The 144,179-nt window shown below is 41.5% G+C and overlaps 6 protein-coding genes across 13 annotated transcripts in view; 3 read left to right on the top strand and 3 right to left on the bottom strand.

Annotated features, from left to right (window-relative positions):
* Positions 1-3,106, bottom strand: part of srpra (SRP receptor subunit alpha) — a 6,471-nt gene extending 3,365 nt beyond the window's left edge. The window contains exons 1-10 of the mRNA XM_070906118.1: positions 3,031-3,106; positions 2,776-2,913; positions 2,376-2,459; positions 2,076-2,239; positions 1,695-1,855; positions 1,426-1,588; positions 1,189-1,339; positions 939-1,057; positions 707-828; positions 511-597 (exon numbers count right to left, since the gene is read on the bottom strand). Coding sequence (XP_070762219.1) covers positions 511-597; positions 707-828; positions 939-1,057; positions 1,189-1,339; positions 1,426-1,588; positions 1,695-1,855; positions 2,076-2,239; positions 2,376-2,459; positions 2,776-2,898 — 1,174 coding nt within the window. The 5' untranslated portion in view covers positions 2,899-2,913; positions 3,031-3,106. The remainder of the gene's footprint in view (positions 1-510; positions 598-706; positions 829-938; positions 1,058-1,188; positions 1,340-1,425; positions 1,589-1,694; positions 1,856-2,075; positions 2,240-2,375; positions 2,460-2,775; positions 2,914-3,030) is intronic.
* Positions 3,107-5,270: 2,164 nt separating this feature from the next.
* Positions 5,271-6,753, top strand: tirap (toll-interleukin 1 receptor (TIR) domain containing adaptor protein). Its single transcript, XM_070906064.1, has 3 exons — positions 5,271-5,343; positions 5,426-6,076; positions 6,303-6,753. The coding sequence occupies exons 1-3, from the start codon at positions 5,271-5,273 to the stop codon at positions 6,482-6,484; spliced, it is 906 nt and encodes a 301-aa protein (XP_070762165.1). The 3' UTR covers positions 6,485-6,753.
* A 4,785-nt stretch (positions 6,754-11,538) lies between these two features.
* Positions 11,539-34,257, top strand: st3gal4 (ST3 beta-galactoside alpha-2,3-sialyltransferase 4). Of its 2 annotated transcripts, none has more exons than XM_070905669.1 (12): positions 11,539-11,783; positions 19,423-19,490; positions 20,991-21,062; positions 22,590-22,671; positions 22,992-23,081; positions 24,427-24,524; positions 24,918-24,981; positions 25,408-25,503; positions 26,741-26,930; positions 27,407-27,544; positions 32,973-33,122; positions 33,219-34,257. In XM_070905669.1, the coding sequence occupies exons 3-12, from the start codon at positions 21,041-21,043 to the stop codon at positions 33,306-33,308; spliced, it is 1,020 nt and encodes a 339-aa protein (XP_070761770.1). In that variant the 5' UTR covers positions 11,539-11,783; positions 19,423-19,490; positions 20,991-21,040; the 3' UTR covers positions 33,309-34,257. The 2 variants fall into 2 exon arrangements, with proteins under 2 accessions (XP_070761770.1, XP_070761769.1); XM_070905668.1 differs by having other exon boundaries at positions 32,970-33,122.
* Positions 34,258-60,199: 25,942 nt separating this feature from the next.
* kcnj5 (potassium inwardly rectifying channel subfamily J member 5) lies at positions 60,200-72,145 on the bottom strand. Its single transcript, XM_070906587.1, has 3 exons — positions 72,083-72,145; positions 68,937-69,810; positions 60,200-60,585 (listed from the first exon to the last, which is right to left on the bottom strand). Exons 1-3 carry the CDS (start codon positions 72,143-72,145, stop codon positions 60,200-60,202), a joined length of 1,323 nt encoding a protein of 440 aa, XP_070762688.1.
* Positions 72,146-92,834: 20,689 nt separating this feature from the next.
* Positions 92,835-97,542, top strand: kcnj1a.1 (potassium inwardly rectifying channel subfamily J member 1a, tandem duplicate 1). Its single transcript, XM_070905599.1, has 2 exons — positions 92,835-92,957; positions 95,175-97,542. Exon 2 carries the CDS (start codon positions 95,193-95,195, stop codon positions 96,312-96,314), a length of 1,122 nt encoding a protein of 373 aa, XP_070761700.1. The 5' UTR covers positions 92,835-92,957; positions 95,175-95,192; the 3' UTR covers positions 96,315-97,542.
* Positions 97,543-98,786: 1,244 nt separating this feature from the next.
* fli1 (Fli-1 proto-oncogene, ETS transcription factor) lies at positions 98,787-131,038 on the bottom strand. 7 transcript variants are annotated; one of them, XM_070905556.1, is made up of 10 exons: positions 130,932-131,038; positions 129,022-129,106; positions 119,320-119,531; positions 118,839-118,993; positions 117,568-117,771; positions 110,214-110,282; positions 103,558-103,617; positions 103,032-103,091; positions 102,191-102,238; positions 98,787-102,051 (listed from the first exon to the last, which is right to left on the bottom strand). In XM_070905556.1, the coding sequence occupies exons 2-10, from the start codon at positions 129,058-129,060 to the stop codon at positions 101,522-101,524; spliced, it is 1,377 nt and encodes a 458-aa protein (XP_070761657.1). In that variant the 5' UTR covers positions 129,061-129,106; positions 130,932-131,038; the 3' UTR covers positions 98,787-101,521. The 7 variants fall into 7 exon arrangements, with proteins under 7 accessions (XP_070761657.1, XP_070761658.1, XP_070761661.1 ...); XM_070905557.1 differs by having other exon boundaries at positions 118,839-118,990; XM_070905560.1 differs by having other exon boundaries at positions 118,839-118,990; positions 128,995-129,106; positions 130,932-130,971.
* Positions 131,039-144,179: the final 13,141 nt, after the last annotated feature.

Raw genomic sequence — 144,179 nt, 5'->3', positions numbered from 1 at the left:
TCCACAACACACCCAGAAATCTCATGAGTAAACATACCAAAAGCCTGAACTACACCTACACAATATTTAGTTCACTACCATACACCTGCTAAGGCTGATGTTACAACAATATTATGCTATAGGTGTATGCTAAATATTATGAACATGATAATGAAAGTAGACTTTAAGGCCCTGCTTGATTTGGTTATGAAAACCATGAGCTGATATAGAGAATATGAACTATTATGTTTTTGAATGGCAAAAACTGGTCTGAGCAACATTTTAAATGACCTCATGTGTATATGAAACTGAAGGGAAGATCCTGTTTTAATCATTTGACTGTGCTAATCATACAGACGATGTTGGGGGAAATGCATTACAGCAATCACATTACTTGTAGACTTGTAGTGAAGGTAGCACAAAAGGCACTTTGCATTGTGACTAATCCTTGCCTCAAATGAAAAATAATTTAAGAAAGTGGGTAAGGATCTAAAGTCTATTGTGGGGTATGTTAAATAAAAGTTTACTTACTGGTGAATGTGCCCATGACTTTGCCCTCCAGTTTTTTGGCTACAGAGTCACAGAGCCGGGAGGCAATGTCGGCTGCTACATTCTTTGCTGTAGGATCATAAAGGAGGAGAGTGAATAGCAGACAACGGACCTTTAAATATAGCAGAAAATCAAGAGGGTGAGGGTGTGTGTGTGTGTGTGTGATGTGATATCATACCAATGAGGTGGTCCTTCATCTTCTCCAGTACTGACTCCATGTCCTCCCGGGTCAGGCTCTTGGACCCCACCAGGCCCTTCAGCATCCCAAACATGCCCCCAAAACCGCCACCCTTTTTGGAGCTGAAATCAACAAACAAAGGTGGGAAATTGTAAAACAAAACATGTTAAGAGTTCTGAAAATAAATAGCATACATGTATAATAATGCGCCCTAAAACAAACACTCTCTTACCTAGCCTTGCTTGTTTCACTGACAACCACTCTCTCCTCCTCCACCTCCACCTCCTCTTCCTCACTGGACTCATAGTCCACAGACAGCAGGTCACCCTTCATGGAGTTTAGCTGCATCCCCTGAAACACATCCAGGACATTGAAAACTTGGCGACAGACCCTTTACTTCAACAGTATTAATGGGACTAATACAGATGTCTTTTTAACTTGAAACCTCTTGACAGGTGGAGTGGAGTGGAGGGGAAGCATACCGGATCAAGTGGTGCTTCCTGGTTCTCTTCGCCACCATTTTGGGAACCATCTCCATTCCTCTCACTGTAGTCCAGCTCCTTGGTGCTGCTACCACCCATGTCCCAAACACGCATTTGTTTCTCCCTAGGCTTCTGAGGCTTTGGGGACTTACTGCGAGTAGGATGACAGGATATCAGATTTTAAACAATCACTTTAACTATGTCTTGTTTGACATTCGTGAATGTGTTTTTCTTCACCTGTGTTTTTCAGTAGTTACCACCAAGCGCTTGCGAAAGAATTCCTCTTTGTTCCTCTGAATGACCTCGTCACGAGTCAAGCCCTGGTTACCATTCTCAACCATCTTCTGCCCTGAGGATGAGGCCTTGCCTTGATCCACTTTGATAGGCTCAGCTGCAGGAGCTGGAAAAGATCAAAATAAGAAATCAAGTCAGGATTGGGATTGAAATTATGTTACACTAGCCATTTAGAGTGAGTTACTTTACAACGACCAACCAACAGCACTTACCCTCCTTTTTGGTATTTTTATTCTTCTTGCCACCCTGTTCCTTTCCTTTGTCCCCACCTTTCGTCTCAATCATTGACTTCACAGTTTTTTGGGATTTCTCGGACTGCTTAAAGGTCCGCATGGGGGCAGGGTTCCGAGCTTTGCTGCTCTCCTCCGTCTCTCTTGTGGGAAACATATGATATTTGTCAGCATGGGCAGAACAAAAAAAGATTGTGGTTAATTAAGCATCTTTAAATGTCGCTGAAATACACTTCTGATTCTCACAGCATCATTGATTTTGATTGATTTTTTTAAAATATGGGATAAACATTATGACACAAGTTGCACTGAAGTTCTTCATTATAAGAAATCACCTCCACAAGTCAAACTGTCTGTCTTTACCTAAGCAGCATCTTGAAGTCATCCTCGAATTCAAAGTTGTTGTTGAGGAGCCTCAAAGCCCCCTTTTGCTCCAGCTCATTCTTATAACGATCCCTAAAATGCAGCTGAACGTCATCTATGAACTTGTCCACATACGTCAGCGTCAGGATCTTTTGAAAACCCACCTGGACAGAGACAGGGGAAAAGAGTGATCTTTAACATTTAAAAATAAAAACAACACTGATTTTACTTGCAGATTTGCAGTGTGGGTCTCAATGGTGTTTGCTTGTAATTAATGTAGTGTGCAGTTGACAGACTTACCACAAAAATCAACTCAAACTCATTGTCGAGCTTGTATTTAAGACTCAGGCCCTCATGAGTAAATGAATTGTTCCCACTTCGCTCCTGTAACATCACAAACATGGTTCATGTCAGCAGCAGCTACACACATGTCATTGCTGCCACAGATAGCCTGCTGTGTCTTCCTAGCAATGTGAAAGAAGTCACTGTAACACACTATATCAAACTTCAATTTACAACTCGTAATAAGGTGATTTCTAGGTTATTCACACCTGAAAAGTCGCTTGTTTAGTGCACTATCGTTACGCAATAAGCTAACGTTTGCTACCTCTTAGCGTTAGCATTAGCTGTCCAAGCCATACCAAGAATTGCACAAACACAGGCGGCTGTCACAGGATTGTGACCTGTCGTTATGTCCCACCTGAAGGATCACGGAGCGGATCAAAGCGTTGACAGGCCCCGTGAAGGATTCAGTGACCCCGGCTCCCTGAAAACACCACAACACTATGCCCCCTTTGCTGAAGATGGTGAAGAAATCTAGCATGTTGCCACCACGTATCTAGATAAAAACAACATACACGGAGGAAGTAAGGTGAAACAGAAGGCGTGCGATACATGAATGAACCTGTAAACCTTTAAAGAGCTAGTGCCTACTCTTCAAGCAATTACATCTTACCAGATAATACTTAAATAGATAATAAATCCCCCACGAGTAAAAGCCACCACCAGTGCAAAACTGTTTTAGACACGTCAGATGCAGAACCGGGAAGTGACGCTCTCTTCCGGCGATTTATTTTTCCGAATTTCGCGCATGCGCGGTTTCATAGCGACACAGCGAATCGAGGACATAAGCGAGGGAGCGTTTTAAACCTCTTCACTCTCTAAATATACGATTTAGATTGAACCAGGGTACTGAGTAATGAATTACTCTACTTAAACTAAAATTTGAATACTTTTACTTTACCTTTTTTTTAATTTACTATATTTAAGAGGGAAATGCAGAGGCTAGAAGTTACAAATTTAGATTGAACATAGAATAAACTATGATTGATTTATAAAATGTGATTCATAGATCACATTACACAACAGTATACAAAGTAGATTACAATAAACACCAGTGCATCAGTAATAATAATCCACCACATTACTTTTATTTTTGACATTATAAGTAAGCTACATTTAGCTAATGTTAACTACTGCTTTTCAATGCAGGACTTCTACTGGTAATGGAGATTTTTATTTAAAGTAAAGTATTGGTACTTTTACATAAGTACAAGATGATAATTCTACCATCACTGAAATAAATTGACATTTACATTTAGTTTTGCCTGTTTAATTTCTTAGACATACACGGCCAAAGTCTTGCACTTTTTTTTTACCTCATTGTTCACTTAAATACTGTAAATGTGTATATTTTTTTATTTTCTATTTCTTATTTTTATATTTGTACATACTTTTAGTTCTAAATTATGCTACTTTACTCTTGAATGGGAGCACCGGTACTGTACAATTTCCCCCCGGGGATCAATAAAGTATTTCTGATTCTGATTCTGATTCTGATATGTTATATGTTAAAAATAAATGTAGCACCATCAGACCACGGCAAATTCCTTGTAATGTATGTTACTTGGCAAGAAACAGTTTCTGATTACCTTCAATCTCTATCTACCGTTTTGTTTGCCATTTTTAGTAGTTCACTTGATCATGAAATAAAATGTGAAAATGAAAGCATGGCTCTCACTACATGTTCAAGAAAGTGGTTAAATAACCCAACAAGAAAGCCACTTCATAAAATGACACGTGTTGACTTCCCCTGGGCCGGCCGCACTTTCAAAGAGGGCTTCAGCACTGACAGTGACAAGTGGTGAACTTTCAGGAGGGAGCTGAACATTTTGCAAGCTTGCCTTCAAACTTCCCCCTTAATTTCCCCTGAATGACCTCAATTAAGTTTATCCTATCTTATCTTACACATAACATTTCTAAAGGTTGAAAACTTCCAGCTGTGTGTATGATGCATGTTTGATAAATGTTGATTGTCTTGTACTCACAAAATTATTAGTTAGTATGACAGAATTTGTAACCAACAGAAAGGAATAACCTGGTCAAGATTATAAAAAGAGTAATATACAACACACATATAAATCACAAACATAACAAAATATATAAATTGTAAATAACACACACCCACACACCATAAATTGTGACTGTCTCATTGATTGGCTTAGGGACTTTGGATTGCAACGGTTCATGTCATCCTTCCTGTTATTACTTCTTTATAATAGAATATTACCATCCAGATCAGAAAGTAGTCTTATTCTAGCCTTTGACATTTATTGTTGAACATCAGCAGGACTCAGCAATACTGAATTTCATTGATTTGTCCATGCAACATGCATTTGACAAACTGTTAACTACCTGCTCAGTGAAGTGTGCAAAGTTGCATTTTGCATTTGAAGTTGAGGCGTCACAGCTACCAACTTCCTCTTTTTTTCTAGTGTTTTCACTTTGTCTTTGTTACATTCTGTTGCTGTCATTGGATTATGTCACAAAAGTTACTTGCTCAGCTACAGTCTTTGAGAAAATCCTGTTAAGAAATAAGACCATTAAACATTCATTTACTGGACTGGATTTTGGTGAGGCGTTGAACATGATGATGTTAACAACATGCATGGTAAGTTAAGGTTACAGTCATTTGTCTTTATTTGCTTGAATACCCTTTTTGTGTATTTTATCTTTAACTCATGTATAATTTCAAAATTTTTTCTCTTGAGTTGTCAGAAAATAATCCAATTCAATTCAATTCAATTTTATTTATATAGCGCCAAATCACAAAGTCATCTCATGACACTTTACAAATAAAGCACGTGTAGACTGTACTCTTTATAATGTTATTACAGAGACCCAACAGTTCCCACTATGAGCAAGCACTTTGGCGACAGTGGCAAAGAAAAAATCTTTGAAGAGGCAGAAAGCTCGAGCAGAACTGTCAGTACGTCAGCCTCAGTCAGAGAGAGACGCTTCCTTCCTTTATGACTTATAGTTGAAACTGGAAGGATTCAGTGTATAATCAGGTCAGAAATCTGAACAGCTTGTCTTTCCTGTTTCAGGTTGGCTCCAGAAACTCTTGAAATCAAGAGCATCTTTATCAGCACAACAAGAGGCAAAAGAGACAAAAACCTCAGTGTCTTCTGTCAGCAGTGTATCAACTCCACCTTCATCTGCATTGTCATTCTGTTCTTTGTCATCATCATCACCGGGGACAACCCCTTCTAAAATACTAAAGCCACAGTCTGCTCTGAGCTCACTGCTGCGATGGAACAGAAACTATGACGTGTTTGTGTGCCACAGCTCTGTGGACAGTGACATGGAAGAGGCTCTACGCCTTGTCTCTTTCCTGGAGGCTTCACCCCGTAGCCTTAGGTGCTTTCTGCGGCAGAGGGACGACTGTCCAGGAGGTGCAATTTCCACAGAGTTATGTCAGGCTGTGCAGAACAGCCACTTATGGGCTCTGCTTATCACTCCTGACTTCCTGCAGGATGAGTGGTGCAAGTATATGATGCACCAGGCTCTGGCAGAGGGGCCCATGTCCAATCGGATTATTCCCCTGGTTCAGAACCTGTCCCGCTCTCAATTTCCTCAGGAGCTGAAGTTCTTCTTCTACATTGACCTGAGCAGGAACCCTGACCGTGGTTATACTCTCCTCAACAAGGCTGTGCTCAAGTGTGAGTAATGAGAAAAAAAAAAAGTTATTTGGGCCACGTTCATGAACATAAATTGAGCCTGATCTTAGTCCTAAGTTTAAATAAATATTTGTTGAAATCTGTTTTCAGCCAGCAGCTTTTTCCTCCCCTGAATTAGCATTTTGGTTCGTGTAAAAGATGGCCACCTGATTCCGCAGTTTTTGAGGGCAAGCCAGTCTTAATAATCTCCTCTTGTTTTCTTCTCCAGACCTGGAAGACCTGGTTAGAAATGAGAAGACACTTGATTGCAATGTGGACAGCTCTAGCAATGGATTAAGTGGAGAAGACAGCTCAAAAAAAGATGACCCCACTGTGACTTCAATTCCGCTGGAAGTGATAAAGAAGAGAGGTGAAAGCTTCTGCAACGTTTGCTATGATCATCAGCAGTAATTGAAGACTGTGATGAAGGGCAAGAGGCTCTGAATGGAAAACACTGCTGCCATTGACCAAACTCAACTTTAGTGAATCTTGTATCACATTATGTTGTGATTAAAAGGAAAATGAATCCATACTGATGAAGACTTTTCCCTGGGCATTACCAACACTGGGTGTGTGGTGAGGATGTTCATACAGTGAACAGGAAACATTTGATTCAAAGCAGCACCGGGGCTTATTTCCTGTATCAGATCTGGAGAAGTACAGTATGTCGTGCCCTAATTAAATGGCAGTTTGCAATAACTGCACATATCGTGGGCAGCCCATAATTTAAGTTTATGACAAAGGGCACTAAAATGCATGTGATCCTAATAGTTAAAGTTGACCGTACTCTGTAATAGTCATACAGACAGTGTTTACCACTAGGTGGTGTATTTTCCTGTTTTATCAAATGAGAAGTGTTAGTGCGGAGACGTCGCTTATAAAAGTGTGATCTCTCTGGTATCAGCACCCTGTCAATTTTGATGCTTTTACAGCAGTGATTACAATAACTCTAGGTGTGTGTGTGTGTGAAAGAGAGGGCCCGCCCATACCAAACTGCTGACAACGGCATGACCTTATCGCTGAAGTGTAATTCCTATTAAGAAGAGACACGACTAAACACAGCAAGAGCTCAGACTTATGGATCTGCTGATATTAATATTCTAAGTCACAGTATTTCTGACTCTGAGCTAGTTGGAACAAAGTCTGAACATGTTGAACGTTTCACTTTGATTGTACCTCATATGATTACATGTGACAAATAAACCTTTGGCACATAACCCTGTAAAACCACAATGTGTCCTTTTGCTGCTGATTGATTGAGTTAGAAGGAACAGCCTCTCTCCCCCATCCAAAGAAATCCTTCAGTTCTCCTTTAGGTATGATTAAATGTCCTTGGCAGCACCTCCCTTTGTTAATCAAGCATACTGGCAGTGCTTCATTTCAGATAGTCAGCATTTGGAAAACTCAGTGAGGAATATCAGGTATTCATTAAATCAACTGGAGCATGTGTGATCCTATATTATTATTATATTTGACGTAGGCAAGGCTTTTATTTTTATTTTTACACAAGACATCATCTGCCTCCGACAAGTTCTATGAGTTTTGTTGTCTCTTTTTCAGATTTTTATTAATGCTGCATCATCCTCCCACTTCTCCATTCCCCTAAACAACAGCAGACATAAAGGGCCACAATAAAAGACCCTTGATAATCGCCTCTTTTGTGGCAAGCCAACGCATAAAAATTTAGACTAATCTCTGAGAGGCACAGATGTTCTATGAGGCTTTTGTTGTTACCATAGTAAATCCTCATCCAGATGACACACACACACACACACACACACACACAGGGAGGAGCTTACTGACATCTGAGAAGAGCAGTTTCACATGTGACATATATGAATTATATTAAATGAAAAATAACTTTCACACCATTAATAGTCCAGACATTATGTGTAAACATCAATATACAGATGTAGCTATCTTTCATTTTCAGGTGACCCACGACCAAGATGAGAAGTTGGCAGGGCTAAACTGACTTCATTGACTGGCTGTACATTTCTCTTCCAGCGAGCCCAAATTATCTTCCTGGTAACTTTTGCACACCAGCAACGCACTGCCAACGGTGTGTTAAAGTGTTGAGCTAGCAACAGTGTGCACCCTACAGCTACCAACGTGAGATGGTGACGGGAAGAGTACAGAAAGTGAGGTATGGATAAGATGTTTAATAATGTTATCTTACCGGACTACTTCTTGGCCAGGACTTGCAACTTCCTGGAGTCTCCACTGGCTTTGAATGGCTCATAACGCCCCGCAAAATGTCAAATTGTTGTGTTTAGACAAATGAGATGTAATGCGATAAGTAGTGAGCTTGGCATATTACCCAAAATGTCAAACGATTTCTTTCTTCCTTCCCAAGCCATCTCCAAAAGACAGTGTGTAACATTACCGTGTAGCATTAACACTGTGACATATGGAGGTTTAGCGAAACTTAAAAGTCAGTATCCAAGCCAGCTAAATTTGCTTACCTCTTGCTTACAAGTTTGTGTAATTGGGAGTGCTAAACTTGCCATCCATGCTAAAGCAGGCATAATATAAATGCAACACAGATTTGATGGTCAGGTCCTGATGATTTTTAACGGCTCTATCCCACATATTCAGAATATTTTCTTCCCAAATTTACGCAAATTGTAGTACAAACAGTCTAATACAACCAGAGTCAGCAGTTTGCTGAAGTTCAACTAAAATCCTCAGTCTTGGTCTAAAACTAGACTAATATTTTTAAGTTTTTTCTTTGACTAAGACCTTGACGCACATGGATTTTTGATCTCAGGACTAAGACATAAGTTTAAAAATAGCTGACAAAATTAACACAAGTCCAGTGCTGGAAAGCCCCTGAACAGACATGCTATGTGTCAGCATCCTACCACTTTCAGCATGACGCAAGAAATGAAAGAGGGGAGGGAGTTCAGGCCACAGGATGGCATACTGGTGTGCTTTGGACCACCAACAGCATGGAAAAGCACTCAGCTGTTAGTCACCATGGTGGTCCCTACTGGGCGTGGCGGTACCGACCTGGACGTTTCTATCTGCGGTGAGTAAATTCAGCTTGCCGTGCTACAGTGAAGCACCAGCTGGGTTAATTAGAGGAGAGCAGGAGATCCAAACATTTTATTGGGTTTCTAGCGAATATAGGTCATACAGTGCAGTGAGACATGAGAAGGCTGCAAGTCAAATGCAACAGCACGATGGTTTTACACACAAAATGTAATTTGAGTTTTTAACACAGTTAACTATTAATGTACACACAGAAGCACTATTTGTTAGATACAGTCAGGTGATACATTGTTCAGCATCTGCTTTTCCAGAAAACAAATATGCTTCACAAAATAAACTTTTTATGTCTTCGATCGACCTATTGTTTTATTGTCTTCATGTTTTATGTTAATTTATGATTTTTTTTTAATTCTGCCTCGCTGCATGGTGGGACATAAATATTTGATGTGAACTGAATTGAACAGGAATTTACATTCAAAATACAAGACCCAAGGATCTTTGAAAGTTTGAAAAAACTATGTCTCTAATTTTCTCCAATTTTCTCCATTTGGTGCTGACAGAATGAGCAGTATCCACGGTCAGACATGAATTATGGACACCATAACTTGACAATGAAATGCTGTAGTGGAATTAGTAGGCTTGTAAAGGAGTGATGCACTCTTCACTCTCACATTATTTACAGAAGCCCCGTCATTGTCCTTGGTCCAGAGCCAGCAAACATTTGTTCAACGTGTCTTTAGGTTTACTTTTGCGCAAAACAATTTTGTTGCCAGCAGATACATTACAGGAGATATTTAGACAGTGTTTTTTCACAATCTAATAAAAGATGTACATTCTAATATAGTCTTTCAAATAAAATTAGGCAAGGACTAATGCCATGCTTGTGGCAAATAAATGTATCTAGTAAATGTATCCTCTATATGCAGCATAAGCCTGATAGAAGTTGATCTTGTCCCTGAGTTTCACTGTTATCTATACAAATGAAGATTTACAAAGTCACAGCCAACAGCAACAACACTCTCCAGATGTTGGTCCCTCTGGGAGAAATATGTGGCCAGATTGAGAAAGGATAGGGCAAATCATCATCATTAGCAGAAGATCACTGACATGGGAAAGTTCATTAACCTGTCTTCTTTAACACAACCGTCAGTGTCAGCCCACAGGCAGCCTGCATTTATGGAGCCATGGTATTTGGGTGTGTCTGGATCTGCCTGGATCGAAGTTCATTAAGGATGATGCTAAAGGGTGTTCCCGAAACACACCTAGACCAACCACACTTCAACCAGCTGTACTGTAGGCTCTTTGGCACGATAAAGGGCCTGCGAATGTTCAGGAATCACTGTGCTACATGATATTTCTCCCTTCCTAACAGACATATCACTGTCCAGTCACAGATGTGGCCTCATATAGACAAAACAAAACTGCAGGAGTTGAAGGTAAAGCTTGATAACAATGGCCAACAGGTTTTCAGTTTGAGAGTAAAAACTGCTCAACCTGCTGGGGAGATTTTAATAATTTGGTTATACAAGGTTTTAACTTTAATATTTATCAGAGGGATCAAGACAGAACCTCAGTTGACTGAAAGGAGCTTCATTTGATTATTTCAGGCACAAGGCGATACCAGCTGAAGGTAATCGTGCCCCCAGAGGTGGAAAGTAAGAACATGAGTTACTTGTGCTTTAGTTAATAATAATAAATGGAATAATAATTCCATTTGATGCACCTTGATTCTTCTACTCCATCAGTGGCAAATATTGTACTTTTCACTCCACTAAATGTATCTGACAGCTTCAATTAGAACTTTGCAGATTCAGATTATCAACACAAATTATAATCAACAAAGAAATGATGATGTATTTTTATGAACTAAGCAGTGCATAAAGTATAGTTAAAATTAAAGTTAAAATTAGCCCCCTCATGTGATGTCAAAACTTCAAAACATTAATATTTATATTATATATTATTCTGAAATGTTCCCTTCTGCAACAATAGTACTTTTACTCTTGGTACATTAGCTTCATACTGAAGCTATCGTGTACTCATTTTGAATACAGGATCAGAGCTGAGCGCTACCTCCACCACTGCTTGTCCCTGTGTTTCACTATGTTATCTGTTGCATTCAGGGCTTTAAACAAATCACAGCCAACAGCAAAGTCTTTCCAGATGTGGTTCCCTCTGGGATAAAAGTCCAGTTTGAGGCGGCTCGAGGAGGCACAGGGCACATAATCATAATAAGCTGGAGATCACATGGAAGGTTTCGGTAACCTGCGTACTTCAAGTTCAAGGCCAGGACATTCAGGTTTCGGCTTGTACATTTTTGCAGCCATGGTATTTGGACGTGTTCTCTCCAGCGGCCCGGTGCGCGCACCCACACGCGCATGCGTCGCTGCGCTGAGAGAGAAGGGCACGCGCTGTAAGAGAGAGAAAGCGTTCCGGTAAACCGCTATTTGTGCCTGCGGACTTCAGGCCAGTCAGAGCGACAGTAAACTACCCTGCGCGGCTCTTGTTTCCGCTACATTGTTCAGAGGGATGAGCTTTGATGCTCACGTCACATCACCGCTGTGCGCGCGCTGCAAGCAAACACATATTTGTCGTTTTCGACAGTAGTACTGTAGGATAGTCACCAAAAGCAACGTGAACTTGGTTGCAACATCATTGTACAGTACAACAGGCTCGCTCCGCGGAATAAACCTCATCCGTCGGGGCAGCGCTGCTGGTAAGTGGGACTGTTCAAACCCCTTTCGAGCTAACACGGAGCGGCGTGTGTGTGTTGGGAGTTTCCTACATGCTTGTAAGGAGGCACAACACAGCACGGATCTGTTGTAACCGGCCTCTTGGATCACAAGATATCAGATTTAATTTGGCTGGAACGAGGCTTGATTTGTACATTTGTGTCAGTGTGATTACTTGGATTTTTTCTCTCTCGTCTCGTTTGGTTGGGTGGACTGTAGATTGGCATGGAAACGACTGGCAGCATTGTGTTCGTGAAGAATAATGACATGTTCTTGAATGTATTCCGCTATCATGCTCCCTGTGATCAGTGGCATTGAATTTAACTTGAAGTGGAATTGAAGTCACAGACAGCCTCCTGGTTTTATTTCTCAGCAACTCTAATAGTCATATAGTGATAGTGATACACTGGGACATACTTTTAGCGATAGCTCAGATGCATTGGCATTAACAGTAACTCTTGTCATCAGGAAATGTAAATTGTTTTTGATGCATCAGTCCTGTGTGTTGCCAATTGATACAAATCCTTTCCACAAATTTGCTACATCCTCCTGAAGGTAGTGAAAGGCAGCATTTGACTGAAAAGTACATGTTTAGTTTGTTTCTACTTTACAATAGTACTTTTATTATTTTTTTCTTCATTTTTAACCCCGGATGTTGCATGTCATGGGGATTTGTTGCGGTTTAACACATGGCAACTTGAAGCAAACTGGCTGACAGACCATGCCCTATGCAGTAGTGACTCTTCTGTGAAGCAGTCGTCCTTGAATTAGTCAGTCGGTTGCAGTCTGGCTGAAAACCGATCAAGCTGTGTTGACCACACATCGGCCCTCTAAACATTCATTTTAGGCGTAATTTCATATAGCAGCAACAAGAACACTATATGAGAAAAACTAAGAATGGATATATGAAAATTGGTTTTACTTGCCATTTATATCTCTTAATATTATATAAGTTACATGAGTGGAGTGAGGAGTGCAAACTGATGCATTGTAAAGGTCATATCACTGATCAGCCTGATTGTAAATATAATGACTGTAAAGATAGGGAAATTCTGGTCTGCTTACATTCATTTGATTTTTTTTTTTTTTACTGGGCTAACAAGCCTTGTTTGATCACATTTAAATACTGTACAACAACTACTACAACTGATGGACCCTAAGCCGCCTAACCCAATACTGCAGCTATAAGTTGACTAAGCATCCCTCAGTTAAAATGAGATGATATTTATAAAATGTTTGTATTTCAGCGTTGAAAAGGTTTCACTCGCCATTTATATCTTTCAACCTTACATGAGTTATGTGACAATGTGACTGATCAGCCTGATGGCTTTGTGCAGAAGACATAAAAAAGGATTCTTCACCGATCCAATAAAGCCCTCTTTTGTGAACAGATCCTTGTTCCTGTCCTGTCACACAATCTGCCAGAGTTCCCCCAGTGGAAAGCAAATCTCGGTCTGACTTGTTCATGGGAGGTGTGTCTGGAGGAAGGGCATTTGGGAAATCAGCCACGTTGAGGTCTGTCGTCACAGCACCCATACTACCCAAACTTGGTGCAGAACTTTTAACTGCAGTTGTTTCAAAAGAGAATTATATGGATAACTGATCCATTGCCACCATTACATTTCCCTTTTGTATATTTTCTGTCTTGTTTCTTGTTAGTGTGGGTGTTAAATGTCAATTTGGTTGGCACAACTCTTGGATGTAAATGTCTCAGGATGATTATATGAACGGAAAGATGACATCAGATCTTTCTGATAAAAATAGATAAAAAGCAAAATATGATTGAATCAACAGTGAAACGCTGTCAGGCAGAAATATTGAATCTACATTGATGTTTGACATTGAAACCAAATTAAAAGGGCTCGACATGTTTAATGTTGAATACGTGTCAGATTTTCTTTTTGGGTGGTGCTGATAAATACAGATTCAACTGTTATTTAAAAGGGTGCCTTGGAGTTAATTTGAGCTGATATATTGAAACAATGTTACACTAATTTACTACAAGAAATCAGACCTTTTCATGACGTGTGTGCAACATAATATTCTTCTCTACATGTCAGTACAGTTCAAGAAAACTTTTGCTTTCATAGACAAAAGCTTACTCAAACATTTCCAAAAATCGGTAGGCTCAATTTAGATTGACATAATTTTTTCGAACAAGATGATTAAGTGTGCCGTGGAATATTTCTGAAACTACACTGACAGATCAAATACATGAAGTGAAATTTAATATCACAGCATGTCTTGCAAATTAAACAGAGAGTGAAGTGCTTGAGGAACATACAATATTAATGCGATCACCTCAAGTGATTTCACACTTTTTAATCTGAAGTTGATCCTGTCCTCTTTGTCTCGGCCTCTTTCTCCGGCGCACTCCTTCTCTGAATTGCTGAAGGTCAGCAGCAGATTGCTTTTTGCGTTGCAGTGCAGTCCTAAGAGGGCAGAAAAAAGAAGAACTGATTTTAAGACGAGTGCAGAAGACATCAAAACTGATATTAGTAAAGCCAGTAAAACCCAAGGGGGAAATGTAATATTGGTAGATATGAAATCTTTCCCATCCTGGTTATATATGAACTAAGATGATCTTTTAAACACATTCTTCATTTTGTTTTTGCATTTTAACATCCTTAAAGGCCGGGACCGTTAACTAACTCATTATTTAAAACCAGAAATCATCAAGCTGACAGTTAGTTAGAGAGAGAGAGAGAGAGACAGAGAGAGAGAGAGAGAGAGAGGTTGGCTGGAGTGAAATCTACCCGATATATATAATAGACTTGGATTACAGTTGTTGCATTGGCCTGAATTTGAATTTACAGCATGTTCTTGAGGACAAAGGAATAACTTGCAGTGTAATACAATCCTATTCAAAAATACTAACAACCATGGGGTAGTTCAGACACAGTAACTCTCAATCGACCGATGAGTCAAGTTTATTTGCCACAGGTAATCATATATGATACAATCACAGTGAAAGGTAACAACTCTGCCAGTGGGTGAACAAGCCTATTGTTTGATCACATTTAGTTAAAAGATTAAAAGACTTACCTATTACTCCCAAAGGTGATAAGAGATGATGATGAGATGAATATAATTTCTTTTCCAGGGGTGTGACTCTCTCCCCCCTATTTACTTTTTCTTTCTACTTTTACTATTTTCCTCATTACATACAAATTATTTCGAGTGAAGAGGTGCTTTATTTAAAATAAATGTGTCCCACACCTCCCTAAAAAGTCCTCATTTAATTTAAAATATTTGGCGGGAAAGTTGGTAGTAGACACATAGAGATGATATTTATTAAATGTTAGTATTTCAGTGTTTAAAACATAACCCTAATTATACAGTGTTGATTCAATGTCAGTTTTTCAACATATAAACTGTGACTGCTGTAACCTCAACCATATAGAAATCTTTCTGACCACAGCTCAGTGTTGAATTAACAGCCTTTGCTATCTGGATGGAGGGATATTGAGTTTGTTTCTGTTAAAAATATTGCTGTATTTTCTGTTGTGTATATAGTCACAGTAATGACTCACTCCTGCTTGAATCAATCAATCTCAATCAATCTGGCTTGAAAAATCTGATGAATACACATCTGCTCTCATTCATCTCAGCAAATGTAATCATACTCTGGTGTACTGGTCACTGCGATGAAGGACCATGGGCCTCCATGAGTCCTTGAGGGGGGTTTCATGGATGTTTCAAATTAAAAACATCTTATTGGTATTGATGGTAGTCTAATTTAGCAGTGTAAAGCTGGAGTGTGTATGGTTTCTGGTAGCTTCAATGACTGCAGATTTGTGAATATACACATTAATTTACAATATCAACTGAAACGACAGGGGCCTTATCATTACTAGGCTCCTTTAACCAGGTTCTGCATTATCACCTAATCTTGTGACCCCTTTTTTGTTGGATAACCCTGTGTTAATACCTTTCATTGTTTAAATTTAGTGATGTGATAAATAATCTGTTGATTTGTTTATTTGAAGGGCACAGGAGATACACACAATGTGTAGAGAGGTGGTGAGGGGGGGTGTCAATAGGACCCCAAAATGCCCCCAAATGCGCTAATCCAGCTTTAAATATATGACAAAGAATGGCTATTCTAATCAGATGTTTCTCTCTCCACTTATGTCTTCTGGTAATAATCTCCTCACATGGGGATCCCGGGTCAGATTATTAACCAAACAACACTTAATAGTGGTTCTTGATGATTTAAATCATTAGTTGAATGAAAAAGACAATTATAAGGGAATGAAGGTTTTGTTATTTGAAAGTGATATCCTGTTGAATGTACAATTGATTTTTAATATTATTTTGTTCACTTTCACTTCTCATATTTTGGACGTTTTGCACCCAGATTAGAAACACTGCACAACATTCCAAGGTCAAAGCTAAGAAATAAATGAGGCTTAGTGTTAGAGCTCCCGCCTTTATGGTACCAGAGGAAATCTAGTCTCACTTTCTTACAAAACTTCCTTCTGCATTACACTTTGTAACCATGTTAACAAAGAAAGTTTTCTTCTTACCTTACATTTATGGCGGAGTGCAGCATACAGTCATCACTCTCTTTACTGCGCCTTCCTCTCCGTTGTTCTTTGAATACAAATAGAGATAATACCTGCAAACAACTACCTGTAGATTCGATTGCAGATGGGAAGGAGTATAAAGCCCAAAGATATGGAATCTTGGTTCAGTATGTTCGTGTGGGAACGGTCTGCGATGACCAAATGGAAATGGTCAGCTGCTGCCAAAATACAACAGAGCAAACTTTCTCCTCCATAGACCTAATTACGACCAGATTGATCTCCAAAGTAGTGAGTAGGACGAATGTACTGAGTCACCAAAGAGTGTTCATGCCACACACACACACACATTGATATCATGTACGTTTTTTTGTACGTATTTCATCTCATTTCTCATTTCAATGTTGTTTCCACCATATTTGCAAATATCTCAAAACCCATAGCAAGACCTGCAATTCGTTTAATTTTAACATTAAGAAGAGTGCCCTGTTGCCATCATTAAGAGGTCTTGACCATAAGTATGAATCATATGCTGCTGGCTAAGAACGGCATGACTATGGATTATGTGATTTGGTTAGTCGACATGTAGTCTTGCAAACGAGCAAAACTGTTTTGTCATACTTTGGTGGGGTTCCTGTTGTGAAACATTAGCTCTAAGTGTTTCCCTATGTTTCAAGAAATTGTCTTTAGCTATCTTGAGCAATAGAGGACAGCCCTGTTACTATAACTCTAAATATTATAATGCTGTATAATGTACATATGGTTGACTTTTTGTGTCTGCATAGCAAAATATTGTAGTTGTTTGACAAAGAAATTACAAATTAATATGACATTTAAAACTCTTCAGAAACAGTTCTTTGGAAGTGGGTGACAAAGAACACAGGAAGGGTGGAGAGCAACGAGAAGCAGCATCAATTATGAGGAAATTATAGATCAGTTACAGCAGAAGTGACATTTGTACTCTGGCAGAATCAATGTTTCAACCATTTATCCATTTGTTTTAGCTATCTATTTTAACCATACATTACTGTTAGCCGTCTAATTCAACATTTAGTAGCTAATTTATCCATACTTTTAGCTTTTTCAACCATTTATCCAATACTTTTAGCTGACTATTTCAATTATTTATCCGTTAAATTGTCATTATTTGAAGAGTTTATATTTTTAGCAAACTGCTTCAACATTATCAACTGCATTTAGCAAAACTATTTGAACTGTGTAGCTAACTTCTTTAACCATTCATCCATTAACCTACCTTTAGCTATCTGTTAGCGCACTAAGTACTTTTCATGTAGGCTACAACAATCTTTTCATGTACAGTACCCCTTGCCAACTGCAGTAGTGCCCCCTGGTTGGGATACTTGTACTCCAGGTAAAGTTACTGCATGCATGCCTGTTTCAGAATAGCAGAGCAGAGATGTAGATTAATGATAGAAATAGAAATAACGAATAACAAGTTGTCTGAAATCTGGAAATGTGAAATATTGTAGAAAAGCCACATCCCAGTATCAAAATTCACCATGACTGCCACAAAAAAAGCCCTGCAGGGTTTCTTCTCTCTTCTACTGTATATTCTACACACTGGGCTCCCTGAAGATGCCGTTTCACATCCAGAGGCTTTTTGGAGGCAAAAAGTGTTGATTATAAAAGCCTGCAATTTCTTTGAAAGCTTTTCTCCATAAAAGCGGTCAAAATGTTACAAAAGGGCACCAGATTTAGCTCTTCTGACTGGATTAAATTCTGGGATTATGTGTTTTTCAGAGCTGATTTTCTATTGTGAGCAGAGCACGCATGTGATTTTCTTTAGAGAGTGTGTTTGTATGGTTGAGAGAAATCAGCTACTAGGTGAAAGGGGTTTACAGAAGAAGGTCGAAAATAAATACATGATACAAACTATATACATTCATCTGATCGATGTTGTTTAATATATGTTTGCCATTACTCAAAGCTACTACAACACAACGGTACCTTAAACACAGAGCTCATATTTATACCACCCAAGTATGTTGACATAAATATTTACGTGTCATAATTAGCTTAATTAGTGGCAACACTAGTGTACGTTTCTATTAATGCTAAGTACCTATAGTATTAGCCTGGTCAGCCCTCATCTTCCTTGGAAATTTGGGAGGCAGGGGCTTTAACCAATAAATCACTGACAGTATTTTCTCATGGAATGCTTGTGCTGAAATTACATCCACTGTGCCGCCTGACTCATCTTTAATCACTACAGTGTGTGACTAAACTCTTTAAGTGGTCTGTCTGCAGTTCTCTTGCGTTCCATGGTTAGACTTGCAGCAGTGCTTCAAGAACATATCTGTGCTGAAGGGCATCTCTGACAGGACTAAGACTTACTCCTATTCGCTATTGCCAGCGTCGGTCAGCCGGCCGGCCGGTCCCCCCCCCCACACACACACACAAACACTGTATTGCAGCTCTGATCTCGTGCTGCCTGTGGTGTCTGTGAGGAGGTCCTGTGCCTCCTGTGCTTCACGCTCCTGGGAGCTACAGTATGTCCAGCTGTTGTAACTCCCTCATATTGAGGAGGGCTGGAGGTGATGTGAACAGGGCTATATGTAGGGCTGCAACAAATTATTTCCATTAGCGATTAATCTGTGATAATTTTCGTGATAATCTATTACTTGTTTAGTCTATAAAATGTTAGAAAATTGGAAAATGTAGTCCAAATCCCAGAGAAAAGCAGCACATCTTCACATTTTAGAAGCTGGATGACTTAATCAAATATTGTATCAAAGGGTTGTTGTTTAATCAGTTGATTAATCCATAATAATCATGTCAGCATTAGCTATATGCTATAAAATGAAGATCAGCCCATTTCCAAGACTGCATTTAACGATGACATCTGTAGCGTGCATGTGTAGTCCTGCTGCATCCACCCCAGAACCCTTGTTACAAACTGTAGTTCCTTCTATTTAAAAACTTTCTGCCATGCATGTATGGAGTATCCTGTTTTGTAATGACTTCCTGTTCAGAACTGTCAAGAGCTTTATTTTAGTTCCCTAATGAAGAGGCAAGCCAAGTAGAAAACAAAGAATCACAAGTTCATTGTGCAGATTACCTTTTGCTTTGATTACAGGGAGAAGCCCAGGCTCATTACATATGTACCTCTGAGGACTTAATCATTGGAAATGAAAGAGGGAAAAGGTAAGATGCTCTGTAGTAATGTTGTGTTTTTTTTTGTTGATATGTAATTGGTGGCTGCATGGTTCCCTGAGAAGCTCGTTTACATTTATTGGAAACCTGGCCATCAGTTTGCAATATTTAGGCATGTGTTAATCTGTACCAATTGGTACAACTCATTTCTAACAACTGCATTTCAAGAAGTCAAACAATGATTTGCTGCAGGTGCAGTCTGTTAAATGTTAGAAAACTGAAAAATGCATATAGACTGAGAAAATCAGCATATTCTCACATGAGAGAAACTTGGACCAGCAAATGCTTTAGCGTTTTTTGCTTAATGAATGACTGAAACTATTACTCCATTATCAAAATTGTTGTTGATTAATTCTCTGTCAGTTGACTAATGGGTTAATCAACTAATGAGAACAACTTAGGCACTAAAATCCAGCTCTACAATGAATACAGGCAGACAACAGCTGGATCCTGTGCTACCTTGCCAAAGCGCAACAGAGAGGAGGAAAAGCAATCATCTCGCTTGTTTTATGAAAGAAAAAAACAAAAGATGCATTTGAAGTTTCTCTCCACATTCTTTAGTGTTTTTGTCATTTCCCAAACAATAACTTCGGAAGCAAACACAGCCCAGCCTCATATCCGGCTCAGGATGAAGACACACCCGCTCGGTTATTACTACACCCTGAGTCTAGAGGCAGCAGTATCATATCATATTTTATGTTGTGAAATGACAATTTAGTTTCACAGGGAGGGGCTTGACTGTCCACATATTGTGGAATTAAATCCGCAGAACTTCCCTGTGGTGGTGTTAATCGATCATGTGGTCTCCACTCCTTCTCTGTCTCCAAGCTTGGGCGTGCATGAAGTGCTAGTAGATTTACGGCAGCATTACATTACTGTTGTTGCAATGTAGCAAGTACATGTGCACACACATGATATTCAGTTTGCGATCGATTTTCAGGGTGCTGGTCCTGAAGCAGTGCAACCAGTAGGTGGTACGGATGACTCTGGCCTCATGTACATTGTGCATTAAATAGTCAGATGTAGCGTTAAATGCCTTTTAATCTGATCTAAGCTGTAATCTGAACCCTGGATAGCAAAATTGAACCGAGCACATAGTGCGGAAGCTGATGTGATGCTGTGGGATTGCTCAGATCCTCTTAAATTGATCGGCCTTCATCTGCTGCCCTTCTCTCTCTCAGCTTCTATCATTGTCTTTCTCTTATTCTTTTTTTTTTTTTACCTCAGTGTCTCTCTCCTTCTCTTTTCTGTTCTTCCTCCTGTTGTGTTTTTGTTTCTTTGCATGAATTTGTTTTTGTGCCACTCCCAATTACTCATCTGAGCCTCAGCACAGATCGTCAGTACAGTTTATTTATGTGTGTGTGTGTGTGGGGGGGGGGACTCAATTAACCGTGGTGTGTTTCATTTTACAACGCTTTCAAATCATCTTCTCAGGAAGGGAGGATGTTGCAGTTGAAAGGAGGTGCTAATAAATGTGGTCTCACTCCACAGGATAACCTCATGCGCTGTGTAGACATGAGAGGACCAAGGAGCACGTGAAGATGTCCCAGAAGGCAACTAAAAGTAAGCTCTTTTGCTGCGGGTGGTTGAGGTCATCTGTGCATGAAAGATTTTTCTTTATCAGATGTTAACGCTTTGTTCTGATTTGCTGTGGGCATTCAGCAGATTACTTGAATGGGACTTTTCTCTCTCTTGATATTCAGTGAAGCTCTAATCTGATCTGTGTGTTATTTCACATGCAATGATGAGAGGATTTGTCACAGATTAATGATCAGATCTATAACATTATAACCTGCTATGTTTCATTGGCTTACCTGAGCTCAGGTCCCCCAGTTAGTTCTGAAAGAAAGAAAGACACACTGCGCATAGTGTGTTCCACAATGATAACCACCCTTACTACTGTTTGGGTGGCATGGTGGTTAGGGTTTGGGGGGCCAGACCAGCACCTTGCATAGCAGCTCGGTCGCCATCGGTGTCTGAGTGTGTGAGTGAATGGATGAATGAGACCCGCAATGGTTGAAAAGTGCTATATAAGTGAGATCATTTACCATTTACTGTTTGCAACAATAGTCTTGTTGCTGTGCTTGTAACCACACAACATGTATGCACTTCTCAAAAATTGTCTTGTTTACTCCTGATGTTGCCTGCTGTAAATGATTGTGGGGAAACACAAAGCTGTCCTGATGCTTTTTAAACCATTCATTTAAAGAAGGGCCCTTGCCTTTGTTCCATAGACAAAGACCCTTTGCACTGATTCATTTTAGAGCTACAGTGGCAGTATTGAAGGTTGCTGTATTTTGTTGTGCCATGGAGTGTTTGAAATATGCTCTCTTTGGTACTTGGTAGCTTGTCTCCTTAAAGGAATAATTAAACATTTTTCTTGTCATCACCGTGAGGTTGCTAAGCAACCGTCACTGTGCCTGGGCAAGAAATAGTTCCATACTTAACCTCCTGTAACACTGCAACTTGTCATTTTTACACTTTGGCTTTTGTTTGGATTAAACTAACAAGATGTAACGTGTTCATTTTGTTGTCATTTGACTGTGCCTGGCTAGCTGTTTCCCCTGATTCCACTCTTTGTGCTAAGCTAAGCTAACCAGGCTATGGCTCTAGCTTCATATTTAGTGTAGACATTTGAGAGTGGTATCAATCTTCTCATGGAACTCTTGGTAAGAAAGCGAATATGATATATATATATATATATATATATATATATTTCCCCAAATGTTTTTTGGAAGTGTATGTATGGTTCTGTATTTCATCACACATAGATATGAATTCATGGAGGTACCTGTGCTTCTCATTCTTACTGCAGTCAAAATTCAAAAGCATACCACTCTCTTGCAAGCTCATGCACAAGCTTCACTCTCTACTATCAAATCAAGACCACAGTGGTGTGCAGTAAATAGCAAGTGGTACTTACAGGAAATTGATTCATTTTCATTTCAGTTTCATTTTTCAGTACCCAGCTTTGGTACTCACTTTAAGGCGTCAAGACTTTGAAGCCAGCATGTGTTGTATGTGAAATTTGATAATGCTGTTTTTTAATTCTTGTGTGTTTCCCTCTGGTTTTGTCTTCTTTGACTCCAGCATGGTGCCTTAGGCTTCTCCCAGTTCTCCTCTTCTTCATCTCCTTTGTCACGTACTACTGTTCCTATGCCATACTTCAGAGGTAATTACACACACGCTAACACAACCATTTCTTTCTTTCCTCTCTCTTTCTCGGATGCTCTGGTATTGAGGTCACACAATTACAGAAATGCCCATTTCTAGTTTAAAAAGCTCATGAAGTCTGTGCAGTGCTGAGTCACTAAAAGTCAAGACGACCCACATTCTGATCATTCGGCGGTCTGAGCTGCTGGTCAGTTTAGGCCCTCACATATGCCCATTCTTGCACTTCTTGAGTGTTCTGGACTCAGTTACTGGCACACTGCGTTTTTATGGATTCAGCAGCAGTTTTCATGCCAGTTGTGGTGATTGTCTGTCTTTCAGCTACGGAGGCACCAGCAAGTCTCTGAACAGTAGCAAGTCGCTGTGTGGTGGCTGGCTAACGCAGAAGAAGTGGGAGAGCCTTAACTTTAAGTGAGTAATGGCATGTCTGTGTTTTTTTATTTTTTATTTTTTTTAACTGGAGGGAGTGGTTGACTTATTAAGGGAGAAAGGTATGCCAACATTTTTATTTGAACATAAGGTGCCAAGCTCCTTGGACCTGCTCTTTACCAGTCATGAAGGAAAAGCATAGTTTAGTGAGAAAGAACAGGACTTATTATAAAAAATGATTTTCCATCTGAATCATGATCACAGTGGGTTTCAGTAACTCAAGTGGAATGTGTTGATGAAATGGTGAGAGAGTTAATGTAAAACCCAATGTTGACTAAGAATCAGCTCTTGATAAAGTTGCATTTTTCTTTAAAGCAGACAATGGCTTGTTTGTCCTCCTCAGGTTCTGCCTTGTTAAGTTATCATTGATCCACAGCCCTGAGCCACCTCTCATTTATTTTCTCATGCTCTATTATCAGTTTATGCAGCTGTATATTTACTGTTGCTCTTTTGGCGGGCTCCGTTCTGTTACAAAACAGTTATACGGTCACTGTGGTTTGCCCTAACCTCCTCCAAGGTCCAGTTCATTTCTTCAGCTCAGTAGACCTTCCACTGCCCACCCTTTGACCCTTTGAACAGTCAAGGTGCATGTTCGCTGTGTTTGCCCCTGTAAAATAACATGATTTGCATCTTCACATTATGGTGCTGGTTGGTTGTTATTGGATTTTCACATCATTCCTTATAGTCTCAGGGAGGCCTTCCAGGCAATCACAGTGACATTTCTCTAATTAGACCCCTCCCCGGAGATTTATCCTGGTGTCCTGCTAGCTGGCACATGAGGGTAATAAATGTCTGAGAGACTCACTGTCAAAGACAGCAGGTCATAAACAGCTGGAGTCTGAAGCCAGCGAACAGCTACAGCTTCACATATTACAACTTGCCACATTTGTCTCACTCCACAGGCCCTGTGAATGTTATTGCTTACTTTTCCCTCTCCTCAGCAGAGAAATGCCAACAGAGGATTTTAATGATGGAAATTGCTATTGAATGACATCATGTTAATGGATGGTTTGCTTATAATGAGTCTGGTTTACCTGCTTAATAGATACGGAAACATTTGGGAAAGTTAAGGTATCCGTCAAGCACACCAAGCTTTTCCATGCGCCAATATGAACACTGTACTGTTTGGCAGCACAGTTGGTATTGTCCATTGTGTGGTTTAATCGTTGTTATAGCCAAAAAAATTGAAAGTAGTTTTCTTCATCCTCGCTTACAGACGCTCTCCCTCTCAGCCACAAACGCTCCTGTAACATAATTCATCTATACAGTGAAACTCTGTGCGCTGCAGTATTATGTTGTAATTCCTACTCTGACATTTTTCATGCAGCATTAGCAGACGGACGCAGCTCTTTCTGAAACTGGAGGATTTCTTCTGGCGGGAGCATCTGTCAAAGCTGGCATTGCCTTATGGCATTAAGGGCAGTGGTATGTTGATTTTTCATTATCCTCTGCTCTCTCTGCCCAGTCTACTCAGCACATGGCTGACATCTTGGTATTACTTGTTACTAATTACTAATTGTTTTATTACTTTTTTCATATGTTCACACATCTTTACAGGTCATGTTCACAAAACAAAAAATAACTCTTTATAATATTCTGTGATTGAATGTATGACCATACCTGAAGATGAGATAAGTGATGCTTTACTGTCATAAAGGCAAACAATACAGACCTTCTCTGTTTTTAGCTTTTAGATTTTTAACTCTTAATACAGTTAAAACACTACACAGCTGTCGTTTATGTGAACTGCACATCTGTATTCAAAGTTTTTAAACAGTCACACCTTTTCAGCTGCTCCTTTCTCGCTTTCCCTCCCAGAGCTGCTGCTACTGAAAGTTCTTGCTGTAACTGCAAATTATCAGGTGCCAGCCAACATTGAAAAGTAAGTGCGAGCACACTTTAGCCAACCTGGAACATGCTAAAGCTCAACCTTTTAGATACTGTAAATCCAGGATTGTCAGTAAATATCTAATAACACTACAACAGGAATATTTTTCTTAACATTGTGATCAGTCAAGGATGTGTTCCAGCTGTGGTACACTTTTTAGTCAAACATGACTTCATCAGTGACATGATGGTACTTGTGGGTTGTTGTTTGTGCCTCATACTTAGCCACATAACTCTTCCTCGTAACAGTCAAGAATTCCCCTTTGGTTGCTATTGTTTCGTCTCTACAGAGGGTGGCAGTTTTGTTCCTAACTGTACAGAACTAGACAACACTCATCTCAGGACCTGTGGGAGGAGTGGATTAACGTAAATGTGCCACATTTGAACTGTATGATTGTGTGTGGTGTTTTTTTCTCCACAGCCTTGAATGCAGAACCTGTGTAGTCATAGGCAACGGTTTTGCCATTAAAAACAGCTCCTTGGGAAGCATCATCAACAAATATGATGTGGTTATTCGGTAAGCACAAAGCAGAACACAATATGAAAGTAATGTTATTAGTACTATCACATTCAGTTATTATTGTTACTGTTGACTATTGACATGCTGTACATATAGAAGAGGAATGAAATACTGTAAACATGAAAAAAGTTTTGTAAACTTGCTTTGCTGCTTTTTGATTCCACTCCAAGCTATGCATTGTTAGGACTACAATATTTTCACATCTTAGAAATGTGACCTATCACCAATAATAGTAATATTTCAAACCTATGACCTCTTCATAACCACGTTCATGTTTCAGGATTGTAGTTGTAATTGTAATTAGGAGCCAACGGATCCTTGCTAGATGACCTTAAAAAGGGAACGTGGTGATTTTCCCCGCCACTGAAAGCAGGATATAAATTCACTTGGCTGTAGACTAATGATGGACAATATCCGACTGTGTGACCGCCTGACCCTGACATAGAGCCGTCCTCTCAGCAATTAGCAAACTTTTTGGGTCAAGTGAAGTTCTTTTTAAAGGAGAAATGAGAGCGTTTAGTTTATGCAGGGACAAAGGCACTCTGCAAATCTGACTTTAAAGCCTTGGAATGAACACATGCATTCTGAGTTTTTATAAGCCTCTTTCAAACAGCCAGAATTTGGCCTGGCCACAATGCATTTTTCTCCACCACCACCCCCCATCAGCCCCCCCCCACCCTCCCTCCCTTTCTCACATCTCTCCCTCTTCTCTCAGAAGCTAATCGTTCCCTGGCCAAGTGGAGTAAGGTTATTGACATTCAGAATTCAATGCATGCCTGAGACTTTGACGTCATCTGGCTTTTTCTGTCATAGAAACACTGTTAAACTCTGTTAAGGCCTGTCGAGACTTGAGTATCCAAAGTGCAGACTAATCACTTAACCAAACAAGGCCTCAGTCTGTGCTACTGTGTTAATTATTTAGTCAAGGAATGAGTTATGATGTGGTTGTGTCAAGAATTTGTTAAAAGTGATATATAGCACATATAGAATCCCTGAACACTCTAATGTGAGTTAGTTGTCCTTTTTATAGGTGTATCATCAGGACATGAGTACAAGCGCGCCCTGGTTGTGGATTTAATATTACACACCCACTTAGGCTCTCAATTTCTGTGGTCATACAAAAAACTCCTCATCAATTCATATTTCTGCATGAACGATTGCAAGAATGGAAATCTTCCGTGAAACAAACCTGAAAATTCTAGTCCTTGAATGCAGTATCTTGTCCCTGCCTCAGGTTGAACGATGCCCCGGTGAGAGGCTATGAGGAGGACGTGGGGAACAAGACCACCATGAGGTTCTTCTACCCCGAGTCGGCCTCTTACAACCCTGGACTGCACAACGAGCCCGGCACGCTAATGGTCCTGGTGCCTTTCAAGCAACAAGATCTACGGTGGCTCAAAGAGATCCTCTATAATGAGAAGAGGGTACAGGATATGTGTGAGAATGCACTCTCTCTCACACAAACACACACCAACACAAACACATGCTCTCCATCTCACTCAATCTCACTTTCTCCCCCCCCGCCCCTCTGCCTCACGTAAACACACTCCCTTTAGCTTCTTTTCCAGCCTTTGCCAGCCATCCATATCAGGAACGAATACTTAAAAGGTTCGACTTCAGTGATGCCAGTGCCCTTCGGAGTTAAATGTAGTTTCCATCGCAGACATCCTTCACTCTGTTTCTCCCGGCACCTCCGGCCTCCTACTGCTAATAGTTGCTGGGTCATTACCTGCTAATTTGCACATCGATTTAGTTGCCTCCAGACATAAAGGAGTCATAGGTTCAGTTGCTTCTCTGTTTGTGGAAATGAACTCAGTGTGCCAACCAGAAATAGCAATCTTCTTTCAGTTTCACAACACCCTGTGTCTTATCTTTCTCTGTGTCAACGTGTGCATTCCAGGTCAGGAAAGGCTTTTGGAAGCCACCTCCCCAAATCTGGTTGGGTGACGTCAGTAAAATCAGAGTGCTGGATCCCCACTTTCTGCACCAGACTGCAGACAGACTGCTGCGGATCCCTCTGCACCCCAAGAGTAAACAGGTCAGAGATTACTTCCACTTCACTGTTTGGAGAATCATGAAGCTGCAGGCGTGGAGATCACGATTTTAGAACCAGAGGTTTTGGTTCAGGTCCACACCAAATTGTTGCCCTGTCCTTATTCAAACCAATCAAACCTCCAAGCTCTAGCTCATTAATATTGACCATTTCTGGCATCCTCAAAGGAATTTTCCCACTAGAACCTTCTCTCTTGTTTGTTCCCTTTTTCTCATACCTCCCCTTTTTCTCTTTTTGCCCTTCACTGCTTCCCACATGAATGTTAACAAGGTCTGGATGGAGCATCCTCTGATTAGCCACAGCTCCAGTGATATGTCTTGAGCGCTGTGATAAACAGTTTACTGGAAGAGGCATGTCTCTTGAAATGTAGCTGGGTCAATAGCCATTTTGTGGATCCAATTACTGCAAAACATGATGAAGATTAGCTTCTGCTTGGCATTCTGGCATCCCATTACAAGATAAGTTCCTCACGGCTTCTAGGCTGCACAGTGAATCCCAGGGAAATAATTGGCTTTGGAAGGAAAGCCAAAATATAGTATAAATTTCAACCAGATGCTCTGTTCAGCTCCCAGTGTTCCTGGTTATTGCTGTTTTCTCAGCAAAATGTTTTTTCATGATTTCAAGGTGTAGTTGATCTTCATTGAGACATTTGGCTCAACGAAACAAATATAGTAAAGTAAAGGATAAAGTAAAGGAAAGAGAAGGTGACTTCATCAAAACACAACAAACAAACAAACGTGGAAACCGTAAACCAAGTCATGAAACTGTGTCTGAAGAGCAGCGATTGTGCAATGAGAAAACATGACGCATGATACATTTTTTTGCAGTGTACCATTGATCTGTTGTTGTTTCACAAATTGGACCTCAACTCCCTTTTTGGCAGAGGCGCTTGGATTTTGAAACACCCTGTGATTTGACTCGGACTATTACTCATGTAGAATGAAGCTTTTACTGGCCCGTTGCACCTCATCTGCCATGTGGAGCTTGTTGCGTGTTTGGTGGGGATCGTCTCTGACATGGGCCCGAGCCAAGTTTTGTTTTGGTTCTGCTTGTTCCCCTCTCCTGAGCCTTTTTTGTAAAAGAGTGAGGAGGGTGGGGGTGGGGGTGTGTTACCCTTTTGGACTGCAGTACAAACACAAATGGCTGGTGCATGAGAAGAGTGATCAGTGGGAAGGCAGCGATCCTACAGGCGATCAGCAGGCTCGCCCGACAGGAGCTCTGCACCATCTGCACAGACTGTATGGAGAGGGCCAGGGGGAGAGGATGGTGGGCAGGAGGAGGAGAAAGATGGACAGATGTAGTGACTTCTTAAACAATAGTGATTTAATACACCTAACACACTAGGAAACCTAGATTTCTCTCACCATCGTCATTCGGTCCTGTCATCAGCCTTCTTCTGTCTCTTTCTTCCTTTCTGTGCTCGGGTTTTCCTCATCTGCCGAATACCAGCAGGAGTCCTGACTGTAGCAGACCTCCTCTTTGTAGACACTCCAGCCTCCGTCAGCTAATGACCCTGCCAGATAGACAAGGACCCCCTCAACACACACACACACACACACACACAGACACACAAACTCATACTCCTCATACCACTTCCCTCTCCTTTCCTTCCTTTCTTTTTTGCATTGCAGGCACACAGAACACACACATAACTCTCATGGTCACACTCGTCTCCCCCAAACACAGGCTTGTGTTGAGCTCCAGCTTGCAGTGGGGACAGTATGCAGCCCCCCCCCCCCCCCTCTCACCAAGGCTCCATGGGCCTGCGTCCAAAATATGTGCTACAGTGCTCGGGTGTTCGCCCGTGTGCTGCCGACCACATGAGGCTAATACACACAGAATGTCAGCTGTGTCCCATTGCGGGGTGCTCATCAGTCTCTGAATTCAAGAAGACAGTTGTGCTCAGTGCAATGGCAAATTGATCTGGTGTAATGTTTTAGAGAGGAAAGAAGACTACAGTACATGAGTGCAGTTAAACCTAGCAACACGCACACACTGCACTCGTTCGGGGAGAAACCAGAAGTAGATAGCTACCATTAGCCGTCTGAGAGCTGTTGCTGAAGAGCTGGACAGTTGAGAAAACGTCTTTGGGACATGCGCTTATTTGCTTTCTTGCCGAGAATTAGATAAGAAGATCGATACCACTCTCGTATTTGCTCATTAAATATGAAGCTTCAGCCAGCAGCCGCTTAGCTTAGCTTAGCATAAAGACTAGAAAGGGGGAAACAGTTAGTCTGGCTCTGTCCAAAGGTAACAAAACCTAACAACAGTGACTTTGAGGTTATCAGGAAGGACTTAAGGAAGTCGCCCTCTTTCCAGTCTTTATGCTAAGCTAAATACACCAGCTGCTGGCAGTTGCTTCATATTTGATGAGCGGATACGAGAGTGGTATCGATATTCTCATCTAATTCTCGGCAAGAAAACAAATAAGCGCATTTCCCAAAGAAGTGTCCCTCTCTTCAGCAACAGAAAGTGTATTTCCCAAAATGTCAGTTCATAAAGGACCTTTTTAGTTTTAGTAGTTTGTAGTAATAGTTTAGGCAATCAGTAAACATTGGCTAGAGGAAATGTGGGAGGTAGGACATTGTAAACACTATTACATGTCCTTGCAGACAGGGCTCTCACAGAGGAAACTGCTGGAAAGGCTGTTGGAAAAGTGTGCAGTGTTTTGGAGAGCGATGGAAAGAGAAAGTTTCTTCTATCTCGCGGTCATGTGGAAGTGATTCTTCTTCTTGCCTCTGTGAACATGGATAATCATTGACAGAGTCCTATGGGAAATGGCAAACAACACAGGGAAATCTCTGTGCACAATAAGAGCCCGCCAGGGACAACACAGCAAATATGTCTCAACTCATTAAATCTCACATTAGTTTTATGTCTTAAATGATGTCAGTGGGGTCTGATAATGTCCCTTTTTATTTTTTTTCTGTTTTCATCAAAGGCAGATCACAAGTGACAAGCAAGAACATTGCAGAAAAATGTGTTTTGGCACTATTTGTAGGACAAAGATTTCTTTTGTGTGAGGACATTGGAAGACACGCATCCAAGGTCCCCAGCGGGAATCAAAGTGGGGTACCAGGATGCTCTGGGATTTGTATACAATCTCTTTTAGACTTTGATTTAGCCAGAAGGTGGACAGTAATGTCACCAGGGGTGGAGTTTGTAGTTGAGTCTTTTACCTTCCTTCTTTTATCTCTTATTCTAATAAATCCATTTGGAAGATAATACATATGAAGTTGTGCATCAGAAATACCAGCTAACATTGACCGTGCCAAAGCTAAATATTCAACCCTCCTAATGGATATTGGCATGTTTATTGTTTCCATAACATTTAATTCACCATGACACACCCACAAGTCTTCACTGGTGCATTTATTTTGTAACGTTGTGAATTGAATATGTAGGATAAATTGTATGAAGGCCTGTAAAAAGTGCATTCAAGTAATCAAGATGACAAGATGGCATTTTCTTCCTTTTATCAGATCATTGACAGTAGAGAGATGAAATGAGGGGAATCCCTGGCCGTATTTGAACCAGAGATGTTGCCGTTCATGGTTTGTGCCTTAAACCCATCAGCCACGGGGACGTCCCATCAAGCAGATTTGTGCAGATTATTCTTGTAATAGACATTTAGTGGGGTTGGGTTTTTGGCTGTGTTTTTTTGTGTCTGGCACTAGTGTGGTGGGGAAATACAACACTAGCCAGTTGTGTCATTGTCTGTTAATGTCCATGAAAATGAGATCTCACATCTCAAGGGGCTCATCTTCAGATTTTAAATAAAATGAGTGCAAACAAAAAGTTTTTCACAATCTAGTGTCTTTCATTTAGACCAAATCCGGCAAAAACACCAGTCCTCCCATTCATTTTGAATGTGGGTAGTCAGTGTAGGCTGCGGCGGTGGTGACCGCAAGGGGCAACCCAACCGCCGCACAGCCATGCGCTGATCGCCACAACGCTGGATTTGGTGTGAATGCAGCCTTAGACTCGTGTTTTGAACCATTCAGTAAGGACAGGGTGACTGTATCAAATGCAGCACTATGGTAAAAAAGAACCAGAAGTTTTCTACTTCTGTTCTGATATTTTTGATGTCAACTTTGAACAAAACTGTGTCAGTGAGCACTTGTGCTTGGCCTCAGTGCCAAGTGTCCTCTTACATTCTCAAGACCAGAATTTGAATACATTTTTTGCTGAAGATAAACCAATTCCTCAAGTATTTTGCTCAAAAACATCAAGTGGGAAATTAGCCTGAAGTTGTTACTAGTTAGTGGCATCAACAGTGCTTTTCTTCAGAAGAGGCCGTTCTAAGGGCGTTAGTAAGCTCCTACTCCTGGAAAGCATGCGGTCTGCAGGGTGAGACTTGTCAATGTGCAGTATAATCTGATGTCCAGAAACCTAGACCTTTCGGGTACAGGTTGTGCTGTGTAGGAGAAGATACCACTGTGTTGAATAAATCAGCAGTGACAGCATTAAAGCAGTAAAATATGTACCTTGTTAAAAGCTGCAAGGCATTACATTTAGATAACGTGGACACCTCAGTATCTGCAGATGGGTGAGGGTTCAGGAAGTGAAAATAAAATATGTGGGAGTATCTTTGTTTGCGAAAGAATTTGAATGATTTAATAGCTGGCAAGTTTGTTCCCGCTCTTACAAATTTTGAGGTTGTTTTGTTTTGCCAGAAGCTCACACTCAACATTCATCCTTTTTTTTTTAAAGCGACTTACAAAAGGTGCATTCAGCCTCTGTGGGAACAAGATGCCATCAAAAAATTGCCAGTGTGTTGGAAGTTTTGCTAGAGGTTCACAGCAGTTAATGCTGAGGTCGTTGGGTGGTGCTCTGCAGAAGGAAACGGCTTGTGTTGATGAACTGCAAGTAAAGGTCAAGGGCAGCAGTCTCTGTTACCATCTAGTGGTTAAATGTGGGACTGCAGTCACATCGTAGTATTCCTGCCTGCTCGAAGGGTGTAAAACACTTGACTTCAGCTTCACAGCATATTGCTTTTTTACATAAATGCTCATTTCATAACCTCTTTTATTTGTCTAGCAAAGGTCATGTTGAGTGCATGTATAATTTAGCACCCATTTTATTTAGCACCACTCCATACTCCGTGACAAACATTTGTGTGCAAGAGCTGCTTAATCTGTCTGTGGTTTTCAATATGTTTAAGTAGAATTGTTATGTGATTCTGATGGCATTGTATGAAAAACAAACAACAAAATCCCAGTGAAATTTGGTGCAGTTTTTGTGTGACTTTCAGCCCATTTTTTGGGGGTATTGGCTTTCTGCCAGGTTGCTACCACTACAAGTCGCATATGTCAGAAGTTTTCAAATCCTACACTTAAGAGCTTGAAAAAGTTTGTCAGGAGACACAGAATTATTGCAGTGAGCTGTCATTAAGTTTCGTTTGTCACAGAAGCCAGTGCATCCTACCACGGGTATCCTCGCTGTTTTTGTTGCTCTCAACTACTGTGATGTGGTCCACATTGCTGGTTTTGGATACCCCAACTCAAAGAGCCAAAGGCACCCTATCCATTACTATGGATATGACACCATGAAATCTATGAAGGTGGGTCATCTGCAGTGCTTCAAAAATAGTCTGTGTTTCATTCAGTTTCATTTTCTGAATGCTGATGCTCCTCTTTCTCTCTCTCTCTTGTTGCAGAATTCCTACCACGACCTCAATCATGAAGGTGAAGCCTTAAAAAAACTGGAGGATTCAGGAGCCATTTTGTACCTGCACCCACATTTATGATACACACACTTTTCCAGTCCGATTGAATCCAAAAAATGATTGTACGCCAAACCTTATTTGAATTTGGTGCGGGTCATCCAATCCAAATCAGATGTTAATGTGCCTTCCGCAGTGGGTGGTGCATTAGGTCATCATTTGGTGACATGGGTGTCGCAGATTGAGCTCTGAAGAATGTGTATCTCCCTGGCACCTTATATTCTGTAGAACTGAAAGACATGAAAAGTGATTGAACTGCTTTTTAAACAGCCTTTCTTCTGTCAAGTACAACAACCTCGGGTAACATGGCTCAACATTTTGCGTAATGCTTAAAGGTTTGTAACTTTTATGGGTTTTGAATCACAACATTTCAAAGTTAGTGCACAGGACGCCGACTATTCATGTGGTGACCCAGTTGTTTGTTTGTTTGTTTGAGTTCCAGCAAACAAATTACATCAGATTATGTCAGATTTAGGATCATTCCAATGCTTTGATGTTGCTTTTAGGGGCACGTTATAGCTTATTACTGTCACATTGTAGGAATCAAGCATTTCAGATCTACTGCTCAAATGTTTTTTGTTTTTGTTTTTATGGGGGGGATTTTTTTTGTCCAGAGATCATGCATATTATTGAGAATATTAGTGAAAACTGGTGAAATGAATCAGCCCGGATTATTTCTTTCTGTATACACTCACCATGGTTTGAGATTTATTTTCAGTTTCATCATGTCTAAATATTCTTTCTTCTGAACTAAAAATCAGTTTTATGGTAAAGAGGTGTGTTAGAATCTATTTTATTTTATATGAAAAAGGAAAATGAATTGATTCCAAACGTGATTTACAGTTAGCTGGATTAATTTCACTTTTACTTTTAGGTTTCTTGGACTGGAAATACTACTTGTATTTTGCTCATTTGAGTTTTTAATTTATTTAATCTTTTTTTTTTTTTTTGGTAAATGGTACCACTGGATATTTTTTATTGTACAGAATGAAATAAATTTTTAATTAAGATTCTCATTTGTTCATCATTATGTTCATGTGAAGTTTTGAACGGGCTCGTGTATCTACCGTATGGAAATCACGACACTTGAATTAGTTGACCTGAGTGAACCTGCATTGAGTTGTTGCTTGGCATACATTTTAATATCACTGCTCACCACTAGATGGCAGAGAACCTCTATTGCATGCATATTATACATTAGGTTCACTACTGCACTGCACATGGTGCAGTCATGCAGCAGCCCATCTTGAAGTGCCTGGGGTAATGGTAACAGCAAAACTAGCACTAGCACGTGTGTTCGGGAACACATGTACAGTATGAACATCTGGAAGACCAGAAAATTGCACGATGCCAATGATTGAGACTGACTAACACACATTTGCTGCTAGCGACAGATGTTAATGGTGGTTTCTACTCTCTGTACACACGGCCCTCTATTAGTGTTGACATGAATGGAGTTGTGCCCTTGGCGTTTATAAGCTAGGCTTATTCATATGCTGGTATATCAACTGTGACAGGGTCCAGTTCATTAACTGAGATCAGAATGACAGTAGACATTTGTTGTGCTTTCAATCACAGGGATGTACAGTAAATGCTGTAATACCACCACTACTACAACAACTACAACAACTACTACTATTACTACTATTACTACTTATAATAATAATAATAATAGAAATAGTGACAGCTTACTTAATGTGCCACGTTCCCGATGTTGTGGTGTGCTCTTTTATCAAGGTAAATTCTCAAGTGATGCACACTTGAGTTCAGTGTTGTGTCCTTTGAATAGTGATGTAGACCTTCTCCTCAAGGTCAGGCTGTAAGAAAGGTACCTTTGTACTGTAAGTAAGATGTACTGTGCCGGCGTCTGCTGGTATACTGCACTAAGTCTGCTATTGTACATTAGCTCAGCTGTGTGTTCTGTACTGCCTGAATCTGTGTGTTTTGCCTGCATATTGCTGATACGGAGGGCAATCCTGTTTGCAGCAGAGAGGAGACCACAATCATACGCCTACCCTCATATTCAGTTCACCAGAATTGTCAATTGTTGGTGTTAACTGATTTTCTTGCCACTGAAATCCAGTCTGACAGAAAACAAAACATCCTTTTCAGCCCATTTAAAGCTCATCATTTCAGCTCTAAGAGCCATCCATTATGCGTGGAGGGGGTACCGTCTCACAATGTAAGACCATCCTTTGTCAGCCCCCTCCTCATGCATTCAGTTTAAAAAGGTACACAAGCACAAGTTCCACATTGTTCCATATGTTTCTACTTAGATGTACACACACCTACAACATCTTACCTGTATTGTCTCTTCAAAGTATGTAATTTTAGTTTTCAGATAGATTTTCTAGATAGACAGTTGATATGTGTTTGTTTTCCCAACAACACAGGGGAAGTGTTAAAGAAAGAGCTCCATCATGTCACGCTTGATGGGCTGCGTTCACTTCCCTTACACAACAGGGAGTTACATAATTGAACAGGATTTGTGTGAATCTGCGGGCTGTTTATATGACAACTAAAAATCAGGTCAGACTTTTCAGGAGAATCTATTGTATTGTAAGCACACCTTTGAACCCCCCCAAGTCCTGAGTGTGCTTCAGTATGCTACAGAACGAACATGTTACGTACAGTGCTGTTAGCCAAAGCATCTTACGGCACAGTGAGTGCATATATTTTTAGCCTGGGCAGCTCCTGTGTGAATTAAACTCTCAACCCTGGAAGTGATCACACCGGGGTGCACCAACTGAGCCCTACAAGCCCATTTATGCATGTCATGGTGTACCAAATGAGCCCATGGCTGCACTAAACAATAAGATTCATTTGAAATGCATAGCTTTGAACTTTCAGGCAGAACCCCGGTAAACTCTGACCCTGAATGCAGTGGTTGTAATTTTACAATGCGGCAATTTCATTGAAAAATACATGGTCCATGATGATTGCTGTGCTGCTGCGTAAGTGCAGTCTCATGCAGGCAGAAGCTCTGACCGTGTGATCATTATTACAGTAGATCTCATTACGCCATCTGCTCTCAGCTCAGAGCTCTCAGCCTGCCAGTGCAACATCTTATTTCAAAGCAGTTGTTTTCTACTCGGAAGTCATGACCCTCTGAGATATCACATGATGCTGCTGCAGACTCTGCGCATCAACGTGGCGATAGTGTATCTAAAACACACTTGTATTTAATTCATTTTTATAAGAGGTTGAAACATGAAAATGCATTAAAAGTGAAAATAAAAACACATCTCTTATGCAGGTGAGTTGGATCACGAGGTGGAACACTTTATTTTGTTTTCTTTCTATCTGGAGTCGTTGACCTGTTGATGTCAGGTACACAGCGATCTAGTGGAGACACCTGAGGCCTCCTTATTTCTCAGCATTGTTAAAAAAAAAAATGAAGACACACAATGTGACTCTACGGTGTGTCTGTGTGAGGAGCCCAGCGGACAGTTTGTGTGGGAAGAGGCAGAAGAGGTACAGTACTGTATGTAGCCAGCTACCTAGAGAGAGGGCATCTGGCTTGGCTCACTGACTCCCCCACAGCCCAGAGAACTGCCGTGAGTCAGGTGCTCATGCAAACACAACAGTACCATGGGAACCGGGAGAATGAGTATGAAATAAGAAGAGTGAGGGAGTTAAAAAAAAAAAACCGATAAGCCGCTTTTCTCAAGTGTGAGTTTTGCTAGTTCTGCTTTTTCCTTCATAAAGCCCCTTTTCCTGACTCTCATGTGGGTGCTGCCTCCATGTGACGTTGGATTTTCAGTATGATTTCCATCCATTCCTCCCTACAGAGAGGCTTTGGGCTGAAAAAAAAAGCAGTGTGTAATGCACAGTCTTCTGTAACTGAAGAGGCAACGGTCAAAAATAGCAACAGACTGAAAAAACCCCCAATAAAAAATAGAAACAGACTAATTCACAACACTTTATGCTAAGTGGTTCCACATATCTGTTGCACAGCCCAAAAGGTCAGCCTACTCAGCTGATTTAAAGGCTAACCCGCCGTCATTGTTTCCTCACAGGCAGCCAAAGGAACGTTATAAAGATAGCTCAGTATTTGTTTCTGTTGTGAACTCATTAAAAATGACACAACATTATGCTTTCAGTGTGAATGGGCTGCCAAGATGTAAATTTGGGTTTAAATGATGGTTTTATTATCGGGTTTTATGAAGGTCATGTCGCTGTGGAGTAAACACTGGAGGAAACAGGACCAGTTCCGAGTCCAAGCTGAGCCGCAAGTCTGTTAGAGCGAATCACGTCACTTCCAAAGAAAACTGCAAGCAAAAAGGTCACTACAATGTCACGGCACCAGATCAAAATGGATTTCAGCATTTTCCTCTCAAAGCTGTTTTAATAGTGTTATTATGTCCCTTTAATGCATATTTATTGTCTTCATACAAACCTTGTGGCCCATTGCAAACCAAAAGGTGGCAGATATTAAAAGCAGAGCCCACATTGGTTAAGCATGGCTAGTATCATAGCGTGGTAGGCTATGGATGCACGGTCTCATAGGATATACACAAGTATACACACTGTGTGTTAGACGGCTGTCTGGTCTATGACGTGTTCTGGATTGATCACTGCGCTACAATCTAAGTCAAATCTTACCTTAGTCTGATTCAGGTCCAAGTGTTAAGTCTACAGCTCTGGTAGAAACATGGGATAGGAAATGATTTCTGCAACAACTATGCAACAGTCCTCCCGATGGCAGTGATACAGATAGATGATACAGTCTGAGCCCCAGCCATTGTCGAATATGGGTTGGAGGTGAGAAAATAGACCAGGAGCTGTTTTCCTATAACAACAGAAGTAGCCCCTTTCTGAATGACCTGCAGAGGCAGAACAGAATAAAAATCACATAGTGCATGTTTTGTGTGTGTTTGGATGTACTGATTTGTTCTGGCTCCAAGTGCAGATCTCCAGGTTGTTTGTATCGCAAAGCCATATAAAACGGTTATCCCGCTCTACACATGGAGTGTGACTTGACAATCCTGTCCTCCTTCTGTTGTGCCAAAGCGGGTGGAGTTTTATCCTGGCACCACTATGTCTGTCAGTCTGTTGGTACATCTGTCTGCTTGTCCTGGAGGACTGGCAGTGTGTACTGTTCCTCTATAACACACGACCCAGTATTTTATTTTATTTTGTGTCACTGGAGATGGCAAAGGATGTCACACGTGCTGCACGACCTGAATGCTGAACCAGTGGTGCGGATGTACAGGCAGGTTTATGTGTGTTTGTCTCTGGGCATAGGGTTCATGTCCCTTCCAATGCTGAACAGGGCTAAAGACAAAGAAACACAAATCTAGCTCTTGGCATGAACAGACTCCAAAGCAGAATAAGGCCTTTATTGTTAAAGCTCCTGAAAACTTGACTCAAATCTTGAGTATATTTCTGTAACAGTAAGTAGTCATGCCTAGATAATCAACAATTAAAGCTTAAGTTCAGGATCAAAAAAAGCATTTAAGATATTATTTATTCAATGAGTTTCATACTCAAAAACTCATCTAATCTGCGTCATCAGGACCTCCTGTCTCCACCTTCATACCTACAGGAAACTGAAGTAACATTCTCAATGAGGAATCACCACCCTACCCCCACCCCTCGTGATTATCTATCACAGTTTTCAGGTATTTTGTTGGTATTTTACACAGTTAGTGGTTGTAATAATTTGCTAACATGTTCAGAGTATCAAAAGACACTTGTTAGCAATCCGCAACTGCGCCCAGTAAACCTGTAATTTTGTGTCGATTGTGAATTCGATACTGGCAAGTTAACCACTAATTTACTAGCTGGTTGGGTTAGCGCTAGTCAGTCACAATAGCTCCCGAAGAAATGAATGAATGAAAGACTTGTAAGGAGTGTGGAAAACCTTTGACTTACTACGATTACTAAGGAAATAGTGCACATGAGATTTGATTGCCACTGTCTGAATATACCGATTTATTATTAAAGTTTCTATTGTTTCTTGTCAGTTCTTAATAATGTGGTCACAATGTAATACTGGGGCAAGGGCAACCTCATATTTACCAAAAATAACTCAATACATGAAGCATTCCTCTATGCAGTAAAGAGACAGAGTTGTGAAACCAGACATACATGTAAGAGTAGAGAGTCCGCTGTAATAGTGCATCTGATGTTCAGGCCTTCCACCTCCACAATAGTCAATAAAATTCTAACATGACAGCTACTGGAGTACATTATGAGTTGACTTAATTGCAGGACAGATGCTGCCTCCTCTTCTCTCTGGAAAAGGGGAGATGTTCAATTTGCACTCATTATTAATCTTTATTTATCATATCTAGCTTTGCACGATACCCCTGCAGCTCATCATATCAGACAGCAGAATAGCTGTGAGCAGGCACATTTTCAGATAAATGGTACCTTCGTCACCTCATTCCTGAATGTATTCTTTTACGACTGAATGGTCTTTCTATTATGAATGTATACTACACTTACACGTGACTGATATGGTGACACCAGCATGGTATTTGTTCTTCAATAAAATTGTTTGCTGACACATGGGAGCGCTTCACTCATCAGGTCGTGTTGACTGTAAATCGACATGAATGCTTGGAGAGGAGTGATGATGGGATCTGCCATGCTGCACGGGATCTTACTGTTATTGTTATATACAGATAAATAAAAGTCTGCGTGCATGCTAATATTGTAAGCTTGAGTCAAACTTTTCTGCCTCAGCCTCTATCTTTCTCTCTGAAATAGACTCAGAGCTGCTATGTATAATTGTGCGGCGTATTGCACTCTTGTGGGAAAATGGTTTTTTGCTTGTAATGTGCACTTACATAATAATGTGTTGTCGCTTTTTCAATATCCAATCGACTTTTTTGGAGTTAGCTGAAGCCTTTTGTACCTGTCAACCACCTCTCGATGTGGTAATGCCCACCCACGTTATCAAGAGGTCAATTCTCTCTTTCTACCTCTCCCTGTCTGCCTGTAATACAGAGGCTTGAGTAATGACCATACAAAACAATGTAAAAATACTGCCAGAAGTGGATGGTTTCATAATACCTAAAAATTATTTTTTTCCTGTCTAAATGATATTCATAAGCGAATACTCTGAGTGGGACAAAAGAGCTCCTTTACAAAATCCACTCGTCAGCACTGTCACGGTAATGGGAGTGTCTATTTTGTATACAGGTTTTATGCTGTTTTGGTGATTGACAGTACAAACGTCACAAGAACACTTTTGTTTTCTTATTTTTTCTTATGAACTCTTTCAGGTGACACACTGGGCAAAATTACACCAGATCTGGAGGGAATAAAGAGGTAATATTCCTCAGAAAGCATAGATTTGAAATGTGTTCTTAATACCAAAATACGCTGTATGCCTTATACTGTTGAGCCACCAAGATGTCAGTAGACTATTGGCTTTTTATTCCTGTAATAACAACCACTGTCTCTATGTATTTATTTTCCATACTCCTGTCTCAGTTTTGCCACATACACGTGGAGAACAAGGCTCTCACTGTGCTGTAAGCTCAGTTTCTGGCATCTGGGGATAACTTGAGAGTGATTCAAGCCTTCTTCTCCCTGAGCCCTTAAATGACAGTGATAGATGATGCTGTCATTAGACGCAGTGGAGCTCATCTACTGGCCCTATTTGCTGATTTCTGTGAACTTAGTCCCTTTTTTTAGCCTGCTCCAAAAAAGGCACAGGCAGTTGTAAAGAAATGGTTGCACCCCCTCCAAGTCAGTGCAGCTCTGTAGAGTTTTTTTTTATACCAACAGCCACAGTCTGAGCTAAATACGTGCTATATTTTTCTCTTATATCATCAGGCAGGAATCAGAGGAAACTAGTCTGAGCCAAACGTGATTAAAACAAGAGTCCAGAGGGCAACATCAATATACTCAGTAGAGTGAGGGCTATACATACTTAGTAATTCATTCTCCTCTGAGTGACATCTTCTACCTCCCTACCATATCTGACACACCTGAATTTATTTCATCCTGTCCAAGAGGGAAAAAAAGTGCTACAGTAAGCAGATGAGAGACAGGACCGTGATTAGCTGGCCCTATGCTAAAGCTGGTTTGTGGCAATGAAAAGGTCAGGACCTTGGTGAGAGATTGTCCGCTTCATGTTTTTATGTGATGCAGAAAGCTGGGAAATCTATATACCTACTTATCTCAAGGCAAAAAAAATGAATAAAACCTTAAGCCAGCATTGCTTTACATCTCTGTGGCTTCAAAAAGGAACCCTGTGGACCTCACTAAGTTAATAAGAGCGAAAAGATCTGTAATGTAATGCAATGTGCTGTGCCCCATGTAACCATGACCAGCAGCGAGGCAACAATAAATCATGTTGTGGGTGTCGACAAAACAGCTTTTGCTTATGGTGCGATTCTGGGTCATGATGCGAGGGTGACTTTCTCTTGTCAGGCGCCAGTGAATCCTGAGGACCTGTGTTTATGGGACCAGTCTTGTAAAGTGTTTCTTGAAGAGAAATATCATATTTTATAGTTAAGGGAATTAACAAAATACTACTAAGTACTTGACAGTAGATAAAATCTCACCCCTCTTGTTTGCTTCAAGTGTCCTGATGGATATGAATTCCTGTAAGGGAATATTGCAACTTTACAAACAATTTAAAGATTTCTCCAGAATAGTTTGGTGGCTTCAAGTTCAAAAGTCTATCTGTCCTTGCAAAATGTCTTTACATCATTTGCTCAACATTTATTACACTATAGGCAGATTTTTTTTGATTTTTTTTTTATCACATTTCTTTATTACAACATGTGCACTTATTACATTATCTACATTATGAGTTTCCATATGCCTGCATGAGCATCTGAACCGTATCCTTAGTGAGGAAGGGGCGAATGCTCCTGATGTTGTACAGGAGGAATTTACAGGAGCACGCTACTGCTTTGATGTTCTCTGAGAATGGCGTCCTTTGTTTTGTTTTGTTTTTCCACTTTCGTCATCCTGGGTCACGCTCAGGGTCCTTGCTTCCCCAGTTGGCATCACCTCAGTATGTCAATGGTGATGGACAGATCCTGGCGTGGGCATCCTAAAGAGGAAAAAGAACTCTGACTCACATTTGCACCGTCAGCCTCTTGACGCCTCTTAAAATAACAATCTGAGCCTGTCACTGGCAAAAACAAGAACTCTTAGTGGACTTAGGGATTACATTGCAGCCATTGCCGCCCATTCGTGGCTGCCGGCTAAGGCAATCTATTAGAACAATTCACCAAATTCTCATGCCATTTTCCTCTGACATCAGGCTCAGGGAGGGAAGCTCAAATCCTGTTATCAAAATGACAATGTTGTGCTGCTGTGTTCTAGGCTGAAAGGCTAACTTAGTGAATCTGACAAATCGTTATCGTTTCACCGTTTCCTGATTGATCTGCAACTCAAAAGACAATGGATAGAGAAAATCCTGAGGGCCATAATCCAAGGTAAAACAACATATTTGATATCCCATTAGCCACCGTTAACAGCTAACGTTAGCATTGAACCACTTCCCAGCTAAAATGCCTGCATTGATCTGGACTGCTCTCAGATAAAGTTCTTACCTTGAAGAGCAGCAAAATTGGGTCAATTTCTGTGACCATTCATCCCAACCAATAACCCTAACCCTAACCCAATAATTAATCAATAAACTTAATTTCTACTTTGAATTTCCTCACATCTAAATAAGCACAGTTTGCCAAATACCATGTTGAGCTCATATCACCATTACCACAAGAAAATCCTAAAACAAATTGTGCAACACTCCATTGGGCTACAATTACTTCCAGTTGGTTATCTTTTGGCCTGTCATTGGTCACTGTATATCTAAAGAGTGCAGTTCAGTGCAGTTTTGTATTCAGTACCAAGCTGCCATAGTAGTATCCTGGGGGGCTGTTTTCTCAATAAGATTCTGACAGCAAGTTCAGAGGTCTATGTGGAGCTGCAAATGTCACTTTTGACTCCCATTTTGCCTCTTCTGAAATCGGTCTTAACCTCTAGTTCTCTTTCCCTCCCACTGACACTCCCTCTTTCTTTCTTTTTCTCTATTTCCTGTGTGTGTGTGTGTGTGTGTGTGTGTGTGTGTGCGTTGTGTGTGCGTTGTGTGTATGTGTGCACATGTGCATGCGTGTGTATTGGTCTCAGAGGAGTGAGTTAACCCAGGGGTACAGAGGCGGGGAGGAGCAGCTGGAGATCCACTCTCCCTTGGTTCCTGTCCCAATTAATTAGCATGGACATAGTCGTATGCACGCACGCACACACACACACACACACACACACACACACACACACAGAGTATTTATAGACTATATAGTATGTGGTGTGACTCCTGGGATTCTAAAGTCCCAAACCTTTTGCAACACCAGGAGTGAAAATGCTTGACATGCAACTGTATAGTTGATTATTTACAACACATCAGATTAACACCAGATAAATGGGGTTCAATGCTTAAGGACAATTCATAATTTCAGTTGTTTGAGTGTCAGTCACTGGAAAGCTTGTAGCTCTAAACCTATTTGATACAGACCTTTGTTTTGCTGCTCAAATTATAGGGGTTGTACAGTCATGCTTTCTTAATTGAGAAGAGATATGTCTGAAATACTCAGTATACTCTTTTTTATGCTCTGCTGCCCTTAAGAAAGTTATCCATGCTTTTATCTCATTTATGCCTGTCTAAGCCAAATTTGTCTCAACTGGTCCAAAATGCAGCCTCAAGCCTTAACCAATTCTAGGAAACATTATATTTATCACTCCTATCTTGGCCTCTTTTCACTGGCCACTGATTAATTTTAGAACCATTTTTTAAAAAATTGATCACCCTCAAGGCAAAACTAGGCCTTGCCCCGAGCTATATAACCCGGGCATGTAATTCCAGGGGGGGATGGGGGGGACAGCTTACACCCTAAAGCTATAAGAAAGCAAATTTGTCACCCACTATGTCTAAGGATTTAAAGATTACTTTATACATATCGGAAAACTGTGACGAGAATCAGAGATGTGGCTACATCTGCACACTCCCACAAATATGAAAAACAATTCTATGTGAAAGTCATCAAAAATGGTTGAGCTGTGATATGCCAACTCTCTCCCTCTCTGTGTTCCTGTGTGTCTAATGTTAGTGTGTATGTATGTGTATGTGTGTCAGTGTGTACAACAACGCCTCCCCGGCTATGTAGTTTCCCAATCGCTCACCTACTGCGAGTCATCCCGTCTCTTCATTCTCCCTGTGTTTTATCTTCAAGTAAATGAACAAGAATCCCAAAACAGTCACGCATGTTGTATCATAACAGTAGCACAAATAAGACATTAATGCTTTTTACCATTCAAACAATGGGAAAAATATGAAATATTCTATATGTAATTATCTAATTCACAGGCTGTTCCTCGTACTTCAGCAGGTCACTCTAAAAATACACTGTCATGCTGTTGGAAAGCCCTACGCGCCCAGGAAACGAGGCTATAGCTGTTTTCTTTGTTCATGCAAAAATGAGAAAACCAGTGACCCATACGGACGACCAATCATGCAAACAAGCCATCAAAACGTTACAATTCAGCATTTTGATTTGACACCATAGATTGAATACATCTGCCTTTCAGAAACATTACCCCGACAGCACACCTCAAGTCACATGTTACATTGTCACTGGAGTGAGCTCAGCAGGGGCAAAGCCAAAGAACAAAACCACATACATTTTACAATGTAGTGTAGTAATTTAAATGTATTATTACTTTTTATTTGTTTGAACTCAGGCAGTATGTAGGCCTACTGTACATACCAAACTTAAAAAAGCCATACAAAATATTTGTTAGTTCATTTTTTTGCCAGAAATACACAGCAGCAGATACTGTATCTCAGACCTCAAAATTAAACCAAAACCATCAGCATGGCTAAAGACTCCAAAGCACAAGTTGGAAAAAGGTATTTTTGCATGTAAGCAACAACAAAGCTCTACTCAATAAGTCATTTGTGTGGTGCAACCCATTTATGTTGGCAATGCCTAAATCTCAATGCTATCCAATGTGGAAATTATCACTGCCTGGTACCTGACATTGCAGTGGATACTAAAATTACATGTAATTTCATTTCAAGTAAACTCGTCAAATAGCAATGCTGTAATGTGGCTACATTCTCATTCTCAAAACTTCTCCACACCAGCTCTGCATGTTTCTATGAAAGGTAGTCATTAGTAATTGTAACCCAGTATCAGCTCCAGAGCCTGTGATGACCCAAGCTGGCACATGCTATCTGCATCAAATAAGCGTACTTTCCTTTTCCTCTGCCATTGATTTCGTACCTCATCCCTTTGCTTTTTCTCCTGGCAGCTGCCTCAGGCGTCTGACAGTCTGTGTTACAGCACCTTAGTTCAGCTTTTCACAGCATTCTGACAACCTTCACTCAATGCTGTAAAAAAATACATATATAGAGCAGAGAGGATCAATGAGGTGTTTTCCTAGACAGTTCTCCGGCAGGTAGACCTGACCACGCTTTACTTGGCAGAGAGAAATGGTTACTGCAGAAGGCAAAGACACATTTAAATTTTACACTCTACACTAAAACTAAATCTTGCAGATGAGGAACCAAACAAGTTCATTTTGAAATTTTTGGATGAGAGGGCTTAAAATCCATTATTGTAAGACAGCGTGTTTGTACATCTTATGCTCTTGCAGTAAATAACTGTAGAGGATATAATTTATTTAGTCTGGTGCATCATTTTCAGACTGAATTATTGGTATTGAATACATTTGCAATTATGTCAAAACATTTCAAGATTAAGTTTTGAAGTTCTTTCTGTGGACATCAACTGCCTTTTCTTTTCACCGACTCGTCCGCTCACCTGAATGTACAATTACGCTTTATATCGGCACAGCATACATTCAGAGGTAGGTTCAGACTGTAGCTGGTGGGAAGAATTGGCATTGATGCACAATTTGAGACGGTCCATATTTCTGTTTGGGCTCAATATAAGGTACCATCTGTCTGCATGTGATTGACAGCTGTCAGGGAGAGAAAGAACTACAGAGAGAGGCTGACTGTGGACGTAATAGGAACGACTAAAATTGAGAGGCAGATGAAAATTGAGAAAATATATGTTGACCATAAACAGATGGGGTGCGTGGGATCAGGATGGAGTGGAGGGTGGAATCAGGGTTATTAGACCGGCTCCCTGCAGCGAAGCTGGGCCAAAGGAGCCCCTTAACCTCAGCTTAGCCCACTATATCAAAACATTGGCTAATAAAAACTCAGCCGCAGGGGCATATTACATTCTGATAGCCCTACATCAAAGGGCTGCTGTCAGCTGTAGCTGCTTTATCCATTAATTAGAGTAAGAATGGAAGGACCACTATTAGAAAAATAGAGATAGGCTGTCATTTTCTTTGGCCAATTGACTTTGTTAGGGGGATGCTGGAGTCACTGAATTCAAAATGCGAATGAGCTGGAGCTCTTGGGCTCTGGTCCAGATAATGATAGTGTCATGGGGGGTTAGCCTTTTGTCTGCTACAGTTCAACTCAGCAAGCACCAACAGTAGTATGTCGGTCGGATGGGAACCATTTTAAAGCTCCTTAGTTGTTCCTTTGTTTGCTACGTTCCATAGGCCGCGTAGAGGAAAGAGTGAGACAGACAGTTACACCGAGCTAAAGTGTCAGAGTCATGCTGTGTAGAGTGAACTACACAAGACTGACTGTGGCTGTTAGTAGGCACTTTGTACAGTAGTATCCCTTGTGAAATGCCTTTCTCAATCCCTTCTCCCCCCCATCTTTGTCTGGTATTTCCCAGAGAAGGGAGGGACGCTACTTTCCCTTGTTTACAGAAAAATTGGGTTTCATGGTATATTTATGTACTGCGTATCTATTTTAGCATAAAACATAAAGGGTTTGTTGGAAAGAGCTGAAAGCTAAAATGTGAAACTTTTAACCCAGAGGCAGCAGATTGCCTGTGTGGCTTGATGTGCTGTCCAGTGGTATCTCAGTTGAGCCTGAAGCAGCTAACTGTACTGTATGTACTGTACCATAACAGGGGGTGAAGAAACAGATGCCAGATGCAGTAAAAAGGAGAAAAAAAACTACGCAGATGTTTTCTGACGTTTTAAATGAGTCTTGCCTGGCACATTTATGTGTACTGTCTTGCTGTTTCTTACTGTTTTATATCGTGTTTGGTTTTGCTGTTAAATCAGTGTAAAGCCAATTTGCAGTCAAAGGCGCATATTTAAGTACACACAGTGTCAGGCTGATAATTCATAATTTATCATGTTTATTTACTGGTATGTTAATGGGAACATTTATAAATGTCACCTTTAAGATAAATTGCAGCTTCAGTAATATTAAGTTACACCCAGATATAAATCTTTTTGTCAGTGGAGCTGTCACATTTTTGAAATATGGTACAAGTTTTGTATTCCACGCAACAAGCGCCTGAATAAATTGGTTGAGAAATGATATTTCTTGGGCCATGAAGCCTTCACAATGCAGATCACAGAAGTGCTATAAGTGGGCATGAATTTCAACCATTTAGAGGTGGCACATTAAGGGAAGCAGACTGCACTGATGGAGAGTATTACCTTTTCTACTGGAAGGAAGCGAGACAGTTATGTGATGATTCTGTCTGTGCCAGCAGGGAAGTGTCTGGTCTGGTCTCTGATCAGCTCAGAACTGGATTTACTCTCTTACAGCATGAAGCTGTTAAAAAAAAAAAAAAAAAAATAGCAATGAGCAAGCTTTAAATCATGTAGTTGTAGTATGAATGGATTTTATGTTGATTGCAAGTTAAAAGCCTCAACTGTGGATGCTTCCCACAATCTTGCCTCGATACATACCATAATCTTAAAATTTGAAGTCTTGCTGTTAGGAAAAAGCATCAATAGACAATAGATTCAATATGAACCAATGCTGTTGCTATTTTACTGTAGTAAATAAAAGCAGTTTATTTCCCACAAGTGTTAAATTTCCCGTTCAGATCCAGTCATACAGTGTCATTAAAAAGTGTCACACACTGTCGCCGAGGTCTGACGTAAGCTCATCAAGTCACATGACATTTTCCTGAGGATTCTGTCATAACGCAGATGGCTGACAGCCCCTTCACCCATAACAGCTACCCAGCGGGGATATGTGCGGATTAAGAATGACATTAACAAGAGCCATCAAGAGCCATTTGTCAGATGGAGCATTAGTGTTTTGCAAATTGCAAAATCATGTGACGCCATTGTTGCTTTGTCATCATCCTGAATCCCACCTTGATAGAGCACAGAGGCCGAAGCAATTAACTGCAAGACATTCTCTTTTATTGGAGATTAATTAAAAAATTTCCAGTTGAATGGCCACAAGATGGTCCCAGATGCACGACATGTGATGACAGAAGAAAATATGAGGCCCTTGCTCTTTGATGAATAAACGGAATGGTTGAATAAATCTTAGTGAAAAGTAGTTCTCCATTCCTAATTTAGGAGAGCTTGTCCCATAGGAGGTCTGCCTGTGTAAGAGCTGAGAATACCCAGAATACCAGGAGCCATCCAATCCTAATTAAAGACCTTTTACAGCTGAGTCCTCATATAAATACATGCACAGACACACATACACAGGCAGCCATGCACAGGCAGGCACACGCACACACACACACACACACACACACACACACACACACACACACACACACAGACAAGGCCAGGGCTGAGTGCCATGGTGGCACACATCTACAAGGACTAGAAATGTGAAAACACCACTTGTCTGTTTTTAAGCACTGCTGTGAATGTAGTGAGCCGTTTTCCAATACAGGATCAGCGAGAAGACACTAAAAACATTTCAGCCTCATTAAAAACATCACATGAACATAAATCTGATCACAGCTTTTGTGCTCCTATCCTATTTTCTATACTTGGTTTCAATGTGCTATCGTAACTTAATAATTGAAGAATTTGACATTTTTGAGAAATAAAAATAATAATAGATGAGAAGAATGATACCACTCTCATGCCTGTAGGCTAAATATGAAGCTATCACCAGCAGCTTGTAAGCTTAGCTTAGCATAAATACTGGAGGGGGCTGAATCGGGGCAAAAACCGAACTGTAAAAAAACACACATTGTAGTTATTTACCCCTGTGTCCAGTCTTTGTGATAAGCTAAGCTAACCAGCTTCTGGTGGCAGCTTCGTGTTTTTTATTTTATTTTATTTTTTTACCACATTAATACATAAAAGTGGTATCAGTCCTATCATCTAATTGTTGGCAATGCAAAAGTGCACATACTATAAAATGTCCGACTATTCCTTTAACATTAGCCCTCCCATGTTTGTAATGAAAGCCTTTCATTGATATATTTCAGGTGTTTGTAGCTGACTGACTTCAGCCAGAGTGTTTTGCTGTATTGTGTGTTCACAGAGAGTGATGAGATTAGCTTGAACATCAACTAAAAATGACCATCCACCAGCTTTAGCATGAAAGTAAAAGTGGCTATTCTCAAGGAAAACATTCTTTATTTCAGACTGCGCCTTGCCTCATCAACTGTAAAGGTGTCAATCAAGAAGGCAACATACTATGGTATCTGAAGAGGCAAAAGCTGATTTTACAGCCTATCACGATTTTAGCAGCATGCTAATAAATGGCACTTCAGTGGACTGAAGGATTCACTAAACCTTATTCATCATCTCCTGAGAGCCATCATGGGATTGCTATCATGGGGTTTTTGCTTGATTAGGTGGTGTAGAGTGTGGGCACAGGACATATAAGGGATAAGGTTTCATTATGCAACAAATGTGAAAACTTGGACCCGCATGACTTGATGGGCCCACATATGCCCTAATCTGCTGAGCCTCCAGGAAATGAACCTTGAGGATGTCTAAGGACTTTTTAACATCGATTTTATCCATCTCATTTGATGTTCAGGATTACAAATTGCACTGCACCATATGATAACCATATGATAACATTTGAAAGTAATCAAATTGTGAACCCCAAGAATCACTACCAGGGTTTCACTGCCTGAGGCAAAAAACAATCTCTAAGACCACAGAAATCCCAAACTTGCTGGTAAAAAGCACTGTTAACTTGTAGCGTAGAATAATGTGTAGCCGGGAAACAGCTTTTTCTGTACTAAAATTGACACAGTGAAGAATGAATGGCCAGCGATTGAATTGTTTTGCATACACAAATGTCATCAAAATGCATTTAGACCACAGTTGTGTGCTCAGTTTTTAGAATAGCTGTCATGCAGTTCGTAAACAGTTAACGGCACCATGTTGTCATTGTGAGAATGGCTTTTTTTTTTCTTTTTCAAGACCTGGCCTCAGGTGTCTCAACTATTATTTTTTCAAACAAAGCTTTTGGGTAAAGGTGGTTTGCTGCACAATGCTTGACACCTCTGTGTTCAACTTGAAGGCTATTTCCTTTCACACACTCAGGATCAACAACAAAGTGTGGCGTGATCACATATTATCACCTTCTTGAAGAAGTGCTGATGGAAATGCAAGTCATCTCTGAGTTTCCAGAAAGAAGGAAAAGAACAAACAACAAGTTGTGGTCGGCTTTGTCCAGCTGGACCATAAATTTACTCACTTCATGTGATAAGACACAAGATCCAAATAAACATTTTTCAGATCAACTGAAAAGCTGATGGAACTAGTAAGTAACATAATACAAGCTAAATAATTACACAACATACCTCTAATGCTACTTCAGTTTTAGGTAACCTACAAATTGTATTTTGGTACTTTGAACAGAATATTTCACAATATTTGAACTTTAAACTATTAGCCACTGTTTTGGGTTACAGGTCTTTCCAGTATTTTCCACTTGGTAGTTAAAGGAGAATTCCACCATTAAGTCTAAAAAGAAGAACAAAGAATCCTGCACACTGTCCATCACTTGAACTCACTTTGTTAATGTAACATTTCAGTCCTCAAACCTTCATCAGGCAAAGCCGAGTTTGACAAGGAAGAAGGATGTCACTTTTTGCTCATATAATTCATTCAGGATTTTTAAAACTTTATTTTTCCCAAGTTTTCTTTCTTCCAGATGCTTACAGAGAGCTGATGAGGTTTAAAAGCTTACTCCTGAAAATAACTCCCATTGATTTTAGGAATACTGTGAGCTCCTCTTCATTAGAAACAGTGAACAATTCTTCCTTTTTCCTTCAGCTATCACTAACTCATCATTTCAAGTTTTTATGGATGGATTTTAAGGATATTTTCTTTAGCCTTGCTTGTTTGCACCTATTTCTTAGCCTAGATAGCAAGTAGCAACTCTCTGATGGAAAACTGCTCGAAAATAAGGTTAATTATTTTTAGATGAAACAAGAAAACCCTTCTGCTGTGATGCATCTTCCACAGTGAGTGAAAAGTGAGCTGTTACTTTTTCCCACCACCAGAGGATTACATGAAAGGGACATGACTTAGCAGTCTGATCTGGATCATGGAATTAGCATACAATGGTACGTGAGCGTGAGTATGATTCACCGGGACAGTCAGCACAGTCCTGAGAGGGGACAAATTTCTTATCTCCATCTGAGAGAGCACAGTTATGCAAGAGTTTTGTTTCTCTCGGGGCCTGCTGAGTGTCAAATTAAGATGCACTTCAGCAACTAATAAACGTGAGAACTCCCATCGCTCTTTGCACTCATATCCATGTGAACCAGCCTTATGTTATGCAACGCCATAAGCATTTTAATAATAAGATTACAATAGGGTAGAGAAAAAATAGAAGCTGAGAAAAAAAAGAAAAGGGATTTGGGGTAAAGATTATGGACTTGGCAGAGCGTGTGGTGGAGGCTGTCAGATATGCCTTCCAGAAGCTAGGTGCTCATTAGCATACTTCATTCGTCTAAATATAGTCCTAATCCAATGCTGAAGGGCAAACAAACAAATCACAGCGTGTGTGGGAAGCATATTACTGATTCTTCACCCTTGAAATTTTTCATCATGACAACAACATGCACAATCTGTATAGAAATCATCAAACGCCTGCCTCTGATGCTTGACATACAGTTTATGACCCTTTTGGAAACGTTTACTATGCTGCTTGTGACAGAGCACACTGCAAATGACTGCAGGCTGCAATGATGCCAGGGGAATCTGTTAAAAGGTCACAGGCAAAACAACTAGCTTGGCTGGAGGGAGGACATGCAGTGACAAGGAAGCACGTGTTGAAGATGCATAAAGCTTCTGGGACTTCAGGAGTCTTTGAGACTCATCGGCTTAGTTTGCATAAAGGATCCAAGATGTAGGGAGCGTTCCCCTCAGCGGTGCACTCTTAAGTGCCCTGCTGTGAATGCATACGAAACAGCAGCGATGTATGTGTAGTGCTGTATATGCTTGATGTGATTATAGTATGACTCATAAAGGATGGCAGCCTTATGCATGAAGAGTTATAGTACAAAGCAGCTCACAGATGCATGTAAATGCCAGGACCCAAAGGAGACAATAGCCCTGGTTGAAAATGCTTCAATTCAGTACAATTCAACACAGCATAGTTTAGTCACATCTATGAATATTTGATATTTCTCTCAAAACCCAAACAGCCCACAGAAGCTGAAGTGAGGCAGCGTTCGTACTGTACAAGCGATGTGATCTGGCGGCATGAGTAATAACTGAGCATGTCTTTTAAGAGGCAAGGATTTGGCTGGCGGTGCACTCGCTCTGTCAGCTGGTAGAGTGCAGTATTTTGTAACACGGACTTTAAGCAACAGCATTAACTAGGTGCTATTTTGGAGCTTGTGGATGAAATGAACATTTTGTTGCTATTGTCCCCATCAGAGGCACAGGAGAGCACTTGTACAGCAATTTTAGCTGTATCGCAAAGCAAAGAATTGTATTTAGTGTTTTGCTGATCCATTGTTTTAGATCCCGTGACAGATACTTTGGGTGTATTCAAATTCTCTCAAAAGCGCTATCAGGATACATTTTAAATTACCTATTGATTTTAATGATGTGGGTGCAGGTTTTCGCAATGGCGTCCATGCTTGTGTGTGCGCGCGCTGTGGCGATTATTTGCCCTGAAACAGGTTAGTCATCCACAGGTAAGTGAGAGCCGGACAGCGCTCTTTCCTGTTCTAGTATTGTTTTGGTGCGTAGGAGGGAGAGGAGTCATGAGGGTTACCTACTCAATGAGCAACAGAGATGGATGGAAAGAGAAAGAGAGGGAGATGGAGAGGGAGAGATGAAAAGATAAATATAGCGAGTACAAACTTATCTCTGCATGAGGTAATTTGGTTTCCCACAGTTGCATTAGACAGACAGACTAGTAAACTGCAAAGTATGCAGTGAAATAAGCAATTGCATTTGATTTACAGTGCTGGTTTACTTTATACACAATGTCATATCTATTAAATGCACACCACTTATACAGTATCTCATGTGATAAATCCAGTTTGTTTTTCTGCAACTACAAATACACACCAACATGAATAACCCTGCTTTAATTGAATTGGTATGATTTCCAAAGAAAAAGGAGGCTCCTTCATTGGAGTGGGTATTGATTCAGACACTTTTTAAACCTTAAAGCGTCTAAAGGTATTTATATGTCCTTATTGTCTGCTGTTTTTTTGCATTGCACTCACCATACAGAAAAGGTGAATGGCAGACATATAAACCTTACTGCCAGCACGCAAAACGCAGGCCTCGCGGAGGCTTAAAAGTCCTGTTAGAACAAAGTGCTTCTTGGTAACAGAGCTCCCAGACAAAGCTAACCGATGCCTTCATTTGGAGCCATTGTGTGGAACTATCGATTTATCTCCATCATTGATGTGGGATCTCTCACATCTCACAGACTTCTCTCACTTTCTCCTACACATTCAAAGGCTCTCAAGTGGGCTTAAATCCACCATGAGTTCAAAAGCCTGCTTCGGTTCCAGCCTCTTTCTCCCTACACTTACCAGTGCAATATTTACACAAGAGACAGAGAAAATGTTTCATGTCATAAAATATTCCAGAAAGTAGGATGTAATAAAACAATGACAAAAACTACTGACAGTATAAAAATATAAATTGCTATGCTATTTTTTCAGAAAATGTTATACTTATAAGAGAAAACCCTCTTTCCAATTACCTTCTGGGTGTTTTTTCCCCTCAGTACCCTCTGTTCTCCCACAAAAACTGCCATTGTTTGTCCAGTAACCCAACAGAAAAGCAAAGAAAATACTAAAAAGCAAACAAACCTCCATGATAATCTCTTAGTTTTTCCAACAAGATCCAGTGTTTGCTGCATTGCTCTGTGCTGTGCCATGATGATGAGTCAGTAAGCTTCTAAAGTGGTTGTGGATTACAAACTCCTTTCTCCACCTCATGCAGAAGCTCTAAATTCAGTTCATGTTTCACTGCAGTATTAATGTAGAAGTAATGGCTAACTATGATGCTAAAAGGTCAGTGTTAATTAATCCAACCCTGTATGCTCTGTTGGCTTGCACAGTTTTAAACAAGGCCTGGGGTGACAGAATTGGCTCACAGAGCATTAAAACTGTTACAGCTCTAGAAGTTTCTGACATAAGTGAAGCTAATTATTTAATTTCCCTCATAGTTCCTTTTTGGGTGAGTTTTTCTGGGAGACTGTTAAGGCAGTAGTTCTACAGTGTGCTTCCTTGCCAAGAGTTAGATGAGAAGATTGCAGTCTCATATCTGTATGCTAAATATGAAGCTACAGCTAACGTACGCATGCGTGAGTTTAAACGACAGACAAAAATGGTAAAATCTGTATAAAATATGAGTGAAAAATGTATGAGGCAGCGTTATTTTGAAATTGATTATTTACCGTTACGTCTACTGTTTGTCGGTGACTACATTATATCTAATGAGGCGTCAGCTAATTTGAGTATACAGTTTTGATAACCCTATGCTGCCCTATTAAGCTAACGTTAGCTAGCTAACTTCAATGAATAATGTTTAATGAACATTCATTCACTGTTACATCTTGTGTGTGTTTGTCGGCATACACCTGTCTAGATTAATAAATGTTTATGTTGATTTAAAAAATTGACTGGAAAAGTGCACTATTATTTCAGTTCTATAACTCGCGCATGCGTAGATCTAAAACGATGGGTCAGCATTGGCTCTGCAGGTCGATGATGATATTGCAGCTAGCAGCTGGATAGGTATAATTATAATAATAATATTATAATATAATAGAATATTAGTGATCTTTAGAAGTGCTGGTAGGCAATTCTTTTTACCTTCGGACAGAGCCAGGCTAGCTGTTTCTAACTTTCCAGTCTTTGTGCTAATAAGCTAGCCATGTAGCTTCATATTTACCGTACAAACACAAGAGTGGTATCAATCTTCTCATATAACTCTCGGCAAGGAAGCCAATGAGAGTATTTCACAAAATGTTGAACTAATGATTTAACTCTGGCACTGACTTTGCAGTGAGCATTCTTGTTTTCTCAGTGTTGCCTGCTTGTGCTTCTCAGCAGGTGAAGCTCAGCCAGCTCAATTTGCCACAGCCACTCTGCAGCCATAGAAATCCTCATCAAAGGCTGCCATCGTCCAAACACATCAAAGGGCAGACCTCTGTCTCCTGGCTGGGAAAAGGCAAAGGTTTCTCTCTCTGTGTCTGTGCATCTGTCTGGCTGCTCCATTCAAAACTCGGGGGAAAAGATCCTTTATCAAGCTCCTTTCTCACAGAACCAGATAGAATTGCCTGGCAGTGCTAGTGGTTTGCTCCTTTCACACTTCTAGCCACTATCTGGGAAACTTCTGAGGTCACACATGACGAGGAATGTGTGGCGAGGCTGTATGTTGTCTTTAACATATGGCTGTATGGTAGCATGCAATGTTTCTGCTCTAGGATTAATGTGGATGGATGAGCAGCTCCGACATTGTTTTACCAGAATTTCAGACATTTCTGAAAACATTCTTTTCCCCTAAATTAACTGCTTCAAACTGTTTACCTGACCTGCTCCTGACAAATCTTCACCATGAACAAACAGCAGACTGAATTACGTCACCTCTTAGCGTCTTGTGATTGGTTCACTTGCTCTGTGTGAAGCTGTATTACATAAGGCCTAGTAACGTGTTCACTGCTGGATTCTGGAGGTTTAAAGCTTTTGTTCAGACTGTCAGTGCAGGGGATGATTCCCAGGAAACCCACCAGGTCTTATGGGGTGGCACATAGAGCTGCACATGAAGATGCATGTGCAAAAGGGGGCTTCGACCTATGCACCAGTACCTTACAAGTGCACGAGGGGAGTTAAATTACGAGCTTCGAAAAGAGAAAAGAAACAAAGGACATACATAAAGCCTTCTTTTACCAGTGGGAGCTGTAAGGGAATGAAGACAAGGGAACCATTACAGTACCATGTAAGAGTTTATTTGAATGCTTAATAAGATATAATTGCAGCAGGGAATCACAGTTGCTAAAGAGGGGACAGTGGGGTTTGGGAGCGTGCCTTTTCATCTTTGGATGTTGCTCTGGAAGGTGGGAATAAAAGAAAATCATCCATGGAAAAATGTGAAAAGTGCTGTAAAATAACCCATGCACTGCTTGATTGTGTCTGTTCCCTCTGTGTGGGAGTTGTTTGACAGGGTCAGCTTGTTTGCAAGAGTAAAAATAAGGGGAATCTGAGGATGGAGCAAGAATATGGAAAGAGCTTACACCAGTGTGTTGTACCAGAGTAAAAATCCTCCCACTTGCTTTTTTTTTCTTCCTGTGACTGTAATTCTCTTTCTTGTGCAGGATGTTTTATTCTGACTACACAGTTGTTAATGGCCTATGTGCTTCCTTCTTCGTCACGAGCATGCATTATTTAAGAGAAGGGAAGAGTATTAGCTAGCCATGGAAAGAGAAAGAACAATAGCTAGTTACTCTATTGGTGTGGTGCCATTCATCAGCTTTAGCAATTCTGTCTTTCTTTGTTCTTTTCCGTTCATAATTTCCTTGTTGTAAAAAGGGCACGTCTAACTTGGCAAAAGCTTAAATGGATAGTTTTGTAGTGTGTTTGTGGGTGTAATTGTGTGTTCATGTGCGCTGTTGGCTTGAGGTTGTGATGACTGATTATGTCTCTCTCTCTCTCACACACACCCATGCTCACCCACATGCACCTGCCTTGGGTACCTATTTCAATGCACCATTCAATGGATGCATTATATTCATCATCGTACATTATTCAGATTTGAATCAGGGACTGTCAGCTTGCTGACGATCCAGCTTCTAAATTTAATAGCTTGGACAAGAATAGCCTTGACAGCACATTGCTGTGATCCAGTGAATTTCTGTGACACACTGGCCATCAAATGTAGCATCATGTTTCATTTTCTGACTGGTTGTAGTCTGTAGACGCTGGATGAAATGTGATTACCCTGTGACTTCTGCAGTGTTTTCTCTGTGGCTAGTTAATAGCTGTGGTGTCCTTAATCAGTCTGCCAGCTGTTTTCTGTGATTGTGTCTTCCTGTGTGTCTGCATGTGTCTGAGTAATTTCAGTCCCCTAACACACAAAGCTGACTCAGAGATGTGGTTTAGGTCCCAAGGACTCCAGCAGCCACAATCATGTTAATCCAAAAGTAAACCATTGGTTAGCCTTTATAGGCTTGGACAACTGCTGTTAGATTTCAGGGTCTAGCACAGGGAGGTACTACTGAGACTTTGCTGCTGTACAATTTTAATTAATCAATTCAAATTTAGACATGGCGAGGGAGACCACAAAGTTCTTGATGTTATCCCTCATATTTGTTCTCCTAGCATGCGTGAAGCAGTTTTTGCCTCGAGCCTCAGTGCAAGACAAGATTGTGCTTAGCTGATAATTAAAGGCTGCTTAAGTCTCCTTTTCATGATTTGATACACAACTAATCCAGTTTTCAGGTAGCTTGTGTGTAAGACACAGCTGTTTTACCGAGAGCCATAGGTTAAATCTGTCATTTTGTCACACTACATCTGATAGAGTGCAGTGTCACACACGCTAAATTAAGGTACTTTTCAATCCTCCTTTGCAAAATTATGTGCAAAATAACTACTCACTCACACTCGCTCATGCATGCACACATTGTCTAACAGGAACATGTTGTTCTTTCGGCCATATTATGTTTATTCCCATGAGAACACACAGAAAACAGATGACATTCCAGCAATGAAAGATGATCTCTCTCTAATGACAAACGTATCGTTTAGCAAATGGAGTACATAGTAAGATGCTAAAATGTCACAGTGAAAATAAATACATTGATTGACAAGCATCTGTAAAAAAACAAAACAAAAACAATTTAACATTAAAATTGGGGAGTGGGAGATTTTAAAGTATCAGGAATCTCATTTTTCTTTCAACAAATGATAATTGAATATTAATACATTATCTGATAATATATTGTAGAAATCTCATAATTTGCATGCCTAGAAAATACCCTGTATTTCTTACTGTATTAAACTTACTCAGCAATGGGACGCAAAGGGGTTGATTCATGCATGCAAGCTCTGACGTGTGTCCTTTCAAGGAAAAAAGTAAAAAAAATACTGTAGGCTATGGCCCTCACAAGACAAGGGTCGGCTTCCAAAACAGTAGTCACAAGGGCCGTAAACTATATCAAGCAAAAGAACCCAGGGGCGGTTTGTGGAACAGGGCCAAAGTGCAAAGTGAATCAAGTGTGTGTGGACAACGAAGACTTCAAATCATAAGGTGAAAGCTAAAGGTGAATTTCAGAGGAATGAATTACAAAGAAGGCAGGTGATGGGCTGGCCGGATACTAAACTCATGAGATTAGACAGAAAACCTGCTCCTATCATCAGCAGACTCGACTTTTATGTAGCTGAAAAATACCAAGATTTAAAATCTTTTCAATATTTAAAACAAAAACAAAACAAACGTAAAAGGATACATGGAGTATTTCATTCTGCTTGTGGAGCATTTGAAATATTCATGTGTGTGGTGTATAAAAATCAGGAACATTTCAAATAGCAGTTGAGCATAAATATTTCATATAAATATTTGAATCTACATTTGAATGTCACTTTTAACTAGGACTGACATGCATCAGCCGTTAGCGGTGGCTAGGTGGGTGGTTAGGTCAGAGTGGAGTCTCCTCATGGGAAATTGTGCTTTATATACCAAGAAAAGGGCTTGGAATTAATGTTTCTGCGGCGGGAAAGGGAATTCAATCTTTAACCAGTCAAGTTTTCAAAATAGTCAGTCAATTAGCACAGCTTTTATCAGCACATGCCTAGTTCTTATTGTCAATTTCAAACCCTGAACATGAATATAAAATGAGGTACCAGCTGGTTTCTTTTGGGTCAAAGCTCCCAGTATGTTTGGGAGACAACCAGACACACACATGATGAGAGTATTCCTCACAGTACAACCACGAGGAAGGTGTGAACAAAGAAAACAAAATTGGATAGTGGTTGCCAGTACAAATTGCCAACAATTTCCTACATCTTCTCTTGCCTACATGCGATCTAGAAGCCTTATACATTTCCTTCCTGACACAGAATAATAACAACACTGACAGAGAAAGTAAATAATAAGCCCCCACATTAAAAAAAAAAAAAGAATCAATAACAAGGTTCCATTACCACGCAGAAGCTGCTGTCAGACACATTAGCTGAGTTATGAGACTGATACTCTGATCAAATGAAGCTGAATCAACACACTCTAAAATGAGAATATTGGAGTATCCATAATAAGCCCATGGTACTCTGTTATGGCTACCAGTTTCAGCTCAAGTTTACATTATACAACTTGAGCTGTTATAGCAGTAAGTGGTCGTTAGGATTATAAAAAGACAATCTGAACCACCAACCTTTAAGTGTAGATATAGATACTGTATGTGTGTGTCTGTGTATGTGTACTTACGTGTCTACAAAACCAATCTATACTATAGATTGACACTCTAGTAGAGGAGTATTGCATGAGTTGGGGGCTGGAGACAGATGTCTTGTATCTCCAAGCATTGCAATGGAACAAGCTGGCCATTGACTAAATGAAGCATTATATTGTCCTGTCCTCTTGTCCAGTCTCTCCTGGGTTTTTAGCTGATGTGGCCGTCAGTCACATCAGTCAGGCAGTCCATCAGCGAGGGGCGGCTCCTCCAAAGCAGCAGCCGAGCCATTGGTCTCTCCTCTGTCACCCCCTGAATCTCTCTCCTCCTTGTCCTCATCCCGGCTGAGTGGGTCCGGTTTGGACAGGCGGTTTAGGGGGTCAAAAGTATGCATTTTGGGCTCGGGGCTGAGGAGTGAGAGCTGAGGCAATAGCGGCCCCTCCCGAAGCTTAGCAGCTAGCTCCTTGGCGCTGCAGGTGGGGGTGTTGGTCTCGTAGATATCGTGGAAGTTGTTGTAGTCTACCTCGTAGAAGCCCTTCTCCAGGGAGAGAACTGGTGTGAACCGGTAGCCCCAAAGCACCTCTGTGTCCAGGTAGGAACTCCGTGCCTGACATGTCATCCCTGTCACAGGTATGGATAGGCGTATGTGTCCACATGCACACACACACACACACACACACACACACATACACACACACACACACACACACACACACACACAAGCATGTACACAACATCAATATGTAGCATACATAGGTATGAGGCAAGCATACACAATCAGATTGGACAGGTAAACAAACACACACACACAGAAATGGAAAGAGGTGTAAGGAGAAAGGAAGACAGCATCAGTAAATTATTCATGGTTAAACTGGAACTGGACACAGAAAGGGCCAAGACCTGCACAGTGTTTCCTCTAAACCTCCATCATGTTTGTGCAAGCAATAATGTTGGAAGCACCACTGATCTTTATAGAATGTTTTTTTGACTATGAGCTGTTTGGCTGTGTAAATGCCGTATTTACACACAACTGAAAAAAAGTGTCAATATTTAATTTCTGAGGTGTCTTTTGCCAATAAGGAAGTTCGGAAAAAAAGAGAGAAAGGCTCCTGTGTTGGTAGTGTCAGATATGAATTTTGAAACATTGCACAGGTCTGTTTTTGTGTCAGTACAGGTGTGACATTTTGAATCATAGCAGAAATCACTGGTGGAACTAATAACATTAATGATGGCTCTGTTCCATGTGTCCCAGTAAGCCTTTTTAGTGAGGCTGCATGTGCAATAGTCGGGCCCTGAAACAGATTCACAGAAAGCTGAGCTGCAGATAGTATATATTTTATATATACAACATTCTCCGCAAATTAAGAATAAATAACAAACAGGAATTACAAAACACACAATTTATCATAAATGAGATAGCCCATTGTTACTGCAAGGTATGAATCTTTAGTGGTAACAAGAGGTGCTCTCTTTAGCGGTTAGCAAGCTAGCCACTGCTGTCTCTCAAGTGGATTCACCATTAGCATAAATAACATGTAATATGTATGCTGCTCTTTAATGCCTGCTTGAATTGTGAAGGAAGAAGAAGAAATGTGCTGGAGAAATGGCTCCATGTGTGACACGAAACTAGCATCGAACTAGTCCAGCATACTCTCACCTAGAAACTGTAGTCAAACTTTGTTCAGCTTATTAAAGGCAGAATAAGAAGGATTTGTCGGTTGCAGTTTGTAAAGCATTCAAAGTTGGCCGCTCCTCCCCGGCCTCAATGACATGTCCTGTTATTGGCTGGGGGCTACACACCCATGACGCCCAGGAACGTCCCGAACACAGCAAAATGTGAAACTACAGGCAGAGGGCCGGGTCTCTGCAGATACAGACAACCACACACTTCTGGTGTGTCATAAGTGATGATTGAGAGGAATGTTTTTGGATGAGCCCAAACATTGTTTTTTTAGGACTACTCATTCTGCCTTTAAGGAGACATGACTGTTATTTTCCATTTCTTGCTCACTGCTTTCTGCTTTCACAAGACTATCAGCAGTTCACACGGGTGTATCGGGTTTGGCTAATTAGACTTCTAGCTCTTAAAGTAGCCACATGCTAACCACAGCCACAACTTTTTACAGCCACCTTTCAAACACACAGGGGGTGAGTGTTTGATACTCAAAAGACAGATTTTGGGTGGAGTGTCACTTTAAACTGGAAACATCTGACTCCCCATAGATCACCCAGCTGTTCAGTTACATAATGTTCTGTCTGCAAATGCATAACATCACTAATAACATCAAGCATGTGCTCTAAAATAGATGTAGATGCCAAATTGATATGGTGTCTAATGTCACGGTGAGAGGAGGGGCTTTTGCACCCTTTCTTCAGTGTTCCCTGTGGATATGAGTGGCCTAGTTTCCACATTTAACTTGTGAAATGTTTGTTATTTCTGTGACTAGATCATCAAAGAAAATATAGCGTCTTTCAGTCCCTACGAGAAGGATTTTCTATAGTGTCTATTAAGGGTGTTGGCATATTGTTTGATGTGTTGGTTTTAAATTCCTAGTTTAGCTAATACTTTGCAGTCCAAATACATTACAGTTGTGCTGTGAAGATCTATTAGTATCTTGTCTTATCTATTGGCATTTAAAAGATGCTGCACCCAGTTTTATAATTTTTACTCAGGTTTTGTCACAATTCAACAATCCACTTGACTTTGACTTAATTCTAGGATGACGAAGACTCTTCACAGACACTGCTACAGTATTTTGCTGATGCATTTGTATAGTGTTGATTGTTATGATTATGAAGATACATTTTGATTGTTATTTCCTGCGGGATTAGATCGAAATGAACAGCCTGTTCAACTGACTGGATCTGTTCACAAATATGAATAAATAAGTACCACCCCCGTCTGCCACACACACACACACAAACACACATACAGTTTTTGGATACAAATATTAGGGATACTCAAGATTATTCGTGGTTGAAGACCCTTTAAATTTTTCACTATCAACAGTAAAAAATATTTATGTTAATTTGTCCCTCTTTCCTGTGCTGCTAAGCTCTTGGCTCCAGAACAGTTAAATGGCTTTTTCCTCTTGCATCCGTTGTAAAAAGAATACCTGTGTTATGTTTTATACGTTTGGTTGAAAACGTATGCTGCTGGGTTGCTGTGTGCGTAGGAGACACTTGTGCTGTGATGTGTTCATGTGCTTCAAGACTTGACAGTTGGCAGGCGAGCAGCAGCCATTGTGATAAAAGAGGTTGCAGCATTCACATCATTCTTTTCACGACAACCATGTGAGCTCATATGATCGCTGGGTTTCATTTTCTGAAAACATAGCTTACTGGCTGAATTTTCATTATTTATAATTTGCAAATACAACCTGACTGCAGTACAATTTTTCCTTATAATTGCTGACTTAGGACTTATTATGTTCTGCTGTGATTCTGTGGTGGTAGCTTCTTACATTACAAAAGCTGTAGCTGGGGATTTCCACAGCATGTAAACACACACAGCTTAGCATCACTGAAGCAATCAGAGAAGCCAGAACACTTTCCAACTTAAATGTAGTAAACAGGATAAAGCATATGAAAGCACCGGCAGGATCTTTGAATATAAATGATGCACGAGTGAAGTAGAGGAAACAATGAAGTCACTTAATAACTTAAATAACGGCTGCTTTCCATTTGGGTGTGTCAGTTTCAGGGTCGTGGTATTGTGCATGCTGGCTTACTGGCACACCAAAATGGAAAAGGGCCATCATTAATGTTATTAGTTACACCTTTGCTAAACCCATGTTGATTTGTCAGAATGTCAGACGTCATTGCAGGTGTGACCGCTGCAATCACATGCTGCTGCTTCTCCTCATGTAACACTTCGTAAGGGCTGATGACCTCCACCCCAGCATTCACCTGTAGACTCCGACACTAAGTTCACCTGAGGGAAAGTTTTTGTTGTCATATCTGTATATATATATCCTTACATGCAGTGACAAGGTCGGAAGCCTATACATCAAATTTCATCTCTTTACATGTTTTGCATTCATGCAATATTTTGTTCCAGTTGAGCTGGTAGACTAAATTATTATTTTATCAATTAGTCAACCAAAACACTGTTTCAGTTTCGTATTAGGGCACACCTGACCTATAACGTATTTCATTTGTTCTAGATTAGAGATATGATTTATGTCAAAGGAAACAAAGTATTTATAAGGAAGTAATGACAAGCATGACAAAGTCTTGTTCATTTTTTTTTTTTTTTTTACAAGTTGTAGTTTGCCCTTATGTTTTGTACTGACTTTCGGTTTTGCCCTTAAGGCGTCCTATACACGCTCCCATGTCCCGTGCTGACTAAGCTAAGAATTGGCACGTAACCTGTACAGTGGAAACTCAACCTTGATTCATAGATGCCGAGGGCTTGTCTTGTGACTAGTTTTTTTTTTCTTTTCTGTGGACAAATGAATTCTGTTTAGGAACAACCCTCCTACCCCAACTACAAGGACAGTCTGAGAGGACAGAGGGCACACAGTGATACATGAGAAGTGTAAGCTCTTCTTCGTATTAAGCAAAAAATATGCTAATCTGAACCAAACTTGTACTTGTGCAAACTCAATTTATAAATTATAAAACCCTTACACAAACAGCAGCTACAAAAGACAAACAAAGAAAAAATCAAAAAAACTACAGCCGTAACACTCATTTCCTGGAGGTGTCAAAATTGCAGAAGCTATTATTGCCTCTAGATGGTGCACATGAACATGTCTACATTTTCAGTTCCAAACCGCTGCTGCTGTTAGTTTTCTTGCCAGTAGATGGAGCATGTTAGACCAGAACTACAGCTCCAGAACTGAAGGATTGAAACTTGAAACTGTATGTATCTCTAATCTGTGATCTATAACTGGTTGTGATTGCTTTGCATCAGTTTGTTCATATTTCGAAACTAACTACAACTATAACTTTGAAAGAAAAAAACATTGCAGTAACAAACTGCAGTTACAGTGTATCTGAAATTGTATTCGCAAAACTATCTTCATATATTTCTTCTATTGAAAAGGCTGTTTGAGCTATATGCATACTGCTAGATAAACTCTCCGGCTGTCCCAGGTACAGTGGCGGTACCCACTTTTATCTTAGGACAAACCACTAGTAACTATTTCTAAAACTTACTTTTGACCCTGCTACAGGTGTCTATTTTCCTGGATTTTCCAGAAGGTGTACCACAAAAAATTCCGAGTGCAACAATAGGCGTTTTTGGACCGAAGGAACTTTTCCATTGCTCTAAGAACAGTTGGAGGATCCCGCCCCTTTTATTGCTTTTGCACTGCAAAAACTGAACGATCATAGATATAGCTCCTACTTCAAAGTAGGTACTCTCCCTGCACAAAAGGAACCTTGAGTGACGTAAATATATGTTGATTGGTCGAACATGAGCCAATGCAGCCCCAGAACTGCCATGTTTAAAATCCTGTGTAACAGCTTGTAACGGTAGCCTTAAAAAATGTACCAAACCATGGACAAATGGACTGACAGTGAAGTCAAGGCAAATATAAAAATCTTGTGTGTGATGTTGTGAGTGACACTGCCATACCAACCACAGGCCGGCTACATCACTTCAGCATTCCCATCGGCGGAGCAAATGCAAACAGAAAAAAAGCCCTTGAAGGTGTGTCGTTCTCAGGGGAGCTCCACAGTGGGCAGTTCCTCTTAGCGAGTCCCCAAAAACGCCTAATATTGATGCAAGATGCTTTCTAGATTCTAAGAAATGGCACAAAGCAGGCTATATATTCTATATATGAATATTACTGTAAATAAAACAAAGCAGCCTTAAACCTGCTATCTTCAGAGACACTTCAATAATGAAAACAAGGTTTGTTGTCGGCAACAATGACGCACATGACTGGGCCTCAGGCACAGCCGAACAAGTGCCTGAAACATTACAATAAACTGCAGCATAATCACTTTTTGCTCAGTGCAAAGTGTTAGTCAGCTAACTTTATAGAACAACTTTTTTAAGGATGGCAAAAATGATTAGTTAAGTGGATGGTTTTATGATTGAAAGAACTCTACAACAAAGATTAGATATGGAAAATATACAGAAACATCTTGAGTCTAGGGATCTCTTGGCTATTTGTAGACAGTTGTGATAACAGAGAATACAGTTTGCTGCCCACAGATGATTAACAAATTTTCTATCTAATAAATGTCAGTTTTTGAAATGTTTAAACAAGGCATGGTTACTAACGGTTAATGGTTAAACATCACTTGTGAATAAAGTGGAAGTGATAAAGGGCAGATTTGAGGAAATTAGTAGTAAAATAAAATGTTCAGATGGATTGGTAAATTAAATCTGTGAGAAAAAAAGTATAATTATTTCTTGTTTTCCATGAAAGCTGAAATTTGTAGCTAACATTTTCACCCTTTGCAGCATAAGTGAAATAGCATAAGAGAATACAACTACAGAAAACATGATGACATATATAAACGTTATGAATATGACCTTTAATTGCATACTTTTATAGTGTTGTGACATTTTGTAGCTGCTCTACGTTCATTAACTAAGAGAATGTAATTGAGTGTATGTTGTTTCTTTTTGATGTATTTTCATTTGTGCAATTAAGCTGTGTCATCAAGTGGGAGGGCAGAAAGTTCTTTAGTAAGTCATCATCTTGTTTTATTTTTTATCCCAAATGCTGTGGGAGTGCCTGAGAAGCAAATGTTGTTAGTGACTCACAGTCGTGCTAAAAACCACAGGCTGGATGTCAATGGAGAAAACAAATGATGGCCGGCCATTAAAGAGAAATATCACCAACCACTTATCTATCACTTCTGAACTCTGTGACAGCATCCAACTTGTGATGTGGCACATATTTTGTTTAATAGTGACTTTTTACTGTATGGTATATAAAGTCATTGCTTATATAGTGTCTCTCTCAGTTTTATTTGAGTTTATGAGATTGTTGCTTACTTGATATGGACCATAAATGTCTCTTCTCTCAACTAAAAAAAGAAATAAGTAAATAATGTTTGTACTGTATTTCTCCCCTGGCACTAGTCCTGGATTTTTTTGAATATTAACCTGCTTTCCTGTAGGATCAGATAGTAATAATATTTTTTGCATACCACAGCATTGGCCAAATTCACTGATTTATAACTACACTGACAGCCGATTCATCACTTTTAAAATAGCAACTCAAGGTGCTTATTCAGCTATGAATTTGAATGTTGGTGACCTTAAGACTTTATACCTCAATTAGAAAGACATGAGTATTGATAATCAAAGGTACTTTTTACAGCCTGTCTTTTTTGTTAGCACCATCCTGACCTCACCACAGTGGATGATTATATTATATAAGTATTTAGTTAAAGCTGACGACAAAATTTGAATACAAATGTTATGATGTCAAGGACTGTGAAAAAAGGTTAAAAATACTGTAACTTGAGCAATCCTTTAATTACGCTCTATGACCTGCTTAACAAGTCTAATTAAGGTTAACAGGGGAGGGAAGTAGGGGGAGGACCGTTGCCTAGCGGTCAAGGACGGTGACGACATAACCTCTGCATGATGCCATGGTCTCTGCCGCTGAAGCGAAATGTGATTTAATGCCTGAGTCAAGTATCCAGCAGCGTGAGCAGGAAGCATGATGACTACTGATGCTTTGGAGGAGAAAAAAACATTAAATAAAAAAATAAAATGAGAAATAAATAAAAAATGAAATGGAGCAGAAATGTTCAGATGCATGCAAAGCCATGCCTGATCGCATTAGGGAGCTCTGTGGTTTGTAGGAGTTTTTAAAAAGACAATGGTGTGCACAAAACTAAACGCTCCTAATCAACCAGTGTGTCTCAATTACTGATGCAAAGTATGATGATAACCAATAAAGTAAATTAGTAACATGTATAATGCATTGTATTTAAAATGAGTGGATTATAATTAGTCTTTAAACAAAAGCCAATAAACAATGCAGCTTAGGCATACAAACAATACCTAATTTAGCCAATACCCCACAGAAAACACGTTACAACAGCAAATTAACAGCTAGCCGTGGGCCATCATGCTCTAAAGGTTTCTGTATTCATCACATTATAATTATGAATGACAGGGGATTGATGTTCCATACAAGGTCTTTTCAAAAATGACAAAACACTATCTTTGAATGTCATAAATTGACTGTTCCCTTGTATGGCACACGGACATCATAATCTGCTTTTATTGAAGATGTTACATCATTCCTCTTGCAGCCTAGAATACAGTCTGGAAATGGGAAGTTTGTGGAACTTTACAGAAACACCTGGTCGTGTCGGCCTCAAAAATGTAAGCAGCCTGGGGCACTTTTCAGGGCTGCTTGGCCTTTACCCAAAACACAGACCAGCAGTGTGGGTAGCTACACTTCATTCATTTTGAAGTAAACAATATCAAAGACATAACCTTGAAGTAGCAACAGTGGAAATGCGGGCTGCAGTGCGAACAGAGAACATTTGCGAGGCGGTTGTGTAGAAATGATTTAGGATTGAAAGAAGGAATTGCAGGTGTAAGATTATTGAAAGAAACAGTTGCCACCTTCCTCAAAAAACATTTGTCAGCTTTTATGAAATCATGGAAATAATAAAATCCTCATTAAAACCTGAACTAACTTTGAATGGAAATGCATTGATATTATTTATGTCTCACTTAGAGAGTCAATTATCTGTTAATGTTAGTCTCTCTGTCTATCCATCCATTACAAGATTATCTTTTTCAATCTGCAGCACTTACAGGTACTCACTCCTGCCCTTCCTCTCTTTTAAGCAATGAATCTCTCCATGTGAGCCTCTTCTGTCTTTCCATCTTCCCATCCCTCCCACTCAGCTCACTTCCTGCATCCAGCGTTTCATCAATCTCTGTCTCTATCCGTCCACCCATCATCCACATGTCCTCCCATTCCACCTTTCTCCCTCTCTTTACCCCGTCCCTTGATCATCTCCCCTGCCCTTCATACCTGTGGCCTCCACCATGCCCTCAAGGATAACCACGATCTCGAACTCCTCCTTCTCCATTTGCGCCAGTGTCATCTCCCAGAAGGGGCTCTTCTCGTTGATCTCGTGAGAGATGATAAGCGGCGACACCAGGAACAGCCTGTCGTCTCCTGTATCAAAGCCGATGTTGATGTCAGTCTGGTTGAGCGGGATGAACTCCCCCTCCTTGGTCTGCTGCGAGCGGATCAGCTTCGCTCGGATCGATGCCTCCACGATGTGAGAGTTCCTCAGGTCCCCCACCCGAAACATCAGGCACATCTTGTTGTCTCGCACCGATATGACAGCTTTGTGCGAGAACATGAGGGTCTCGGCGCGGTTCTTTGGCTGTGAGATCTTGACAAACATGCAGCCCACCATCATGGCGTTAACAATGGAACCCAAGATGGCCTGCACCAAAAGCAGTATGATACCTTCGGGGCATTTTTCTGTGATTACACGATAACCGTACCCAATGGTGGTCTCTGTTTCAATGGAGAAGAGGAAGGCTGAGACAAAACTGTTGAGGTTTTCCACACATGGGGTCCAGCCCTCCTCATCAGCATGCACCAGATCCCCACGGATTAGCGCTATCAGCCACCACAGAAAGCCAAAGAAAAGCCAGTTGACTACATAGACCAAGGTGAAAATGAAGAGACTAAGACGCCACCGTAGGTCCACCAGCGTAGTGAACAAGTCACTGAGGTAACGGTAGGTCTCTTGCACGTTTCCGTGATGAACGTTGCACTTGCCGTCCTTCTGCACATATCGCTGGCGTGGCTTCTTCGCTGGGTCAGAAATCAAGTGGGTTCGCTCTGTCGAGATCTGAGCCTCCCGCAAGTGTTTAGGAAGCTTCTTCACCTATGTGGAAGAGGAAAGAGAAACAGAGAGAGAGGCAAAGTAAGGGGACGGAGGAGAGTGAAAGTAAGCAAGCAAACAAAGAAGGGGAAAAAAAGGCAAAGAAAACGAAGCAATTTAAGTTTTTCCACATGGGTGTACTTTACAGTAGCCACAGTGATTTCTTTTCATTAATATTTTCTCTAAAGCTATATTGAGTTTGTACTAGAGGATGTAGGTGTTAACCTTTTTAATGAGATTTTCTCTCAGCCTTTGTAAAATCACACTGCTTTGCGCTGCTGGCGGGGAGAAAAATAAAATTAAGAGCCGCTATAAAGTCACTGCTCTGTGCTACTCCACGATGACATTGTAGGTGTCAGTGCATGCACACGTATACAGGGAGAAAGAGAAAGAGAGAGTGAGGACACAACAAGAACACAAGGACGCCCAGGTCTTTGTCTATGTTGGCCCAGCTCCAGCGAGGCGATCTGGCCCCACAGCTGTGCCCTGCCTCCCTCCCTGTCCCCTGTGTTCCCTCCCCTCGCACCCTCTGGGACATTGGCAGGCCTGGATAGGAACAGATCCTCCATGCTTCCCCAATAGACCCTTATGGCATCCTTTAAAAAGAGTGACATATGCCTGGGCACACACATTGCACTTATCTGGAAACCAGCTTTCATGCACATACATGCAGGATTCTAATATTGTATGTTTTAGGATATTTAGGGCTATGAAAAACAATGACTGCCACACAGTCAAGCAATGTATCCCTGCAGGGGCTTCATAGAATTTGCCCCTCTTTTTGGACAGACAAATGCAATAATACAGACAGAAAGACACAGACACACACGCACACACACACACACACACACACACACAGGATGACAGAGTTACAAGGCACCTTTCAAACAGACCAAGGACATGTTGGCAGCACAATGACACTTTCCAATCTGAGTTGATAATTGAAATGCATTGTGTAGAGGCAAGAAAACCGCTCCTGTGTCCTCTGAATCTCGTGCTGCTAATCGGACACCTGTGATCCATCTCTCTCTAGAGTCATGCTCACATCACCGGGAAAGTTACGTCCAATTGTGGTTACACCGGCTGCTCCTCCGCTCTATCACAAAGGCGATCACTCTCACTGTTCAGCCGGGGAAAGACATAATCTAAGGCACTACAATATCCTTGCAGTGCCTTCGATTGTAGAGCCTGGATAATAAAATCTGTCAGACAGGCTTTCAGGACAGTTTCCTTGAGATGCTTCATTGCTATCCTGTGTACACCTGCATTCGATCAGGCCTGCATGTACAGTATTGAGTTTTCAGATATTGATTTGAAGTGATCCCTGTTTAAGGAACGTTTTGACAACGAAGAATTGAAAGACAATGCTTATTGACCGGCATCGCAATTAGTGGCTTGATGACAGTGCATTCACTAAATGTCAATGGGCTCCCTTATTACCAACTGTGCTCAAATATAGATTCAGAACACAGTCAGTCCACCATTTCTTAGAGTGAAACCTTCCACTGACATCAGTTAATGTACACAGTTCTTTTTAAATTGTTGTTAATCACTACCACGCTGCTTTTAAATTAAAGGCAAAATAGGTCCACTCATTACGACACTTTGGGCTGGGGATAATTGAGTGATAGATGAAGCTGTCACAAGCTGTGAGGCCCAATCTTTGGCCTTTGCAGTCCATACGGTCTGTGGGGGTGATGGTCAATAAACAAATTCATTAGTTCTCTCTGCGTGGCAGTAGTAAACGGTGGCCGTTTTATCTCATTGAGCCATTGTGGCTGCGCTTGGGTAGACAGTATAAGTTCCAATCAACTGGGGAATCAGGACGGATAACCAGTGCAACTCTACCATCCGTTATTGGGAGTGAGTAGGGTGTCTTTTCTTTGCCTCCCTATCTCCACTGCCGAGAAAACTGAACTATATATCTATCTAGAGAAACAGGTTTGGTTACACTTTGTGGGGCTTGATCTATAATCTGTGCTGTTTATTTATTGTAAGGTATGAATACAATATCCACATCCATATCAAAAAGCCTGTTTATCCTCCTCGTTCCCACCAGTCTTTAAAGTCATCAGTTTGATTTTCTTTCTCACACACATAGCTCTCCCATCTCTCTATATCTTCTCCATCTCTTTTTCTTCCTCTGCTCGCTCAATGAATCTCCATCATCATTTCTCTCACATCCTCTCTCTCGTGCCTCACACTTTCTCTCCCAGCTGCGCAAAGACCGTAGTGATTAGGATGGTGTTTGACCAGTGGTGGCTGTGCAGTTTACCTGTGCAGGTGTGACTCCTATCTCCATGTTGTGGTCCATGAGGACTCGAGAATCTCCTGCCATCCTCAGCTGAAGCTCAACACCTGAAAGGCATAAAGTACAATAGTCAATTAAATTTAGGCATTGAAACATTAGTACATATTCTAAAAATATTGTAGGCATGTTGTTGGCATTTGTAGCAGCACAATGAACCTCAATTCACATTGAAATTAACCAATGACAGAGAATAAAGTTCAAAGCTGCAGTGCCCTCAGAGCACATATACAAGCTTAATCCAGTAGGCCTTTCAACCCTCAGCTATCTAAATTACACATCCTCTTTGAAAAGTACATACATTATGTCTATGCTAACAATGTTGTGTCGATGTATAATGCAATCCCCCAAGCACATTATTTTCTACGTGTCATTTAAATTGCTTCAATATGTCAATATGTCAATATTTGCCAGCTGTTGTAATTAGAAACCACAGAAACCCACAAGGGCAGTTTGAACTATAGGCTTTAAAAGGTCAAATCTTCAACAGAGTAAGGTGTTTGAGTCTGTATTGGTTGTAATATTTTGTCTAAATAGTCAATGTAAAAGCTTTTGTTATACAGGTAAACACTGTACAGGAAAGTTACTGTTATGGCATCTCATTTGTAAACACAAGGAATAGCATTGTAGTGTATGTGTGACAACTTTAACCAGAATCATGTAGAATCTATGCAGTTTTCAGCTGATCCAACAATAGAAGCAAAGTTTAACATTGGAAAATAAAAGATATACAAAATTCACAAGTCTCTGCTCAATAAGACATTGAACAGTTTGAGACCATACTCTCTTAATATAATTCTACTTTCACACATGCATTTTATTGTGCTTTTTAATAAATTATGAAAATCACCGTAATGCAAAAAATCACGAGCTTATGAATGATAATCATATGCAAAACCATTCAATCTGAAGATTAGTATTAGCTGGGGCTACAGCACAGCTCTCTCACATCTATAATGTGGAGGTCAGTCAAAAGAGACCGTTGCCAAATTCCAATCAATCCAACTTTCATGCTTTTACTATCAGTGAAACTGTGGTCAGTTCAACTCTCCCTCAACAGCTATGGTGGTCATTAGAGAACGCACCACATAAATCAGCCTGCGGGAATTACGTTTTTATCAACATAATAAGACGGGTCGGTCCCCCTGTTATGGTCCAGACTGGAATATCTCAACAACTATTACATGAATTGCCATGAAATCTGGTACAGACATTCGTAGTCCCCAGATGATTATCTGTACGAACTTTGATCCCCTGACATTTCATCTAGTGCCATCGTTAGGTCAACATTTTGGTTTATCCAACACTTTGGTTGTGACCCTCAAAACAAATGACATTCCCATCGGCCTCGGCTGTACTTTGTGTTTAGTGCTAATTAGCAAATGTTAGCAACTAAGATGGTGAACATTGTCATTGTGAGCATGTTAGGATGCAGATGTTAGCATTTAGCTCATAGCACCACTGTGCTTAAGTACACCCTCAGTCTTGTTTATGAACTTATTTGCCAAGTCGCCGAATGCTGATACTGGCATTGTATTTAACTTGTTTCCACAACAATACACACACTTGCAATACAATATCTGCATGTAGCAACTAAAGAGCACCAGTTATGGTTAGGGAATAATTGTGGCCAACGCTGACTTGAATCACGAGGCCAGACGTGTGCTTTTGTTGCCTAAACCTGACCACACATGGGACTGAGGATTTGACAACTTGCATGCGATACAAAAAAGTAGCACTTCCTGGAATTATGTTTCCTTCAAAATGTGTTTGGCAAAACAAATCAGTTGTACAACTGTCCTTTTGGAGACATGGTTGGCGTCATCATGAATACGGCACCTGAACAACCATGCATGACCAGTGGATGCATTTGCTGCTTACCCTGTAAAAATACACCCATACTGAATTAAATATCAACACATATGTGAAAATATTATCTGTTTGAAGTTCAATTTGATCACCGTATCACAAATCACATCATTCTGTATATGGGAAAACAAAAGAGAAAGAAAAACACAATTGCTGTGTATGTCCCCAATATACTAGTGCATACATTATAGTATTGTATAACTATAATAAGTGGATGATAATTGTGCAACATTTTCACTGCTGGAAGACCAAAGTAAAGGATTAGCTGTTAACATCCCATGGGAGATGACCCAGTGTCCACTGTTGGCTAATTTGCCTGTACAATGAGGCTCAGCTGCGTCTTTAACGGCATCATTTTCCAAAAGAGCAGGCTCGTCACTGCCAGCATCGCCAGTTGCCTCGACTACACGTGCCCACATGCAGACACACACAGCTACAAAAACACGACTACAACTGTACAAACACACTGCACCACCGCAGCCACACCATCCTTCAGATCAGAGGCAGTGATTGCTTTCTTAATCACCTGGAGACAGAGAAATAAATACTTACTGCCGCCGGAAATCCAGTTGCCTCTTTTACTTTACATTTAATCTAATACAAAACAAGTGTGCATATTATCTTTTGTGGTTGTTTTTAGCTCCACTGCAGCAACTAGGTGATGTGCTGACAGTCTTCACTTTGTGTGATGTGATTTTAAAGAGTATTTCTCTGCCCCTGAGTTGTATGCCGAAGCAGGTATTTTTAAACATCTGTTATGTGAGGTACAAAGTGACAGGAGAAGTAGAAAAGGAACACTTTCAATGTCTGCTGAATGATGTGGGATTTAATAACAGCCACTGCTATAGTTATAGAGGGGAGTGGGGGTGGGGGTTGGGGGGGGGGGGGGGGGGGCTCAGATAAAGCCCTAATTTTAGCAGCAATCTTACAACACCTTTGGAGCTCCACAAGAGGCAATTAACTTATAGAGCCCCTGGGTGTTGTTTGAAAATCAACTACTTTTAATTTACTAAAAGAACAAGGGATACACAGGGCCTTGTAACCAACCACGCAAAAGAACATGGGTAAATGACTTTTGCCGCTGGTTCCTGACCTTAACAACATCTGACATTTCTTTGTCATCTGTCTTTGATGTTACTCTATTTGATCGCTGACAAGCAAGGAGAGGGAATGCAACGGCGAGCGTGGAGAAGTGAGAGGACCACGTCACAAATCAGATCCACACAGGGATGTAGTGTTGACATTGATGGTCCAAAGCAAAGGGCAGAGTGACGTGACAGGCATCTGAGCAGGGAAAAGACAGACAGACCGACAGCAGAGGCGCGGGACACACACAACGCTTCCGAAAAACCTCACTGAATACATTAAAGGGGTTGCAAGGTCTCGCTTTCTGACACATTTTAGGTTCTCTCATGAATTAAACATGACTCTCTGGAGATTTGTGAACTCCAGACCTGTGTGTATTTTCAGCGAGGCTGTGATTGCGGTGTCTGTTTCGCAGCAGTAGACTCAACAAGCCCAAAAGAGAGGTGTTCGAACATGGATACCAGCTGGGGTGTTTTATCTTGCCGCTTTAAGAGGGTAACAAGCATTTATCTTGTTACCGGAAGAGTGACAGGATGCTTTGGCTGAATTGTGTTTGTGCCCTGATAACAAGAGCACTCATCTGTTGTGCTTAAAGCCAAGGGGTGCGAGTATACCAGGGAACTTGCTTCCTAAGGGATATCTACAGGATATATATTTTCCTTATTTGCTGACGCTGCACGCTGTAAACAATAATCTGCACAGAGCACAGCAAAATGTGACTCTTTTCCTTTCTAACCTGTGGCAAGTTCTATAATTTTCCCCTCGGGCCTGCATTGTACCAAATAGCACTTGCTTCATGATTTAATTTTCTACGTTTTCAGAACTTGAGAAACTTGTGCTGTCAGCTCTGTGTGCAGCTCTGAAGAAAGGAGCTGGCTTGGAGCTGAGCCAAAAGAGGGTTTTTATCAATACTAATCACTGCTCCACTAAAGCCCCTGCAACAGATTCATTAGGTGAATTATAATTCTCACTTGATCAACATAATTGTAAACTGTTTCATTCTGTGAATTACTTTTTTATTTCCCACTATATGGAGGTAATCAATTTAGTTTTTCTAGTCCGTGGAGAAACACTGTTTCCTGCTTGAAAGTTACACGGACGTGCTTGTTTTGCAAATGCTGAGAATGCTGCTTGCTGCTGTCGGCTACAAGCTTTGTATCTCCAAATTGTTAACTTTTCAGGAATAATCAGCAGTATTCTTTTAATATAAATATATATATCTAACATACTGTATATGCATTTCAGTAACCCTTCTATACACCAGACTCTGACCCGACAATAGTGCTTATGCCGCTGAGCATGACAGGGTTACAAATGGCAGTAAGATGTTGCAGACTCAGCAGTATCCCTTACTTTACAATACAAATTTGACTATAAGTGGGCACTCATCCATAGATTTTGAGGTCATAACTTGCAGTTTTCTGTCGGTTCATCAAATACAGTGCTGACACGGGAGAGACAGAGAAAAATAGGCAAGATGAAAGAAAGAGGGAGAGAAAAATAAGAAGAAAAGGGAAAAAAAAGAAAAAGGTTGCAGCAAAGCTGAGCTTTTAAGAGTATTCAAACAGCAACTATATTTACCAAATCACTGCATCAGATAGATATCTGTAGTCCTTCCAGCTTATCTGGTGTCTGTTCCTTGGCCAAGGAAGCACTAAAACTTTCTGTTTCCTTGATTCCGTACCCTCCTTCCCTCCTCCCCTTGAGTGAAAGCAAAGAGTCATGGTTACCGGGCCTGTCATGATTATGTCCCGGGCTAAGATTGGCCCATAAAATAACATGGCTTCATCCCTATCTCTGCTCACTTATGACACTTTGAGGTCGGGCGGGTCAAATGACTAAAAATGTCCCCAGCTAGTTTGGCTCCAGGCCCAGCAAACATGCACATACACACACACACACACACACACACACACACACACACACACACACACACACACACACACACACACACACAAACTTCATACCATCCCTCCCTCCCATTTACCCATTATGCCCGATAGTGAGCTGAGTGTATCCAGTTGTGTCCTTCTCATGGGTGACCTTCTCTGGAGTGACACTGCTGCACCGAGACGTTCGACTCACTCTGGAGAAACAATTTCCCTAATGATATGTCCAACTCTCTCTCTCTCTCTCTCTCTCTCTCTCACGCACACACACACACACACACACGCACACACACACACACACACACACACATACAGTTGTGTTTCCATCACTTCAGAGGACATTACATTGACTTACATTAATTTCCTGGAGACTTATCCTTACCACTATGTGCCTAACCCTAACCAAGTCTTCACACTAAAATGTTCCCACAACATAAGTAATACATGTCCACACACATGCACCTCTCTGTCTCTCTTTCTGTCCCTCATTCAATCTCCCTCTTACATTTTGCCCACACCCTCAGAAAAAAAGTACAGTTGTTCAAGCAGAGAATAGCTATTTGCTTTGCTGCATGTTTCAGATCTATCCCCTAACATGAGTGTGTTCAAGAAAAAGAGAAAGTGATAAGCCAAGATTTCACATTGTTGCTGAGTGGAGCTTGGATGGGATTAAAACCCAACACCTACTGGAGCCAAATAACACCCTCCTCAACCACACACTGGCCTGGAGTGTGAGAGATGTGATGGAAAGAGACGTGAGGTGTGTGATGTTGGGTGGCTGGGCATGCTCCCCAACACCCTGTTTCTTTTTCTTATCAGGTGTTTCTGTCAGGAACTTTCTGTGATTTACGGCTTTACATCTCAGATTCCCTATGCCACCGCTCTGTCTTAGAAGGCAATGATGGCTAAGCAAAATAACTATTTGGCATTTGGAGATGAGTATAATATTAATATAAATAAATATAGTATGATTTCACTGTACTATTATAACAAACTAATTTTTTGATTGTTTATAAATCAGATCCACTTTGTACAAATCCTCTGCATCAAACGTGATTCCTTTTTACTGCATGTGGTTCATTAATCCTCTGCTTCACCTCACTGTAGAGGACAGGAGAGCAGGGGAGGATGGGAGACCATGAGCAGGGTGGGGCGGGGCTGCAGAGCAAGGCAGCGCATGGTGAATGCTGGAGGAGCCAAAGGTCAACTGGTCTTGATTGGAATTCCTGCCATGCTTCACTGTGTCCCCATGCTTGTCCCTTTGAGGAGCCTCCTTCTCTATAGTCATCACATGCCAAGTCAGAATAAAATGAGATTACGACCCTGCAGTTGCATGTTAAAAAAATCCTCAGACCAGCTCGTTTTTTGCAAAGCTGTTGAGTAACGCTTTAGTGCATCTTCTGACAAGGTGTCCTTAAGTGATGAGCTTAAACCTCCGTTGCCGACAGTAGATGACACGGTGCGAATGAGTCTTAGCTGTATGAATGTGAGGCAAGATGGTGCTGAAAAAAGTGCTCTGCAATCACTTAATCTTTAAAGAAAACAATGTTTAAAATAAGAAGCATGTCACACACAAAAAAAAATCCATGCTGTCACTCTACAGGCCTTATTAACCATACAGCACTTCTCTTTTCGATCTGTGTTAATGAACTGCAAATTTACAGGGATGTGCTTCCCCTGGGTGATGGAGGCTCACGCTTCATAGATGCTTACATAAAACCTGTAAAAAAGAAAAAAAGAAGAAAAAAAAAACATCCCTCCAGATGTAGTGGAGACCTGAATGTGTTGGCTTCCTACATTTTAATGATACTGCAGTGATAAGCAACTTAAATGCTCAAACTGTCCTCTATTTGCATTGCATGGGAAGCTAAATTGTCCTTGCACCATATGAATCAGTGTGCACTGTGAATTTAGCTGAGCTGCCAGCATGTCTGTGCGCCAATGGAAGCAAATTATATCTGTGTGTGTTTGGTATACTTGCCAATTAAAGTTACTGTGGTTGTAGTGTTTGTGCTCATAAATCATATAAGAAACTAAACAATATCCAAATTAGCCTGCATGTATGAGGTGTGATATTCATGCATATATATGAATGCAGGAGTCCTGTAACACACAAACCCTCATGTGATTTAGTTAAACTTGCCTGACCTGAATGCTTATCAGCTGGACACGAGACATCAACGCTTCTCCATATTGCCATCGTCTGCCATGCTTAACAAAGGAATCCTCATGAATAGTACGAGGGATCCTTTATTAAAATAACTCCAGATAAAGGCTGGCTTAGCCCCACTGGCTGAGCCAGGAGCAGGAGACACTGTAAAACTTCCATTTCATTCCACATAACCTGCTGCTGACAGATAAGAACACGAGCCATTATGAAGATTCCTGAGATCCAGTTAACCTGGACATGGGATGTATACTGGAATGCATTTTCACAGTTGTTCAAATGTAATCTGGGACAGATTAGTCTCTCCCTGGTAAGCAGGTAGTTTTGCTATATAAATGATATTCCTTCCAAATCACCTGAAAGGTATAAAGATTGTCTCAGATGAGCACACTGACAGATGCAAGAGCAAGGTGACCTGACACAAGCAGCCATTTTTACTTATTTGTTGATAATTGTACAGATGCAGAAGGCTAATGCAGGAAACCCCCAAGAGCCAGCAAACTGTATTTTCTGCCCGGGTGTCTTATCAATAACGGGGGACTCTAGACATGAGCGTAGATTTTTCTTTTGGGGGGGGGGGGGGCAGAGGACATGTCTCCCTCAATATTTAGAAGACGTGCATTTGTCCCTCCCTTTTATTTTGACGAACTGCGGTGTGGTTGCAGTATGCAACCTCAAAAGCGATGGTTGCAATCTGCCATAAAGGAGGAAAGAAGAAGCAACTACGCTCGGCTGATAACCATGGAGGAGCCAGAAGGGAAAAGGAGTGAGGTCAGATATTAGGACATTCTTTCTCAAAAAGTCTCATAACCAAGTAAGTTGTAAGTTGTGATGGCAGCTAATGAGCTGTAATGTTTTTCATGTTTACTTTTATAAGTATTGTTTGCTAATTTGATAACTAATACAGGATGCCTGAGAGCCCTGCTGCATTGTATTTCATTATATTTTTATCACCTGGTGCCTGTATTTTGTGTTTTGCTTTACATAAATAAAGACATTTCCACCATAAATTGGTGCAGAAAAAAAAGCTATGCCCTTGATTCTGGATGTGTGATCTCTGTAACAGTCATCTATTTGCCAAACAGAAGGTGAAGGTTTGTTTGAGCTGCATGTAGGCTGGAGCAGCAGCTCTATGCACTGCATCAACTTTATGTGTGACAGGAGAAATACATGCATCGTGAAGTCGTTGCTGAATCAGTGAGTGGGTTGCACCGTAAATCTGGCACATGAGCATCGTAGGTGACACTTCAAAATACAGTAAACACAGGGACTTGAATTTGCATTGATTAGATTTATGAGGGCATAAACAAAGTGATTTTCCTTGGGGGATGACAAGATTGTGTAAGAAATGTTATGCCGCTTATCTGTTTCACGCAAATGCCAAGAGATTGGATTGTATTCATATACAGCTCACAAAGTGCAGTTAAATTATACACAAAGTTATTTTTCAACTGATTGTACAAACTAGAACTGAAGGAAAATATATACATGACAACTAATTCAGTAGTGTTGCATAAATAAGGCTTCATTGTAATGTAGGTCTATCAACAGCCTGACATAATACTGTATTTTCATGCAGTACTCTGACATGCACACACATTTTCCAGGGCACTAAATACAAAAAAAATCTTCACGCCTGGCTAAGCTCTTGACACAAATGCGCCGCTGCGGTATTAAAGAATGTGGATCTGCTTGAAGAACGGAGCTTTCCCCTCATCCCCTAGAGACACACTGTCTTGACTAAATAAACAGATCCAATTAATTATTCACAGTGTCTCCTCTTTTGAGAGTCTCCTAAGATCCTGCTGCGCATTACATCTGCCCTTTGCCCTCTTTTGTCCTCTTGTTAGGGAGATCAGGACATGGATAATAACTGAGCAGGAGGGGAGCAAGGTACACAGCGCTGAGTTGCAGCTACAATGATAGTGCTGATAATAAGGTCAAAAGGCCATCCATCAAAAACCATTACATCTTTGCAGTCGCACTTCCCCTTACACTCTTTAAATTACCAATCACGGCTCAACCCGCTGTGAGCATCATGGTAGATTACAGTGATAAAAGTAGCCTGAAGTCTGGCAAATAGGCAGGTTTTTGTTGCAAAGCCAGTATTAAGAAATCATTCTGTCAGAGTGAGCTTTCCTTTTCCTCTCGCTCAATGGGTTTGAGTTAGGAATATGCCATATGTAAAAATGTGGTTAACAATGAGAGCAGGCATGGCTTGCACTTATTATTCCGTCACAGGGTGCCAGAGAAGAGATATTAAAAAATGATGATTGAGTCCAAGACACTGCCTTGACAGTCCCTGATGAGACAATACGAGGAAGGACAGGACCTCTGGGGAAACTGCGCTCGATTAACGTGGCTGCTAAACCCACTGCATTGTCATCAAAGTTTTACAGCGACAACTCTCGAGATGTGTGTCCTGCAGAGCGCACTGAACTGGAGCTACAGCAGTGGCGAAAATAGTGGTGTACATCAGACATTAAGGCAAGCAGCCTTAATCCTCAACCCAGAAAGAGTGTTTCAAGGGAATCAATATAAATGATTTTCTCTCAATGCTTCTGGTGTAGCCTGCAATATTCATGAAAACACTGCCAACAGCTATCATTTCCCTGCGTCCGCTGCTTTATCTCCTGCTTCTATTGAATGTATAAAAACATGTATGAGCTTAAACATGCTGTGCTGTGTGTTGGTGTTACAAGACCCCCTCCTCCACACACATACACACACACACGTACAGTAACACACAGATAGATGCACACTGACTCCAGGTTTGCCCCTGCTTCTGCGCTCGTAAAACTCCTGCATTGCACTGAGAGAACTACAGCACGGCGCACGAGTGTGCACAAACAGCAGGAGTGTTGACAGGCTTTTCTCTGCTTGCGTCAGAGAAATCCATTGCCTTTTTCGATCACCCTGCCCCCACCATGAGGGCATGGAGATGCACGGTGATGATCTATGTATCTCTGCACTGACATAAGATGAAGGAGGCAAGATGTGATGATAAAGGCTGTAACTGCATGGAGGAGGGTAATCCAACCACTTTTCCCATCCCATCATCATCCTGTTCCTGCTCTCCTGCTGCTGAAGTGTCTTGCATTGTTTCACATCTTCTCTCGTTATCTGTCCTTGTCTCCCTGTTTCTAGCTATCTGACTGTTGAGTTTCTTTTATCTGCCTTCATGCAATGCACACTTTTTATCTGGCAAGCCACTCCAGATGGGATTCGGGGCTGTTCAATGAAACACATAATGCAATCGCAGCATGCAATGCCATCCACAGACAAATTGAGAGGAGGCAGCTTGGACGTGGAGCCACGGTCGTACCATGCATCAGCGGCTTTATAACCTCCCCTTTCCTCTTTTGCCTTTCTCTGTCTGTTTTTTCCTCGGCTTTTTCTCCATCAGCGATGCACGAGGCTTACCTTCAGGTCTCTGCAGGAGTAGCTGGCAGGCTCCCTTCGAGGCATTTCACAGCTGCTCTTCTCCCCAGGACTGCGCACTCCTTTCCTGGCTTTGTTCAATCAACAACAGCCCTCCTGCCTGTCTCCTGCCACCCAGCTCCTTCTGCTCTTCACCGCTCTCTATCTACTCCTGTGTGAGAGGGGGGTCTGTCTGTGCGTGTGTGTGTGTGTGAGTGTGTGTCTGAGGGAAAGAGGGAGAGGAGGAGAGAGAGAGAGAGAGAGAGAGAGAGAGAGAGAGAGAGAGAGAGAGAGAGAGAGAGAGAGGCAGAGTCAGAGTGGGCGAGAGAAGAGATAGAAAGGATGTAAATATGCGTGTGCTCTCTCTTGAATGCTCCTCTCTTCTCACTTCCACACAGAGATTGGACTTCTTGTCTCTCAGGATTTGTCCTTTATAAGAGTGTGTGTTTATGCCTATTTGCACAGAGCCTCAGCATCAGTGTGTGTGTGTATGTGTGTGTGCGCATGTTTGTGTGTATACATCCACCACATGGCTCCCTTCTCTCTGCTGCAAAGGCAAAGAGAAATACATGTAGAAAAGTCAAGTGCAGTGTGACAGTGAGAGGTAGGTGTGTGTGTGTGTGTGTGTGTGTGTGTGTGTGTGTGTTGGGGGTGCAGACAGGAAAAGAGCGATGGTGAAGAGGAGTGTAGTATAATCAATTGCTCTAAAACTGCAGTTGAAGAAAAAGCCCTAAGGGTTTGAGAGAGACATAAAGTGGAAGCAGAGAAAAGAGTCTTTCGGTTAAAACACACACAGAGCAAGACAAAGAAAGAGCAGAAGGGGAAGAAAGTAATGGAGAAGTACAAGAGCAGAGTGAAAAGGATGAGGTACAGGGGAGCAAGCACAAAGGAAAAGCAGTTAGGTAGAGAAAACGGGGTAAAGGGACATTGTGACCCAGAATTTCTGTTCTGAGGTAGCCTGCAAATCAGGTTTGGTGTCACTTTCACTAAATTCTCAACATGAAAATTGAGAAAATTGAATGTAGACTTGACATAACAGAGGAGGAGTAATGAGAGCGAGAGCAAAGAAAGAGGAAGATAGCGAGATGATGACAAGTGGGGGAGGAGCAACAGAAGCAGCCAACACCAGAACGCCTCTTCATGTACTTCCTGCATTGAGTTTGGGAGGAGATTTATGACTCTGCAGCCCCCCCCCCCCCCGTTCCTCCATGTGCCCCCCCCCCGCTGAGTCGCAGGGGCACAGCGAGATGGCTGGGAGATACTTCTTCTTTTCCCAGCCTCGACCAGCCGGGGAGCCAATGACAGCGGATTATAGAACATCAAGGAGTGAGGCTGCAATAATGAGGAGCTTGGGATTTGGCTGCGGGATACGAGTTCGGGGGCCATGCTCACACTCGCTCCCGAGGTAGCGGTGCTAATCTCAGCAGTGATCATGAAGTGTTGGTGATCTTAATTGCAAAAATTCTTGTCCTTTGGCAGCGGCACTCCATGGATCCAGTGTGTGGATCAGCCTCTCGTGGCTCCCAGTTGTTCAGATCCAGGGCACGTGTAATTATTTCCCCTCCTGAGGTTACACCATTATTGATCAAAGCCGAGCCCCTTCCACCTTATTGCCTCGGCTGTTCATCCTGTGGAGAAATCCATTCAGTTGACTGTACCACCTCACATTAATCACTCATCGCACATTAATAAAGCTTCTTGGCACATTCATTATCACAAGTGCTCGGAGGAAACTAGTGTATATTGTAGAACTAAATGTTAAGGGGTGTAGGTAACACAACATAATAGGCTCTTCATCTGCCCTTTAATAGACGAGGATTATCCTGCTAAGGTGAACGACACGATGAAGACGCCTAATACAAATAGTGAAGTGGTATGTATGTTCTGAGTCCTATTTAATATTTATCAATGCAGAGATTTCCACATGAAATAAACTGAGCTCTATCCCCTATGCTCACTGTTTTCTTGGTATTCTTCCTGCAGAAATAAATTTGCATCGCATGCAGCATGAAAACCGTGGCTTAAATCCACACAAATAGAACAGAATACATGTAAATGACTGATTTGCACGTTCTGCAGAAACAGGGATAGCAGTATCAGGGGTCAGCAACAGCGTGTCACAGCCCACAGTCAATAGTGTATGTCAGGCCACGGCCATCAGGTGAAGAAATGATTATTTCAGAGGGCATAACTGAAGAAAGAGGAATTAGTTCTTCCTTGCATGGAGTGAGGAGGTGATCCTCTCTCTGCTCCCTTGGCTCTTGTATTCTTTTCCCTCCAGCCCCCCATCCTTACTCTCCCAATCACTTCCCCTTTGGCTCATCCCTCTTCGCTTTCTCTCACCTCCTCCTGGGCTTCATTAGCTCTGATTGATCCTCTTGTCAGAGCTTATGGCACCGCGATGAACTGCATTGTTACTAGCAGCCCGGAACAAGAGGGAGCGGGAATGGAAACCAGAGGACAACTGCAGTAAACATATCACTACAAGGGCATAATGGAGACAGTTGTCTCAAGTGTTTGAGCATGTGTGTGCGTGTGTGTGTTGAGATATTCCTTAGAAAACAGAGCAAATGTGTCGCACTGTTGTTCTCGCTACTGAATAGTTCAGCAGAAATGCTTATGGGGCACTGCTGTATCGTAATGTCTAAAATATTAAACTTTTCAACCGATTGCCAAGTGTTTTGCATTTGGTGTTACACAAAGAGCAGAGCTGGAGGCCAGCATTTAATAGCATGGAGAGCTGGTGAGTGCATGAAGAGGCAAGGTATGTTTGCAATGGAAATGTGTAAATTATTAAACAATCTATCTGAGCGAGCTGGTGCAGCTTTAACTTAAACAAATTCATCAGTGTCAACATATTGGTTCAAGACATTACATTGAAATGAGGATTTAGGAGCATAGCGGCAACCGTTATGCACTTCTTATTTTTCTATATTTATGCAGTGTCGTTAATAGTAAAGAGAAGCTTAACTTTAGGGAATGAGTACATCTATTAGCGTTTAAATTATGAATTATGTGAGTGTGAAGATCTACAGCGCAGCACTGTGCTTGTTATATGTGAATACATAATTTAGAAATACTGTAGCATGTTTTTATCTTGTGCACAAGACCACTGAAGTATCCATGGTGGAAGTCATGTGATAAAGGAGTTGTATCTACCTTAGTAGTCAAGGTTGAGTTACCAGAATTACTGTGAATTATTTCTCAATATGAGAGATTCTCCACAGACACAGACATCTTTATATTTGACAATACTTGGCTAAAAGTATGTGAGAGCTTCTTTTCATAAAGTAGATTTCTTTCAAAATGTAAACCTTGTAAAATGAATATTTTGTGTGCCATTGTCTCCATTTTATGCTAAAACCATCAACCACAAATGCTCTGTTTTTATTTCATATTTGGATTGGTGAATAGAATGGGACTGATTATGCACAGTCCAGACACAGTGACACTATGTGGAGGAAAGAGGTATAGCAGTGAGTGAAAAAAGTTCAGCTGCTGCAGTTATCTTGGGGGCTTGCACCTTAAATTGACTAAACTTTGCTATTCTGGAATTAGAAATGATCTCTTCTACAGTAACATACGCCAGACATTTTGGACATCTTTGAAATTGTGTACAAGCTGTGATCAAGAAACTGCAGATTTGTATTGGTCACAATCCATCAGTTACTGACAGTCTGAAGCAGGTTGAAGCAGCATCTCTCCGTTGGTCTCTGTCTGTAAGAGCTACTTGTAGTAAGTGGCTGATATAATTGGTGACCGTTGACGAAACCAAGTAGATTTTCAGCTTGCTCCCTTTACCTGAAATCAATGGCTCAAACTTGAAAACTCAATATTTGAATTTCTCTCGCATTGTTGTTTATCTTAGTCATCGCTTGCAAAATGTACAGCTTTTTCCAAGTCTTGTGGGCGATCTTGTGCGTTGAAGTGGGTTGATGTGCCCTGCTCAGTGAAGAGCAGACTGATCAGTGATGTTACCGCGACGAACCACAGAGAGGACTGTTTATTTCATTAAGGAATGTTTATGGTGAGAGAGTATTTATTTGAGTCCAAAGCAGGGCCAATTACTGCCTGCGTGACTCTCCAAATAGCTCCAGGGAGACATAAATATTTTACCTTATTAAATTATTTTTAAGAAGTAATTTGGGGAAACATTCCAACACCATGAAGATATTAAGCCTTGGAAGCGGATGCCCATTTATAAAACGAAATTGTGAATATCCGCTTGACTTTTTCAGTCCGTTGCCCACTGGCCCATTCTTCCCTGTAATCTATGCTATGCTTCAGCCCAAGACCAAGATGTCAAAAACCTTTCGCACCCATGCTTTAGTGCAACCTCCTCTAATGGCCATGTGTTAAAAAACATGGTCTGCAGGGAACGGCTGTCAGTTCTTCCTGAGAGACATTCTGAGCATCCCTGCAGGCAGAAGGATTTTTTTAGATCTCTGGTACCTTCAAAGACATTCAAGTGAAAGGTTTAAGTTTAGTTTAAGTTCTCTTCTAACGGTGCGTATTTCAATATGCAGGGAAGCACTGTTGGGCCATCATTATAACCACTGCAAAGCAGAGAATAGTCTTTGTAACACAATGATCCATATATTTTTCTCATTTGGAGAATATTACTCTTTGAGATATAAAAAAAATTAAAAATAATGAAGTAGCCACATAAGAAGGATAAAGAACTGTGAAAACGCTTGAAATGTGATATAGCGGCCGTATCCACAACTGAGAAAAGGTATAATCACTCAAGCGGAACAATAGGTCAGTGTTGTCTGGTGGATTTTGTGACTGCGTGTCACTTTACATTGTACAAAAATTTGCGCTCATTCCACACATGCCACTGACTGTGGCAAGGTGTGCGAGAGAAGTGATTTTAAGCTTTTAAGAAGGGTTTCGTATTTTCTTTCGCCTTTGATTGAGTTACTTATTCAGGCTACATGGCTGCTTAATCAGGCTGAAGTCCTTTGAGTGGTGGGTGTATGACAGGAAGACACAATTGTAATGTGACCTGAGAATATAGAGTGGAGGACAGAAATACATGTGTGATCCCCCTGTGACCTTGGGAACCTCCAAAGTGCTGATTGATTCAGGAGGGGAACCCCCCCAAAGACTCTCAACATGGAGTTCACACTTTGACAGTTAATGATATAAAGTCATGCCATACATTACAATGAAATGCAATCATCAAAATATACCTAAAATGTGTAATATTGTTAATTTGTTCAAGAAAATAAGATATATATATATATAAGGTTATTTTAGTTTGTATTCCAAGCTTTTTATTTTATCTCTACACATGTCCACAGGGCAAATAGAATCACACCCCAGACTATAAGACACAATAGAGACAAATAACTTGTGTAACTGTGTTATGCATCGCCCTGCAGCCCTGCATAACACATCCAACCTGGCTGTGCTTTAAATGTTTATGCCATGCCTTTCATCTTACACTTCATTGCCTACTGCACATACTGCAGTCACATTCCAACCATCTGCTTACGAAGTTGAAATAGGTCATCTCTTGTTTAAGAGAACAACTGTGCTTATGAAGGGATGAAGTATGGCAAAGTAAAAACATGCAGGATTCCATCAGTTTTGATGAAGCCCAATGATTAGTGGACATGCAATCAAAGCGTAAGAGTCCTGTAGTGGAAAATCCCCACAGACCCTGTTGGCCCAGCTTCTCATCTTTGTCCTCATTCAGGCCTGACAGCCAAAGTCTCCTATTGATATGGACATTGCACCCAAAGGAGTCAATACTGAATGCACAGATCCTAAGATCATTATAATCACATCAGCTTGCATGCCTACATCTCGGAGTTTTCCAGACTGGATGGTCTTGCACAAATGTATGCGGACAACAAGGCAGCAGAGTGGCAAGACATGTTCTGAGAAATGCTTTGCAGCTGATGTTTGTATTATCACAAGAAGCAAATGCTTTACAAGCACATTGCACAGCTTGGGATTGCAATGCTTGGCATTTAGCACAGAATGATGGATATGGAATATGAATGCTCAGTGACATGATGACCCAGCAAAATGGCTGCCATCAGTGTGTGGCCCCCCTCACCCTCCCTTTCTGCTCACACACACACACACACACACACACACACACCATCCCCAAAGTAAAGACCTATTCAGTTCAACCCAAGCAGATCATAGAATACGAAGCCACATGGTGAATGTTAAAACTATGTGTTGCCAAGCATGCCTGAATCACAAATCAAAAAGGAAAAAATGAAAATAAAGACAAAGGCTTCATTTCTAGCCACACCAGAATTAATTAAAAGGTTTTAGCTCAATGATCAAGGCAACATTTCATTAACTCTGACAGCAAAGGATTTTTTTCCTGTTGTGAAACAGTCAGATCTGGTTTGCAACTGAACAGTCTTTTTAAAAATATCTAAAAAGAAAAAAGGGGAATGAATGGGCTTGAAAAGAGCAGCGAGAGCAATGGATTACTTACAACCTAAAAAAAGAATAGTCTAATCAGGTCTTTAAAAGTGACGTCTCTCACCATCAACTGCTCACAGACTAAGCAGTGTGCAAGTGTTCAAGTCGGAGGCGCAATCAGGCAAAAAGGGAGCCACAAAGGGGCTAAAGTGAGGCAGGATATGAGCCTTAAAGGGTCATGACAACATAACAGCTTGAAAGGACGACCTACGTCAAGTGTTAGCAGACTTAAAAAGATACCTCTGGTCTTGATTTCGCAGCCTAAGAAGTGTTGTCAATTAAATTCATCAATTGACCACTAATGAAAACAAATGAAAAAGTGTCTTTTCCTCTGTTGCTGTTGATTTGGAGGGGCTGGAACCTTCAGCACAATAAGGGTCTGAGCTCCAGGTAAGTTTCCATCAGGAAAGACTCAAAACCTATGCTGTTTATAGACACACTGTTCAAAGCTTATGCAGGATGGTCCTGACTTTTAAATCCACTCTCTCCTACTAACCTGCTTTGAAGTGTATATCACACATGTATTTGTAGATTTCATTCAAAACGTATTTTCTGTCTTTTTAAAAAAAATAAATGTTGACTCTGTGGATATGTGTGTGACTCTGTGACTTTGCAGAATGTAACAGAGATAACAGACTAAAGTGAGTTTTCTTTTTGGTATTTCGCTATATTTGACAGGACAGTACAGAGAGACAGGAAAGGCAGGGGAGACACTACTAGATCTCCAGAGTCTGGTATATTGTAGATTTATTGAAGAATAAAAGTTCAATAACTGCAGCTGAACAGGCTCTGTTTGTGAGCATCTTGTCATACTACTGGCTATGCACCACCTGTTGTGGGTCTTGTAGCATCTATCTGCCCTTTGGTTACATTCTGCTTTTTGAGACACCAATGTTTCACATGTCAGGTGTTTTCCTGCCAGTATGCCGTTTTCCCCGAAAACAATGGTTCTGCCTCAGCTCTCACTGATGCTCCCTTGATTCAGACACTATTATAATTTATATCATGTTTGATTCAACAAAAACAACTGACTTACTGATACATTGGTGTCTTGTCTAACATTCCTCAAGGTGTTCATCATGTAAACTGTGTGCTCAACACGTCCTTGAGGTTTACATTCTCATTCACCATTATGTTTCAGCTTATTACAAGATGAATGAAAACATTTTCACACCTTGATATTAACAATGGCACACATCACTACTTGCATGTGGAAGGGGTTTGCTCGGAGCACAGAATTAGCAACAAGCTGGTGAACATTGTGGAGCAACTAAAGAGCCAGATATTTCCTTGAGGAGTTGGTAGCCCAAAAAAAGAGCTAAAAGAGAGTGAATATTGGACTTACATAACTGCTAGCTAACAAGCTAGCTATATAAACTTTCTGCTGCCCTCAAGTGGCCAAAAAATAAATTATTTCAGGTATAACTTTGTACAAATAAAAGTTAATGACACATAATATAATACGTAAATATTAAGTAAAAAATGGTGCATAATCTGTAAATTTGGGGCTAAAGAGGTGGTGATTGCTATCATTGGTCACGTTGGTTTTTAGTTCTGGTAAACCATATCATTTATTGAACAGTGAAAGGGAATTTTATCAAAGTTACGGGGTCGTCTGTAGATTAAGCCATACAAACATACAAAAGTATGAGCAGCAACATGTAGAGACCCGTCTCCAGTTTATCAGTTTTATCTTTTTGTTACTGTAGTTATCAGCTTACTGGTAGTGAAGGTTAGCAGGTAATGTAATACTGCCTGACCGGTGGCAACCTCTTGGCCCTAAAGCTGATTGACAGAAACTGATACAGAAACCGGCATTATTCATTTGAGTGCTCCAATTGATGCGGGGAGAAACTGCCATTGTTTACTATCACTGTGAGACATCTACTTATCAAAGGCACTTAAGTGCTGATCCCTCAAACATGTGTTTCTTAACAGTGGGGGCTTGCAGTGACAGTGTTGTGTTTTACTAATCAGTGCAAAGGTAAACATGAACATTAGTTAACATGCAACAATGTGAGCCTATCACCAGAGGTTGCAGCAGTGAGTAAAAACAGGGTTCACCAATGTACAGTATGGTGTTTAATGCCTTTATATTGATCCAGTCTGTAATGCATACTGTATATTGATACATGAATGCAGTTTGGCTTATTCAATCTGACCAATTTCACTTCATAGATTTTGACCTACAATTAAAAGTATCATTATTTTTACACAAGTATTTACCTGTTTATTAGAACATTTTTCGTTATTATGTTTTTACTTTCTACATCAATTGCACATATCCAACAAGGTCACTACAATTAAATGCCTGTAATTTGATGTAAAGGGCCCTTGATGATCAGTTCTGTTGATAATTCTGAAACAGCATCACCCTATCTGTTGGACTTATCTGTGGTTGTCATGTCATTAATATTCAGTGGCAGTAATTGTCTCGGATTGCATTGCTATCAATCAAATGTAGCCTCCACAGCTCTTAAGTTGCTAAACCAGCCCAACAATCAGTGCAGCTATGTGGTCTGGTAGCTATTCGCCGGCCTTTTGTCTGACATAAAAGGGATTAAAAACCAGGGAGCTGATTAAACAAACAGGCAAATCACCTCATGAATGAAAAAAGCTTAAACACAAAAAGCTTGTCATCCTTTTACAATAGCATGGATTTAGAAAAAAAACAGGCAGGCCTAATCTTGTTGTGTATCAACAGTAATGTATTGTGGCTGTCAATACAATACACATTTTGCAGCATGTAAGGTAATACTGCAGCCTTTTCCGTCACTTTTACTGGGAACAATAGAGTTGAAAAACGACTCCCATCACTATTCACAACTTTTCTCCCCTCAGCAGTCAGACCATCTTCAGCTCATGAACTGATTTGGTTCCTGGCTGACCCCGGAGAGCTATCTGTTTGGATCTAGAGCATCTTCTTTTTCATCTTCGCAGCCTCTGTTGTCTCACTCCATCACCTATTTATGTTCTATGGTCCCCATATTTCATCACAACACAGCTCTGTAGTTGTGGGGGAGAGGGGAAAATGTTTATTGCTCGGAGGAAGAAGACTGCGGTGTGAAGCGCTGATGTTTGATTCAAAGTGGCAACACTGTGCCCGGGACGTGTTAAACCTTTTTCTTTTTTTATTGTGTTAATTTTAAGTGGAGGAATACATGCAGAGACCAGTGTGAGTTATATTCTCTTTTCTATCATGGACACATACAGCATTTCCAGGACAACATGATTATTATAACATGTTAATATCAGGTGATGAAAAGCTATGTAGTAATAATAATAATAATAATAATAATTCAGACATTCACTGCTGCACTTGCCAAACACTGACAACAACTGAAAATGTGATTTCCCAAAAACATTCCAATAAAAGTGTGTGTGTGTGTGTGTGTATACTGCAAATAATGCCACACAGTCTGTTTGTCATTGAGACGCAGAGAACCAGAACCACATACAGATACTGTACATGCAGGTTTTGCCTGTCCATTGTCAACATTCACTTTTTTCTAGAGTGAGTGCAACTGTGAAAAAGCTTAAATTCTAATATCACAAATTGAAACAACCTACAGTAAATCCAGAGCAACTCCTAGACTGTAGTGGGAGTGTGGCGGATAGAGGTCAGCTTGGCCCGTGGTGCCAGGCGTCTGTGGGGTAAACAACTTATTAGAGCTGGGGGAAGGGTATGCATGTGTGTGTGCGTGTGTTTGGGGGCGGAGGGGTACTTCATGTCTCTGTGGGCGTAAACATCACCTGGCTGATTTTCAGCACACCGAGACAGGACAGTATAAATGCACACAGGTGTTGGTGAACAGGCACAAGAGGAGGACACACCTAAAAAAACATCTCAATCAATTGTGAACAAGAAAGAGACGGACGGAGAGGAGAGAAGGTTGAGTTGGAGTTTGACATTCATTAACCTCTGGATCTGCATCTGACTACTTTCACTTCAAATCAGGTGAGTTTGGACTGAAGTAAAGTTCACTTTCATGTTCACATATTTATCTTTTTTACCAATTAGTGCAACAATATGGTGTGCATGATGTCTTAGTGACAGTAGTTCCTGTCCCTGTGACGAAAAAATAGATAAGATAATAAATTGCAACTAAATGATCAGTTAAAATTTCTTTTTACTTTATATATTAGCTCATAAAGCTGGTTTGTGCCTCATTGACAATAGAAAGCATTTGCTACAAATTAGGCATTAAGGCTAATTAGAGACCTATTCCAGTAATCTCCCTTTTAAATCAAAAGTATTGCTAAATCCCTGCTGTAGGATGTAATTATGTAACAGTCACAAGCCACTTCAATAATGAAAATAATGAAAGTAGCTATTCATGAACTAAGCCTGAAATAGTTGCAGCATTATAATAAATTAGACACACAGAATAATAGAAATATATATTACTTAAATAAGTTTAAATAAATTAAATAAATAATATTAAATAATAATAATACAAAAGAAGCAGCAATATTACTTTTTTTTTTTGTTGTTTTTTTGAGCAAACTCAAAAGTGCCCAAGGACAGAAGAGTCTCGACGCTTTTAGCATGAACAACGTTTATTATAATGACCTGCAAAAATGGCTCAACACAGGCAGTCAAAGACTAGCATTAAAGGCACATTCAAAAGGTCTGTGTCAAGGAAAAATAGAAGAAAAATACAATAAAAAATGTATTGTCCGTACAAGGACCCTTTGCATATACATCGATTGCTAGTCTTCGATTGACTGATTACATTTGAACCATGATTTTAACTCTGATCATTCTTTATGTTGATGCTTTGAGTCTGAGTCATGGCAGTAAAGCCCTTTTAGATTTAAAGCTATGTGTCTACTATATTGTTGATGCTCCTCAAGAATTGACTTTCTTCACATTGGCCATTTACATTCATAAAGGTGGTTGTTCTCTAATGCAAAGCAATCATTTAGAGTAACTTGTCATACATACAATTAAAATACTAAATACCTGGAATTATTCCAGCACATATTTTGTTACAGTATGAAAACATGCTGACCTAATGAGTAGGTGTAGAATGACTAAGTTTACTTCCAAAATGATTAAAGCTTGCAAACAAGCTACACAGTGTGATTATCAGATTTCTTTTGGCAATGACTGGATGTGAGCTTTGAGGGTTGAAAACAAAAACATAAACTCACTGCACTGATCGTTTTGTACTACTTCACACTCGCTAACAAGCATGGCATGATCTAAATGGGTAGTTTGCATGACTTGGCAAGAACAGAGGCCAGACTTATTTGGAAACCTTTGTATGGCCAATACTGCCAGTTACCATCCATCAAGCAACCGACTCAGAACTCAGAGCTTGAATAAAGTCAAAGACTGTTATGTCTCTGAGCAGCTGGCCTTCTGGCTGGGTTTGCACAAATTATTTTAATGCCACGTTTACTTTTGCAGCATTGAAACTTAGCAAACAAAGCTGATCCTTGTTTTGAGACACTTGCATGGGACCAAGATTCCCAAATTATTTGGTTTATTTGGAGCACTTATGTGTTACGCTTCAGTGGAAACTTTTGTTTCTCATTAACTTCAAGTCTTTACTGCAGTGCTGCATCCACCCCAGGACTCTAGCCTTTCAGTGAGGATGAAAACAGCAGTGGGACAGAGCAGTTTGGAACATGTGAGACTGTACATAAGCAGCCCACAGTGAGAGTCAGCTATGTAACCATGGGAAGAGGAGTAACGCATTTGGAACAAGAAAGATACTTAATGTACACAGAAGTAGGACCGGTGCCCACTGGACTTGATTATGAAATTAGTTTTCTTGGTTCTCAAAATACCCCTAAAATTCAATAGTTAAAATAAACAACTTCCCCCTCAGTTTACTTTCAGCAGAGTCATTCCATGTTTTTTATGTTTCTAAAGTCCTGAATATTGTCGCATATACAATACACCACCAACTGTGCATATACATTATTTGTCGTTGGCACAATATGAGCTTGAATATCTCCCCTTTTTACATCTCCCTTTCAGCCCCTGGCAGACAGTGATTGACAGTTTGAGAGGGCCTGTGACTGTCTGACTGGTTAAATGACCAGGGCTGCCTTGAAAAGCCTTATGAAATGTAATTGTTATCTACATTTACAACTAAGGATTCAACAAGTAACTGTACTAACATGCTGTATATATTTTTTTTCCTGTTTTATTGTCTCATAGGTCGTGAGCCTGTAGGAAATGTTTGGATTCATGAACAAACCTTTCCAGGACTGTATGACACAGCGAAGAAGTCGCAGGACCAGACTAGTGACCAAAGATGGTCGCTGCAACATTGAATACGGAAACTTCAAGTACAGCAAACACTTCGCCTTCCTGGCTGACTTCTGGACCACCTTTGTGGAGATCCGGTGGCGTTTTGTCCTCTTCCTCTTCATTGCCTCTTTCACTCTCAGCTGGTTCATTTTTGGCCTGCTGTGGTACTGGATTGCCCGTAGTAATGGAGACCTGACATGGCAAAACCCCCCCTCAGACCACACTCCATGTGTTGATAATGTTGTAGGACTCACCACAGCATTCCTCTACTCCCTTGAAACCCAGACAACTATTGGGTATGGTGGCCGAGCACTCACCCCTCTCTGCCCAGGTGCTGTGGCCCTTCTCATCATCCAGTCCCTCCTCGGAGCCATTATCAACTGCTTCATGTGCGGAGTCATCCTGTCCAAAATCTCTTCACCCAAAAAGAGGGCTAAGACCATTACATTTAGTGACATAGCTGTCATCAGCCCCAAAAATGGTTCTCTTTGCTTGTCAATCAGAGTGGCCAACCTGCGCAAGACCCTGATGATTGGAAGCCAGATCTATGGCAAGCTGCTGAGGACAACAAACACACCAGATGGAGAGACAATCATCATGGACCAGGTGAACATCGACTTCATGATTGATGCGGGGAAGGACAACCTCTTCTTTGTATGTCCTCTCACGCTCTACCACATCATTGACAAGAGCAGCCCCTTCTTTGAGATGGCAGTGGACACGCTCCACAAACAAGAGTTTGAGCTAGTCGTTTTCCTAGATGGCACCGCAGAGTCCACCAGCTCTTCCTGCCAAGTCCGGACCTCTTTTATTCCTCAGGAGATCATGTGGGGCTACAACTTCTTGCCCATCATCTCCAGAAGCAAAGAGGGCAAGTACAGAGTAGATTTCTCCAACTTCTCCAAGGTGGTGCCAGTGGCCACTGCACACTGTGCCTACTGTTACCACAACATCAAGGGTCATCATCACCACTCCAAAGATGGACATGACAACCAGGGCTTTGAGGTGATTGATATCAATGACCCCCCCAACGTCACCAAGATGTGAGACGATGGAGACATTGCAATGAATTGCAATTACAAACTGAGACTAGTATAGGCTTATACCTCTCATGTACGAACTCCTCAAGACTAAACAAGTGCTGGAGGCAGGTGGGGTTACCTAATGGCAGACAGCTCATTGTGTAGCATTTAAAGAAAACCTACTTATTTGTTATTCTATTGTGTTTGACACAGATAAGAAAGCCATCTGTGGGTCAGCACAGTTTTTGTGAACTATTTGTATGTAAAACCACACCTATCACTGTCTGCTGACCAAAAACCTGTTTTCAAAGGCAGGCCAGGTCATGCAAGGTGGTGAAGCTACATTTCAAGAACAGAAAAAGAAAGTTTTCCCAATAACTCAAACATGGATTACACATATGGGCTCTTGCTTAAAATGAAGATGAGTGGTTCAAACTCTGGCCTTGCACATTGGGTTTACTGAGTATGGACAGGCAGAAAAACAAAGCAAATGTATTATACTGTGTGTAAATCTTGCAATTACTTGAAGGACCAGTGTTGGGGGGGTCATGCTATTGTCATGGGTGAGAAAAATATAAAGTGGCTGTTCAATAATTCATGGTACTGTAGGCTGCTGTACACAAAGAGACACTTGGACTTGGACCATTAGAGTGTGCTTAACTATTCAGACACTGAGGCACTAGCAAAGGGTTGGGCTTGGGGGCCACTCTTTTCAATCAGTGATGTAGTTGTGGTTTTCTTCTTGAGTGAAGAAATTGTGAGAGAACAAAGTTCTCAGGAAACACTTAAAATATGGCTGCATACAGCACTGACTATAGTATGAAAAATCTATTCTGTTAAGTCTTTTGTATTTGATCTCAGGGGGAAAATACACTGAAATAAAGGCTATTTTTGCATTCAAAAATATCTGTGTCATGGTATTATTCACTGTCTAACCGTCCCAGATGATAGGTGCCAACCCCTATCACGGCTTTTCATCTGTAAATAAAGTGAAGTTGTGACAGCAAACAGGGATCCAAACACAAGGTGGGGAAGTGTTTGGGAGATAAGAGCTGTTGCTTGCTGCCCATTATTTTGCCTGCAGGTTCTGAACATGAAACCAGAACTCTCCATTTAGAGAAATAACAGTGCTAGCTTGAAACTTTTACAGGTTTCGTTAAGGCGGACCTCCCACTATGACCTCTCTAATAAACTGCACAAGTCTTATGTGTGTGTCTGCATAGGGATGTTGCTGTAGCAAGCGACAGAGTAATACGCAGGGCTAAGGTAAAAGATTATAAATATTATTCACAAATGTGTGAAATTGCTAAGCAGATGATTCATGCTTCACAAGCATATTTCAATAAAAAACAAGTCCACAACTGTCCCTTGATGGTGTTTCACTGTGTCTGTGATACATATTTTTGTCTACATGGTTTATACAAACTAAAAGAGCACTTTGCAAGGCTGTAGCTGTCATTTAACACAGACACCATGCATAAACACCGGTTGTTAAATTATCAACACCTATCATTTGAAGCTGTGTTTAGGCAGAAAATTAAGTGATGCTAAGAGTTAAATACTGAGGAGAAAAATTGATGTGCACCAGTCCAAAGCGATTTTACACCTACAATTACCTTGCTCACAGCTTGTGGCATGTAATTCAAAACCTGATAGAACTGAAAAGGGTGTAAACACTATTTATCATTGTTTTTGCAGTAACAAAATGTAGGTAGTGATTATCATGGCAAAAAGCTGGCATCACAAAAAGAAAGCCTGCAAAAATGGTGCACCCTTTCCACCAATGTCTTTCCACCGGAAATGATTAATGCTTAAATTAGACACTTTTACAGTTGCTAGTTTATCATGTACCGCCAGCAAGAAGTAGCACAGTCTAATGTTTATTTTACCATCATTAATATGTGGTAATTGAGGTGTACAATTGGACAAAATATCTGAAACACCTCTAATTATAATGCAATACAATTCAACAGCACCACAAATGTATAATTTCCTCCCTGGGATCAATAAAGTATTTCTGATTCTGATTCTGAGACTACAGCCTCAGCCTAAATTGATTATAAAGTTAAACTAGAGTTTCAAGATCAACAGTTAAAAAAAATCTGAACATTACACCCTTCAGCGTGTTTGTTTTGTTAGAATTAATGCATGCATTGTTTGTATCTTAATGCAGATACAAACAAAGCTGGCGGTTTTCTATCCACACTGTGATATATGTAATAAACAAATGTAAAACATTACTGCCCCCTTAATGGCTAAAATAGGCTAAGGAATAATACACTTTGAAAATAATAAGATAATTTAATAAGTTGCCAGAACTGTCACAAAATTGAGGCAAAATAATTATATATATATATAATATTGTGCAAAATTAGTCATTATCAAGATCGTATTACCTTTGTAGATCTTGTTTTTAAAATGCCCTGATAACAAATACATCGACTGTGTTTTCATCTGTCCCGGCACTCTGTTGAAGCCACACGCAGGCAATGGAAGATGACTTGAGAGGTAAAAACATTTATTTTGTCACATTTTCCTATACAAAAGCCCTTTTTCAAAAGGTATTACTTCATACATTGCAGGAATGACAATAATAATAATACATTGGTTAATTGTAAAATTATACACATATATATATATATATTTGATATCCAAAATACATTGCATATAGGAAGTAGCACAGATCCCTTTTCATTGATAATGCTTGTGAGACATGGAAGTTAAGGGTACATTAGAATAGTTTCTTTATGCTACAAATGACATGTTCCCTTTTTATTTGTTCTTTTAAAGCTATAAATTTTCAGGAGAAGCTGGTTGTGAATATTAATACTGTTTGTATTACTTTGCATAAAATACCTGAAATTCTTTAATGCACAGGAAAAGCCACCAATTCATTTGGCATGAAAAGTGATTCACAATGGAGAAGATCCCTCATAATCACACGTTGCATATAGAGTAAAGGAGTCCCTGGCTGTTGGATTAAGATTCAAGCAGGCATTTGTGGTTTTGGGAATACAAGAAAATATCTTTTGTGCATAAAGGCACTTAGGATGTTACAACCCAATTTCAGAAACAATAACAATTACAAGAAAACAAAAATGTTAAAATGTATTGCCCAAATGTACAGATATAAAAACGCTTAAAATGCTGAACAAACTACTTAGCAGAAATGGACTTTAAAGGTTTGCATTTTTGACCGAGGTCAACTCGTATTAATTCTCTTGACTTTTTATACTGTGTCACATATGAAAATAACTCTGCATAATTTATACAGTAAGTTGCTTTAATGCCTAGTTGTCTGATGCTTATAAAATAATAAAAAATAGGTCTGACAAACGCACAGCGTTTGCGAATCTGAGGATTTCTTTGTTTCATCTCGTCATACTTTATTGGTTTTGTTCTCTGATAAACTACTCAGTCCCAAGTAATTTATTTTCAAAAGGAATACTTTTGCTATTAACAGCTTTGAACACCTGAAGATGGATATGTTTTGACATGATACCATGACATGATGATGAAATCCTGACTTGAGATTCATGTGCATTTTGCTGGGCTTTAGATCAGTGAGAAACTAACATTCAAACACACATGCTGCTCTCAAACTAGGATCCAGCCCTGGTAAAATGCAACTTAACTGTCTATTAACATGACTTACTGCTAAGCCACTTCTCTGTGCTGACCTATACGGTCCTGACTGGCTACAAAGAGGAAGGAGACAGCGTGGCAGCCGTTATTGTCAGAGTGCACTTCAAAATCAAAAATTGTCAGATTTCTGGTGAGACATGGAAATGATGATTATGTATCTTACTATGTTTTTTAACATGTAATGCTGTTTTGTCTATAATGAATAGAAAATATATGGTATAAAACAGCAGTTAAGGCACTGTGAGGGTTAAGTTTCTCATCATATACTAAAACTGGATGCATTCGTGGCACTGTAAGGCATTTTGGACAAAAAACATCCAAACAACATACAGTCTTATTATGTAATAACATCTACATAATCACACCTGTAAAAATAGGCACTTTCATGTTTTAGATTCAGACATGTGCAGCAAACATGGTGTTAAAAATGAAGGAATGTATTTTTTAATTAAACTAAATAAAAACATCTGACAAATTTTGATTTTGCTGCAGGGTATCCCTTTTACGCGTTTCACAAACCAGAAGACATTCACATTAATACTGACATGGTCGAGCAACAAAACATCTGGAATGGCATGGCTGAAAGGCAACAACATGGCAAACATTTAATAGCCTAGTGTGTGGCCCCCTGAAAACATCTGACCTGGGTTGAATTATTGTTGCAAATTACTTCAATTACATCTTGACTCAGCTTCCCCAGCACAGTTGAGTCAACTATACACATTGGCCATCTTGAACTCCACACACAACACGCAGAGAGCATTTTAAGTAACTGAGTTGACCCAGGTCAGCAAAACATACAGCGCTTCCTTTTCCGGCATTTAACTCTTCTCTAGCCTTCCAGTTTGGAGGATAAATTAAATTGTGAATGGCATATTCCAGTTGCCAAATTTCATTCAGTGCTGAGAAAAGTCCATCTCTTTTAGAGCTCCTCCTTGTCCAGCGAATTCCAGAAGACTCTCCACACACACATAAAACGATGCAGATGGACAGACGAGCAGACGGAGACAGTGGAAACAGAAGGCTAGATGTGGTGGGAATAAGAAACCCCAACGAAGCTGTAGACTAGCGGAAAAGGCAGATGCTTTAAAGCATATTGTACATAATGTACTGAGGAGGATGTAGATTGAGACCCATAAATAATAGGCCCATGTCTGGTTCTGTAGCGTGGCGAGGAGGCAGACAGACTCGAGCTGTTCTCCTGTCCTCAGGCTTTGGTTTGGGAAGGTTTTGGAAAGGGCACTTGTAGGTGCAGCTTTCTGGAGGATGGGAAAGACAGAGGCACAGGAAACTCAGACGCACGTCCAAAAAAAACATAAACAAACAGTTGCTAGTCTTGTAAAGGTAAGTAGTATTCCATTTTGGACCATAGCATCCAGTTGTTTATAGATTCTTACAAATAAAAACAAAAATCTCCTTCAATGTTATCATCCTTCAATCAGGAGCAAAATTTCTTCAGAGGACGAAAGCCTCTATCAACTCAGTCTTCTTCGGTTCTGCGTCATTGGGAGTGCAGGTCAGCAATTATGGACTTAATTTTGGGAAAGGGGAGATTTTAGATGGTGGTGGATGGTCAGAGTGGGGTGTTTAATAGTAACTACCCAGGTGGGACGGCACGTGGGTGTTAGGGTGGCGGGGAACGTTTGGGTTGGGGTAGATGCCTGCAGTGGGTGAGCTCCAGTACGGAGCGGTGGGTCCAAAGAAATTGGAGGAGGTGACGGGCATGGATGGAGGGTGTGGGGATACAAAGTTGACCTTCTGCTGGTGGGCGTGGTAGGAAGGCACATAGGCTAGGTCCGAGGGGTACTTATACATGGAGGACTCGGTGGGGTGCGGCTGCAACGCCTGAGCAATGCCGTGGAAGTCGAACTTGTAGGCGTAGCGCTTGCCATGCACCTTGGTCATGATATTTTTGTCATAGTAGTAGCGCAGCGCACGGCTCAGCTTGTCGTAGTTCATGTTGGGCTTGCTCTTACGCTCGCCCCAGCGCCGCGCTACCTCGTCCGGGTCCGTCATCTTGAACTCGCCGTTGGTGCCCTCCCAGGTGATGCAGCCAGCGTTGGCGCTGTCAGACAGGAGCTCCAGAAGGAACTGCCACAGTTGGATCTGACCTGAACCTGATGGTGGACACATACACAAACAGTGATCAAAAATGCAGCCTCATCCAACTAAGAGCTAATTATTCACCGTTCACAGCTCGACAACTTATTACAATGCCTTGCAGATGCATTAAGAAGGATATGCTCAAAATCTTACCTGGATTGGCTAGGCGACTACTGGTGGGACCCAGAATCTGGTAAGGATCTGTGGACAAAAGGAGAGCTTTGTTGGTCTTCAGGCTGATTACTGTGGTGATATAACTGTATGTTACCCATACTAATTAGTATGGAAGACTGAAGACAAAATAAACATCTCACTGAGCAACAGCTGATGATCTAATTTAACAATAATAATTAAAAATGACTTTTGCTTATAATATCACGTTTCTGCTTGACTAAATAAAGCAAAATATGCAAAACACTGACAAAGTGAGCGAGCATTATGTGGTGAAGTCTTGTATTAGTGTGTGTGGATTATTGCGCTCTACACACCCTCTAAATAATGAGCTGACCGGGAAAACCAATTACACATGCTAATAGATGCGTGGCTGAGAGGTAAGAAAGAAACTACAAACACTAGTAAACAATCAGAGCTTGTTGGTAGACGTTCAAACAGTCCATTATTAAATTGCTGGTGAACCACTTGTAAACAATTGTTTTGCGGTTTTCTGAGGATGTGGCCATTTTACTCATCTTGATTTGTGTTTACTTACATTAGCTTTTACACATGTTTAACAATGCAACAATAAAAGATGCTTCTCTAAAATAAATTAGGCAACTAAATACAAAGAGCACACATTCCAAGATCTTAGAGACAACACATTTCTCATGAATATAGAATAATCATGCTTGACTGTCTCGGCTATCAAGTGAAAGCGGAGAAACAAGCTGAAAACAAGCCGACTAGCTGGAAAACTGATGTCCATGCTAATGAATTAGCTTTGAGCTAGCTTTCTGCTGATACTAGATAGAAAAAAAGACACCAGGTAAGCCATTACCTGGCTGAGCTCTGGGTTGCTCAGTGGACTTGGTCACATTCTGAGTAACCACCGGTGAGCCTGCAGAGAGAGAGAGACAGAGAGGCAATCAGTGGAGGACGAGAGAGACAGACGCATAATAGGTTCAGAGACAACATCAGTCGGGTGACTACAGATAACCAGGCTTCGCAAGGCACACCAGCCGAGGTCCAAAGTAAATAGGGCAGAAGGCGGTTGCTGGACTGACTTCTTTTGACTGTCTGTTCATATTCTGTCAACAGAGGCTTTAATCTTTAGGAGTCTGTCCTACACGTCTAGACTTTGTGGATGTTGGAACTGCCTCTGGTGTGATGTAGACTGAGGCTAAACACCATTTGCAAATAATCTGGGTGTTTTAACCTGCACAAAATACCAGATGATCAAGTTCACCACGAGTTAAATTCACCACATCAGGTGAAGTGTAGAATCACGCCCCCTCTCAGTAGGTTACAGCCAGGCATACCCATCAGTATTGCATAAGGGCCTATAATGATTTTTGTGTCCTCACCTTTGCCACTGTGCATGTTGTTTGACCATCCTGTCCGCCGTACAGCATCATACGACGGATCTGACAAAGAGAGACATAGTTTGAGTATATTTAAAAGAATAATTTTCTAATTGCTTTTTTTCTAAGAGGGTAAGAAACACATGTATGTACAACTCACCAAAGATCAGTGAATGCACTCAAGTGCTACAGAAATCTACAATTGTCTGACCAAAATTTGGTGTATTTAGTCAAATTACAATCTCTACATTTGCCTGTGTGTGTGTGGCTACGCTAAGTGCTCGTCTCCTTGTGTGCTAGCCTATCACAGGACTGTAACTGCCACAGCAAAAACAGGGGAGACCAATGCCAAATGACATCAATAAATCTATCAAAATTTGGTTCAAGATGCACTTCACAGGATATCTGGCCATAGTAATGTGGTTTTGTTTGGCACACTGCGATGGTTTAAATGTAGATGGCACAATCTTTGACTGAGTACAGTTGGTTGAGCAGCTTGCAACACTCTGACCACAAAATAAAGGGACTGGTGCAAATTAACGTACAACAGAGACTCACACGTAGACAATACGTGCACATGATATTCACCCTCACCCCTCACAAACGGCTTTCATGAAACCTTGACAAAAAGCCAAACTGGCCCAGTTTTCATGGGTTCTACCTGCTGTGTGTCTGCGGTTCAAACCCGACTGAGTGTGAAGCTGGACTGCTTCCAGTTACAATCAATCACACTGACACAAGCAGATAAAACAGAGGATGTATTGTTCCCCTGGCAATGTCTCAAAAACACCCTGGTATACTCACAGTGCACCTGGCCAGCGCCCTGGATGGTTTGTATTATTGTGGGCTAAAACAGATCAAACTGTTGCCAGAATACAGAAGACATATGATGCGCATTGTGACCAGATATGCTTTACACTCCGTGTTGTGTGCAACATGCTATTCACAGTGTTATCATGATCTGCAAATCTTTTTGTCAGCAGTGTTTCTCCCAGAGGGCAGCGGTTAGAGACAGTGTAATGGTGATGACAGAGGTTGTTGCTGGGATAAGCAAGCTGTTAGAAGGTCAAGAGGCAATCCCATTTCCCATCAGTGTAGGCTGGATTTTTGATAGGCAGGCTTATTGACAATCAAAGTTGGCAGTTTGAATCCCATGATTTGGAAATCTTAACAGACCTGCTGCAAGTGGACACCACATTGTTCTCATCTCAAACATAGAAAGCGTGTGGCTAACAGCATTGTGTTTTTAATATAACAATATGCATGATTAATCAGTCTGAACAGATGATTAGAATGATGTTTTGACATTCAGCAGTGAGTGTGTTGATCCTAGACTATAAATGCATTGTGTGTGTATTTGTGTGCGTAGGTGTTTGTTTGCCAGACATGAATATTTATGTGTTTGCAAATTATTCTCCATCATTTTTTAACCAGTGTATTCACATAACCCACATGCTGATAAGCTATAAAAAGCTATAAAATTGCAAATTCACTTTGTCTAAACTTTGTAGATCTTATTTATGTTAATTCATGGAAAAGTTTGGTAAGTAAAAAAACACTTGACTTATTGGAAGAGTGGCGGGAACAAATGGAAGTGGTCGTCTTCACTACAACAACCCATTAGGGCTGTGTGTGCCATCTTGACCCATATAACCTCACACAGCCACACCAGAGGGACATCCAGTGACATCAAATTCATCAGCAGCTTCCACCTAAACACTGTACAATACTGCCCTCCTGTGGACTAGTACATATTGACATCTTGGTTTTCCTAAAATAAACAACAAATGATAAAAAACACAAACTCAAACTCCTTATTTCTCCTTTCGCACGACTGAACTCTAGATTATGATCTCTCCACAACCATAAAAACAAAGTTTGCCTGGTAACCTGCAGCACAAGTGTTTTATTGTTTTACTAATCCACCATTCCATCAGTGAAAATGTAAAAACACTTCAAATCCAATTATGTGTCTTGTGCTACTTTCAAAGGATGTTTTGTTGCCTTGTTTTCCCTTTCCTTACCAGCAGAATATCCACCAATGGGACAACTTCCTGCTGCTCAGGGACCTCTTGATCTCTTCACTAATTTCTAACTTTTCAACTTTTAACCCCCGACGTTTCAGCAAAGGGCCTATTCCTGTCTGCAGGGGCTCTGGTCTCTGTTACTGGGATATTCAAAATGGTGCAAAACTGCAAGATGGTACAAGTGACCCTCCAAAAACATGTGGGTAAAATAAAATGAAGGATATGAGCTCACAACAAAGCAGAAATAAAGTGAATAAATTAGAATATGATCATAGGGATGAAATAACGGAGAGTGTAATAGAGAGAAAGACAAAAAGAGGGAGAAGAGGGACAAATAACAAGCGGGCTGCCGTGGCTCAGCGGGGCTGTCAGGTTCAATCTGGTGTGGGCCGGCAGGATAGCCAAGGAGCAGTGACTGGGGGAGAGTCCTGGGAGACTTGCGTTTCCTGCCTGCCTCGCCTGCAGACAACCTCTCTTTGTTTTACTGGCCCTTTTTTCCCCTCTACTCACCGCCAGACCCCCCCCCCATCCACTCTCCACCACCCCGAAAAAAACACAACAGGGCTACCTCCATACGTGCAGAGAGGGGTTACAAACAGGAGAGGGGATGGTGGGGGAGAATGAATGAAGGATAGATGAGAGAGAGGGTGAAGGAAAGAGAACGACAGACAACTGAGAAGCAGACAGGTGAGGATGGAGACAGAGTGACTAAGTGCATAAAAAAGGCTTGAAAGAGACAGAGGAGGAGAAATTTAAGAAAGGGAGGAGAAAAAAATAGGGTCAGACGATACACAACTTTGGAATTTGTAAAGAAAACAAAGGCAGCAAACTCAGCTACTGTCTGGTATGGGCTGGAGGACATTCCCAGTAATAAGGACTCATCCAAATCTTTTAGATACCCTTGGTGTAGTTGTTGGCAGCAGATTACATTCACCTCCAGAACAATTTTCCCTTTACCAGCATGCAAGCTAGAATACAATTCATATTTTCACCAGTATAATCACTCAGTTTTGGGGTTAATTGGACGGAGTGAAAGGCAGGGAACTGGAAGTGTAAAAGAAGGAAGAAGCAGCAGAGGTGAAATGTACAAAGCCTAAGTGGTTGGGGGTACTCAGGGCAAGCCAGCCATGCAAACACAGACACAGACCCGAATGTGCACACACAGGGCCGCCTCTTCCCTAACCCCCCCATCCCCCCACCCCCCCTGCCTTCATTTTTCCAGGCCTTGCTCTGACTGCGACTTGAGCCAGTTTCCACTCTGGTCTGGGGTGTGGTGCACGCTCCTGGGAGACTTTGACTGCAGGACCAGTTAGTCAAAACAAGGCCCGAGTGCTAGACAGGGAGAGGGAGAGAGAGGCAGAGAGACACAGAGAGTGACGGAGAGAGAGAGAGAGAGAGAGAGAGAGAGAGAGAGGGAGACAGAGTGGTAGAGACAGAACAACTGAGCATCGAGGGTGAGATAGACGGAGAGAGAGACGAGGAGGAGGAGGAGGAGGAGAGAGCCGAGTCGTGGACTGTTCTTAACCTAGAGGCTGAGCCAAGGAGAGAGACCCAGACAGGGTAAACTTTTTTTAATGCCAGTAATACAGGTGCTTTAAAAGCCATCTGTGTGAGGAAGGAGCCATAAGAGGAGGAGAATGATGGCAAAGTACAGGAGTTAGACACGGCGAGGCGACAGTGGGTGCACCAAAGCTTTCAGAGCAACAAGGGACTGCAACACTGCTGCACAAACACATATGAACGTATATTCATGCATAGGGCAAAAGTTACATGGCTGACCTTTTTGATTGGTTTTATTTTAAAGAGAGAATTGTGTCTTTCATTTGTTTTTTTCCCCCTTAATTTCAAAATGCAAAGGGGAACAATTGAAAGTCATGAATGTAAGACAGCTTGAGCACATAATGGCGCACTTCAAGTTGTATTGCCACTTTGACTTTGCAGCAAAATAAATACATTCACAGAGGTGAATCATCATCTTTCCTCATTCGCTGAGAAGCAGCGGAGAATGTGAGTGTCCTCCGAAGAATTATATAATTCCAAAATATCACGGCAACACAAACAGAAGCGAAACGTTGAAAATATAATAATAATAATGTATCATGTGCAAACATTAACACCACTATACCACGTACAATATACACATACTTTCCAACATACGCACTCAAAAGCAATGTAAATGCATACTGTAAGACATGCAGGAACCCACCCACACACACACATGCCTATCCACAGGCAAATAGTGGACACAGACTTTAGATACACAGACGGGAACACACGCACACACGCACACATGCACACACACACACACACACTCACACACACACACACACACCCTTTCATAGCTGCTGCATTCCGTGTTTTATATGCTCTTTTATTCATAACATTGCATTTTACACCACAGAGTCTGGAGCAGATTAAGGGTTGTCTCCTGCTGAATGCTCGTGCTTACTCTACCCCAAAGAGTCTGAATGGTATTTGACTGTTCTCTAAAGGCAATATGAACTTGAACATCTGGCAATGCTGATCTGAGAAAATGTTGATAAAGGCTTCTCCTGAAGCAAGACTTCTTTTATTGTTGAGTCACAACTCCCAACTCCGATTTTGATGGGTTTTTTTCTCCATCAAAGTAACATTTTGTAATGTCTAATGCGGTTTATAAGTTGCATAATTTTAGGATGAATACAAATATTTCAATACAATGTTATTAATTTTAAACTGGATGGTGACCAATCTGACAACTTGGGTGTATTTCCTAATTCTTGAAAAGTCATAAGGTTTTCTCAACTAGAAGCTGTACATTGGCTGGGATCACGGGACACAACGAGAGGCGCAGTCAGTGTTACAGGAGCCCATAATAGATCACCTCTTGTGAAAGGGAAATGCTGTTGAAGGGAGTGACCCTCTATTCCTGCCAGTCCAAATACCTGGCGCTGAGAACCAGGAAGACCGGGGTCGGGGGTGACTGAGCAGAATCTTATCTGGCCTGCCCATTGGTCTATTGGTATTGACGAGAACAAGTACGCGGCCAGCTAACGCTCACCACTGGGGCAGATAGAGAGAGGCAGAGGGCATTCTCGGACACTTATCAGACCTAGTGTTTCCTCTCCCCCTGCCTTGATAGGGCCCCTCATCCTGTGTGCAAGGCTATCACTGTTATTGCAGTCCTTTCTCTCGTCTCTGGTGGTGACACCATATAGCCGATGTAAAGGATGTGTAGCTTTTTTTTTTACAGATACGCAGTGCAGCCTTCGCCTAGCTTGTGTTGTGTCAGCACATAATAATGTTTGTAGAGTGAAAAGGTATCCAGAGGAAAGAGACAATCATCCTGAGCTGCTGTGGGCGTTGTTCTTAGAAACTCAGCTTGGCTTTTTGCAAGAATTGTACAAGAGAAACACTACCAACACTACCGCAGGTCTCATTTGGCTGCTGCATTTCTACTTTATTACAGATTTGTCATTGTGATTCAATGAGCAAATTGGATCCAATCATTTGTGGTCAGCTTAAACACCAAGCAGCTCACATGATAATAACAAAACGTCCATATTAATATGTCTTGTCAGGTAATGTGTCAGTCTCTTCAAAAAAATAACATGTTGATTAATCAACTAATATCAAGAAAATGCATTTAATTACATTTCAGAGTAAATTTGATTTGTAATTTGTCTTTTTTTAAAAACTAGAATAAGTTATTACATTAAATTGTGTATTACGATGAATATTTTTGCAGGCTCGTACCACATGTTTGAATCTGACCAATGACCCATGTGTTTCATAAACAGATAGTGACTGTCATCTCGTAAAAACAACTACTAGAGGTGGATTTTGTAGTGCATAATGACAAGAAGTGGCAAGTTTATCACAAGTCCCTCCTGCTTACTGTACGGTCACTCTCCCTTTAACCTTCTGTCATCCTCACTGCCATTAATTCACTTATGCACACAGTAGGGACCCACACACATACACTCCTTTCCACTCCAGTCTGGTCGGAAGCAGCCAATCAGGCTCTCCCGCCATGTTTACCGAACACATTGTGGCTTCAGCACCTGTCTCTGATGCCTGTCTCTCCAACAAACAACCTCATTCACACGTGCCTTATGTCCCACTTCTTTCCCCATAATCGCCACATTCACGATCTGTTCTCGCCCCTGCTGCCGTGGAGAGAGCTCATCAGCACACTGCCTTTGTCTTCTTGTTAGTATGCCTCTATTCTGAGACAGTATGTGTTGTAACAGCGTTCAGGTAGTGGTTCTGAATGGCACGGTCTGCTGTAGCAGCTTGGCTCATATTATTCTTAACATCACAAAAGGTGCACCTGCACAGAGCTTTGTCAGTGGCAATCAGTGACTGCATGTGCTTTGGATTTGTGAGAGCTGTCTGTATTCTCAAGTGTGTGCGTCTGTTTGTATCTGCTTGTCTGAAGCAGGCAGGTACTATGAAGCAGAATTTTGCATTTTATTTTTCATACAGGGATAACTTCTCATCAATCTCTTTCTCTTTTTTTTGTCTTCCATTCTTCTCTTTATCTTTAAGCAGTCTAACAATCTCACCTTGCCCCTTTGATATAAAACCCAAATATGCACACATGGATAGATATTAAGATAAAGCATAGAGAATTGTTTTGTTTTCCCCTACCCTCTTTGGCAGCCAGGCGTGGGGATGGGTCTGTGTGAGATGGCGTATTGTAGGATAATGATGAGCTACCTGTTATAAAATGAGACAAAAGAGAGTACAGTAAGACAAAACAATGTCTCATCAACCAGTCCTGTAACGCATCAAGACAAATGAATGACACCCAAAATTTGTATATAAAAAGTTTGATAATAAATATGCCCATTTTCATAAATTCTTACATATGAGCATCCAGTGATTAAGAGTACTCATTATAAATTATTGCACTTTTAAGGTTCAGCATTAGCTTTAGTATTCTTATCAGTGTTTGGTTTAGAATATGAGCTCTTGCAGAATATTTACAGACATGAAATTGTATAATAATCATGATACATTTGTTGTAAGGGAAATTGGATTTCATAGTAACCCTAGTGTACCCCAAACCTGAGGTCTGTGTGACAAAAAGCTCAAAGGGTGTAACAATAGCCAGCAGGTGGCAGTAGATGGTTCAGCACAATTACTCTCAAGCAGCACTATAGAGCACTTTTCATTTCTTGAATTGTGTTCCTGTTTTGTCTTGAAAAATAATCTCAGAAGGGAAGCAATTCAGGGCACATAAATCTAGTCCCAAATAAAAGCAAATCCAACACACGGTCAGTCCTTTAAATGTAGGAAAGAACGCTGTAGCCTTTCAGCATTTTAACTGCAAACCCTACTCCTGAATAATAAAGTCAAAGAGGCAAGAGTCTGCATATGTCTGCCTATTCATTTTACCTTATGGAGCAGAACTCTGCGCTGCATTCCTCCACTTACACAGGCACCCTGGGCGGCACCAAAATGCTCTCTTAATTTTAGCTGCCCCCAGGCATAAATCAGCGAGTGGAAAAACAGAGCCAAAAATGCACAGAGAAAACACAAGAGCAGCTACTACATGGGGAGTGTTACGATTTAGCACTAGGACGGCCGTGGAGAGCTGCTGAGTAGGGAAGATACCTTTTTCTGAATGGGACAATCTGAAAATTACATTTGTGATGTGCTTTTCTTGAGATTTGATGCAGGATCCTTACCTAACTCGCTGTTCTGCTGTTGGTGGGATTGGGAGGGGGGTTTGAAGGGGCCCATGGTGGCAGACTAGGGGTCTGTTTTTTTAGGGGATGGCTGGGGGGGAAGAGTGGGGTGTTCCACAAATGTATTCTAACCTCCCAACACCCCACCCCTCCCAGTTCTACCTACTCCACGGCACCCCCAAGGCTCTGGGTCTAGTTTAGAAACCTGGGGGCCTCAGAACAGGGGAGCCATTGTATGAGGCAGGGTCCCTGCACAGCAATCAAACGCAGCTCCCCATACAAAAATAATTCCACACGCAGAGTGTAAGCGCACAGGGGCAAACGAGCCACCAAAGCGCCATCTTTGGAATGAGGGTAAGATGAACAGACAGACAGAAAAAGAGGGAGAGGGAGAGAAGGGAGGACGAAGGGGCTGTTAACCCTTTTCCGACTGTGTGCCACATATGTGGGCTGACCCAGACAGGCAAAAAGGCAGCATTGCTGAGAAAACCTCAAACCATCCCACAGAGAAATTCGGGACTGCCATACGAGAGAGAGGAGAGAGAGACATTACAGCTGACAGTTTGGTGGAGGGAGTCTTGGCTGTGCTGCCTATTTATTTGGACGGCTTCTTCCTCTCTCAGAAAACAAACATGTCCCGGTAATCTGACAGCACAGTGGGAGGACTGGCCAGTGTTCAGCCTTTAAGACCCTCACTCTCTCCTTCCCTCTCCAGTCACATCTGCTCACAGTCTGCTAGATTACATAACATCCACAAACAATTTTCTTTTCTCTCCTTCCTATGACTGATGGCTTTTTCAAAAGGCCCTGTCCAGCAGTTTGGCACACCCATGATATTGACAGAGATCTTGAAGGGATTGTTCAGCATTGTGATTGACCTCCATTGGGCCCCTGCTGTTTATTCTGTAGAGCTATATGATACCGTTGCCTGAAACATGTGGTCTGAGCTTTGTCAACAAACTGAGGGTCCCAGTCACCCAGTTTTGGGCATCTTGCCACCTTAAGGGGGCCAAATGGGCTCCAGCCAACAGTAAGTCATCCTTTTAGCTCTATAGGATAAAGCTGCACTGAGTAGCCCCACTGTCCATCTTCATACTAGCCTTACATAGCGCACACATAGAAATTTCCAACAAGTCCTCCAAACCAAAAAAGAGTATTTGTCATTGCCTTCCAAAATGACCCATGTGAGCTGACGCCCACACTGTCAAAATGACATAGTTTGTAAGCATGCGTTGGGCAAGTTACTTGAAAAAATTAATTAATTACTCAAAAAGTATTTACATTGCTTTACATTACTCAAGCGAGAAGATCTTTGTCCGAGGAAAACCAACAATTAAATCCAATATTTCCACAGGCTGTATTTTTTTGAGTGCTTTTTCAGCAACAGCACTACAAACTTGGCCCCACTGCTTATACCTCCCTCGTCTTCGCTGTACGAGCTGAAAGGTTCGTCCACAGGCACAGTCTGTGGAAATACTGGATTTAAACATTGGTTTCGCTACAGGAAAAGACAGCAGACAGTGAGGCGGGCAGACAGTAGACACTTGTGAGATCACAAAAATACACGAAGAAGATGCAAACAGCTGCCGGATAACAGGTAAAACCAAACAAAACAACTGGTTTGTATTTCGCCCTTGAGGTTTATGCTGAGAAGTATTTGTGACCGAATTGCGGAGTAATGTGCGGAGTGCCAAGGTAACAAATGGTAACAAATACCTCCAACCCTGAACAAAACCAGGTGATTCCTGAATGTAGGCTCACCAGTGGCTAAAGTTAGCAGGCCAGCTACGAAGACACAACATTTAAATGAGACAATTTTGGAGTTACCAGGGATCACATGTCTTTTCTTTTGGTAAAGCTAACTGTCTCCCCACTCCTCCAGCAGTCTGTCAGCTGAAAGGGGACCAAACTGACATCAATCAATCAATCAATTAAACTCCGGGTAAGACAGCGAACAAGCCGACCCGCAAATTGCCAAAGTAACGAAATGTTATTAGAGAAGTGGCTAATGAAGTTACTCAATTTGTAATCCCTTACACTAACATCTCATTACTGTAACACTACACAAGTAATGCGTTACGGCCAAATACTCTTTGTCAGTGACTTTCTCATTGCTTATGACATTATAAAAATGTTTCATATTACTTTTTTTCTGATCTCCTACCACTATAGTACAGGTTTGGTTAGGTTTAGGCACAAAAACTTAAGTACGGTTAGGGAAAGATCGTGGTTTGGTTTTAAGAAAAGGCAAACATTAATCCCTGGTCTGTGACTGGGTACAAACTCACATCTGAAATTAAAACGCACTACACACCCATACCACACCTCCACTTTACTTTCCGCCTTGCTACATAAAGGGCACACTCCTTCCTGCATTGGCACTGAATATTGGCGTTGGACATAAATCTTGCGGTGCAGAATCGTCCAGTATGAACATAATTCCTAGGGACAGCGGGCTGGCACTTGGATATTCGACATTGTCCTCACCAGGGAACGGCAGAATGGGTTGTTGGTTTCAATACCTAAAGTGACAGAACAAATGAGTGTAGAGTGATGTTGTTATAACTCAACAAAACCTTTTAGTAAGGAGGCTGTGGTGGAGGGATCGATCAAAAAGTGTATGAACTTGACACAGAGATACTGTTCATATCTCCTACCAACACTCTCACTCACTTTGTTTTTGACGATATTTTGTGGACCACAGTTGAAAGTGTTTTAGTTGTCTAACCATAAAGATCTCGGTATGCTCCAAAAGCACCAGACATAGTTGTGTGAAGAACTGTTCATCCATCTGGCAAGCACTTATACTGTTGGAGTATACTGGCACCATAACAATACCCCAGCCACAGTTTAGTTGCCATAACCACAATCTTACCCTGACCTTAACCATGTAGTTGCCATGCACAGGTACAGTAGAGAGCAAGAAGAAAAAAATGTTGGGAGTAATGCTAAAAACATCACTGACTGAAATCCAAAGTTTTGCTGGTTTGTCCCATGTCAACATTCTTAGCTGGCAATTGGGTTGCAAGTACAATTATTATGGACCTCTAAGCAGCTATCTTAAATTACAGCTGAGCTCATCTCCGTGTTTGCATGAATAGCAACTGCTCATTATCCACCTCCACTTATGTTAATGTCATATGTACATAAATTCCTGTAGTGCTAAGTGAACCCCAGCAGTCAAGTGAGCAGCCACAAACTGCTCTGTAATGGTGGCTAACAGCAGACAGCTAACAGCAAAGGGCGCAGAGCCAGGCCGTTGAGCCCCTCTGCACCAGTGATAATCTGCCAATAGAAAGAACTAATGCAAGGGGAGCTCAATAAAAATGTTGTGAGGGGAGAAAGAGGGGAGAGAGAGAGAGAGAGAGAGAGAGAGAGAGAGAGAGACAGAGAGAGAGAGCGCTCTCCAGACCTCCTTTTTCCCTACTCAGCCTTCGAGCCCAGATGTTTATGGTCTGTATAAACTATTGAGGGCTCGAGAATGTCCCCCACTCTGGAGCGAGCAGCAGCAGTGCAGAAGCCCAGACTTATCACTCTCTCTCTCTCTCTCTCTCTCTCTCTCTCTCTCTTTCTCTTGACTCCCTCACTGTAAATCCATCCAGGCACACAAGCAACGACGACAGCTGGGAAACAGAACTATTGCTATTCTCCAACGGCACTCAATCATGACCACCTCGGACCGTTTCCACACACTTCTAAAAAATAGTTCACCCCCACCCTTTCTATAACTGCTTCTCTTGCTCACACCCTCCTGCCCTTGTCCTCAAATAACTACTGTAAAATCTATCTGGCAAGGATACATTTCGCTGTACAATTTCAACTATTATGTTTCTTTAGACCCACAGATCTGCTCTCCGTTCTCTGTCTCGTTACTTCCCCTCCTCACTCCCCTTTCATTTCTGCCTTCTCCCCTCTCTTCTCGCATCGTTGTGTGTCGGAGGATACAGTCCTTCGTTGTCTGAGGTTTCCAGCACATGTGGTATCAAACCGACCTACATGGGTGCGATAAAGCAAACAGTCCGCGGTCCCTCCCTGACAGACTAATTTGAACAAATTCTCAAATTGCACCCCAAATTGAAAGCACATTGGGGTGCGGGCGGCCATCACTTATAAAAATCTGGATAAGTGACCAACAATGAGGCGAAAATAATGCACGGGCAACTACCCTTGTTACTGTAAGCAGCTGGGTAGCCAGACAGATGTTCAGATTGTGCCCGCGGTTGCACCAGTGTGACGTGGCAGGAATGTTTTGTTATGGTATGGCTGTAGGGTGGGGAAGTGTGTCCCTGCCCCGTGCCGAGTGTACATACAGGGCTTAATGACTCTGAGGAATGTTAATCAGAGGTTCAATAAACAGAACCAAAGGCACACATGATGCACACAGATGTGTATGAAATTATTGTAGAACCCCTTTGGACCATCTATTTTTCGGAGGAGGATGGGGGACTAATAAGAGTGTTGAATGGGGTTGAGGAAGACATCACATGACCTGTAATCACTAATACTTCCAGGGCTTGGCTCAGTCTTTCCCTCCCTCTCTCTTTTTCTGTATTCTGGAAGCTCGGCCCAGCTCCAGCTCTCGTGAGTGAAGCCAGAGGTCTATTTTCTGGACGGGGTTACTCCTCGTCTATGATTGTGTTTGTTTGTGCTGCGGGGGGAAAAGAGAGAACGGCTTTAGTTTCCAAATCATCAGCCCTGCAGGGTCTGCATTAAGCCTTAACCCTCCTCCTCCTTCTCCTCCTCCTCGGTCTTCCTTAGACGTTCATTTACTAACATGGTTCCTCTTGCCCTTAGGCTCTCAGTGTCAATAATACACACTCCTCGCTTCTCAGAGAGCTGCCCCAAAACAGGTCAGTCAGTCCAGGCACGGGACGGGAGCATTCATCTTTTTGATTGTTGGGAAAGGATCCAAAGCAATTTCAACTGGCAAGTGGAGAGGATTCCCGAGACATCTCTTCTGTCTCCAAAACACACAAGGTCTAAATCAAAAAAAGGGCAGCAATGGGCAGAGTCGCGGTGCAGCACGCCTAAGCCGTGGCTAAGTCCCGCAGCCAGTGGCCATAATGAAAACTGCTCTGCGGAGTGTGCCCAGTGGCGGTCAGACAGATCCACCCGCTGCAGCGCTGCACAATGAGGCTGTTATACTCATGACAAGCATCTCTCTCTGCCCAGACGCCGCGCATAGAGAAAACTGTTGACACCCACAAAATACAGTTCCCATTACATCACGCCGAGGCCCATCGCAATTTCTTGGGAGTAATGTTAAATTTAGTTAAGCCATCAGTCACTCCACCCAACATGGTGTCATGATCTTCTGCAGCCGCAGCAGAAGCAGCTCTCACTATTTTAGACTACAGAATGCGAAGAATTCAAAGACAAACTCTTCTCTGTATGCCCAACAATCATCTGCTTATTTTTATAGTTAACAGAGGACATACCTATTGTCTGAACTAGACATCACTGTGTATTCAAACCAATAGCCATGCCAGATGTTACATCTTATATTAAAATGTAATTTGCATACTGCCTCAGAAAATTGGCTCCGTTTCCCAGCCGAGACATATGAAGCAGGATTGCACCGAGGAACTCTTCAAAGGCAAGAGGCTCAAATTTAGTTGCCTCCATTGCAAATTGCAGATCAACTTTCTTTGCCGTGCTGAACACACAGGCCTAGCGTGATTCCTGAGGCAATGCACCTGGGCTTCATCTTTCTGGACCACGTGGAAAAAAGCACTGCAAAGTCAAATGGGGGATGTAGTCGATGGTTATCTCGAGAAGGGAAAGAAACCCTCTTGGTTTCCATAGCTCTGCTTAATACTGGGTAGCCATTATGGAGAAATGAGTTTCCAGTAAAAGCAATTTCATTGTTTATTGATGGTAATATGAGTATAGTGCGGTGACAAAAAAAAAAAAAAAAAAAGTGTCATGTTGTTTGCTCGGGTTTGGCATTTTCTCACTCTCACTTCTCATCCAAAAGTAGAGAAAAGTATATGAAAAGAAGCTTGTGTCTTGACTGAAAGTTGATTTTGACTTCAATTCTTTGGCAAAGATGGATGCCAGTGCAGACTTCAACTTAAGCACAAACAGCAGGATGTACAGAAGAAATAAGAGTGCAGTTCGCTAAAATTACTGTCTGAAAATCTGAATATGTTTTTTTTTTTTTTTTTTCAGTTTTTTATCAATCAATTGTCAACTTTTGCTGGAGTCCAATATTTGTTCTAATAAAACCCATTTACTGGTTATCATCCGTTGTTCCTCTTAATTTTCCTCTTTGTTTGTTCTTACACTTAAGTTGCACAAAGTGTACTTACTTTCCCTGAGATAATTGAGATGAGAGAGAAGCACTTCGGCGTTGTACATGGTGGTGAGCCGGAGGAAGTCGTCCTTGCCCATCTTGCAGAGCTCTTTGCCGTCTGTGTTCTGAAACATGGCCGTGTCGATCTCTAACAGGCCGTACTCCTTGATGGCCCACTCAAGCCACTGGCGCACATGGTCCTGGGACCACAACGACGGGTCTGCAAGAACACAGAGGAAGTTTAGACAGTTGGGTGAGCCTCATATCGGACTATGGTAAAGGGAGGGGGAGAAATGAACAAATTGGAAACAGAATTTTGTATCAGTAGCAGACCTTGTTCAGATAGTTGTAAATTTTTTTTCTCTTATTCAAACCACATGAACAGGTTTTACCTGAATGGGATGACTCATACTAGGCTTCTGGTAAATAATCTTTCACACAGTAGTATCCACTCTGAATTCCCTTCCTGTGATTGTTCAAACTTTGTAGTATGTTTTGCAATGTCCAATATGGCAACAAGGTAGGCTAAAACAAACAAAAACACAGTATTTGCAAGTAGTGCTTGACCCACATCTGATATACTGCACAGCCAATCTGAAAACCAAACCCGAACTTACCACTTGTGGTTAAGGAGTGGCCTCTATGTGGAGCTCCTATTAGGTTAATAGATGAGTGGCCGTTTGCATCAGTTTAGCACTAACACTCGAATAGCCTTTAAAATGGAAAATTTACCAAGGCTCCTTTGGATTTGAACTAAATGAATTACATGTGCTCATTTTTGGGAAAATACAGTCATTCTCTTTGGTTATCTGGCTTTAGTGTAACAACGTAATTAACTTGCGCATTAAAATTACTTTTCTGTAGGCTATAACCCTAAAACTGCACTTGTTACTCCCTGCACTTTGTTATTTCACATACTGATAGATCAAAATGGTGAAACCAGTGAAGAAATATATAGGTCTGGCAGACAAACAGACATCTCTACCTGCACGCATTCAGCCGTGCTCCCATGAGTGAGGTAAACCACTGGAACAATACTTTACCCCATGAACCAGCTAAATAAAAATGGGACTCGTAAAACATTTACAGCATTGGCAAAATTATACCAAAACAGAAGTGTGATTCTGTCTGTAATCACAGCAGCAGCACAGAAAAAACACCTCGAACAATTTGCACCTGTATAAACATGCAGTGATTATACAGATACACGGTTTCATGAATACACACATATTCATACATTTTTATTATATACAGCTTTACAACTGGTGCTCAAAAAGCTATTCTTACCTGCAGGTACAATGACTCTCCGCTCATTGGTGGTCATGTTGGGGGGAGGGGCATTCTTCTCATCCATGTAGTTTCCATAGTTCATCTGAGATGTGTCGTTACCCCCCACCAGCTTATTACATTTACCCACACTGCAGTCCACTGGAGACTCCCTGCTACACACAAACACACACATACAAGAAAGTTGTAAAAATATTACCAGCAGATAAATTGGGTGTTGGTTTTTCTTTTCCAGTCATTGACTTTGGCATGGGATATTTAAGCCCTACGCTGGCCAGGGCCAAGTATATCGAAGATTAGAAGCAAAAAGTAAAAGTTAGTTGTGGTAAATAAATGGCCTGTTGAATTGACAAATGACAATGTGTATAGCGGCAGCTGATGAACACCAAATGTCTAATATGTCTAATAAAAACAGATATAAACTCCGATCTCACTGAACACTGAAGAATGTGAGACACAGGAAGTGGCTGTCATGCCATACCTGGATCCATTCATGTGCTCATATTCTCTCTTGACGTTGACCCGCACTGGCTGGTTGATCCACTCCTGCTGTGGGGGTAAGGGGTTGATTTTGTGGGTCTGGCCGTAGTCCTGTGTGCCAGATGCAGTCATGTCTGTCTTGGGGAGAGGGGCAGCAGCAGCGTACGGAGGCTCAAATAAGGACTGGTCTTCACTCACCACTGATAGCGCCTCCTGTAGGTGGAAGGAACAAATACTTGGTATGTCTTTCCTGACTCAATAGCTCACAAGTGCTAGTATGTGAGCAAATTCCATTTAGGCCATACACGCCCATCCTAACCTATGTACACTTTAAAGAAACTTCAAAAGTTGTGTGAAATATGCTCATTTGTTTACTTGTACAGAGTAAGATGAGAAGATCGATAGCAGAGCTGTAACAAAATACACCTACCAACACCTCTAAAGCTCACTCATTAACACATTGTGGCTCTTTCATTTACAACACTGGGTTAGGGCTAACCTTGTGCTGTTTTTTGGATGGGCACAGTGAATTCCTCTGCTGCTTGCCTGGCACGTAACTTTGCACTTTTTTTTGTATGTATTAAAGAAATGAGATATGATGTGTTAATTAAAAAGTAAAAGGTGCTGGCCGGCGGCTTATTTTACTTTTAGACAGGGCTAGGCTAGCTGTTTTCCCCTTCTTTCCTTCTTCTTTATGCTAAGCTAAGCTAACCGTCTCCTGACCGTAGTTTCATATTTAACAGATGGATGTGACAGTGGTATTAATCATCTAAAAAGCGAAAAGGGGTATTTCCCAAAGTGTCAAGCTGCTTCCAGTGGGAAGACAGTCATGTGATAAGAATGATAAGAATACACTCAAACATGAGCAGACACAACTCGAGTCTCTCATTTGACACTCCCCTGAAAGTTGTGATGTCAAATTTTCAATCTCTTGTGCATTTTTGTTTACAGCAATTATGTGCAGTTATAGGTCATATCGCAGTCTGGCATCCTAAGTAGTTTGTGTATACAGCCCACGTAGCAACTGTAGCTTCCTGTTGATGTTAGGATGACTTCAATCATGCCCACAGTGGAGTAAGACAGAGTTGTAAGCTTGGGCGCTACCACCATACTGGTTTACTGACATTATCGGTCAATACATACAGCTGTTTTACCAGTAATGACCCATTTTTTAACAGACAAAACAAAAAATGGCTTCTTAAATTCTCAAGTTTACTGTTTATTTAAAATAAATTTCCCCCGTTTCCTGGATGTGTAATCATTTTCTCTCGCCCATTATCAGTGTCTTCTTAACTTCACTGGACCCAAAAATCCCCCGTCATGTCCTAATGTGTCTGTCTCGTCTGAGCGTTGGGCTTCCCTCCACAGCTGAAGACTCAACAGAAGCAGGAGGGGGGGTCACGGCTACACTGACCCCTCTGCTGTGGCTCAGCTGGAGCAATGTAAGTTTATTAAAGAAAACAAACGCAGAAACTCAGTGCCGGCCAAGATATTACGTGGTTTCCAACATGCTCCTCGTGTAATGTCTTGGAAGTGAGGCATGGATTATACACTTCATGGGTTACATTTTAACATACAGATGTCACGGTTTAGTATTTTGACAGTGAACAGAGTCGGGCAATGTCACCATCTCAGACCTGTGCCAGACAACTTTTAGCTGGCACAGAGATGAGTCGGCCTTTGTTGCAATTGCTCCATCCATCATTGTTAAAAACAATCAAACAAACAAATACAAAGAACAATAAGTCAGAAAATCAAGTGAAATCATCACAGTCACATGCTTCTGCTGAGGATTAAGCTCGGGTCTGATGCACATCTGGATCTGATAGGATCTGATGGCACAGCTTAGACCGAGACGTGTCTAATTCCCGAGGACTGAATTATTTCATTCCAAAATGCCACATATCTGCTTCAGGGGGAAAATGCTACTTGATATTCATTGATCAGTATTTCCAACGTGTAGCCCTTTGCATTCTCTAAAATGTTACTTTTATGAAAGAAAAATCCACATGATCTCACATAACTTCAGTGTCATTCCCCTCGAAGACATTTCATGCAAGTAGAACGTTTTCACTTATCCCTATATTAATGACGAATGTCTCTTTTTGTGGAAAATGTTTTCATTGGCACAACTAGAGGATGGCTATAATATGTATGTGGTACACACCAAAACACTACAGTGACTTTAAATGGCAGGGATGCTGTCTTACCAATTCCATTTTGACACTTTGGCAATATAACATGCTAATGTTTTTCCTTTAACCACAATAATAATAACCTGGGTGTCTTTTATGGCACTTAGAGCTACTTTATATATTATAAACACAAACAAAATTACTGTGATTTTACTTTGAACTTACATATGTAAAGAAAAGACACAATGCTGCATGTTTTGAGTAAATCTGAGTTCTCAAACAACAAACATCAGCAAGACTAAATTGTTAAGCAGATTATTGTATTTTATTATCAAAAAGATCATATCTATGGCAAAACGTGATCTAATATGTGGACAACATACTTTGATGTTGATTAACAGCCATCTGTGATTTTCTAATTACTAAAGTTGAAATCATTTTAATTAATATTTGAAACCATCGCAGGTACAAAAAGTGATCTACTAAAAGAAAGTGACAGGTGAAGCCTTCGCTCTGTGATATTTATCTCAAGTTATGGCGACCTTTGCATTGGAACTAGGTTTAAATTTGTATTTGCACCACAGTGCCCTCTGTTGTAATGCAACACATCCATTACTGGCTGTGTTCACACAAGTAAAATAGAAAGTATGTATGCAAAGATTTACAAAATGGGACAGCTACACATGAGTTTAAATCATGTTTTGTAAACACCCTGGAATAGGCGGCACCTGCATTCTGTTTTAACAATGTGGTGGATTGACTGGTCAAACTCAAACCAAAGAGAAATGTATTGTATATATGTATGTATTTCTTCACAGTTAGAAACAGCGAGGCCTATGCCACATATCAAATACAAAACAAACACTTGTATAAACTACAACATTAATAAAATACTACTCTTCAGCTTAATGGGTGGATAAAAAAGCTGAACCTCTCCAGAGCATTTAACCATCTCGCCAGAATTAGATTTTCCAGTGATTTCATCTGTGGATCCATCATAGTCCTAACCCTGGCAGCAGGACTCCCTATCTGAGCAGAGCACACCAGCTAGTCTGTGGATGATAAAGTGTAGAAGAGTGAGGGAATGTCTCATTACAGCCCGATAAGGGCTAAGTCAACTATCGGGACTGTTGGACGTTACATGTACAGTGACATATCAGCCTGCACAATTGAAACCATGACTGGCAAGTGGTGGGTGCCTATCAAGATTGCAAAGGGTTTTTAAAAATAGGAGCACATCACTCTCATGAAGAGACGCTGAAAGGATGACAGACCAGTGCCAGACCAGTGCCTATGTTTTCTTTCCAGTATCTTCAGGGAACACACACATACTGCCAGTGGGAGCTGCAGGCGGTTACACTCAGTTTTCTGTCTGTCTCACAACGCCCACCGATAACTGTCCAATCCTAATGTGCCACTCTTAAAACAATTTAGACTAATTCACCCAGAGGACCAAATCTGAACATAATCACTAAAAACCTTCAACAGTTTGTGAGTCAAAGAAAATGTCGGCCGAGTCCTTAAAACATTTTTCTGAAAACATAAATCTGAATTCTGTTTTTGTAATTTATCTTTCTGCTGTGCCACAGACAAAGGGAGAAAAAAAAAACATCAAACAAATCATGGCTCAGCTGTTAAACTGCGGGCAGCATTGTGTGAGTGTGACACCTGCTGGGAGCCACCTCTGCTCTGTTTACATCAGCCACGTCCATCTCCCCAAATGCGTCACGACGCGTCTGGAGCAGACTGGATATATGCAATAGCTCCACATCCAGACTACACGTGTGATTGTTTGGCGTTCACACACAGCCATCTAGCAGGAGCCACCCAAGGGGGGGCATTCCTGCCTTTTGTTTAAGGAGGAAGAGGAAACCTGTCAGGAAAAGATTGTGTAGAACAGGAAGCTCTCATGGCTAGAGAGCCCTTCCTTTCTTTTAGCGGGCATGAATGCAGGTAGCAGCCCGTCATTTATACCCGTGGATTCAATTATGATTACATTAATGGTCACAGCCTCTTGCTTTGTTACAAACATCCAGGCTGAGGCGCGAATGTCCTCCTGCAACATGGCATTCATCCCCGATACATGATAAAGCAATCACAGCGCTGTGAGCGGTGAATGGCGGGATTTAAGTGACTATATGCAGCCTGACATTTTTGTCTGGCCAACGTTTACACTCTTCCAAAACTCACACCACACCCAGCCGCCGCAAACCCGCTACTTTAAATTTCCCCAAAACAAAACAAGTCGCCTAACTTTTCAGCAACAATCAGAGCAAATGCAGACGCTGCATTCTTCTGAGCTTCCACTTGTTAACCGGAGGACACAGACGGGACGCATCTCAGGGTGAACTAAGCGGGACTTGCCATTCAACATCTGGTGGCTGCAGCCATAATGCATCTGGAATTTGACTGTCGGGGGCCAGTAGCCAATGTTAATGTAGACCAGCGCTCCTGACTACCGACATACCGTTTCAAAATAGTTGAGTAACTATAAAAGGAGAAAGCCAAGGTATCATTGTGAAGCCTTGTGGTTTTTAAGTGTTGCAAACTGAGCGGTTACCGCATGAAGTTACCAAATGACAGCTTTGCTTACACTTTGACAAAACTCTCTGTGCGACGGAGGGAGAGAAGTTACAACAACCAACAGCAACAAAGAGAGAAAGATTATTTCTTGTGTAAATACCAAACCATCACAGTTTTTTGACCCACGACAGGATCTTCGGACCGAGCCGGGCGATGTGCCACACCGCTGTTGCGCAGCTCGACACATCGTATCCAGCGGTACATCCAGTCATGGCTATTGCTCAATCCCCGCTGCCCAGACTAAACCAAACCGTTGAACTCGTGGATTACTTATCCCTATGTGAAAGTACAGTCTACCGCGTGTTGTCTGAAACAAATAGCCACTCCTTTTAGCCTTTCCAGACGTGCGTAATTGTGCGCTCGGTCCCCCAAAAATCCAAAGAGTGGTTCTGATTTAGCATAGAATCCACACCGCAGCGAATCCTCACAAACAGGCAGCTTATTGAAAACGGAAAGTGGGTAATTTCAAAGAAAGAAGGGAAAAGAAGTAAATCTCGTTACCGCTTTCAGACAGAGAGAAAAAAGCCGCTCATCGTCGTCAGATTGGAGGTCCCAGCTCACAGACCGACACAGAGGGGCATTTCAACCCATTGCTTAAAAAAAGGAGGCGCAACTCCGAAAAAGCAGTCTCCCACAAACTCATACACCCCGTTCTCCACCCTTACCTTAATAGTTCCGTCCATTTTGCGCAATTTTCAGCGGACCCCGACAATATCCCAAACATGACACGCTCCTGAATTAATTCCAGCCCCCGGTATGTGGCGGAGAGAAAGAGACACTTTTACCGGATTGCGTTTTTTCTTTCCTCTAAATTTGGGAAGTGAAGTCACCACTGTTGAGAAGGTTGAGAAGGAAGCTGTGTGTCACCGAAAGCCCTGCCTTCAAAAAAGCAGGATACTGTCCCAGAGAGATAAGCAGGGAAAACAATTGAGTGTTCGCTCCGCTGTTATGTTTTTCTGCTCGGAAATATTTACAGGATGACTGCCTGCGTTGTGCACAGCCATTGCCTGCTGTAGAATAGTGTTGTGTGGTTTGCTTTCCCAGTAATGTCACAGATGGTGTGGAAGGGTTTACTATTTGTCCGGCTTATGAATTATTTCTGCACACATTTCACTGAGGTTTTCGGGACCGAGGTTTATTGTCGCAGGACACTCTAAGTTATGTGATCCCATGTTTTAGAGCGCTTTTGGTTCACGCCTACACCTCAGACTTGCATCTGGCCATGCCTCCATCCCTCAGTAAATCAGCCCGTCCTCTGTTTTATTCTATATTTCACAGTGAAAGTGATAGCTACATTAAATAAAGTTTATCTCTGAATGCCGACAGATGTTTCTCTCAGACGTGCTGCTGATGGAGCTCTAAATCAAAACTGGAGAGAAACCTGAACACCTATATGGCAGCAGTTGTTACAACCTGGTCTTTTTTTTTTGTTTTCTTTTGTTACAGCTCTCCGTGAAGCTTCTGTGAAGTTTTCCTGAGACACCATTAATAAAATCCAAGCATTCAGCAGCTAACCGCACTACAGTCTGAGGGTCTGCTCTACACGTGTGCGTCTGCTGTTCAGCACAGGACCGAGTGGATGAAATGCAGCCTGCTTCAACAAAAGCACACTTTAAAAGAGGACTCACATGTAGATTATTATTATTATTATTATAAATATTACTGAGTTTGATACTGAGTTTCTCCCTAAAGGCCTGAGCAAAAAAAAAAAAAAGAAATCCCCTAATCACAATCCCCACCCCCACATAGGTATTTTTTTCCCTTTTCGTCTGCCCTATGAAATTGCCCTCATCAATTCAGGCATAATTTTAGTGCAGATGCTAGACACGGGGCCAGCTCTGAACGTGACCAGACCAGCAACACTGCAAGAAACGTCCATTATGTCCACATTCAGCTTTTCAGTGATATTTGTTTTTCTGAATGCAAATGAAACACACATAAATCCAACAAGGGGGTAACTTTAAGGCAGATTGTACTCTTTTAACCGTTTCAGGGGGTTTTAAACACGCTTCTTTAGTCTATACCTTGGAACAATATCGAGCCACCAGTAACAAGAAAATCACATTTGATAGGAAAAACTTGACTTTGGACAAAAGTGAATGTAACTCATTAGCCCATTCTACACTGCCGGTTCTTTTTAATAATGTTTAACAATGTAATACAATTAAGCTGAAATGATGGTGATATTTTTTGCAGTGTTGGGCTTCTGCCTCGAGGAGCGGCCAAACAGAGACTGCGCCGCCGCAGCGACTGACAGCAGGGCCGGCCTGTCTGCTCTAGACTTGGGGGTCTGGTGGGGCTGAGGGCCCCCACCCTTGGGACTACCACATCTGGATCCTGCTAAGGGTCAAGGCTTCTCCTGCCTGAGGCCAGTTCAGACTCGTGTAATTAAGGGAGACACCTTGTTTAACTCTTCAGTGACTGGTTTGGTTTCTTTTTTTGGGGGGTTGTTTTTCTATACATTCCAGGGTTTTAATATTTGCATTTTATTGTAGGGAGACTAGTGATAAAGTGGTAAATTAAAGAGGTGCTTAAGGTCTGGAGCTGGTGATTCACCATACAGGGCTTTATGACCAGTAACAGAAACACATTTCGTTCATTTAGTTTTATACTGTGATGTGCTTCTTTAGATTTATATCATCAGTTTCCATTAATAACCATCCTCTCCACTGCAGTGTCCAAAGTCAGTTTAGGTTGTGTAAATAATTGCAGAAATGCAGTGTTATGAAACAAGGACGCTTTTCAAATGACACAAAACCCTCATGTTTTCCTGAGAAGTCTGATTTTCAAATCCAACAGCATCTGGCCAACAGCTTGCCTCAGACAAGATCACCCCATCTCTGCTCTAAAATACCTGCCATCCCAGAGCTTATCAGGAACACTGGGGGTCCAGGACCCACCAAGACCATAATGAATACAGTGGTAACAAACATTTTGGAAGGCCAATAAACAGATGCAAGTTGGTTTACACAGCGAACCACAGAACATCTGGCTTGACGCTGGAACTAGACAGCCAGACATTTCTTCCTTACACCACGAGCCAGTAGCTCCTCTGTCTCTCCGCTGCAGGGGCAACCAGCCAGAGGTGGGCGGACACTATGCAGAGTTTATGTTCAGCAGTCTTTAAATTGTTAGGCCTGTCCTTTCTTTTTTAGCTTATATGAAGGTCTACCTAGATTTAGTGAATGGAGAGTCTTACCTGAGAGAAAGTGAGTATTAAAGGCCTTTATTTGTCTGTGAAAACAATCAGTCAAAAGGGAGATATAAAGGGGGAAATAAACCGAAAGAGGTTTCTTTAATCAAGCACATATTTTATTAACAGTGTGTTGAGTAGGTTCTGCTTCATGCAAAGGTACAGGCACTTGTTTCCAACATGCATGTGGAATTGACCCCAGCAAATTATCTTTTTTCTTTTCTTGTGCTTTGCATAATTTTTTTTTTTTATATATACTGTAGTTTAGAATTCAAGCTTGTTCGTGGGTCCCTCATATTATCAGCACTGAGGTGGGAAATCTAAAATATAATTAATATAAATCATCCAGCACTGAATGTTGTGAGAAACCTTTCGGGGGATTGTTATTCCAAACAAGAAATAGTCCCAGTCAATATGGGCCTGCTACATTTGCTGTTTATCAGACTGCAGACTTGTATTCACATCATTCCTTCTCTCGGGCTAAAAGACAGCCCGAGTCAAAATACTGAGGGCAAAAAGTGGAGTCTGCAGCACACATAAGCACGAACTGTCTGGCCCCTCGCTCTAGGCCATAATTAATTTGAGATTTATTTTTATTGGAGAGTTCCAGTCTCGCCTGGCCTTAACCAAACAAAACCAAATGCTGGGCCGCGGATTCGCTTGAATGAGGAATATTTCTTTAAATTTTGTATTGAGGCGTGCCACATTCTGACCAATATCTCCCTGACTGTGAGTGAGCCAGTGAGTGAAGCACTTGCATGCAAAAACGCACACACACGCTAACCCTGAATCTGGGCAGGATAAAAAAAAAATATATATCATTATTGGAATCAGAACAAACATAAACAATCTAGGCTGCATTTCCACAGCAACTCACAGAGATGAGATACATGCACTGTAAAACTCAAGTCTCACTGACTATTTTAGGGAGCAGAAAGACTCATTTAAAAGTGGATTTCCCCCTAAAACATTCCACGCTATTCAACTCTCTCACAACAAATCAGGAATTGTTCTGAGCCCTGAAACGCTGAGTCTCTCTGCAGTGGCACAAACGCCTTGGCTGGATGAAAAGAGCCCTTATTCAAAGGGGGAATAAGTCTTCAAAACATTAACAAGTCGCCCTTGGAAAAATACCTTGATTATGAAGATATTACCATAGCTCGCCTCTGCACAATGACTCATTCTAATGAGGCACAATCCGAGCAGTCACCCTGGGCAGATTATTATGATAGATGTGAGCAAACGTCACGCAGCCTCCAAAACGAACTGACACAACTGCGAGCGGAGTGCACGTGGAACATCATCATCATCATCATATGGACATTTACGGTTTTATATAAAAAGAAACAGTTCACGGTTTCAGTGCCTCAGATATGTAGCAGTCGCAGGTATTCACGCTGCGCCACATGAGACGCGACGCAGGTTTTTATGTGAAAACCAGATGTGCGCTGTTTTCTTTATTTACGTTCTCAGGAGAGAGAGAGAGAGAGAGAGATATGACGTCAATCATGAGCCATAATTTTGCCAGAATATTTCTAACAAGTCTTTTATTATTCCACTCATATTAAATCAGCAAAAATGCACTGTAACAGTTAATTCTACTTGTTTCTAATGCAAATAATTACTACTACTATAAGACTCAGTTTCTGGCTTACTGCTTGTTTTAACACTTAGTGTAAAATATGGGGGGGGGGGGGGGGGTGCGAACTTCACAGCCTAAGTAAAAGAAAAATGAAAGGACCCCAGTTTGTCCCTCCAACATTACCTGATCGAAGAGACGGTGGTGTCTTACCTTGACGTAAGACGACGTGTCAGGGACAGTTTGAAACATGTCTACTTGACAGACAGGCCCAAGGGTGCTCTGTGTCCAATGGGCCCTGCGAAGAGAAAAAGACAGAAAAGTATTAATGACTCATTATTATTATTATTATTATTATTATTATTATTATTATTAGTATTATTTCGATTTCAACCTGATGCTTTGTGTTATTTTCGCATCTGAAATGTTTGTAATATTTCAAGCGTCACAGAGGGGGGGGGGATTGATTTCCTTGGTGTCATCAAGACATCACTTCCACTCGACATGACAGCGACGCGCTGCACAGCAAACATTCACACAGCAGCGCGGGTTTTGTGGACTTCCACATAAAGGGCACACATGGAAGATACCACTTCCACCAAAATAAAGGGAAAGTCAAATTTGCTTAATGGCCCCCTGCGTGTCTGTCTGGCTGCACACATGATCCCTTGATTCATTCATAGAGGCTTCGTTTTTCTCTGGAGTGGTCAGAGGTTTTAATTACCGCTGTCCGTACATTAACAACACCAACAGATGGGAATTACACCGCTAACCTACTGCTAACATGGATGAATTACTCCAATAGGAGCAGGGCAGCAAGAAGACGAGGGCCCCATCCCAACCCCCATCACGTTTTCCCCTAAAGCTTACCACATATTGAAGCACTTTTCGCTTTAATAAGTGCAGCTTACAAAGTCTAGGGTGAAAGGGCACTTAGAGGACGGTGTCTTTAGCCCCTTCCCTCCCCGTGCAATTATTAGGAAGGCAGTGGCACATACCTTCACAAATGGCTGTTATATAGACTGCGTGATCGAGCAAATGAACGTATATGGGCCTCTATATTGGCATTCAGGACGCACCGTTAAAGTTCAACATATCTTAATGAGACCATGGGGACTTCATTCTTCTGCTCGGTGGCGTGCGTGCTCCGACCTGCCGGGGTTAGAAATATACAATACCTGCATTTTAGCACGAATAGAAGTAGGCTACTGGATGCAGATCACGGGCCCTTGTGATCTCAGGCCAATACCTGACACGGACATTCAACCAGAAAACAGAGGGGAGACTTACACCTTCCTCCACGCGATCAGTGCTTTAATAGCGCCGCAATTTCTCTTTTTTACAGCTCAATTTCACGTTTCTGCTGAAGTTTTTTTTGCTCATTGAATTCCTGCCCCGTGATAAATTAGCCAAGGAAGGAGGGGTTATATATGGACGTGGCACGGTTTAAATACTTTAACGTGAACCAATGTTGTTGTTTTTTTTTGTCTTCTCGGCTCCTGCAGGCAAACGCACTGCTCGCCTCATAAAGTTCCCCAAATGCATCCAATTTCTCCTCGGTAAAAAGAGCATAGGATACCGCATCTGCAGCCAATTAGGCAGAGGAGGACTGGTGAATAACGGCGTGAACCTCCCTCCCAGACAGCCCCGTGGGCCGGGACCCCTCTAGTGTTACATTTTAAGCATCTTACCTTGCTGTTATCCATCATAAACGAGAGCCGACTGATTTCCAGCTAATACGCATCCCATTATACTCCCATGTATACTTCGGGAAGAAGCGAGCTGACAAAAGTTCGGTCTTTTTCGATTGTAAAACTCATATTTAAGCAGCCTATGTATACGGTCAAACTCTGAATAACAAGTCTGATGCTCTAAGACACAAACATTAACTCAAAGGTGAAGATTTCATTTCACAGTTGACTCACTCCGCAGCGTCAACTCTCGTTTTTGATCGATTGACGCGCAGTCTACCGCTTCTTCCTGCGCCTGGGCATCAATAATAGCGAATAAAACAAGTGGGAATGATTGATCGTCCTCCTGCATGCACACCTTCGCCGCAGAGTTTGCCTGAGCAGGACTTCAGCCACGGCGAATCGGTTTTGGTTGTTTTCTCTCTCACTCACCTGTCGTTTTTTCGTGTCGGTCGTTTGGTCTGTTTTTCGATCTAATCACTCCTCCGCCAATTTTAAACAATTAGTCCCGTCCAGGCAAAAGCCGCTTTCCAATGCTGATGACAGTGAGTTATTTTGAAAGGGGCTGAAAAGGAGCGCCGGGTGTATGAATGGAAATGTTGCTGAGATGGGAAAGCCGCGACCAATGAGCAGCGAGAGAAAAACCTCCCCTTGACTGCAGTGTGAGGCCACTGAACCATGAAATAAGAGGAAAAGCAGGGAGAGAAAGAGCGCCATAAATCTGCTTCGGATAAAAAAATAAAACATGTGTTTTTTTGTTTTGTTGTTTAGATGTTTCAGTGGTTGTTTATTTGTGATTACGTTCATACACAACACTGCGAACATCGGAGCAGCAGCGGTGCATGTGGGCAAACTGCTGTCACAGGACTTCAAAAGCACCACAGACATCATTGCAAAAACAGCATTTTCCTTCCAAGAAACAGTCATTGTATGTTCTCCCACCTGTAAAACTTCCCCTCTGCGAATTAAGAGGTGGACAAAGCGTGTTCATGGGTGGATTTAGGCTCCATTACAACTAGAGAGGATTTTATCTGACCGAACCAATAAAACATAATTCACAAGGATCCAGCTGCACGTTTAGAGAAAAGACTTGATGTTCACATCGCCACTCTGCAAAATAAACCAACATTCCCTTCAGTTAGGCTGATGATGAATACATTAATGATATGCATTTATATTGGCTTTAAACCGGATCAGTACATTTGAATAAAAAGTCATCAGCAGCGAGTTTCTGCGCAGATATTCATTCATGTTCCTGTCTGTCTTCATGCTGACAGTTCCCGCAGGAATACACCAGCAGCACGAGTTCCTCTGCAGCGGCTTTGCCTTTTCCTGCACAGTTGACCCCACTCACTTCACTAACTTCATTTCCTTCACACTGCTGCCCTCATCTTCGACCAAGAGTCCCCCAAAGGATGTGGGGCAATTCACGGTTAGGAAAGTCGCCCAACCATAGCATTTTATAGCCCCATCAAGGTCGCTATTTCACGCGGAGCAACCAAAGTGAAACAGAGAAGTCGCCTGTAACTGTTTGCATCGGAGAGCCTGTAAGACATGCCAAAGATGAGTGTGAGATGTTGCTGCAGTTTAGGTCTATTTCATGTGCTCATTGCAACAAGCATCCATCATAAAAAACAAAACAAAACGATGCTTTGTAACGTGATACTTTCTCATAGACAGGTTCGTGTGTTTCTGTTCAAGAGATGAAAAGGTCTGGACACGTTTGGAAGATATAAAATAGCGACACTCCATTATGTAAAACAGTCACTTATAAAAACAGTACAATATTATACCGACTGACTTCACTTGTTGTTGTTTTTTACAGTGCTGGGGTCATCTGGTAAAAAGGTCGTCTTTCATCAGCGGCTGGACCTTCTGTTTGTTGCACCGTTTCCTAATGCAATGATTAAAAACAACAACACTGATAATAGTGTTCCCAGCACGAAACAATGGGCGGAAATCCCAACATCCGTTTAACTGAAAAATGGCATTCATGCGCCTGCTGTGTTGCCTTCCTCAGGATACAGTAGGAGAAGTTTTCTAACACATTTGAACAGCAACTATTAAATTCTCGACAACAAAAAAAAAAGAAATATATTATGTGGTCATTTTGTAGTAGGGTATACTGATAAAGGTAGAGGCATCAGCTGTTTAATGTCCAAAATCATACACCTTTTTTTTTCTTTTTTTTTAATCACTCTTAAATGTGCCCTCAACATTTGGACATTACTGTTTCATTATGACATTGTTCTATAGTAGTAGACCTACACTAAGTTATTTCACATTCACAAATAATTATTAGCACTTGTTTAACCTCAAATGGCAGCAAACATAATGACATTTCAAATGGCACCATGTCAGTTATCAGAGGTTGTTGAATTGATCTGCTGCGTCTAAACTTTCTGACACTGATTGCTTTGTCTCATGTGGCAACACTATTTCTTGTGTTTTTTTAAGGGGGTGAAAAAAAATCCCCCAGAGTATATTTGTAAATGCTTCAGGCCCTCTGTCTGGTTGTTTCATCAAGTCTTGCACCATCAAGGACTTCTTGTTTTTGCCATATTGACATTAAATTGCGGCTGTGGGGTGACTATGCCTCTTGTGGAGGGCTCACACAAGACTCCTGACAGTCGTGTGCATTTCACTTGTCATCCATGATTATTTAGCATATATGTGCTTTGCTATTGCTGCAAACCCAATCTCCTTCTGTACTTTCAAAGCAAACTTAATCCTACTCTGCAGCGAAGCCAAACAATCTGCCATCGACAGTTTCCCACATGCAGTCCACTGCCAGTCTTTCCACACTGGTATGTTCAGAGCTCCTTCTCTTGGGATTCCACCAAAAACACTTGTATTTGAGATGATGTGGGCAACCTACAGACATCTGCGATTGCATCGCCTAGAGTAAATGAAGCTCCTTACTCTGAACTGTAATGAGTTATTTATTTAGTTGAAGGGGCTACCAAGAGATGATCTGGAGATGGAGATCTGTCCCATTCCAGCCCCCCCTTTTTTCTTTCGCTCCTCTGGGAGAGAGAAAATGGCAGTGTGGCACCAGGGAAGGCAGGGCAGAATATCAAATCTTTTCACGCAAGCTTCCAGGCAATCATGGGCCAGACATGGAACAGCATGTAAGCACAGGGCTCATGTTCAAAAGAGTGGCTCTTCTCTCACTTTAATATTTGTATCTTTTTTTTTTCATGTATTGAATTACAGTTTGAAAGATTTAAGAGAGGCCTTCTCGACAAACAGGAGATGTATTTTATGATACTGGTGGTAAAACAACTTTGACAGCTCTTGCAGGGATGCCTTCACCACTTTACCCATAGTCTCCACACTTACATGTAACAAACTGTAATGATGACAAAGCTACAGCTTCAGCAAGAAAAGAGTTTAGATGTGGTGATGGTTTGCCTTTACAGGACACTGAAACAACACAACTTAGGGTACAGAAAACCACATTTCAAAGAAACTTATCAAAGCTCTTTCTCTGCCTGTCCATTGAAAAAAACTCACAGAGTGCAGACAGCAGCCCACTCGTGTGCGCGGTGATAATTAGCAAGGGGAAGTATTAAATTAAAGCAAGGCAGTCATTTTATGAGGCAAGCATTTATGAAGGTAATAGCATCCCTATAAATTAACGACCTCCCAATGCCTCCTGATGTGTTGCCACTCATCAGGTCCAGAGAAAACCACTGATACGTCCACTACGTGACCTCATCCGTTCAGTCTTGGTATTCTTGCCCCCGGGGGTCACTCTGAGATGAGAGCTTGGGAGAGTGGATATTTGTGGAAGGACATATGGTGTCGAGACAACATGCATGTTGTCATTACATACAATATATTCTGGTATGCACTCAATCAAAATGAAAAGAGAGTGTATTTGGGTCAGTGCGTGTCTGTGCGTTTTGCATCTACAGTATGTGTCCATATAAATACTTTTCACCACAAAATACTGTGAATTTCTCTTTTCTGAGGCTATATAAATTGATTTCCCAGACCACTTATCTTATGTCAACTCAGCTGTAAGTGCAGACACACCCTGCCTCTAGTCCAGACTAGGCATGGGAAACAAGGTGCTCACTTTACATTTTAAATCAATCTCGGTTGCCAGGGGGGAGTCATCCCTAGATGAACAACATGAGGCTGAAATAAAGCCCACCAAAATGACTGCTCCTGTGGAAAAAGGCAGGGAGAGCAAGAGCAGGAGGAAAGCAGTGCCATTTAGAAAGCCTAAATCATCCCCTGAACTATAAATCCACTGACCGCTCATCATTCAGCAGCATTTTAAAAAGCCCTTAAAGAAAAACACAGAGTGAAATGAATATGCTGTCACCTCTCATTTGAGTCTGGCCCTCTGGCTCAATAAGAAAAGTGTTGTTCCCTGGAAGGCTGCTAGCCCGGGCTGAGCTCTCAGGTTTAGGGTTTACCCCTGTCCCACATTCTCAAGGCTTTTACTTTGGGGCCCGCGTCTCCCTTTCCTCCCCCACGTCCCCCCAGACATGTCTGACAGGCTGAACTCGATGTGGGCTGCTCACCAGACTACAAAAATCATTCATCTGTTCCTTCAGACGGTCAAATCTGGATCTAATAAAGGAAGCTTGCCTATTGATCCTATTCATGGGGAAAGCTACTGCCAACTCTCACCACTGGAGGGCTCTCTGGCTCAAGCTAGGAGCGCCTCATTGAGGACTTTGGTGCCCTTTCGTTAAGAATGGGAGAAATTATGAACAAGTGATGATGATTAACTTTTTTTGTGCACATTAGCTCAGGTGATTCATTATTAAAACATGTTTAAAGATCTTGAGGAAACCGTTTTCTTTCCTTTTTAAAATTAGTTTGTATTAAATATTAAGATGCATGTGATTTATCCAAAGAAAAAAAATACTGTGTACAAAAACAACTTTAAGAGATTGACATCTGCAAGATAAGCTGTTCGTTTCCTACTCTGAACAGTTTGAAGCTTAAAAAGGGCCTTGTGGGGTCATTGAGGCCAAAGGCAACAATGGCACCCTCCCTCTTCACCTGTGGCACAAACAAACGTGTGAAACAGGAAACATACGCTGCCGCGCACTGACACAGAGCCTGCCAGATGAGGGCAGACGTTGTTTTCTTTTAAACACTCAAGTGAAGCAGAATGAAAGCACACAGGCCGCAAAACAACACAAGAAACATCCTCACACGGGCGGACAGGGATAGGGAGGCATCTAAGAATGAAAGAGGCGAGAAGCAGCGAGAAGGAGAGTGAGTCACTTTTAGGGTTGTGTTTATGTGTGGGTGAGGGCACTACCCCAAACGCCTAGGCAAACCACAGCATTCCACGCCGGGTCTTAAAGAGACAGAGCGACGCTGTCATCATGGGTATTTGGGGAGTAAAGTGTTAACATATGGTGAGGGCTATTTGAGACGGCTGGTGAGACGCGCAGAAGCCAGTAGGTGGCCATGCCAGCTCTCTGAGTGCGTTCTGACAGAAGACCTCACCAGCTCAAACTGTATGTCGGGTCGTGTTTTAGAAAAAGTAGGTTCAGAGAGAGATGTTTGTTTCAGTTTGTGACAGAAACTGATCAAAATAACATCAAAATTTCACGTCAGGATTTTTCATTCAAAGCCAAGCAGACATTTCGTTTTGGGCTGTGCCATGCCGCTGCTACAATGATAGTTTCAGATGTACTGTATCTGCACTGCAGAGAGCCAGTGATAGAGGGCAGAGTTGAGCTGTGAAACAAGTGTGATAGCAGCAATGTGTTATGTCAGGCTTGTGTGTGAAACGTCTCTCAATAAGTTACAAACCTTTGAGTAGACCTAAGACTTAGTTCAGCATTGTTATCACTACTGTAGAGATTCCTGGAGCCCTCACCTTAACTGCAACTTTCACAAGTTAAACAAAATAATATGTCTCCTATGAAGTTAGCTGATGGGAACCTCTAAGATTCTTGAATCAAGACCCTCTGGTATATAGTTTTAGTTGAAACGTTCACTGTATATTGTAAGGCTGGTAACACAGCACTATGGGGTGCCATACTGAAAGCATCTTCCATCCATAGACAGACAGCAGAGATGGTGAGCAGTCTATGACAGGCCCAGATTGCATGTAGAGGAAGAAAAAAAGCTCACTGCTAGGAAGAGAGTGAACGCAGACGAGAGAGAATGAGAAAATGAGAGAATTGTGTAGGTGTGAAGAGGGAGGTGAGAGCATGGCGGTTGTGCTGTCGTGTTGACAATGGCGGTTAGAGAGTGGGTGAGGCTAGGGGAGAAAGTTATGGGGGTGTTTTGGAGAGAGAGCTTCTGAGAAGGAAAGAGAGGATGCAGAGAAGGAAATGAAATGGAGGTTAGGGGGCAAAGAGAGAAATAGCCTGTTTCCTCCCTGAAAATCCATGGCACAATATGGACTTAACATCCTTAAACCATCAAGTGAGCTCTAAAAATAACCCCTGTTTCTGCAGAGTAAGGGGTGGGAGTGGGAGTAGAGGTGAGTGAGGTGTGGGTGAGTGGGGGCGGCTGGCGGTTGGAAATGGGAATCGGAGCATGAGACTGGGAGCGAAAAGTTGGAGAGAAACAAAAGAAACACCACCCTGCCAGACAGCGGTGATGAGAGATGGGCCAGAGATGCGAGGCTGCTTGGGTGTGTGTGTGAGAGAGAGAGAGAGAGAGAGAGAGAGACAAAGATGGAGAATAAGATGGAGAATGAGTGAGAGTGGGAAGTGTGAAAGTAGAAGAGAGAGAACCCCGATCTAGACCCCAGAAACTCAGTTATGGCAGTACTTTCACTTGGAAAACACACTTTTTGGAAATATAATTTCTCTAGTCTTGAACACTGAATCAAACTGAATGAGGGCAGAGCATGATAACGCTGTTCACCGGCTGCACTTTGCTGCAGGTAGCGAGTACTACGGGACATTGACCCGACACCTATGGTTACTGTATATTGCAGATTCAGATTTTTCCACACACTAGGTCCTAAACCCCTCCAAAGTTAACACTGAGCTGCCTTCTGGTCAACACCTTGGTGAGTTTCATTCTGCTTCATCTCAGTCAGAGAAACTCTGATGTGGAGCAGCCTTACCTGTATTAGCTCATGGGTGATGTGGCTTCTATCACGGTATGTCATCATATATCACGGTAATGGTACACATCATGATAGAGTATTTGTTCTATAAATACAATAAGAAGTGGTTTAAAATAACTATACCGTACTTCATGCTCTGTATTTACAATTTCACTCTCCTCCTCCATGTTGTCTTGTCACTCTCTTCTTCTGTGGTGTTTGGCAAACCAGCTTAGTTACCGCCACAAACTATCGATCTTACGTCACGTGAGAACAGTCCTGCTGCTCACATCATGTTACCTGGATTCGTGAGATCACGCGAGACTCGCAAGATCACGCGCGATCACGCGATAATCTAGACCCGAATGTATAGCAGACAGCTCCCATGGTGGAAACATTGGGCCACACCCTTTCCTTACCCTCTTCCACTGTGTTTGCGCGTCCATGTCGAGGGTTCGCCATAAAGTGCCATCCCAAACCAATTACCGGGGAGTGGAAGTGGGTTATAAAACCCCCCAACAGCGAATCTGCACCGATGCTGACTTACTGACCACATGTAACGCCATGTTGTGTTCGTCATGGAAGACACAGACAATGAGTTCCATAAACTGCTCAAACTAAGATCAACATTTAATATTTTAACTGCAATTACAGCCCTCTGCCCTCCAGAAAAACATGTATTTAATTTTTTTTATTATTATTTAATTATTAGTCTACACGATACCATGGTTACAAAAAGTTACGAGAGAGGGAAGTTTGTCCCGAAGCTTGCTGCTGTATTGATACCATACACCTTCATGAAGGGTGCGTCATTCAGCTGCAGAGTTCACGCAGTGACAGAGCACCTGGATTTCAATCAAGCAAAATCCCGAAATGTGAAAAGTGTTCAAGAGTGGCCTCCTCCACGCTCAGCAACAGCATTAATAGGACTGTCTTGTTCGTATTACTACAAGTTCATCAGGAAATGATTTACCGCTTCATAAAAGCGCTAAGTCTCATTCACACACCAGAGCAACTTAGGGTTCAGTGTCTTGCTCAAGGACACTTTGACATGACAGGGGGAGTCAGGCATCAAACCCCCAACCCACTCTACCTCCCACGTGACAGTGCTAACCACTGCGCCACCATGCCGCTTCCTGCATGCACTGAGAAGAATGTGCCCTTCCAATGGACTTCTCAATGTCAGGATGCATTCATTTACCTGAAACATGCACTCTCAAACCCAGTGGCTGTATTCCCTGATTTTGCATTACCTCTCCCTCTACACAGATGCTTCATGCTCTGCTATCGGCGCTGTGTAAGCTCAGACACAGGGACACCAGGAAAAAGTAATTGCATATGCTCGCCATGCTCTCACAAAAGCAGAAAGTAAGTGGTCAACCTACGATAGAGAACTCTGGGCGGTGCAACATTTTTTTCCTCAACTACCTCTACAAGCAGCCCTTTGTTATTGTCACAGACCACAAACCTCTTCTGGGTCTCAGAAAAATACCCCTAGACAAAGACAATGGTTATCATGCACAATGGGCTCTTGAACTTTTGAGTGGACTGTAATTCACCTCAATGCAGATGAAATGTCATGTCGCCCTACAGAGCAGAGGACCTCCTGCACAGCTGCTGTCAGTCCACACCCTGACAAGAGACACTCAAGTCCTGTAAGTCCATCTTGTCCTGTCAGTAACCAGACTAGACCACGGCCTCCTGGTCCAGACTTACAGTGTCCTACACAGTCTGTCTCCTACAAATTTGAGCTTTAGCTCCCTGAAGATCTGAAAAAGGAACAGCAACAAGATTCCATCCATTAGCTGGAAAGCTAAAGGTCAGAAAATCAAGTTGTTGTCCCTCGTGCCTTAAAAGACACTCTTCTACAGCTGCTGCATGGAAATCCAGTAGCTGGTCATCTGCCTGCAGATAAACTCCTGAAGTGTGCCCAGCAACTGTGCTGCTGGCTATTCATGTCACGTGACTTCAAGGTGTGGTGCAAGCAATAATGATGGAAAATCATCCTGCCTGGGAAGAAACATTTCCATGGTCATGATGATTGAGACAGAGGTGTAGCTATGTAATATTTATTGACAAGAATCTGATGAGGATACAAGTAAACTGGGTCGAATAAATACATCTTTTTGTTTTTGTAAAGCATTTGACACAACTGGAGCTCCAGATTGGTCGGGCGCATCATCGCATCAGGGCAGTAAACCAAGCTGTGTAATACAGAAAAGTATACTCATTCAGTTTATTTTTATTCAGACTTATTGCAACCCACCTGTCACCTGGCTGGGTTAAAAAAAATAAGCATGTGAGGTATTTTTAGATTTTTTTTTTTTTACCCAGGTCTGGTGGTAATGAGGTAATGTTGAAATTGAAGTATATAAGGCAGGGAAGGAGACCAGGCACAGGACACAAGACAGACTCTCTTGAAAACCAGCCACTGACAAGCAGCTCCTTCTTCCCTCTCATCACCCCGATAAGCCCTCCTCTGCAGCCTGAACCACACACCTCATCACAGGCTGGATGAACTGAACGAAGCCGACAGGTCTCCTAGCGGCACTGATGTTGTTATCAGTGTGAACACAACAGGGATGTAGTGGAGCTAATGATACATCTTTCTCACAACAAGTGACCAGGGAAATGCTGCTGAAATACTGCTAGAGCTCAGCCGGGTTTTTGTTTACTTCTCACATAGGATAAACTTAAATTAACAGACTGTAATCGCCCCAGGTTGTGTGTGTAAACTGTGTACAAATGAGTTGATACTGTGGCGAGAGAGCCACTTAGGTCATCGATATCACTGTATGGAGAGTGTACAAGAACTACAATGGGAAATGTTTGTGTTTGCAGTTTCGTCTAATAGGAGTGTTATATTTATCATGTCCTTTAATCTGTATTCACTTGCTTCATTAATAATCACATTTAAATCTGATGACTTTGCAAGCAAACTGAGCAGAGGTTGGCTTGAATGCCAGCTGACTGAGGTAAATCACCATCATTTTGTCTAGTCCTTGTCCCTAGTTGGCGCAATCTTGCCCCTCATCATGCCAGTTTCTATTTTTCCTGCTGCGATCAACACTTGTTTCTGGCATGTTGTCTCCGTCCGCCTGTCTGTCTCTCTCCCCATCTGTCTCACTGATTGCTCTCCCTCATACGTGCCTCCCAGGCCTGCCTCTCCACCTCTCCTCTCTCGCTCCGGCCTTCTCTCACTTCTCTAATGAGAGTGTGTGTTACACAGGCATTCAGAAAACCTCCTCGGCTAATTACATGACAAGCATCTCGTTCTGGGACACTAATGAAGAGGAATAGCGAGCGGTAGACGCCACTGGAGTGGTGGTGGTGGTGGGGGGGTCAAGCTGGCCACTGGGTGGGGTGTTTGTGTTTGAGTGCATGTGTGTGTATTGGGGGGGAGTATTCTGGCGCCAGTCCAGCAGCTTATCAACCGGGGCATGTTGGACTCAGCATCTCGTTCTCTCCCTCCCTCCTTGTTTTGCTTTTTCCTTTCATCTTACTACACTCTCATCTTTTTTTTTTTTCCTCACAAAAGATCAGCGTAAGGGCGTTATTTTGCCAAGCAACATTAACTTTACACTTATTAAAGATGGTATAAGGTTTGAAAACCTCAGTCTTTTTCTCAGTCTTTGAAGTATGATGTAAAATACATGCAAATCCATGATCTGTCACTGCTCGCTGTCCTGTGTGCTCTACTGGCTTTTTGCATAATATCCTAAATGTGCAGTTTTCGTTTCAATGGAAGTATCAGTTGGCCGTAGGCATGCCATTAATTAAACACAACATTCACTGACAAAAGCTACAGTATATACACACACATAGCCTACAGATAAACCCACACACAGAGGAGACAGAAAAAGAAGAGAGAGCGACCTAGGCAGAAATCCAGCGACTCAGCATGTGGTTTGGAGGAACTTGTTCTGTCAAGAGGCACACTCGGACAGAAGATCGCTGTCCCGTACCATCCCTTGTGAAACGCTTGAGAAACACAAACCATCTGGAGGCAAGAGTGCACACTCTCGACCCATCAGATATTGAGGATGTTTGTCTGATTTACAGGGCCTATTTAGGACTGTTTGGACAACTTGGCTGAGGGATTGGTGCTTTAATTAAAGATAATATCAAGAGCTAATATTGCCCCCAAGACCTTTGCCTCACAGTCAACAGTGCAACAAAGTCACAGTTATGTGGGTGAGGGTGAGAGTCTTTACCACAAAAACTTCTAAATGAATGTGGTCAGGCCTGATACAAAGGCTCCTCCATGTTCTTTATTTCTCTGAGGTTACTGCCCCTTATTCCCCCTCTTTCTCTCTGCCGATGCCAATAGCAACGCAGGCTTTTTCAGGCCCAAGCCCACCGCAGTGATGGCATATTGATACTGTCATAAAATATTACATCCTCACTTTATTCATTAGAACTGGGCTTTAATCTAAAAATATCATGGGCAGGGAATAAAACAGAGTTTTCAGCGGCAGAAAGATTAGGCCTGTGCTTCTCTCTCTGAGCACCACAGCTCGGAAACACTGAGGCCCAAAATAGATGTTCTTCTCATAAAGGGCTCCTTCTTTGTAGTCGGCATACAGCAACAACATCTGCAGGGCAGTTTCTATGGGGGGAACAGATTCGGGCAAGCTATCAAAGAGAGAGGCGATCTCCTGTGAGAAGCGGTGGGCGGAGGACTTCCATATTCTCTTCTTTTTTTTTTCTCTCTCTCTCTCTCTTTTGCTCTTTCCCTCCATCTCTTGCTTCCAAAAATCTGTAGCAATCAGGACGATGCTAATAAAAGACCATTAATATCACCTGTCAGTGCTATCTTTGGAAGATCCAAAATGAGAAAATGAGACGAAAGGATTCACAGTCTGGAGCAGCTCACCAAGACGCATGGACCCAGCGGAGGACAGACAGCAGTAGGGTTTGGTGTGCTGATTTAAATAAAGCAGTGGGATGACAGAAATCCATCAACGTCCCAAGATAAAGACAACACATGGGCGACAGGACAGTCCCGTTTATTATTACCGATGTTTCATCTACAAAACATTTGGTCTGTGGAATTTATGTCTCAAAGCATGGTTTGCTCGTTTTGGTCGGACTTCAAATTATTTCTCTTTATCTTTAATGTTTTCTTAGAGATGTTTCAGGTTTGAATTCAGCAGTGTAGTGTATGGTGGGATTGTCACTTCTGAACAGATGGTAAGGATAAGAACATGACCCCTACGTGACTCCAGATTCTATATCTTTCAAGGTAGAGAATGAACCTGTCACGAAAACTTTCTGTCACCTTTCAGAGTTTAAGTTATATGGTCAAGATTTTCAACTCCTGGAGGTTTTTTAAGTGAGGAATGTGGCATTGAACGCTGCCCAGTATGAAAAGAAGAATGAAGGATAATCAAGCATTATTTGAAAGATTTCACATATTCAGGTAGACATTGAAACAGATCCATATCACATCTATTTGATGTAGAAGACTTTACTAAGCGAGTGATGGTGAAGGCCATAAACCCCTGCAGGTCTTTTGACTGATGGCTTTTACTTGCGCTGATGGCAAGGCGTTCACTATCTGTTTAATGTGAAACATGAGCAACACAGCCAGCGCATAGATGGAGGCTCTGATCGGAAAAAGGTGGCACCATAATGGGGAGGTGAAAGGCAAGGGGGCAATGTGATGATAGTGGCTTCATGCGGAGCAGAAGTGTATCGAGGGCCTCGCCTTTGAACTGGTGAGCCAGCTAATTGAAACAGCATTGCCGGGGCATCGGCTGAAGATCTGGATCTCATTCACCCCCGCTTTTATTCAATTTGGTGTCATCACAGGGGCGCATCCCATGCCTCTCTCTCCTCATGGCAATAAGTCATACCCTCGCCTTTTGCCCTCGACGTGTTGCCCATCTGTGTCCCCCGGGGGCCCGGGGCGCTGAGGCCCACAGAACGCAGAGGGATTCAGACGAGGTCTTGAGAAAATATAGGCTCCCTGCCACTGAGCCCCTTATGGTACTTCTTCACGCCTCTCACCTTGGACTTGACCCCCTCCCCTTTCAGCTCTTCACTCACACACACACACACACACAGACACACACACCTCCTTACCCCAAGACTTTCGAGATTTACTGTTAAGAGCAGGGGCTGTCAGGAAGTTTGAACCATGCACTTTCTAATTCAAACAAATGCTCCACTGGGGTCACGGAATTATCATGGAGTCACAAGGTGTTTCAGATGACTCGCAAGTGTTGAGAGTTAAGCTGATAGAGAGAGGGAGAGAGAGAGAAAGAGAGGGAGAGAGACATAAGAAGAGAGAGACCGCACTCTATGCTGTTAGGTAGCAATGCAACGGAAAGCTTGTGACCTTGCAGTGTGGAAATAAATAAACAAATAAAGCGATAAATAAGCAAATAGATAAAGTTTCACACTCTTTACCTGGTTATCACTAAACTCTATCAGAGCAGGTGGATGTAGATCTTGTGTTGTACGGGGGGAACTTCTCATTTCGCAGAAGAGTGGTCAACGTTTCTGTCATAGCTTTAATCAGTGTCCCACATGCATTGGCTGTTGCTCGGGCTTAGGAGCTACGAGGTGGAGGATGATATGATAGTCAGTGATGTACAGAAAATAAATATTCAAGGAGCAGATGCTTCTCA

The sequence above is a fragment of the Enoplosus armatus genome, chromosome 5 (genome assembly GCF_043641665.1).
Source record: "Enoplosus armatus isolate fEnoArm2 chromosome 5, fEnoArm2.hap1, whole genome shotgun sequence".
Classification (NCBI taxonomy): Eukaryota; Metazoa; Chordata; class Actinopteri; order Centrarchiformes; family Enoplosidae; genus Enoplosus; species Enoplosus armatus.
Note: the sequence above shows the minus strand (reverse complement) of the source record. Positions and strands in the feature narration are given on the sequence as shown.

Coding starts and splice junctions, on each gene's coding strand:
- kcnj1a.1 (XM_070905599.1), top strand. CDS start 95,193: ATGTTTGGATTCATGAACAAACCTTTCCAGGACTGTATGACACAGCGA.
- tirap (XM_070906064.1), top strand. CDS start 5,271: ATGAGCAAGCACTTTGGCGACAGTGGCAAAGAAAAAATCTTTGAAGAG. Junction 5,344..5,425: donor AAGCTCGAGCAGAACTGTCA/GTACGTCAGCCT, acceptor GTGTATAATCAG/GTCAGAAATCTGAACAGCTT. Junction 6,077..6,302: donor CAACAAGGCTGTGCTCAAGT/GTGAGTAATGAG, acceptor TTTCTTCTCCAG/ACCTGGAAGACCTGGTTAGA.
- st3gal4 (XM_070905668.1), top strand. CDS start 21,041: ATGTCCCAGAAGGCAACTAAAA. Junction 21,063..22,589: donor GTCCCAGAAGGCAACTAAAA/GTAAGCTCTTTT, acceptor CTTTGACTCCAG/CATGGTGCCTTAGGCTTCTC. Junction 23,082..24,426: donor TGGGAGAGCCTTAACTTTAA/GTGAGTAATGGC, acceptor TTTTTCATGCAG/CATTAGCAGACGGACGCAGC.
- kcnj5 (XM_070906587.1), bottom strand. CDS start 72,145: ATGGCAGGAGATTCTCGAGTCCTCATGGACCACAACATGGAGATAGGA. Junction 69,811..72,082: donor TAGGAGTCACACCTGCACAG/GTAAACTGCACA, acceptor TCTTCCACATAG/GTGAAGAAGCTTCCTAAACA. Junction 60,586..68,936: donor GGGCATGGTGGAGGCCACAG/GTATGAAGGGCA, acceptor TACCTGTGACAG/GGATGACATGTCAGGCACGG.
- fli1 (XM_070905554.1), bottom strand. CDS start 124,248: ATGACTGGATGTACCGCTGGATACGATGTGTCGAGCTGCGCAACAGCG. Junction 117,772..118,838: donor GAGAGTCATTGTACCTGCAG/GTAAGAATAGCT, acceptor GTGTTCTTGCAG/ACCCGTCGTTGTGGTCCCAG. Junction 103,092..103,557: donor CAACATGCACAGTGGCAAAG/GTGAGGACACAA, acceptor CTCTCTCTGCAG/GCTCACCGGTGGTTACTCAG.